This window comes from Pristiophorus japonicus, chromosome 16 (genome assembly GCF_044704955.1).
Source record: "Pristiophorus japonicus isolate sPriJap1 chromosome 16, sPriJap1.hap1, whole genome shotgun sequence".
Lineage (NCBI taxonomy): Eukaryota > Metazoa > Chordata > Chondrichthyes > Pristiophoridae > Pristiophorus > Pristiophorus japonicus.
Window position 1 is genome coordinate 1,834,635 of NC_091992.1, and position 144,179 is coordinate 1,978,813.

Genomic DNA, 144,179 nt, shown 5'->3' on the forward strand with positions numbered 1-144,179 from the left:
TATTGCCCGCCCCACCGTGAAGTTATTATTTGGGGGCCGATAAACTACGCCCACCAGTGACTTTTTCCCCTTACTATCTCTAATCTCCACCTACAATGATTCAACATTTTGTTCATTAGAGCCAATATCATCTCTCACAACTGCCCTGATATCATCCTTTATTAACAGAGCTACCCCACCTCCTTTCCCTTCTTGTCTATCTTTCCGAATTGTCAGATACCCCTGTATGTTTAATTCCCAGTCTTGGCCACCCTGCAACCACGTTTCTGTAATGGCCACCAAATTATACCCATTTGTAATGATTTGTGCCGTCAACTCATTTACTTTATTTCGAATGCTGCGTGCATTTAGGTAGAGTGTTTTAATACTAGTTTTTAAACCATGATTTGTAGTTTTGATCCCTCCTGCAGCCCCTTTATATTCAGTGGCCCTTTTTGTTTTTTGCCTTGGGTTTCTCTGCCCTCCACTTTTACTAATCTCCTTTCTGTCTTTTATTTTTGTCTCCTTTTTGTTTCCCTCTGTCTCCCTGCATTGGTTCCCATCCCCCTGCCATATTAGTTTAACTCCTCCCCAACAGAACTAGCAAACACTCCCCCTAGGATTGATTCCGGTCCTGCCGAGGTGCAAACCGTCCGGTTTGTACTGGTCCCACCTCCCCCAGAACCGGTTCCAATGCCCCAGGAATTTGAATCCCTCCCTGCTGCACCACTGCTCAAGCCACGTATTCATCTGCGCTAACCTGCGATTCCTACTCTGACTAGCACGTGGCACTGGTAGCAATCCCGAGATTACTACTTTTGAGGTCCTACTTTTTAATTTAGCTCCTAGCTCCTTAAATTCGTCTCGTAGGACCTCATCCCTTTTTTAACCTATGTCGTTGGTACCAATGTGCACCACGACAACTGGCTGTTCACCCTCCCATTTCAGAATGTCCTGCACCCGCTCAGAGACATCCTTGACCCTTGCACCAGGGAGGCAACATACCATCCTGGAGTCTCGGTTGCGGCCACAGAAACGCCTATCTATTCCCCTCACAATTGAATCCCCTATCACTATCGCTCTCCCACTCTTTTTCCTGCCCTCCTGTGCAGCAGAGCCAGCCACGGTGCCATGAACTTGGCTGCTGCTGCCCTCCCCTGATGAGTCATCCCCCTCAACAGTACTCAAAACGGTGCATCTGTTTTGCAGGGGGATGACCGCAGGGGACCCCTGCACTACCTTCCTTGCACTGCTCTTCCTGCTGGTCTTCCATTCCCTATCTGGCTGTGGACCCTTCACCTGCAGTAAGACCAACTCGCTACACGTGCTACTCACGTCATTCTCAGCATCGTGGATGCTCCAGAGTGAATCCACCCTCAGCTCCAATTCCGCAACGCGGTCCGTCAGGAACTGGAGGCGGATACACTTCCCGCACACGTAGTCGGCATTCCCTCAGTACCCCTTTCCTGCTTTCTCTCCATACCCCTTGATTCCTTTAGCTGTAAGGTCCATATCTAACTCCCCCTTGAATATATCCAATGAACTGGCATCAACAACTCTCTGCGGTAGGGAATTCCACAGGTTAACAACTCTCTGAGTGAAGAAGTTTCTCCTCACCTCTGTCCTAAATGGCCTACCCCTTATCCTAAGACTATGTCTCCTGGTTCTGGACTTCCCCAACATCGGGAACATTCTTCCTGCATTTAACCTGTCCAGTCCCGTCAGAATTTTATATGTTTCTATGAGATCCCCTCTCATCCTTCTAAACTCCAATGAATAAAGGCCCAGTTGATCCAGTCTCTCCTCATATGGCAGTCCTGCCATCCCGGGAATCAGTCTGGCGAAACTTCGCTGCACTCCCTCAATAGCAAGAACGTCCTTCCTCAGATTAGGAGACCAAAACTGAACACAATATTCCAGGTGAGGCCTCACTAAGGCCCTGTACAACTGCAGTAAGACCTCCCTGCTCCTATACTCAAATCCCCTCGCTATGAAGGCCAACATACCATTTGCCTTCTTCACCGCCTGCTGTATCTGCATGCCAACTTTCAATGACTGATGAACCATGACACCCAGGTCTCGTTGCACCTCCCCTTTTCCTAATCTGCCGCCATTCAGATAATATTCTGCCTTCGTGTTTTTGCCCCCAAAATGGATAACCTCACATTTATCCACATTATACTGCATCTGCCAAGCATTTGCCCACTCACCTAACCTGTCCAAGTCACCCTGCAGCCTCTTAGCATCCTCCTCACAGCTCACACCGCCACCCAGTTTAGTGTCATCTGCAAACTTGGAGATATTACACTCAGTTCCTTCATCTAAATCGTTAATGTATATTGTAAATAACTGGGGTCCCAGCACTGAACCCTGCGGCACCCCACTAGTCACTGCCTGCCATTCTGGAAAGGACCCGTTTATCCCGACTCTCTGCTTCCTGTCTGCCAACGAATTCTCTATCCACGTCAGTACATTACTCCCAATACCATGTGCTTTGATTTTGCACACCAATCTCTTGTGCGGGACCTTGTCAAAAGCCTTTTGAAAGTCCAAATACACCACATCCACTGGTTCTCCCTTGTCCACTCTGCTAGTTATATCCTCAAAAAATTCCAGAAGATTCGTCAAGCATGATTTCCCTTTCATAAATCCATGCTGACTTGGACCGATCCTGTCACTGCTTTCCAAATGCGCTGATATTTAATCCTTGATGATTGATTCCAACATTTACCCCACTACTGATGTCAGGCTAACCGGTCTATAATTACCCACTTTCTCTCTCCCTCCTTTTTTAAAAAGTGGTGTTACATTAGCTACCCTCCAGTCCATAGGAACTGATCCAGAATCGATAGACTGTTGGAAAATGATCACCAATGCATCCACTATTTCTAAGGCCACTTCCTTAAGTACTCTGGGATGCAGGCTATCAGGCCCTGGGGATTTATCAGCCTTCAATCCCATCAATTTCCCGAACACCATTTCCCGCCTAATAAGGATATCCTTCAGTTCCTCCTTCTCACTAGACCCACTGTCCCCTAGTACATCCGGAAGGTTATTTGTGTCTTGCTTCCTGAAGACAGAACCGAAGTATTTGTTCAATTGGTCTGCCATTTCTTTGTTCCTCATTATAAATTCACCTGAATCCGACTGCAAGGGACCTACGTTTGTTTTCACTAATCTTTTTCTCTTCACATATTTATAGAAGCTTTTGCAGTCAGTTTTTATGTTCCCTGCAAGCTTCCTCTCATACTCTATTACCACCTCTTAATTGAACCCTTTGTCCTCCTCTGCTGTATTCTAAATTTCTCCCAGTCCTCAGGTTTGTTGCTTTTTCTGGCCAATTTATATGCCTCTTCCTTGGATTTAACACTATCCTTAATTTCCCTTGTTAGTCACGGTTGAACCACCTTCCCTGTTTTATTTTTACTCCAGACAGGGATGTACAATTGCTGAAGTTCATCCATGTGATCTTTAAATGTTTGCCATTGCCTATCCACCGTCAACCCTTTAAGTATCCTTTGCCAGTCTATTCTAGCCAATTCACGACTCATACCATAGAAGTTACCTTTCTTTAAGTTCAGGACCCTAGTTTCTGAATTAACTTTGTCACTCTCCATCTGAATAAAGAATTCTACCATATTATGGTCACTCTTCCCCAAGGGGCCTCGCACAACAAGATTGCTAATTAGTCCCTTCTCATTACACATCACCCAGTCTAGGATGGCCAGCTCTCTGGTTGGTTCCTCGACATATTGGTCTAGAAAACCATCCCTAATACACTCCAGGAAATCCTCCTCCACCGCATTGCTACCAGTTTGGTTATCCCAATCAATATGTAGATTAAAGTCGCCCATGATAACTGCTGTACCTTTATTGCACACATCACTAATTTCTTGTTTGATGCTGTCCCCAGCCTCACTACTACTGTTTGGTGGTCTGTACACAACTCCCACTAGCATTTTCTGCCCCTTGGTATTCCGTAGCTCCACCCATACTGATTCCACATCATCCAGGCTAATGTCCCTCCTTACTATTGCATTAATTTCCTCTTTAACCAGCAACGCTACCCCGCCTCCTTTCTGTCTATCCTTCCTAAATGTTGAATACCCCTGGATGTTGAGTTCCCAGCCTTGGTCACCCTGGAGCCATGTCTCCGTGATGCCAGTTATATCATACCCGTTAACTGCTATCTGTGCAGTTACTTTGTCCACCTTATCCCGAATACTCCTCGCATTGAGGCACAGAGCCTTCAGGCTTGTCTTTTTAACACACTTTCACCCTTTAGAATTTTGCTGTAATGTGGCCCTTTTTGTTTTTTGCCTTGGATTTCCCTGCCCTCCACTTTTACTATTCTCCTTTCTATCTTTTGCTTCGGACTCCATTTTGTTTCCCTCTGTCTCCCTGCATAGGTTCCCATCTCCCTGCCATATTAGTTTAACTCCTCACCAACAGCACTAGCAAACACTCTCCCTAGGACATTGGTTCTGGTCCTGCCCAGGTGCAGATTGTCCGGTTTGTACTGGTCCCACCTCCCCCAGAACCGGTTCCAATGTCTCAGGAATTTGAATCCCTCCCTTTTGCACCACTGCTCAAGCCACGTATTCATCTGAGCTATCCTGCGATTCCTACTCTGACTAGCACGTGGCACTGGTAGCAATCCCGAGATTACTACTTTTGAGGTCCTACTTTTTAATTTAGCTCCTAGCTCCCTAAATTCATCTCACAGGACCTATATCGTTGGTACCAATATGCACCACGAAAACATGCTCCAGAGGTTAATGATTCTGAGAAAAGAAAAGCTCGCTGACACCTAACTTAGTTTTGTTCTTATGTAACTTTTACTCACGTTCCCCAGTCCTATCTAACTTATCCAGCTTTAATAGCTGATCCACGTGGTCTCACTCTAATTTTTTCATTATATTAAAGACCTCAATCAAATCTTTTACATCCACCTGAGAGGTCATTCGAAAGATGACACCTCCGACAGTGTGACGCTCCCTCAGTACTGCCACTCCGACAGTGTGGCGTTCCCTCAGTACTGCCCCTCCGACAGTGCGGCGTTCCCTCAGTACTGCCCCTCCGACAGTGCGGCGTTCCCTCAGTACTGCCCCTCCGACATTGTGGCGTTCCCTCAGTACTGCCCCTCCGACAGTGCGGCGTTCCCTCAGTACTGCCCCTCCGACAGTGCGGCGTTCCCTCAGTACTGCCCCTCCGACAGTGTGGCGTTCCCTCAGTACTGCCCCTCCGACAGTGTGGCATTCCCTCAGGACTGCCCCTCCGACAGTGTGACGCTCCCTCAGTACTGCCTCTCCGACACTCCCTCAGTACTGCCCCTCCGACAGTGCGGCGCTCCCTCAGTACTGCCCCTCCGACAGTGCGGCACTCCCTCAGTACTGTCCCTCCGACAGTACAGCGCTCCCTCATTACTGCCCCTCCGACAGTGCGGCACTCCCTCAGCACTGCCCCTCCAACAGTGCAGCACTCCCTCAGTACTGCTCCTCCGACAGTGCGGCACTCCCTCAGCACTGCCTCTTTGACAGTGCGGCGCTCCCTCAGTACTGCCCCTCCTACAGTGCAATGCTCCCTCAGTATTGCCCTTTCGACAGTGCGGAGTTCCTTCAGTACTGCCCCTCCAACAGTGCGGCGCTCCCTCAGTACTGCCCCTCCAACAGTGCGGCGCTCCCTCAGTACTGCCCCTCCAACAGTGCAGCACTCCCTCAGTACTGCCCCTCTGACAGTGCGCGCTCCCTCAGTACTGCTCCTCTGACAGTGCGGCGCTCCCTCAGCACTGCTCCTCTGACAGTGCGGCACTCCCTCAGTACTGCTCCTCTGACAGTGCGGCACTCCCTCAGTACTGCCCCTCTGACAGTGCAGCACTCCCTCAGTACTGCCCCTTCGACAGTGCGGCGCTCCCTCAGCACTGCCCCTCCGACAGTGCAGCACTCCCTCAGTACTGCCCCTCCAACAGTGCAGCACTCCCTCAGTACTGTCCCTCCGACAGTGCGGCGCTCCCTCAGTACTGCCCCTCCGACAGTGCGGTGTTCCCTCAGTACTGCCCTTCCAACAGTGCGGCACTCCCTCAGTACTGCCCCTCCGACAGTGCAGCACACCCTCAGTACTGCCCCTCCGACAGTGCAGCGCTCCCTCAGTACTGCCCCTCCGACAGTGCGGCGCTCCCTCAGTACTGCCCCTCCGACAGTGCGGCACTCCCTCAGTACTGCCCCTCCAACAGTGCGGGTCTCCCTCAGTACTGCCCCTTCGACAGTGCGGCACTCCCTCAGTACTACCCCTCCGACAGTGCGGCACTCCCTCAGCACTGCACTGAATGTCAGCCCGGATTATGTGCTCAAGTCTCGGGAGTGTGACTTGAACACACACCCTTCTGACTGAGAGGCGAGAGTGCTATCCACTGAGCCACAGCTGACATCTCCCTTGACAACGCATCATTATCTTCTGTGGTGAAGGCTGTTGCAAAGTAAACATTTAAAACATATAATATAAGAACATAAGAAATAGGAGCAGGAGTCGGCCATTCGGCCCCTCGAGCCTGCTCCGCCATTTAATAAGATCATGGCTGATCTGATCATGGACTCAGCTCCACTTCCCTGCCCGCTCCCCATAACCCTTCACTCCCTTATCGCTCAAAAATCTGTCTATCTCCACCTTAAATATATTCAATGACCCAGCCTCCACAGCCCCCTAGTTCTAGATTGCCCCACGAGGGGAAACATCCTCTCAGCATCCACCTTGTCGAGCCCTCTCATAATCTTACACGTTTCAATAAGGTCACCCTTCATTGATGGGAGTCCATTGAACCTGCCCTGAGGAATCCTTCAATGGCTCTGCTCAGTCCTCAATTGCTCTCTGAATTCCGACGTAGTGTCTCCGGTCATCAGTACAGTTGTGTCAGCTTCAGTTACTGCGCTCAGTATCGTCATAGAAACCGAATCCCGTCGCACATGACCAGCGATAAATGATGGTCTGCTCTGAGTGTGAGCGTTGTCTACGGGTAAAGCAGGCGGTTACTTTGTCACCTTCTGCTAGTTCCACCCCGATAACCAGTCCAATCGGCACTAACTCGGTCACCGAGGTAACCAGTCACCGAGCTGGGAAACGCACGACAATACGGCAGTGACCATTGGTGGCTGGCAGCTGGTGAGTGCCAGATCACACACTAAACACTGCTGTACCGAGGGTGAAACTATCAGAGCCCCAGGTCTATGAATAGAGTTCACACTGTGCGGCACACATCTTCCAGAGTTTACTACAGTGCACAATCTAAATCAAAATAGCAAAAGAGTTTAATTTGCTGATTCAAAGGCAAAATACCGCGGATGCTGGAATCTGGAATAAAAACAGAAAATGCTGGAAATCTCAGCGGGTCAGGCAGCATCTGTGGAGAGAAACAGAGTTAACGTTTCGGCTCAACGACCCAATGTCAGAATTTGCTAATTGTTGGGTTGATGTTACAAGGGGCTTCCTCACTCCATAAAGAGCCAACCTGCTTTATTCCGAAGTAGAAGTGTACAGGGGCAGCTCTACACCACCTGGGAAATCAACCAGTTATAATTTTCAAACATTGGTCGAGATTCTGTTACATCACAGGCCACCCTGACCTGCGAGAGGACACCATTGCAGGTTGGGAGGATAAACGAGCATAGCACTGCAGCTACCAGCGCGAGTTGCTACAAGTGTGCAACAGCTTCAAGGACGTCATCAAAATCCAGGTCGCCATTTGGAGCGTGGGTAGGAACATTGGCAGGACCCAGGTACAGCGGAGGAGCAGGAAGGTCGTGGCGGAGGAGTGGCGAGAGATCGTGGCGGAGGAGCGGCGAGAGATCGTGGCGGAGGAGCGGCGAGAGATCGTGGCGGAGGAGCGGCGAGAGATCGTGGCGGAGGAGCGGCGAGAGATCGTGGCGGAGGAGCGGCGAGAGATCGGGGGGAGGAGGGGCGAGAGATCGTGGCGGAGGAGCGGCGAGAGATCGTGGCGGAGGAGCGGCGAGAGATCGTGACGGAGGAGCGGCGAGAGATCGTGGCGGAGGAGCGGCGAGAGATCGTGGCGGAGGAGCGGCGAGAGATCGGGGCGGAGGAGCGGCGAGAGATCGTGGCGGAGGAGCGGCGAGAGATCGTGGCGGAGGAGCGGCGAGAGATCGTGGCGGAGGAGCGGCGAGAGATCGTGGCGGAGGAGCGGTGAGAGATCGTGGCGGAGGAGCGGCGAGAGATCGTGGCGGAGGAGCGGCGAGAGATCGTGACGGAGGAGTGATGAGAGATCGTGGCGGAGGAGCGGCGAGAGATCGTGGCGGAGGAGCGGCGAGAGATCGTGGCGGAGGAGCGGCGAGAGATCGTGGCGGAGGAGCGGCGAGAGATCGTGGCGGAGGAGCGGCGAGAGATCGTGGCGGAAGAGCGGCGAGAGATCGTGGCGGAGGAGCGGCGAGAGATCGTGGCGGAGATTCAGCCAGTGATTGTGGGGGAGGTTTGGCGAATGTTTGGTGAGGAGGTGCGGTGAGAGATCGTGACGGAGGAGTGATGAGAGATCGTGGCGGAGGAGCGGCGAGAGATCGTGACGGAGGAGCGGCGAGAGATCGTGACGGAGGAGCGGCGAGAGATCGTGACGGAGGAGTGATGAGAGATCGTGACGGAGGAGTGATGAGAGATCGTGACGGAGGAGCGGCGAGAGATCGTGACGGAGGAGTGATGAGAGATCGTGACGGAGGAGCGGCGAGAGATCGTGACGGAGGAGTGATGAGAGATCGTGACGGAGGAGTGATGAGAGATCGTGACGGAGGAGTGATGAGAGATCGTGACGGAGGAGTGATGAGAGATCGTGACGGAGGAGTGATGAGAGATCGTGACGGAGGAGTGATGAGAGATCGTGACGGAGGAGCGGCGAGAGATCGTGACGGAGGAGTGATGAGAGATCGTGACGGAGGAGCGGCGAGAGATCGTGACGGAGGAGTGATGAGAGATCGTGACGGAGGAGCGGCGAGAGATCGTGACGGAGGAGTGATGAGAGATCGTGACGGAGGAGTGATGAGAGATCGTGACGGAGGAGTGATGAGAGAACGTGACGGAGGAGCGGCGAGAGATCGTGACGGAGGAGTGATGAGAGATCGTGACGGAGGAGTGATGAGAGATCGTGACGGAGGAGTGATGAGAGATCGTGACGGAGGAGCGGCGAGAGATCGTGACGGAGGAGTGATGAGAGATCGTGGCGGAGGAGTGATGAGAGATCGTGGCGGAGGAGTGATGAGAGATCGGGGTGGAGGTGCGGCAAATGAGGGCACGGGGCCCAGAAGAACCAAGGGCCCAGGGACAGCACGGCCCAGCCCACACTGCGATATGTGAGCGCACTAGGTCCGTGCAGCAGAGCAGGCCTCCAGTCGTCCTGGTTAACCCTTACCCCTGGACCAAGACCTAGCTCTGTCAAGCCCGTGTGGCTGAAGTGCAACGTTCACCACACGTTCAAAAAATCTACGCACAGGCATCTTCCACCCCCTCAATTGGACTTCAGGACTGGAATATCGGGTCCTTCATTGAAATATCAGTAAACTCATCCCTTTTGGTGTGGAAGTAAGTCATCCTCGTTCAAGGGACCGCCTATGATGATGACATCACAGGCCATTCACACCTGTTGTACTTGAGTCACAGAATCAATTAACCGGAGAAAGGAGAGAGACAAAACAGATAGAGAGACAGTGAACCAGATATAGACAGCCAGAGAGAAAGAGAGAGAAAGAGAACAAGATAGAGACAGCCAGAGAGCGAGAGACCGAGAGAGAGAGAACCAGAGAGAGACCGAGGGAGAGAGAACCAGAGAGAGACCGAGGGAGAGAGAACCAGTTAGAGACAGTCAGAGAGCGAGAGACCGAGAGAGAGAGAACCAGAGAGAGACTGAAGGAGAGAGAACCAGTTAGAGACAGTCAGAGAGATAGAGAAACAGATATAGACAGTCAGAGAGAGAAACAGATAGAGACTGTCATGTATGTAACCACAATGTAACACCACTGTATTACTGTATACACTCAACCTAGATGCACACCTTGACCACAAGGGGTGAACTTGTGGGAGACACTCCTTACCTGATCACACAGGTATAAAAAGGGAGTTCCCACGCAGGGTCAAGGTCTTTGGAGTCCTGTAAATAAAGAAAGCAGGTCACAGAGTGACCTTGTCCCCAGAATGTGCCTCGTGTGGTTTCATACTGTGGAGTAAGGACTTTACATTGGCGACGAGAAACGGGAATTCACGACCCACGGGAATGGCCACCGGTAGCACAGAGGAACGGTACTGTGTTGGGGAAGACTGGGATGATTTTGTCGAGAGGCTTCAGCAGAGCTTCGTTACAAAAGAATGGTTGGGGGATGCAGCGGCCGACAAGAGAAGGGCTCATCTTTTGACCAGCTGCGGACCAAAGACTTACACGCTCATGAAGGACTTACTAGCACCTGAAAAGCCGGCGGACAAAATCTTTGAAGAACTTAGCAAATTGATCGGGGAGCACCTCAAACCGGCGAGTAGCATACACATGGCCCGACACAGATTCTACACCCACTGACGTTGTGAAGGACAGAGCATACCGGATATCATAGCGGACCTCCAGCGTTTGGCCAGCCTCTGTAAGTTCACAGACGCCTGTAGGGGGGAGATGCTAAGGGACTTCTTTATCGAGGGCATCGGTCATGCGGGAATTTTCCGCAAATTAATTGAGACCAAGGATTTGACCTTGGAAGCGACGACGTTGATGGCTCAAACTTTCATGGCGGGGGAGGAAGAGACGAAAATAATATACGCGCGCAATTCTGCCTCTAACGCGGCGATGGGTCAGGGAGTCAACATCATCAATGCGACTCAGAGCCCCACAGGCAGGCAGGGGCAGTCCGACACTCCCCAGGCAGCAATAGACCCCAGAGTAGGACTTCAACAGAGACAATGGCAGGCTGAACGGACATTCACGCCATCACAGTGGACAATGCGGCCCGGGACGGTTCCATTGACACCCACTAATAGGGTACTTAAGAGCAGTCAAAGGGACAGTCAGCACGGAATGCCTGGCCATAGTCCCTTTGTTCCCAACAATGGAAACTTTAATTCATGCTGGAGGTGTGGGGGAAAACACTCGGCCAGATCTTGCAGATTTCAACAGTTTGTCTGCAGGATCTGCAATCTCAGTGGCCACTTAGCTCGAATGTGCAGGAAGTCTGCAACCAGACTAATATATGAGGCAGATGGACCAGAAGAGGGTTCTTTGAGGCAGGATGACTTTTGGGGCAAATCAATGGACGCCGAGGTTCAGCGGGTCCATGTGGCGAATATTCACAGTTCATACACCAGAACGCCACCAATGATGGTGAGGGTTTTATTAAATGGTATCCCAGTACGCATGGAGCTGGACACTGGGGCCAGCCAGTCACTCATGGGCGTTCAGCAATTTGAGAAGCTATGGCCACTTAAAGCCAATAGACCCAAATTAGCACGTATTGAGACACAATTACGGACTTACACTAAAGAAATCATTACGGTGCTAGGCAGTGCAATGTTGGCTGTCACACACAATGGGTTAGTGAATCGGCTGCCGCTCTGGATTGTCCCGGGCAATAGTCCCGCACTGTTGGGGAGGATCTGGTTAGCCAAGATGAACTGGGAATGGGGGGATGTTCACGCAATGTCCTCGGTGGAGCGAAGTTCGTGCTCACAAGTCCTACAACTATTCGATTCACTATTCCAACCTGGCGTCGGGACTTTCAAAGGCACTAAAGTAGTGATACACATCACCCCGGACGCCAGGCCAGTGCACCACAAAGCCAGAGCGGAGCTGTATGTGATGCGGGAAAAGATTGAGAGTGAATTGGACCGGCTGTTGAGAGAGGGCATTATCTCACCTGTTTAATTCAGCGACTGGGCAAGCCCCATCGTTCCCGTCTTTGTCAGGATCTGTGGCGACTACAAGGCCACCATCAATCGGGTGTCCCTACAAGATCAATACCCGCTCCCGAGAGTGGAGGACCTCTTCGCCACGCTGGCAGGCGGCAAGCTGTTCACCAAGTTGAACCCACGCAGGGTCATTGCCTTTGGAGTCCTGTAAATAAAGAAAGCAGGTCACAGAGTGACCTTGTTCCCAGAATGTGCCTCGTGTGGTTTCATGCTGTGGTGTAAGGACTTTACAGAGACAGTCAGAGAGAGAGAGAAACAGAGACAGTGACAGAGAGAAAAAGACAGAGAGAGACAGACAGATAGCAAGAGAGAGAGAGAGAAAGAGGATAAAGGAGAGAGACCGACAGAGAGAGAGGGGGGAGAGAGGGTAAAGGAGAGAGAGACAGAGAGGAGAAGAGAGGGAGACAGAGAGTGGATGTGTTGTGTATCTGTAAAGCATGCACTCCCATGTTCCGCCACCAGGGAGCTCATCCCCTGAAGTCCCAAGGGATCCCAGCATCCCTTGGGAGCACTGTATATAAGCCGGCCCCTAAGGCCTGTTCCTCACTCTGGAGTGTCTTATTAAAGACTGAAGTCACTGTTACTTTAACCTCCCTGTGTGTAGCCTCATCTGTGTTAGGAACACAATAACTGGCGACGAGAATACGAATCCAACGCAAAGACGCAGCAAACTGTGGGCATCCTGGAGAAGTTCTCGGAGGGTGAGGATTGGGAAGCCTATGTCGAACGGCTAGACCAGTACTTTGTAGCCAACGAGCTGGACGGAGAAGGAAGCGCTGCAAAAAGGAGAGCGGTCCTCCTCACAGTCTGTGGGGCACTGACCTGCAGCCTCATGAAGAATCTTCTGGCTCCGGTGAAACCCACAGATAAGTCGTACGAGGAGCTGTGTACACTGGTTCTGGAGCATCTTAACCCGAGGGAGAGGGTGCTGATGGCGAGGTATCGGTTCTACACGTGCCAGCGATCTGAAGGTCAGGAAGTGGCGGGCTACGTCGCCGAGCTAAGGCAACTTGCAGGACAATGAGTTTGATGGCTACCTGGAGCAGATGCTCAGAGACTTTTTTGTACTGGGCATTGGCCACGAGACCATCCTACGAAAACTTTTGACTGTAGAGACACCGACCCTCAGTAAGGTCATTGCGATAGCACAGCCGTTTATGTCCACCAGTGATAACACCAAACAAATCTCTCAGCACACAAGTGCTAGCAATGTTCATAAATTAACTGGGACTGTGTTTGCGAGCAGAAATGTACAGGGCAGAAACCACGAGTCTGCAACTGCCAGCAGGCCTCAGGTGACCCAGATGACTCAGTGACCCCAACAAAGGATGAATGCAAAGCAATTCACACCTTGTTGGCGTTGTGGAGGCTTCCATTCAGCCTATTCATGCCGCTTCAAAGGGTATGTTTCCAAGAGCTGTGGAACAATGGGACACCTCCAACGAGCTTGCAAACGAGCTGCAAGCTCTGCAAAACCTGCTAACCACCACGTGGCAGAGGAAGATCGGTCCGTGGTGGATCAAAGCAATTTCGAGCCTCAGAGAGGAGGCAGATGCTGAAGTACACGGGGTGCACACATTTTCGACAAAATGTCCACCTATAATGCTAAACATAAAATTGAATGGCTTACCCGTAGTCATGGAACTGGACACTGGCACTAGCCAATCCATCATGAGTAAAAAGATGTTTGAGAGACTGGTGCAACAAGGCAGTCAGACCAGCCCTGAGCCCCATCCACACGAAACTGAGAACGTACACCAAAGAGCTTATCACTGTCCTGGGCAGCGCCATGGTCAAGGTCACCTACAAGGGCACGGTGCACGAACTGCCACTCTGGATTGTCCCGGGCGATGGGTAAAGCAGGCGGTTACTTTGTCACCTTCTGCTAGTTCCACCCCGATAACCAGTCTAATCGGCACTAACTCGGTCACCGAGGTAACCAGTCACCGAGCTGGGAAACGCACGACAATATGGCAGTGACCATTGGTGGCTGGCAGCTGGTGAGTGCCAGATCACACACTAAACACTGCTGTACCGAGGGTGAAACTATCAGAGCCCCAGGTCTATAAATAGAGTTCACACTGTGCGGCACACATCTTCCAGAGTTTACTACAGTGCACAATCTAAATCAAAATAGCAAAAGAGTTTAATTTGCTGATTCAAAAGTAAAATACCGCGGATGCTGGAATCTGGAATAAAAGCAGAAAATGCTGGAAATCTCAGCGGGTCAGGCAGCATCTGTGGCCACAGAACGTCATGGAGCTGCGGTCGTTCCTGGGACTCCTCAACTATTTTGGTAACTTCCTACCGGGGTTAAAAACCCTTTTCGAGCCCCTACATGTGTTAGTGCGTAAAGGTGAGAACTGGGTATGGGGAAAAAACCAAGTAATTGCTTTTGAGAAAGCCAGAAACATTTTATGCTCCAACAAGCTGCTTGTTTTGTATAACCCATGTAAAAGACTTGTGCTAGCATGTGATGCGTCGTCATACGGAGCCGGGTGTGTATTACAACAAGCTAACATTGTGGGGTAGTTGCAACCTGTCGCCTATGCCTCCAGGAGCTTGTCGAAGGCCGAGAGGGCCTACAGCATGATTGGGAAAAAGGCATTAGCGTGTGTGTTCGGGGTAAAGAAAATGCATCAGTACGTGCCTGGCCTCAAATTTGAGCTGGAAACCGATCACAAGCCCCTCATATCCCTGTTCGCTGAAAACAAGGAGATAAATACTAATGCCTCAGCCCGCATACAAAGGTGGGCACTCGCACTATCAGCATATAACTATATCATCCGCCACAGGCCAGGCACCGAGAACTGTGCGGATGCTCTCAGTTGGCTACCATTGCCCACCACGGGGGTGGAAATGGCGCAGCCTGCAAACTTGTTGATGGTGGCGCAGCCCGCAGACTTGTTGATGGTCATGGAAGCGTTTGAAAATGATAAATCACCTATCACGGCCCGCCAGATTAGGACTTGGACCAGCCAAGATCCTCTGCTGTCCCTAGTAAAAAACTGTGTATTGCATGTGAGCTGGGCCAGCATCCCCATTGAAATGCAAGAGCTAATCAAGCCGTTCCAGCAGCGAAAGGATGAGCTGTCCATTCAGGCAGACTGCCTGTTGTGGGGCAACCGTGTAGTGCTACCCAAAAAGGGCAGGGAGATGTTCATCTCGGATCTCCACAGCACACACCTGGGTATAGTAATGATGAAAGCGATAGCCAGATCCCACGTGTGTTGGCCCGGTATCGACTCTGACTTAGAGTCCTGTGTACGGCAATGCAGGGTGTGTGCTCAGTTGAGTAATGTGCCCAGAGAGGCACCACTAAGTTTGTGATCCTGGCCCTCCAGACCATGGTCGAGGATCCATGTCGACTATGCGGGCCCGTTTCTCGGTAAAATGTTCCTGGTTGTGGTGGATGGTTTTTCAAAATGGATTGAATGTGAAATAATGTCGGGAAGCATCGCCACCGCCACCATTGAAAGCCTGAGGGCCATGTTTGCCACCCACGGCCTGCCTGACATACTGGTCAGTGACAACGGGCCATGTTTCACCAGTGCCAAATTTAAACAATTCATGACCCGCAATGGGATCAAACATGTCACCTCGGCCCCGTTTAAACCAGCCTCCAATGGGCAGGCAGAGCGGGCAGTACAAACCATCAAACAGAGCCTTAAACGTGTCACAGAAGGCTCACTCCAAACCCGCCTGTCCTGCGTACTGCTCAACTACCGCACGAGACCCCACTCGCTCACAGGGGTGCCCCCGGCTGAGCTACTCATGAAAAGGACACTTAAAACCAGACTCTCGCTGGTTCACCCCAACCTGCATGATCAGGTAGAGAGCAGGCGGCAGCAACAAAATGTAAACGATGGTCGCGCCACTGTGTCACGGGAAATTGATCTGAATGACCCTGTGTATGTGCTGAACTATGGATATGGTCCCAAGTGGATCGCGGGCACGATGATAGCTAAAGAAGGGAGTAGGGTGTTTGTAGTCAAACTGGACAGTGGACAAATTTGCAGAAAGCACCTGGACCAAACGAGGCTGCGGTTCACAGACTGCCCTGAACAACCCACAGCAGACACCACCTTTTTCGAGCCCACAGCACACACCCAAAGGATCAACGACACCACGCCGGACCAGGAAATCGAACCCATCACGCCCAACAGCCCAGCAAGACCAGGCTCGCCCAGCAGCCCTGCAGGGCCAACAACACGCCAGTCCAGCGAGGGCACAGCCAACACACCAGAACAGACATTTGTACCGAGGTGGTCCACCAGGGAAAGAAAGGCTCCCGACCGCCTCACCTTGTAAATAGTTTTCACTTTGACTTTTGGGGGGAGTGATGTTGTGTATCTGTAAAGCATGCACTCCCATGTTCCGCCATCAGGGAGTGCATCCCCTGATGTCCCAAGGGATCCCAGCATCCCTTGGGAGCACTGTATATAAGCCGGCCCCTAAGGCCTGTTCCTCACTCTGGAGTGTCTTATTAAAGACTGAGGTCACTGTTGCTTTAACCTCCCTGTGTGCAGCCTCATCTGTGTTAGGAACACAATAGGGAGAGAGACAGACAGAGAGAAGGCGGGAGAAAGACAGAGAGGGGGAGAGAGACAGAGAGAGAGAGAGGGGAAGTGTTGTGTATGCAATAACTGTTAGACTGAGTACTGTTTAACTCCAAGAGATATGATCTTGGCTCTGCTTTATTAAGGCCCAAAGTGACTAATATACGAAATGGCTGGCCTTTTATACTTGGGCTGCACACACTTATGTGTGGCCCAATGGCCTCCAACAGTGACGCCATCTAGTGGCTAGTGATCCCAAAAGTACATACATGACAATACCCTCCTCTGAGATATTAACACAGTCTTTTACAAATTGAGACGGTCCGGTGTTTTACACTCCCGGATTGACCGTCTCAGTTCAACTCCAGCCTTGGGTGAGTGTTCAGAGTCTGTTGTGACTGGTGGCTGGGTGACTGACCTGGTGGGAGTGGCAGTGGCCATGTCAGGGATTGAAAGTCCCGATTCACTGATGACCACTGAGTCCTCTGATGACTGGGGGTAGGTTGGTTGGTCGTCGATTGTGTCTTCCTCCGACTGTTTCGGTTCGCCTGTGTGCCGCAGCTTTGTCTGATCCATATGATTCCTGCATGTTTGCCCATTTTTGCGCTTGACAATAAATACTCTGTTGCCCTCCTTGGCCATGACAGTACCAGCGATCCACTTGGGACCCTGACCATAATTCAGAATATATACAGGATCATTTACAGAAATATCAAGTGACACAGCTCCGCGATCGTGATGCCCTTGCTGACTTTGTCTTCTATATTCAACATGATTATTCAAGTCAGGGTGTACAAGAGATAGCTTGGTCTTAAGACCTCTCTTCATCATTAGTTCAGCAGGCGAGACCCCGGTACGCGTGTGAGGTCTTGTCCTGTAACTGAGCAGTATGCATGACAGGCGGGTCTGCAGTGACCCTTGGGTTACTCGCTTCATACTCTGCTTTATGATTTGGACAGCATGTTCTGCTTGCCCATTGGATGCAGGTTTGAACGGTGCTGACCTTACATGTTTGATACCATTGAGTTTCATAAACTCTTGAAACTCCTGACTGGTGAAGCACGATCCGTTGTCGCTAACAACAATGTCAGGCAGACCATGTGTCGTGAACATGACACTGAGATTCTCAGTGGTAGCTGTAGATGTGCTGGATGACATGATTATACACTCTATCCACTTCGAGTATACATCCACCACAACTAAAAACATCTTTCCCAGGAAGGGACCTGCAAAGTCGATGTGGATCCAGGCCCAAGGTTTGGACGGCCACAACCTCAGACTCAGCGGCGATTCCGCTGGTGCTTTGCTGAGCTGCATGCAAGTGTTGCACTGATGCACACATGATTCCAGCTTAGAATCAATTTCCATCCACCATACATGAGACCTGGCGATGACTTTCATCATTACAATGCCGGGATGTGTGCTATGTAGCTCACGTACAAATTTCTCTCTCCCTTTCTTGGGCATAACAAACGATTGCCCCACAGTATTCAACCCGACTGAATAGACAGTTCGTCTTTGCGAGGAATGTAAGGTTGGGTCTCCTCGCACATTTGCTTGGGTATGGCAGACCAATCACCTTTGAGGATAAAATCGGGTCTTGGCTGGTTCAGGTCTTAACTTGTTGAGCCGTGACAAGGGTTCCTTCACTCTCAAAAGCATCCATAACTAACAATAGGTCCCCCAGTTGTGGCGTTTCCACCTCCGGTGTGGGCAATAGCAGACGGCTCGAAGCATCGGCACAATTCTCGGTGCCAGGTCTATGGCGAATGACATAATCATAAGCAGATAATGTCAACGCCCACCTCTGAATGCGGGATGAAGCATTGGTATTGATACCTTTGTTTTCGGAGAGTAGTGAAATGAGCGGCTTGTGATTTGTCTCCAGTTCAAACCGAAGATCAAACAGGTACTGATGCATCTTTTTAACCCCATACACACAGGCTAGTGCTTCTTTCTCTACCATGCTGTCGGCTCTTTCCACTTTAAACAAACTTTTTGAAGCATACATGACTGGTTGAAGTTTACCCGACTCATTAGCTTGTTGGAGTACGCAACTAATTCCATATGATGAAACAGCACAGGCCAATACTAAATGGTTACATGGGTCATAATGTACCAGCAACTTGTTAGAGCAAAGCAGATTAGTGGCTTTCTCAAAGCCTCTGTCTTGAGACGCACCCCATACCCAGTTGTTGCCTTTTCTTAGCAGCATGTGCAGTGGTTCTAATAAGGTGCTCAATTTAGGTAGGAAGTTACCGAAGTAGTTGAGTAGACCCAGGAACGAACGCAGCTCCGTCACATTCTGCGGCTTGGGTGCATTCTTGATGGCCTTGGTTTTCGTGTCCGTGGGCCTGATGCCGTCAGCAGCAATTTTCCTCCCCAGGAATTTGACCTCTGGTGCCATGAAGATGCACTTCGAGCATTTCAGTCTGAGTCCTACTTTGTCCAGACGATGTAGAACCTCTTCCAGGTTGTTCAGATGTTCCTCAGAGTCACGACCTGTGATCAGGATGTCATCTTGAAACACGACATTTCTGGGAACAGACTTCAGTAGACTCTCCATGTTCCTCTGAAATATTGCTGCAGCCCAGCGAATTCCAAAAGGGCACCTGTGGTAAATAAACTGTCCTTTATGCGTGTTGATGCACGTAAGTCTCTTTGACGTCTCGACCAGCTCCTGTGTCATGTAGGCCGACGTCAAGTCCAGTTTGGTGAACGACTTCCCCCCCCAGCTAGTGTTGCAAACAAGTCATCAGCCTTCGGTAACGGGTACTGATCCTGTTTCGAAACCCTGTTGATCGTAGCCTTGTTGTCGCCACAGATTCTGACTGTGCCATCACTTTTCAGCACAGGAACAATGGGGCTGGCCCATTCATTAAATTCAACCGGTGATATGATCCCTTCACGCTGGAGTCTGCCCAGTTCGATTTCGACCTTCTCCCTCATCATATACGGAACTGCCCGAGCTTTATGATGGACGGGTCTTGCATCCAAGTCCACGTAGATCTGCACCTTGGCTCCCGTGAAGTTGCCGATGTCTGGTTCGAACAGTGAGGGGAACTTGCTCAGCACTTGAGCACATGTATCTTTTGCCAATGACAACGCTTTGATGTCGTTCCAATCGCATTTGATTTTTTCAAGCCAGTTCCTGCCGAACAGCATTGGGCCATAGCCTAGGACAATCCATAGCAGTAACTCGTGAACCACACCGTCATATGACAGTTTAATTGTGGCACTGCCAATCACCATTATGAGTTCTTTGGTGTACGTGCGCAACTTGGCATTGACTGGACTCAGCCTGGGCCTCACAGCCTTGGTTTCCCACAGCTTGTCGAATGCCCTCTGGCTCATTATCGATTGACTTGCCCCCGTGTCCAGTTCCATCGATACCGACATTAAATTTCACGTTGACCATTATCGGTTTGCTCTTAGTTAGGAACGAGTACAGTCCATACACTTCCTCCTCTGGTATCTCAGATTGCGTATCCGGATCAGTGCTAGTCTGACCATCATCCTCCATGTGGTGTGTCGCAGCACGCTTGCTCATCTGCGGACACTTGCGCTGGAGATGCCCCACTCTCAGACAGCCTTTGCAACTATATTGCTTAAATCGGCACTGCTGGTGCCGGTGATTTCGTTAACACCAACACGGAGAAATCGGATGCATTCCCGCTGGCGGACTTTGGGCAGCCACAGGTTTTGCATACGCAGTCGGGTAGGCCCTGCCACGTGCTGCTCTGCCGAACGCCGAATCAATCATATTTACAGTGCTTGCCGAGTTTCGATTTTTCACTGATACCTGCTTTAGACTTCTATCCAGCGTCATGCATGACTGAGCGATCGTGATGGCCCTGTTCAAGTCCAATGTCTCCACCACCAGTACTTTACGCAGGATCACCTCGTGGTTGATGCCGATTACAAAGAAGTCCCATAGCATGTCTGCCAACACAGCCCGAACTTACACGGTCCCGCTAGACGTCTCAGGTTGGCAACGAATTCTGCCGCATTCTAGCCCTCTGAGCAAATGTGCGTGTAAAATCTGTATCTCGGGATGATGATGCCTTCACCTGGCTTAAGGAGGTCCTGTACCAGTTACACAATTCTTCATACGTCTTCTCTGTTGGACTCCCAGGCAGGAGTAGATTTTTTATCAGACCATAATTTTTTGGACCGCAAACCGTGAGGAACATCGCCCGGCGCCAACCTCCTCCATTTTGTTGGCCACGAAGAACTGGCTCAAACGGTTCACAAAATCTGCCCAATCTTCTCCTTCCACAAATTGCTCCAACAATCCAATTGTGCTCATTTTTGCATTCAAAGGTTCTTGTTGTCTCGTCACCAAATGTTGTGTATGCAATAACCGTTAGACTGAGTACTGTTCAACTCCAAGAGGTATGACCTTGGCTCTGATTTATTATGGCCCAAAGTGACTAATATACATTGGCTGGCCTTTTATATGTGTGCAGCCCAATGGCCTCCATTTAGTGGCTAGTGATCCCAAAAGTACATACATGACAGGGAGAGAGATAGACAGAGAGAGGGGGAGAGAGACAGACAGAGAGAGAGGGAGAGGGAGAGAGAAAGAGGGGGGGGGGAGAAAGGAGGGGGGGAGAGGGGGAGAGAGACAAACAGAGAGAGGGAGAGAGAGACATACAGAAAGAGGGGGGGAGAGAGACAGACAGAGAAAGAGGGAGAGAGAGAGAGGGAGAGAGAGAGAGGGGGGAGAGAGAGGGGGGGGAGAGAGAGGGGAGGAGAGAGGGGGAGAGAGACAAACAGAGAGAGGGAGAGAGAGACATACAGAAAAAGGGGGGAGAGAGACAGACAGAGAAAGAGGGAGAGAGACAGAGAGAGACAGACAGAGAGAGAGAGAGAGGGGGGGAGAGAGACAGACAGAGAGAGAGGGGCAGTGAGACAGACAGAGAGAGGGGGGGAGAGACAGGCAGAGAGAGGAGGAGACAGACAGACAGAGAGCGGGGAAGAGAGACAGATGAGGTGGTGGGGGGGGGGGAGAGACAGACAGAGAGGGGGAGAGAGAAAGACAGAGAGAGGGGGGGAGAGACAGACAGAGAGGGGAAGAGAGACAGACAGAGAAAGAGGGGGAGAGAGACAGAGAGGGGGGGGGAAAGACAGACACAGAGAGAGGAGGAGAGAGACAGACAGAGAGAGGGGGAGAGAGACAGAGCGAGGGGGAGAGAGACAGAGAGAAGGGGGGAGAGAGAAACAGACAGAGAGAGGGGGAGAGAGACAGACAGAGAGAGGGGGGAGAGACAGACAGAGAGAGAGTGGGAGAGAGAAGACAGAGAGGGGGAGAGACAGAGAGTGGGAGAGAGACAGACAGAGAGAGAGGGGGAGAGAGACAGACAGAGAGAGAGTGGGAGAGAGACAGACAGAGAGAGAGAGTGGGAGAGAGACAGACAGAGAGAGAGGGGGAGAGGGACAAACAGAGAGAGAGAGAGACGGACAGACAGAGAGAGAGAGGGAGAGAGATAGATAGAGAGAGAGGGGGAGAGAAGACAGAGAGGGGGAGAGACAGAGAGAGAGGGGGAGAGAGACAGATAGAGAGAGAGGGGGAGAGAGAAGACAGAGAGGGGGAGAGACAGAGAGAGAGGGGGAGAATGACAGACAGAGAGAAGAGAAGAGAGACAGACAGAGAGAGAGGAGGAGAGAGACAGACAGAGAGAGAGGGGGAGAGAGAAGACAGAGAGAGAGGGGGAAAGAGAAGACAGAGGGGGGGAGAGACAGAGAGAGAGAGGGAGACTGACAGACAGAGATCATTTCAACATCACATGGATGAACTTCAACAATTGTACATCCTTGTCTGGAGTAAAAATAAAACTGGGAAGGTGGCTCAACCGTGGCTAACAAGGGAAATTAAGGATAGTGCTAAATCCAAGGAAGAGGCATATAAATTGGCCAGAAAAAGCAGAAAACCTGAGGACTGGGAGAAATTTAGAATTGAGCAGAGGAGGACAAAAGGTTTAATTATGAGGGGGAAAATAGAGTATGAGAGGAAGCTTGCCGTGAACATAAAAACTGACTGCAAGAGCTTCTATAGATATGTGAAGAGAAAAAGATTAGTGAAGACAAACGTAGGTCCCTTGCAATCAGGTTCAGGTGAATGTATAACGGGGAACAAAGAAATGGCAGACCAGTTGAACAAATACTTCGGTTCTGTATTCACGAAGGAAGACACAAATAACCTTCCGAATGTACTAGGGGACCGAGGGTCTAGTGAGAAGGAGGAACTGAAGGATATCCTTATTAGGCGGGAAATTGTGTTAGGGAAATTGATGGGATTGAAGGCCGATAAATTCCCGGGGCCTGATAGTCTGCATCCCAGAGTACTTAAGGAAGTGGCCCTAGAAATAGTGGATGCATTGGTGATCATTTTCCAACAGTCTATCAACTCTGGATCGGTTCCTATGGACTGGAGGGTAGCTAATGTAACACCACTTTTTAAAAAAGGAGGGAGAGAGAAAGCGGGTAATTATAGACCGGTTAGCCTGACATCAGTAGTGGGAAAATGTTGGAATCAATCATTAAGGATGAAATAACTGTGTATTTGGAAAGCAGTGACAGGATCGGTCCAATGGATTTATGAAAGGGAAATCATGCTTGATAAATCTTCTTGAATTTTTTGAGGATGTAACTAGTAGAGTGGACAAGGGAGAACCAGTGGGTGTGGTGTAGTTGGACTTTCAAAAGGCTTTTGATAAGGTCCCGCACAAGAGATTGGTGTGCAAAACTAAAGCACATGGTATTGGGGGTAATGTACTGACGTGGATAGAGAACTGGTTGGCAGACAGGAAGCAGAGAGTCGGGATAAACGGGTCCTTTTCAGAATGGCACGCAGTGACTAGTGGAGTGACGCAGGGCTCAGTGCTGGGACCCCAGCTATTTACAATATACATTAATGATTTAGATGAAGGAATTGAGTGTAATATCTCCAAGTTTGCAGATGACACTAAACTGGGTGGCAGTGTGAGCTGTGAGGAAGATGCTAAGAGGCTGCAGGGTGACTTGGACAGGTTAGGTGAGTGGGCAACTGTATGGCAGATGCAGTATAATGTGGATAAATGTGAGGTTATCCACTTTGGGGTAAAAACAGGAAGGCAGAATATTATCTGAATGGCGGCAGATTAGGAAAAGGGGAGGTGCAACGAGACCTGGGTGTCATGGTTCATCAGTCATTGAAAGTGGGCATACAGGTACAGCAGGCAGTGAAGAAGGTAAATGGTATGTTGGCCTTCATAGCTAGGGGTTTTGAATATAGGAACAGGGAGGTCTTACTTAGAAACATAGAAATATAGAAAATAGGTGCAGGAGTAGGCCATTCGGCCCTTCGAGCCTGCACCACCATTCAATAAGATCATGGCTGATCATTCCCTCAGTACCCCTTTCCTGCTTTCTCTCCATACCCTTGATCCCCTGAGCTGTAAGGGCCATATCTAACTCCCTCTTGAATATATCCAATGAACTGGCATCAACAACTCTCTACGGCAGGGAATTCCACAGGTTAACAACTCTCTGAGTGAAGAAGTTTCTCCTCATCTCAGTCCTAAATGGCCTACCCCTTATCTTAAGACAATGTCCCCTGGTTCTGGACTTCCCCAACATCGGGAACATTCTTCCTGCATCTAACCTGTCCAATCCTGTCAGAATCTTATACGTTTCTGTGAGATCCCCTCTCATCCTTCTAACCTCCAGTGAATAAAGGCCCAGTTAATCCAGTCTCTTCTCACATGACAGTCCAGCCATCCCTGGAATTAGTCTGGTGAACTTTCGTTGCACTCCCTCAATAGCAAGAACGTCCTTCCTCAGATTAGGAGACCAAAACTGAACACAATATTGCATGTGAGGCCTCACCAAGGCCCTGTACAACTGCAGTAAGACCTCCCTGCTCCTATACTCAAATCTCCTAGCTATGAAGGCCAACATACCATTTGCCTTCTTCACCGCCTGTTGTACCTGCATGCCAACCTTCAAGGACTGATGAACCATGACACCCAGGTCTCGTTGCATCTCCCCTTTTCCTAATCTGCCACCATTCAGATAATATTCTGCCTTCGTGTTTTTGCCCCCAAAATGGATAACCTCACATTTATCCACATTATACTGCATCTGCCATTCATTTGCCCACTCACCAAACCTGTCCAAGTTACCCTGCAGCCTCTTAGCGTCCTCCTCACAGCTCACACCGCCACCCAGTTTAGTGTCATCTGCAAACTTGGAGATATTACACTCAATTCCTTCATCCAAATCGTTAATGTATATTGTAAAGAGCTGGGGTCCCAGCACTGAGCCCTGCGTCACTCCACTAGTCACTGCCTGCCATTCTGAAAAGGACCAGTTTATCCCGACTCTCTGCTTCCTGTCTGCCAACGAGTTCTCAATCCACGTCAGTACATTACCCCCAATACCATGCGTTTGACTTTGCACACCAATCTCTTGTGCGGGACCTTGTCAAAAGCCTTTTGAAAGTCCAAATACACCACATCCATTGGTTCTCCCTTGTCCACTCTGCTAGTTACATCCTCAAAAAATTCCAGAAAATTCGTCAAGCATGATTTCCCTTTCATAAATCCATGCTGACTTGGACCGATCCTGTCACTGCTTTCCAAATGTGCTGCTATTTCATCCTTAATGATTGATTCCAACATTTTCCCCACTACTGATGTCAGGCTAACCGGTCTATAATTACACGTTTTCTCTCTCCCTCCTTTTTTAAAAAGTGGTGTTACATTAGCTACTCTCCAGTCCATAGGAACTGCTCCAGAGTCGATAGACTGTTGGAAAATGATCACCAATGCATCCACTATTTCTAAGGCCACTTCCTTAAGTACTCTGGGATGCAGACTATCAGGCCCCGGGGATTTATCAGCCTTCAATCTCATCAATTTCCCTAACACAATTTCCCGCCTAATAAGGATATCCTTCAGTTCCTCCTTCTCACTAGACCCACTGTCCCCTAGTACATTCGGAAGGTTATTTGTGTCTTCCTTCGTGAATACAGAACCGAAGTATTTGTTTAATTGGTCTGCCATTTCTTTGTTCCCCATTATAAATTCACCTGAATCCGACTGCAAGGGACCTACGTTTGTCTTCACTAATCTTTTTCTCTTCACATATTTATAGAAGCTTTTGCAGTCAGTTTTTATGTTCCCTGCAAGCTTCCTCTCATACTCTATTTTCCCCTTCTTAATTAAACCCTTTGTCCTCCTCTGTTGAATTCTAAATTTCTCCCAGTTCTCAGATTTGTTACTTTTTCTGGCCAATGTATATGCCTCTTCCTTGGTTTTAACACTATCCTTAATTTCCCTTGTTAGCCACGGTTGAGCCACCTTCCCCGTTTTATTTTTACTCCAGACAGGGATGTACAATTGTTGATGTTCATCCATGTGATCTTTAAATGTTTGCCATTGTTTATCCACCGTCAACCCTTTAAGTATCCTTTGCCAGTCTATTCTAGCCAATTCACGCCTCATACCGTCGAAGTTACCTTTCCTTAAGTTCAGGACCCTAGTTTCCAAATTAACTGTGTCACTCTCCATCTTAATAAAGAATTCTACCATATTATGGTCACTCTTCCCCAAGGGGCCTCGCACAACAAGATTGCTAATTAATCCTTTCTCATTACACAATACCCAGTCTAGGATGGCCAGCTCTCTAGTTAGTTCCTCGACATATTGGTCTAGAAAACCATCCCTAATACACTCCAGGAAATCCTCCTCCACCGCATTACTACCAGTTTGGTTAGCCCAATCAATATGTAGATTAAAGTCGCCCATAACTGCTGTACCTTTATTGCACACATCCCTTATTTCTTGTTTGATGCTGTCCCCAACCACACTACTACTGTTTGGTGGTCTGTACACAACTCCCACTAGCGTTTTCTGCCCTTTGGTATTCCGCAGCTCCACCCATACCGATTCCACATCATCCAAGCTAATGTCCCTCCTTACTATTGCATTCATTTCCTCTTTAACCAGCAACGCCACCCCACCTCCTTTTCCTTTCTGTCTATCTTTCCTAAATGTTGAATACCCCTGGATGTTGAGTTCCCAGCCTTGGTCACCCTGGAGCCATGTCTCCGTGATGCCAATTACATCATATTCATTAACTGCTGTCTGCGCAGTTAATTCGCCCACCTTATTCGAATACTCCTCGCATTGAGGCACAGAGCCTTCAGGCTTGTCTTTTTAACACACTTTGCCCCTTTAGAATTTTGCTGTAATGTGGTCCTTTTTGTTTTTTGCCTTAGGTTTCTCTGCCCTCTACTTTTACTATTCTCCTTTCTATCTTTTGCTTCTGCCTCCATTTTGTTTCCCTCTGTCTCCCTGCATAGGTTCCCATCCCCCTGCCACATTAGTTTAACTCTTCCCCAACAGCACTAGCAAACACTCCCCCTAGGACATTGGTTCCGGTCCTGCCCAGATGCAGACCGTCCGGTTTGTACTGGTCCCACCTCCCCCAGAACCGGTTCCAATGTCCCAGGAATTTGAATCCCACCCTTTTGCACCACTCCTCAAGCCACGTATTCATCTGAGCTATCCTGCGATTCCTACTCTGACTAGCACGTGGCACTGATAGCAATCCTGAGATTACTACTTTTGAGGTCCTACTTTTTAATTTAGCTCCTAGCTCCCGAAATTCGTCTCGTAGGACCTCATCTCGTACTGCAGTTGTACAGGGCCTTGGTGAGGCCTCACTTGGAATATTGTGTTCAGTTTTGGTCTCCAAATCTGAGGAAGGACGTTCTTGCTATTGAGGGAGTGCAGCGAAGGTTCACCAGACTGATTCCCGGGATGGCTGGACTGACATATAAGGAGAGATTGGATTGACTGGGCCTTTATTCACTGGAGTTTAGAAGGATGAGAGGGGATCTCATAGAAACGTATAAAATTCTGCTGGGACTGGACAGGTTAGATGCAGGAAGAATGTTCCCGATGTTGGGGAAGTCCAGAACCAGGGGACACAGTCTAAGGATAAGGGGTAAGTCATTTAGGACTGAGATGAGGAGAAACTTCTTCACTCAGAGAGTTGTTAACCTGTGGAATTCCCTACCGCAGAGAGTTGTTGATGCCAGTTCATTGGATATATTCAAGAGGGAGTTAGATGTGGCCCTTACAGCTAAAGGGATCAAGGGGTATGGAGAGAAAGCAGGAAAGGGGTACTGAACTGAATGATCAGCCATGATCTTATTGAATGGTGGTGCAGGCTCGAAGGGCAAAATGGTCTACTCCGGCACCTATTTTCTATGTTTCCATGTTTCTATGTTTCTATGTTTCAGAGAGAGCGGGGGGAGAGAGATAGTGAGAGGGGGGAGAAAGATAGACAGAGAGAGAGGGGGAGAGAGATAGACAGATAGGGGGAGAGAGACAAGGAGAAAGAGGAGGAGAGAGACAGCCAGAGAGAGATGGGGAGAGAGACAGACAGAGACAGAGAGAGAGACAGACAGAGAGAGAGAGGGGGAGAGAGACAGACAGAGAGAGAGGGGGAGAGAGACAGAGAGAGAGAGAGAGGGAGAGAGACAGATAGAGAGAGTGTGAGAGAGACAGACAGAGAGAGGGAGAGAGACAGACCGAGAGAGTGTGAGAGAGACAAACAGAGAGAGGGAGGGAGACAGACTGAGAGAGTGTGAGAGAGACAGACAGAGAAAGGGAGAGAGACAGACCGAGAGAGTGTGAGAGAGATAGACAGAGAGAGGGGGAGGGAGAGACAGACAGAGAGAGGGCGTGGGGGGAGTCTCCCTGAATGAAGTTGATGTAATGTATCAACAAACTCCCGCAATTCTTCCGGTTTATTGGAAATCGTTTTCCTGTGTCACAGAGTGGGGGTAATGGCTGCTTGGGGCCTTTCTGGGGGAATCGGCAGATTCTGAACAACTCACAATAAATAAGAGCCCAACTCTGACCTCATACATAGAATCTTAGCATGATGTAGCACAGGAGGCCATTGGGCCCATTGTGCCTGTGCTGGCTCTGTGACCGAGTGATCCAATAAATCCCGCCCCCGCTCTTTCCCCACAGTCCTGTTAATTTTTTCCGCTTCAAGTATTGATCCAATTCCCTTTAGAAAGTTACTATTGAATCAGCTCCCACCGCCCTTTCAGGCAGCACGTTCCAGCTGTGTAAAAAATGCTTCCTCATGTCGCCTCTGGGTTTTTTGCCGATCACATTAAATCTGTGTCCTCTGGTTACAGATCCTTATTTATTCTATCAAATCCGCTCATGATTATGAACACCTCGATCAAATCTCCTCTTAACCTTCTCTGCTGCAAGGAGAAGAACCTTAGCTTCACCAATCTCTCCTCCCGAGCAGCATTCCAATAAATCTCCCCTGTACCCTCCCGAGGGCCTTGACATCCTTCCTAAGATGCGATGCCCAGAATTGGACACAGCGCTCCAGCTGGGGGCCAACCAGAGATTTATAAAGGTTCAGCATTCGTTCAAATAAATTCAAACACTTCTGTCCACTGCACTACAGTTACTGTCGAATTACGGTACAAGACAGTGACTGCTCTCTGTACTCTGTTCCTCCAATAATGAAGCCAAACATCCCAAAGGCTTTGTTAACAGCCTTCTCAACGTCCTGCTTGGTTTCCCTGTTCATGCACCCCTTTTAATGTACCATTTAGTTTATATTGCCTCTCCTCAGGACAGGTACAGAGTAAAGCTCCTTCTACACTGTCCCATCAAACACTCCCAGGGCAGGTACAGGGGGTTAGATACAGAGTAAAGCTCCCTCTACACTGTCCCATCAAACACTCCCAGGGCAGGTACAGCATGGGGTTAGATACAGAGTAAAGCTCCCTCTACACTGTCCCATCAAACACTCCCAGGGCAGGTACAGGGGGTTAGATACAGAGTAAAGCTCACTCTACACTGTCCCATCAAACACTCCCAGGGCAGGCACAAGGGGTTAGATACAGAGTAAAGCTCCCTCAACACTGTCCCATCAAAACCTCCCAGGGCAGGTACAGGGGGTTAGATACAGAGTAAAGCTCCCTCTACACTGTCCTATCAAACACTCCCAGGGCAGGTACAGGGGGTTAGATACAGAGTAAAGCTCCCTCTACACTGTCCCATCAAACACTCCCAGGGCAGGTACAGGGGGTTAGATACAGAGTAAAGCTCCCTCTACACTGTCCCATCAAACACTCCCAGGGCAGGTACAGCACGGGGTTAGATACAGAGTAAAGCTCCCTCTACACTGTCCCATCAAACACTCCCAGGGCAGGTACAGCACGGGGTTAGATACAGAGTAAAGCTCCCTCTACACTGTCCCATCAAACACTCCCAGGGCAGGTACAGGGGGTTAGATACAGAGTAAAGCTCCCTCTACACTGTCCCATCAAACAGTCCCAGGGCAGGTACAGGGGGTCAGAAACAGAGTAAAGCTCCCTCTATACTGTCCCATCAAACACTCCCAGGGCAGGTACAGGGGGTTAGATACAGAGTAAAGCTCCCTCTACACTGTCCCATCAAACACTCCCAGGGCAGGTACAGCACGGGGTTAGATACAGAGTAAAGCTCCCTCTACACTGTCCCATCAAACACTCCCAGGGCAGGTACAGCACGGGGTTAGATACAGAGTAAAGCTCCCTCTACACTGTCCCATCAAACACTCCCAGGGCAGGTACAGCACGGGGTTAGATACAGAGTAAAGCTCCCTCTACACTGTCCCATCAAACACTCCCAGGGCAGGTACAGCACGGGGTTAGATACAGAGTAAAGCTCCCTCTACACTGTCCCATCAAACACTCCCAGGACAGGTACAGGGGGTTAGATACAGAGTAAAGCTCCCTCTACACTGTCCCATCAAACACTCCCAGGGCAGGTACAGCGGGTTAGATACAGAGTAAAGCTCCCTCTACACTGTCCCATCAAACACTCCTAGGGCAGGTACAGGGGGTTAGATACAGAGTAAAGCTCCCTCTACACTGTCCCATCAAACGCTCCCAGGGCAGGTTCAGGGGGTTAGATACAGAGTAAAGCTCCCTCTACACTGTCCCATCAAACACTCCCAGGGCAGGTTCAGGGGGTTAGATACAGAGTAAAACTCCCTCTACACTGTCCCATCAAACACTCCCAGGGCAGGTACAGGGGGTTAGATACAGAGTAAAGCTCCCTCTACACTGTCCCATCAAACACTCCCAGGGCAGGTACAGGGGGTTAGATACAGAGTAAAGCTCCCTCTACACTGTCCCATCAAACACTCCCAGGGCAGGTTCAGGGGGTTAGATACAGAGTAAAGCTCCCTCTACACTGTCCCATCAAACACTCCCAGGGCAGGTACAGGGGGTTAGATACAGAGTAAAGCTCCCTCGACACTGTCCCATCAAACACTTCCAGGGCAAGTACAGGGGGTTAGATACCGACTAAAGCTCCCTCGACACTGTCCCATCACACACTCCCAGGGCAGGTACAGGGGGTTAGATACAGAGTAAAGCTCCCTCTACACTGTCCCATCAAACACTCCCAGGGCAGGTACAGCACGGGGTTAGATACAGAGTAAAGCTCCCTCTACACTGTCCCATCAAACACTCCCAGGGCAGGTACAGCACGGGGTTAGATACAGAGTAAAGCTCCCTCTACACTGTCCCATCAAACACTCCCAGGGCAGGTACAGCACGGGGTTAGATACAGAGTAAAGCTCCCTCTACACTGTCCCATCAAACACTCCCAGGACAGGTACAGGGGGTTAGATACAGAGTAAAGCTCCCTCTACACTGTCCCATCAAACACTCCCAGGGCAGGTACAGCGGGTTAGATACAGAGTAAAGCTCCCTCTACACTGTCCCATCAAACAGTCCCAGGGCAGGTACAGGGGGTTAGATACAGAGTAAAGCTCCCTCTACACTGTCCCATCAAACACTCCCAGGGCAGGTTCAGGGGGTTAGATACAGAGTAAAGCTCCCTCTACACTGTCCCATCAAACACTCCCAGGGCAGGTACAGGGGGTTAGATACAGAGTAAAGCTCCCTCTACACTGTCCCATCAAACACTCCCAGGGCAGGTACAGCACGGGGTTAGATACAGAGTAAAGCTCCCTCTACACTGTCCCATCAAACACTCCCAGGGCAGGTACAGCACGGGGTTAGATACAGAGTAAAGCTCCCTCTACACTGTCCCATCAAACACTCCCAGGGCAGGTACAGGGGGTTAGATACAGAGTAAAGCTCCCTCGACACTGTCCCATCAAACACTCCCAGGGCAAGTACAGGGGGTTAGATACCAAGTAAAGCTCCCTCGACACTGTCCCATCACACACTCCCAGGGCAGGTACAGGGGGTTAGATACAGAGTAAAGCTCCCTCTACACTGTCCCATCAAACACTCCCAGGGCAGGTACAGGGGGTTAGATACAGAGTAAAGCTCCCTCTACACTGTCCCATCAAACACTCCCAGGGCAGGTACAGGGGGTTAGATACCGAGTAAAGCTCCCTCTACACTGTCCCATCAAACACTCCCAGGGCAGGTACAGCACGGGGTTAGATACAGAGTAAAGCTCCCTCTACACTGTCCCATCAAACACTCCCAGGGCAGGTACAGGGGGTTAGATACAGAGTAAAGCTCCCTCTACACTGTCCCATCACACACTCCCAGGGCAGGTACAGGGGGTTAGATACAGAGTAAAGCTCCCTCTACACTGTCCCATCAAACACTCCCAGGGCAGGTACAGCACGGGGTTAAATACAGAATAAAGCTCCCTCTACACTGTCCCGTGTGGAGTGATGAAGGTCGATGGATGGCGCTGATCATCCCATGATCGAGCGACCGGTGTAAAAAGCACAATGACCTGACTGGGATAGGCATGGTAATCATTCTGAGGGCTAGAAATCAGAACTCAGAATAATACAAACAATAATATGAAAAGCTGTTGTTGCTGTGGGTTTTATAGAAAGTCTTGAGCTGGGAGCTGATTTCCTCCCCTGACAGAAGGTCAGGTGCTTTTGATAAGATCTGTTTGTTTGCTAAAAGCAGAACCCAAGGGCAAGTAAATCGTAAAAATCTGTTGCCGTGGGCAACGGCCGTTTCAGAGTGGCCGGTTGATGAATTTGACAGCTTCGGTCTTTGCTGAAGAAAATATTCCACTGCCTCACTGAGACCCGCACCGTGCCCACAGCCTTTGCCCTGGTTTCTCTCCCGCTCGGCAAGTCATAGATTCATAGAAATGTACAGCACAGGAGGCCATTCGGCCCATCGTGTCCACGTTGGGAGGGGGTGGGTACCATTGGGAGGGAGTAGGGGAGTGGGTGGTGGGGGAGGGGATGGGGAAGATGTCGTGGGAGGAGGCGGAGGTGGGGGCGGGGAGAGGGGGGAACGGGAGGGGTGGGGGCGGGAGAGGGGGTAGGTGTGGCCTGTCCCCAATGATGGAGGGTGCAGGTACCAGGGTACGGGATGGCGAGCGTGTGCGGCAAGGGGGTGTAAATGCAAGGAGGAATTAAGGGGGGGGGGCAGATGGGGGAGTTCCCTGGGGCCCAAGCCGAGAGTGGGGCCCATACAGGTGGGATTCAGGGTCAGGGTAAACGGTATTGATGTAAGCGATGGAGTGAGAGCGGAGCAGAGCTGTGAGGACTCAGGCACATGTCATTCTCAACTTGATGTAAATGGACTCTCGATGCCTTTTTCAAGAGATTCATTCTACACACAAATCGAGGGCAGGGAAAGGGAAGAGCACCAGCTACCCAAGGGGCAAAAGAGACGAGAAGTAGCTAACCTGCTTAAACTAGATCAATTTTTCCAACTAAAAACTCAAGGTCATGAAGATGAAGGCCAAGACAATGTTGTGCAGTGAACGTCAACAATGTAACCATGAGTGGCCCTGCACCCGGAGCTGGCCAAGTTGGAGTTCTAAGTCCAGAAGGTGAAGAAGATGAAACCCAACCGGTGCACACTGAGTTGAAAGAAGCGCAGTTTACGCGTGACATTGGGCTGTGGGGAGACAATATCTCAGGAGACATGCAAAGCCATTGGATTGCAGAAGGCAGTGAGGACTGCCGAAACTGTGCTAAAGACTTCCAATACTCCGGCGCGTTTCATGCCAAGGAAGGATGTTGCCGATACTGCTCGAAGTCCTTCACACGTGTGCACCCACTGACAGGGAACGTGTGGAGAGAACATGGCACTGTTATTCACCATCAAACAGTACAGTAAACTGCTCTGCTTACAAGGTCACAGCACGAACAAGTGGCCACTTTACTCATGGGTTTAATGACTGGAAGCATGGAGATGAGAGGATTTCACCTCACGAAAACAACCACCAACATAGAGAAGCCATGGTGGTAATGTGCACTAACCAGCAGGCATTGGTTGTGTGGATGGTCATATTGTTTTCCTGTTTGAAAATGAGTGGCAGTACTGTGGCGATGTGCTCGAGCGGGATGTCTGTGTGATAACGTTTCTCTGTGAACGAGATCTTCCATTGCGAGGCAAAGACAAAATCGTTGGGTCCTGAAGTAATGATAATTATCTGGGTGTGTGGGAGGTTCTCGTAAACGACAATGCATTTCTTGCTGAATTTCAAGCGGTTCGCCAAGAAAGGCAAGGGGCATACATCATACTTGTCTTCCACCATTGTGAAAAACTGATTCGTCTGATGTGTACTTGAGACGATTATCCAGGAATTGAAATACTGTTGATTCAACGCCAGATGTCACACACTCAGATCAGCTGACATTTGTCGTCCGCTACCTTCTACCGATTGGTCCTGAGGAAAGGCTCCTAAAGTTCTTGCCGATAATGGTCATACTGGTGAAGAAATAGCAGAAATAATACTGGCCTTTCTGGATGAGAACGTGATTGACATCCACAATTGTTGCGGTCAATCTTATGATAATGCTTCAAATATGAGTGGGAAATATATTGACTCTCTGTGGTCAAGCAGCTTTCTGCTACTCAATGGTCAGCAAGGTGTAAAGCAGTGTCAGCCCTGCTCAAAGGTTACACTCCCATATGCAAAGTGTTGGAATCCCTGGCAACTGACGGGAACAGAAAGTTGAATGTCGAAATGAAGCTCAGTTGATCCTTGACAAACTGGGCGAATTGGATTCAGCCATTCTCATTGTTATTTGGAACAATCTTGAAGCACTTTCACCTGACCAATCCCTCGGTTCGAGACCGGCTTGAATCTGAATGTCATGGTGTCCTTACTCGAGTCCCTTGTCGATTTTGTCAAGACCCAGCGGACAGAGTTTGTGGACTTCGAAGACCTAGGGATTAAACTGTGTGGCCACGAATACAATTCAGCTCAGAGGCGTGTCTGGGTATGTAACTTCGCTATGGCGATGGAGCCTGCTGAAAACACTGCGCTGTCTCCCAAGGAGAAATTCACAACTGGAGTGTTCCTTCTCATCATTGATCAACTAATCAGTACCTTGAAACATCGCCTTGAAGCATACAAGGAAATCAAGTATAAGTTTGGATTCCTGTCCAAGCTAGCCACTCTCTCGACTCAGGAGATCAAGCAAGCCACAAAAAATCTTGCCCGCTTCTATCCCAAAGATCGGATTGAAAGTGAATTCATCCAGTTTTCCAGCTTGGTGGCAACTTCAACAGAGCTTCAAACCTCAATTTGTGTCAAACAAACTCAGTCAGCAGAGCTGAGAATGTACCAATTCTTCCATACACACGCCCTCGCCCAAACCTTTTCTAACATTGAAATAGCTCTTTGGATATATCTGTCAATAGTGCTATCAAATTACAGTGGTGAGCAGTCCTTCTCGAAACTAAAACGCATCAATGATGAGGTCAAGATCGACTTAATAGTCTTTCAATCATGAACATCAAGAGCGAAGTACTGAGAGGACTTGACTTCTCCAAAATCATTGATCAGTTAAGCGGACAAAAGTCTAGGAAAAGACCAATGTATACTTGTGGGGGAGGGAGGGGGCAGTGTGTGGGGGGGGTGTGTAGGGGGGTGTGGGGGTGTGTGTGGGTGTGTGGGGTAGTGTGGGGGGTGTGTGGGGGTGTGTGGCGGTGTGTGGGGGGGATGTGGGGTGTGTGGGGGTGTGTGTGGGGGGGATGTGGGGTGTGTGTGGGGGGGATATGGGGTGTGTGTAGGGTGTGTGTGGGGGGGATATGGGGTGTGTGTGGGGTGTGTGTGGGGGTGTGTGGGGGGTGTGGCGGTGTGTGGGGGGGATGTGGGGTGTGTGTGGGGTGTGTGTGGGGTGTGTGTGGGGGGTGTGTGGGGGGGTGTGTGTGGGGGTGTGTGGGGGTGTGTGTGGGGGTGTGTGGGTGTGTGTGTGGGGGGTGTGGGGGTGTGTGGGGGTGTGTGTGGGGGGTGTGTGGGGGGGACGTGTGTGGGGGTGTGGGGGTATGTGTGGGGGTATGTGTGGGGGTGTGTGTGGGGGGGGGTGTGGGGGGGTGTGTGTGGGGGTGTGGGGGAGGGGTATGTGTGTGTGGGGTGTGTGTGTGGGGGGGGTGGTGGGGGAGGGTGTGTGGGGTGTGGGGGGGGAGGGGTGTGTGGGGGGTGTGTGTGGCGGGGAGGGGTGTGTGTGGGGGAGGGGGGTGTGTGGGGGGGGGTGTGGGGGTGTGTGTGGGGTGTGGGGGGGTGTGTGTGGGGGTGTGGGGGGGGTGTGGGGGAGGGGTGTGTGTGGGGGGTGTGTGTGTGGGGGGGGTGGTGGGGGAGGGTGTGTGGGTGTGGGGGGTGTGTGTGGCGGGGAGGGGTGTGTGTGGGGGGGGTGTGGGGGAGGAGGGTGTGTGTGGGGGGTGTGTGGGGGTGTGCGGGGGGGTGTGGGGGAGGGGTGTGTGTAGGGGCGGGGTGTTTGTGTGGGGGGGGGTGTGGGGGAGGGGTGTGTGTGTGTGGGGGGGTGTGGGGGTGTGTGGGGGGGTGTGGGGGAGGGGGTGTGGGGTGTGGGGGTGTGTGGGAGGGGGTGTGGGGGGTGTGGGTGTGGGGGGATGTGTGGGTGAGGGGTGTGTGTGGGGGGGTGTGGGGGGGTGTGGGTGTGGGGGGTGTGTTTGGGGGAGGGGATGTGGGGGTGTGTGGGGGGGGTGTGGGGGGTGTGGGAGGGGGTGTGGGGGGGGTGTGGGTGTGGGGGGGGGTGTGTGGGGAGGGGTGTGTGTGTGGGGGGGATGTGGGGGAGGGGTGTGTGTGTGGGGGGGGTGTGGGGGTGTGTGGGGATGTGCGGGGTTGTGTGGGGGGGTGTGGGTGTGGGGGGTGTGTGTGGGGGAGGGGTGTGTGTGTGTGGGGGTGTGTGTGCGGGGGGTGTGGGCGTGGGGGGTGTGTGTGGGGGAGGGGTGTGTGTGTGGGGGGTTGGGGGGTTGGGGAAGGGTGTGTGTGTGGGGGGTGTGTGTGTGGGGGAGGGGTGTGTGTGTGGGGGGGGGTGGGGGAGGTGTGTGTGTGTGGGGGTGTGTGTGGGGAGGGGTGTGTGTGTGTGTGTGGGGGAGGGGGTGTGGGGTGTGGGGGGGTGTGGGTGTGAGAGGGGTGTGTGGGGGAGGGGTGTGTGTGTGGGGGTGTGTGGGTGTGGGCAGGGTGTTTGGGGGAGGGGTGTGTGTGTGGAGGTGTGTGTGTGGGGGAGGGGGTGTGGGGGGTGTGTGTGTGTGTGGGGATGTGTGGGGGAGGTGTGTTTGTGTGTGGGGGGTGTGTGGGGGAGGGGTGTGGGGGTGTGGGGGTGTGTGGGAGGGGGTGTGGGGGGGTGTGTGGGGGAGGGGTGTGGGGGTGTGGGGGTGTGTGGGAGGGGGTGTGGGGGGGTGGTGTGTGGGGGGGTGTGTGCGGGGGGGGTTGGGGGAGGGGGTGTGGGGGGACTGTGGGGGGGTTATATTTGTAGTTGCCTCTGTGGAGAAAATGGAATACAAATGACAAATGAGGGGGTTGCCTTTGAGTTACTGTGATTGTTTCCTTGGGATCAGCATCTATTGGACAAGGTTCGATCGGGTAGACAAGAAACAAAGACCCTATCCAGTCAGGTCATAAGAAATAGGAGAAGAAATCGGCCATACGGCCCCTCGAGCCTGCTCTGCCATTTAATACGATCATGGCTGATCCGATCATGGACTCAGGTCCACCCCTGCCCGCTCCCCATAACCCCTTATTCCCCCATCGGTTAAGAAACTGTCTATCTCTGACTTAAATTTATTCAATGTCCCAGCTTCCACAGCTCTCTGAGGCAGAGAATTCCACAGATTTACAACCCTCAGAGAGAAGAAATTTCTCCTCATCTCAATTTTAAATGAGCAGCCCCTTATTCAAAGATTATGCCCCCTAGTTCTAGTCTCCCCCATCAGTGGAAACATCCTCTCTGCATCCACCTTGTCAAGCCCCCTCATAATCTTATACGTTTCGATAAGATCACCTCTCATTCTTCTGAATTCCAATGAGTAGAGGCCCAACCTACTCAACCTTTCCTCATAAGTCAACCCCCTCATCTCCAGAATCAACCTAGTTTCTCTGAACTGCCTCCAAAGCAAGTATATCCTTTCTTAAATATGGAGACCAGAACTGCACACAGTACTCCAGGTGTGGCCTCACCAATACCCTGTATAACTGCAGCAAGACTTCTCTGCTTTTATACTGCATCCCCTTTGCAATAAAGGCCAAGATTCCATTGGCCGTCCTGATCACTTGCTGTACCTGCATACTATCCTTTTGTGTTTCATGCACAAGTACCCCCAGGTCCTGCTGTACTGCGGCACTTTCAATCTTTCTCCATTTAAATAATAACTTGCTCTTTAATTTTTTTTTCTGCCAAAGTGCATAACCTCACACTTTCCAACATTATACTCCATCTGCAAAGTTTTTGCCCACTCACTTAGCCTGTCTATGTCCTTTTGCAGATTTTTTGTGTCCTCCTCACACATTGCTTTTCCTCCCATCTTTGTATCGTCAGCAAACTTGGCTACGTTACACTCGGTCCCTTCTTCCAAGTTGTTAATATAGATTGTAAATAGTTGGGGTCCCAGCACTGATCCCTGCGGCACCCCACTGGTTACTGATTGCCAACCCGAGAATGAACCATTTATCCCGACTCTCTGTTTTCTGTTAGTTAGCCAATCCTCTATCCATGCTAATATATCACGCCCAACCCCGTGAACTTTTATCTTGTACAGTAACCTTTTATGTGACACCTTGTCAAATGCCTTTTGGAAATCTAAATACACCACATCCACTGGCTCCCCTTTATCTACCCTGCTCGTTACATCCTCAAAGAATTTCAGCAAATTTGTCAAACATGACTTCCCCTTCGTAAATCCATGCTGACTCTGCCTGACCGAATTATGCTTTTTCAAATGTCCTGCTACTGTTTCTTTAACAATGGATTCCAACATTTTCCCAACCACAGATGTTAGGCTAACTGGTCTATAGTTTCCTGCTTTTTGTCTGCCTCCTTTTTTAATTAGGGGCGTTACATTTGCAGTTTTCCAATCTGCTGGGACCACCCCAGAATCCAGGGAATTTTGGCAAATTAAAACCAATTCATCCACTATCCCTGCTGCTACATCTCTTAAGACCCTAGGATGCAAACCATCAGGTCCAGGGGATTTATCTGCCTTTAGCCCATTATCCTACTGAGTACTACCTCCTTAGTGATTGTGATTGTGTTAAGTTCCTCCCCCCTATAGCCCCTAGACTCTCCACTGTTGGGATATTTTTAGATCCAGAACATGAAACTATCCATGGGGAATTTATTCAGTATTTAATCACTTTGCTTGAACTATGAACTCAGCATTGATGCTGTGACCTACATAGCATGGTGGGCAGGCAGACCCTCGCACACTAACAAGTTCCTTCACAACATCCCAGTGCGGTGCGACTCATTGTATTGATCAGAATCTGAGTCACGTGACAAGACCGTCACAGGGCTTCGAAGCATGTTACTCACTCAATGGGCGCCAGTTCGCAGTTGTGAAGCCCATGCTCACTCTCCGTCACCACCACCCTGTACAAGGACCGGCCCCTCCTGAAGGTATGACTCCCTGCTGGGGAACCGCTCTATGCAATCTCGTGCAGTGTGCTCACCCAAATGGCTACGCTTCATGTGTGAGCCTTGACTTACTGTTGTAATGTAGGAAACACGACAGCAAGCTTCCATAAACAGCAGTGAGATAATCACCTGATTAGTGATACTGGTTGCAACATAAATATTGGCCAGGACACCGGGGATAACTCCCTTGTTCTTCGAATAGTGTCATGGGATCTTTTACAGAGGGCAGATGGGGCCTCGATTTAATGTCTCATCCGAAAAACGGACAGAAATGGGAGGAGGCCTTTCAGCCTGTTCTGTCATTTAATTCGACCATAGCTGGTCTGTAACTCAACCCCCTTTACCAGTCTTTGCTCCATATCCCTTGAAACAGTCATAGAACAAAACATCTCAGTCTTGATCATTTCAACTGACCCCAGCACCCACAGCCTTTGGGGGAGAGAGTTCCCGATTCCCACGGCCCTGTGTGTGAAGAAGTGCTCCCTGACATCACCCTGAACGGCCGGGCTCTAATTTTAAGGTCCTGCCCCTTGTTCTGGACTCCCCCCACCAGAGGGAATAGTCTCTCTCGCTCGACCCCATCAACTCCTTTCATCATCTTAAACCCCTCGATCAGATCATCCCCAACCTTCTAAACTCGAGGGACACAGGCCAAAGCACTTCCTCCTCTTTGTATTCCAGCTCCTTGAGATGAAGGTGAACATTGCATTAGCCTTTGATTACTTTGTGTACTGGTGCACTGGCTGTTAGTGATGTGTACCACAGCTCACAATCTCTCACCATTAAGATAATTGTTGCATTCAAAGTGGATGACCCCACAAATCCCCAAATCCCCACAGCCAAATCTCTCTGCCACAGTTTTAATCTGTCCCTCTGTAAATTCCTGCTCCCATGTGCACAACTTATGGTGCCTCCTAACTTAGTGTCATCTGCAAACTTGGGTACACAACTCTCAATTCGTCCATCCAAGTCACTGATATAGGTGGGAATGGGTGATCCTTGGAACCTTACAGGAGCATCTCATTCCTCGCTCTCGAGGACGAGCATTTCTATCGTGCCTTTCATGGCCTCAGGATTTCCCAAAGCGCTTTACTGACAATGAAGTATTTTTGAAGCATAGTTGTTGTTGTAATGTAGGAAACGCGGCAGCCAATTTCCACACAGCAAGATCCCATGAACAATTTACTGAACAGATCATCTGTTTTAGTGATATTGGTTGAGAGAAAATATTGGCAGGAACACCGGGGAAAGCTCCCCTGCTTGTCTTCGGAATCACACCATGAGATCTTTAAGTTGATGGTTATGGTCGATGGGTGTTTCTGTGACTGGAGGGTCCCACAGGGCTCAGTGCTGGGTCCCGTGCTTTTTGTGGTATATATCAATGATTTGGACTTGAATGTAGGGGATATGATTAAGAAGTTTGCAGATGATGCAAAAATATGCTGTCTGGTTGATGATGAAGAAGAAAGCTGCGGACTGCAGGAAGATATCGATGAACTGGTCAGGTGGGCAGAACAGTGGCAAATGGAATTCAATCCGGAGAAGTGTGAGGTCATGCATTTGGGGAGGGAATACACAATAAATGGTAGGACACTGAGAAGTGTAGAGGAACAAAGGGGCCTCGGAGTGAATGTCCACAGATCCCTGAAGGTAGATAATGTGGTTAAGAAGGCATACGGAATACTTACCTTTATTAGCCGAGGCATAGAATACAAGAGCAGGGAGGTTATGCTTGCACTGTGTAAAACACTGGTTAGGCCACAGCTAGAGTACTGTGTACATTTCTGGTCACCACATTACAGGAAAGATGTGATTGCACTAGAGAGGGTGCAGAAGAGATTTACGAGGACTGGAGAATTTTAGCTATGAGGAAAGATTGGAGACGCTGGGTTTGTTTTCTTTGCAACAAGGAGGCTGAGGGGAGACCCAATTGAGGTGTATAAAATTATGAGAGGCGTGGATAGAGTGGATAGGAAGGACCTATTTCCCTCAGCAGAGGGGTCAATAACCAGGAGGCATAAATGTAAAGTAATTGGCAGGAGGTTTAGAGGGGATTTGAGGGGAAATTTCTTCACCCAGAGGGTGGTGGGGGTCTGGAACTCACGGCCTGAAAGGGTGGTAGAGGCAGAAACCCTCACCACATTTAAAAAAGTACCTGGATATGCACCTGAAGTGCTGTAACCCACAGGGCTACGGACCGAGAGTGGGAAAGTGGGATTAGGCTGGGTAGGTCTTGATCAGCCGGCGCGGACACGATGGGCCGAATGGCCTCCTTCCGTGCTGTAAATTTCTATGCTTCTATGATTGAGAGAGCAGATGAGGCCTTGGTTTAACATCGAATCCAAGGCAGAAAAGCTTCCAAGGAACTAATGGGAACATCCTGGGGCAAGGAATGGAAAGGAAGCAGGGAATTGTGGAGTGGGAGGGAGGGAGGTCACACATGCCCAGCTCAAGGTGTGTAACGGGTGATGGCCAGTGACGTGTGTGAATCGCATCATTTCCTCTCTCTCCCTCTCCACTCCTCGGCTGGATAATCACCGTGGAATTGGGATGTGCTCATTAAGACTGATCCCACACCAAGCACTGGAATCACTTTGAAAGATTTGCAGTTTCCCTCTAAGCCTGGAAGCATATTAAAAAATTCATGGCCAGCTGATAGTGGGACTGGTTCTACCCTCATTGGTATTCTGTCAGTGAAGCCCTCCTTCTGAAGCCAGGCGAGCGAGCGCTCTCCCCCTCACCCACCGGGGTGCCTGCAGGGACTGGGCGGCTGGCGCTGAATTTTGAGGGGGCTGCACTCCGCCACCAGGAGCTCCGGCTGATGTAAGTGTGCGTGAGACCACGTCAGCGAGCCCGCCTGCAGGCAAAAGGCGCTGTGATTTACACAGCCCGAGAGCGGTGCAGGCAACAGGCGGAGCGGAGCGTCAGACCCAATGTCCCACTAGCGCAGCGCAGCGCCCGCCCTGTGTGAGAGGGGGAGTTACACTGCTCACCACTCACCACAACCTCGGGATCTCGTACCATTCACACCCCACACCAACACTCAAACAAGTGTAACATTGGGGGGGAAATTCCTCTTCAATGAAAGCTGGGCAAATGTTTTTTTTCTCTGTAATTAATGGGCCAGGAGCAAACTTCCCCGGGCTCCCAACACAACAGGCCATTCGGCCCCTCGAGCCTGTTACACAGGAACAGGAGGAGGCCATTCGGCCCCTCGAGCCTGTTACACAGGAACAGGAGGAGGCCATTCAGCCCCTCGAACCTGTTACACAGGAACAGGAGGAGGCCATTCGGCCCCTCGAGCCTGTTACACAGGAACAGGAGGAGGCCATTCAGCCCCTCGAGCCGGTTACACAGGAACAGGAGAAGGCCATTCAGCCCCTCGTACCTGTTACACAGGAACAGGAGGAGGCCATTCAGCCCCTCAAGCCTGTTACACAGGAACAGGAGGAGAAAATTCAGCCCCTCGAACCTGTTACACAGGAACAGGAGGAGGCCATTCAGCCCCTCGAGCCTGTTACACAGGAACAGGAGGAGGCCATTCAGCCCCTCGAGCCTGTTACACAGGAACAGGAGGAGGCCATTCAGCCCCTCGAGCCTGTTACACTGGAACAGGAGGAGGCCATTCAGCCCCTCGAGCCTGTTACACATGAACAGGAGGAGGCCATTCAGCCCCTCGAGCCTGTTACACAGGGACAGGTGGAGGCCCATTCAGCCGCTCGAGCCTGTTGCACAGGAACAGGAGGAGGCCATTCAGCCCCTCGAGCCTGTTACACAGGATCAGGAAGAGGTCCATTCAGCCCCTCGAGCCTGTTACACAGGAACAGGAGGAGGTCCATTCAGCCCCTCGAGCCTGTTACACATGAGCAGGAGGAGGCCATTCAGCCCCTCGAGCCTGTTACACAGGAACAGGAGGAGGCCATTCAGCCCCTCGAGCCTGTTACACAGGAACAGGAGGAGGCCATTCAGCCCCTCGAGCCTGTTACACAGGAACAGGAGGAGGCCATTCAGCCCCTCGAGCCTGTTACACAGGAAGAGGAGGAGGCCATTCAGCCCCTCGAGCCTGTTGCACATGAACAGGAGGAGGCCATTCAGCCCCTCGAGCCTGTTACACAGGAACAGGAGAAGGTCCATTCAGCCCCGAGAGCCTGTTACACAGGAACAGGAGAAGGTCCATTCAGCCCCTCGAGCCTGTTACACAGGAGCAGGAGGAGGCCATTCAGCCCCTCGAGCCTGTTACACAGGAACAGGAGGAGGCCATTCAGCCCCTCGAGCCTGTTACACAGGATCAGGAAGAGATCCATTCAGCCCCTCGAGCCTGTTACACAGGAACAGGAGGAGGCCATTCAGCCCCTCGAGCCTGTTACACAGGAACAGGAGGAGGCCATTCAGCCCCTCGAGCCTGTTAGACAGGAACAGGAGGAGGCCATTCAGCCCCTCGTGCCTGTTACACAGGAACAGGAGGAGGCCCATTCAGCCCCTCGAGCCTGTTACACAGGAACAGGAGGAGAAAATTCAGCCCCTCGAACCTGTTACACAGGGACAGGAGGAGAACCATTCAGCCCCTCGAGCCTGTTACACAGGGACAGGAGGAGAACCATTCAGCCCCTCGAGCCTGTTACACAGGAACAGGAGGAGGTCCATTCAGCCCCTCGAGCCTGTTACACATGAGCAGGAGGAGGCCATTCAGCCCCTCGAGCCTGTTACACAGGAACAGGAGGAGGCCATTCAGCCCCTCGAGCCTGTTACACAGGAACAGGAGGAGGCCATTCAGCCCCTCGAGCCTGTTACACAGGAACAGGAGGAGGCCATTCAGCCCCTCGAGCATGTTGCACAGGAACAGGAGAAGGTCCATTCAGCCCCGAGAGCCTGTTACACAGGAACAGGAGAAGGTCCATTCAGCCCCTCGAGCCTGTTACACAGGAGCAGGAGGAGGCCATTCAGCCCCTCGAGCCTGTTACACAGGAACAGGAGGAGGCCATTCAGCCCCTCGAGCCTGTTACACAGGAACAGGAGGAGGCCATTCAGCCCCTCGAGCCTGTTACACAGGAACAGGAGTAGGCCATTCAGCCCCTCGAGAATGTTGCACAGGAACAGGAGGAGGCCATTCAGCCCATCGAGCCTGTTACACAGGAACAGGAGGAGGCCATTCAGCCCCTCGAGCCTGTTACACAGGAACAGGAGGAGGATATTCAGCCCCTCGAGCCTGTTACACAGGAACAGGAGGAGGCTATTCAGCCCCTCGAGCCTGTTACACAGGAACAGCAGGAGGCCATTCGGCCCCTAGAGCCTTTTACACAGGAACAGGAGGAGGCCATTCAGCCCCTCGAGCCTGTTACACAAGAACAGGAGCCGGAGGAGGCCATTCGGCCCCTCGAGTCTGTTACACAGGAACAGGAGGAGGCCATTCAGCCCCTCGAGAATGTTACACAGGAACTGGAGGAGGCATATTCAGCCCCTCGAGCCTGTTACACATGAACAGGAGGAGGCCATTCAGCCCCTCGTGCCTGTTACACAGGAACAGGAGGAGGCCCATTCAGCCCCTCGAGCCTGTTACACAGGAAGAGGAGGAGGCCATTCAGCCCATCGAGCCTGTTACACAGGATCAGGAGGAGGCCATTCAGCCCCTCGAGCCTGTTACACAGGAACAGGAGGAGGCCATTCAGCCCCTCGAGCCTGTTACACAGGAACTGGAGGAGGCATATTCAGCCCCTCGAGCCTCTTAAACAGGAACAGGAGGAGGGCATTCAGCCCTTCGAGTCTGTTACACAGGAACAGGAGGAGGCCATTCAGCCCCTCGAACCTGTTACACAGGAACAGGAGGAGGCCATTCAGCCCCTCGAGCCTGTTACACAGGAACAGGAGGAGGCCATTCAGCCCCTCGAGCCTGTTACACAGGAACAGGAGGAGGCCATTCAGCCCCTCAAGCCTGTTACACAGGATCAGGAGGAGGCCATTCAGCCCCTCGAGCCTGTTACACAGGAACAGGAGGAGGCCATTCAGCCCCTCGAGCCTGTTACACAGGAACAGGAGGAGGCCATTCAGCCCCTCGAACCTGTTACACAGGAACAGGAGGAGGCCATTCAGCCCCTTGAGCCTGTTACACAGGAACAGGAGGAGGCCATTCAGCCCCTCGAGCCTGTTACACAGGAACAGGAGGAGGCCATTCAGCCCCTCGTGCCTGTTACACAGGAACAGGAGGAGGCCCATTCAGCCCCTCGAGCCTGTTACACAGGAACAGGAGGAGGCCATTCAGCCCATCGAGCCTGTTACACAGGATCAGGAGGAGGCCATTCAGCCCCTCGAGCCTCTTACACAGGAACAGGAGGAGGCCATTCAGCCCCTCGAGAATGTTACACAGGAACTGGAGGAGGCATATTCAGCCCCTCAAGCCACTTACACAGGAACAGGAGGAGGCCATTCAGCCCTTCAAGCCTGTTACACAGGAACAGGAGGAGGCCATTCAGCCCCTCGAGCCTGTTACACAGGAACAGGAGGAGGACATTCAGCCCCTCGAGCCTGTTACACAGGAACAGGAGGAGGGCATTCAGCCCCTCGAGTCTGTTACACAGGAACAGGAGGAGGCCATTCAGCCCCTCGAGCCTGTTACACAGGAACAGGAGGAGCCCATTCAGCCCCTCGAGCCTGTTACACAGGAACAGGAGGAGGCCATTCAGCCCCTCGAGCCTGTTACACAGGAACAGGAGGAGGCCATTCAGCCCCTCGAGCCTGTTACACAGGAACAGGAGGAGGCCATTCAGCCCCTCAAGCCTGTTACACAGGATCAGGAGGAGGCCATTCAGCCCCTCGAGCCTGTTACACAGGAACAGGAGGAGGCCATTCAGCCCCTCGAGCCTGTTACACAGGAACAGGAGGAGGCCATTCAGCCCCTCGAACCTGTTACACAGGAACAGGAGGAGGCCATTCAGCCCCTTGAGCCTGTTACACAGGAACAGGAGGAGGCCATTCAGCCCCTCGAGCCTGTTACACAGGAACAGGAGGAGGCCATTCAGCCCCTCGTGCCTGTTACACAGGAACAGGAGGAGGCCCATTCAGCCCCTCGAGCCTGTTACACAGGAACAGGAGGAGGCCATTCAGCCCATCGAGCCTGTTACACAGGATCAGGAGGAGGCCATTCAGCCCCTCGAGCCTCTTACACAGGAACAGGAGGAGGCCATTCAGCCCCTCGAGAATGTTACACAGGAACTGGAGGAGGCATATTCAGCCCCTCAAGCCACTTACACAGGAACAGGAGGAGGCCATTCAGCCCTTCAAGCCTGTTACACAGGAACAGGAGGAGGCCATTCAGCCCCTCGAGCCTGTTACACAGGAACAGGAGGAGGACATTCAGCCCCTCGAGCCTGTTACACAGGAACAGGAGGAGGGCATTCAGCCCCTCGAGTCTGTTACACAGGAACAGGAGGAGGCCATTCAGCCCCTCGAGCCTGTTACACAGGAACAGGAGGAGCCCATTCAGCCCCTCGAGCCTGTTACACAGGAACAGGAGGAGGCCATTCAGCCCCTCGAGCCTGTTACACAGGAACAGGAGGAGGCCATTCAGCCCCTCGAGCCTGTTACACAGGAACAGGAGGAGGCCATTCAGCCCCTCGAGCCTGTGACACAGGAACAGGAGGAGGCCCATTCAGCCCCTCGAGCCTGTTACACAGGAACAGGAGGAGGCCATTCAGCCCCTCGAACCTGTTACACAGGAACAGGAGGAGGCCATTCAGCCCCTCGAGCCTGTTACACAGGAACAGGAGGAGGCCATTCAGCCCCTCGAGCCTGTTACACAGGATCAGGAAGAGGTCCATTCAGCCCCTCGAGCCTGTTACACAGGAACAAGAGGAGGCCATTCAGCCCCTCGAGCCTGCTGCACAGGAACAGGAGGAGGTCCATTCAGCCCCTCGAGCCTATTACACAGGAACAGGAGGATGCCATTCGGCCCCTCCAGCCTGTTAGACAGGAACAGGAGGAGGCCATTCAGCCCCTCGAGCCTGTTACACAGGAACAGGAGGAGTCCATTCAGCCCCTCAAGCCTGTTACACAGGAACAGGAGGAGGCCATTCAGCCCCTCGAGCCTGTTACACAGGAACAGGAGGAGGCCATTCAGCCCCTCGAGCATGTTGCACAGGAACAGGAGAAGGTCCATTCAGCCCCGAGAGCCTGTTACACAGGAACAGGAGAAGGTCCATTCAGCCCCTCGAGCCTGTTACACAGGAGCAGGAGGAGGCCATTCAGCCCCTCCAGCCTGTTACACAGGAACAGGAGGAGGCCATTCAGCCCCTCGAGCCTGTTACACAGGAACAGGAGGAGGCCATTCAGCCCCTCGAGCCTGTTACACAGGAACAGGAGCAGGCCATTCAGCCCCTCGAGAATGTTGCACAGGAACAGGAGGAGGCCATTCAGCCCCTCGAGCCTGTTACACAGGAACAGGAGGAGGCCATTCAGCCCCTCGAGCCTGTTACACAGGAACAGGAGGAGGATATTCAGCCCCTCGAGCCTGTTACACAGGAACAGGAGGAGGCTATTCAGCCCCTCGAGCCTGTTACACAGGAACAGGAGGAGGCCATTCGGCCCCTAGAGCCTTTTACACAGGAACAGGAGGAGGCCATTCAGCCCCTCGAGCCTGTTACACAAGAACAGGAGCCGGAGGAGGCCATTCGGCCCCTCGAGTCTGTTACACAGGAACAGGAGGAGGCCATTCAGCCCCTCGAGAATGTTACACAGGAACTGGAGGAGGCATATTCAGCCCCTCGAGCCTGTTACACAGGAACAGGAGGAGGCCATTCAGCCCCTCGTGCCTGTTACACAGGAACAGGAGGAGGCCCATTCAGCCCCTCGAGCCTGTTACACAGGAAGAGGAGGAGGCCATTCAGCCCATCGAGCCTGTTACACAGGATCAGGAGGAGGCCATTCAGCCCCTCGAGCCTGTTACACAGGAACAGGAGGAGGCCATTCAGCCCCTCGAGCCTGTTACACAGGAACTGGAGGAGGCATATACAGCCCCTCGAGCCTCTTATACAGGAACAGGAGGAGGGCATTCAGCCCTTCGAGTCTGTTACACAGGAACAGGAGGATGCCATTCAGCCTCTCGAACCTGTTACACAGGAACAGGAGGAGGCCATTCAGCCCCTCGAGCCTGTTACACAGGAACAGGAGGAGGCCATTCAGCCCCTCGAGCCTGTTACACAGGAACAGGAGGAGGCCATTCAGCCCCTCAAGCCTGTTACACAGGAACAGGAGGAGGCCATTCAGCCCCTCGAGCCTGTTACACAGGAACAGGAGGAGGCCCATTCAGCCCCTCGAGCCTGTTACACAGGAACAGGAGGAGGCCATTCAGCCCCTCGAACCTGTTACACAGGAACAGGAGGAGGCCATTCAGCCCCTCGAGCCTGTTACACAGGAACAGGAGGAGGCCATTCAGCCCCTCGAGCCTGTTACACAGGAACAGGAGGAGGCCATTCAGCCCCTCGTGCCTGTTACACAGGAACAGGAGGAGGCCCATTCAGCCCCTCGAGCCTGTTACACAAGTACAGGAGGAGGCCATTCAGCCCATCGAGCCTGTTACACAGAATCAGGAGGAGGCCATTCAGCCCCTCGAGCCTCTTACACAGGAACAGGAGGAGGCCATTCAGCCCCTCGAGAATGTTACACAGGAACTGGAGGAGGCATATTCAGCCCCTCAAGCCACTTACACAGGAACAGGAGGAGGGCATTCAGCCCCTCGAGTCTATTACACAGGAACAGGAGGAGGCCATTCAGCCCCTCGAGCCTGTTACACAGGAACCGGAGGAGGCATATTCAGCCCCTCGAGTCTCGTATACAGGAACAGGAGGAGGGCATTCAGCCCTTCGAGTCTGTTACACAGGAACAGGAGGATGCCATTCAGCCACTCGAACCTGTTACACAGGAACAGGAGGAGGCCATTCAGCCCCTCGAGCCTGTTACACAGGAACAGGAGGAGGCTATTCAGCCCCTCTTGCCTGTTACACAGGAACAGGAGGAGGCCATTCAGCCCCTCGAGCCTGTTGCACAGGAACAGGAGAAGGTCCATTCAGCCCCTAGAGCCTGTTACAGAGGAACAGGAGAAGGTCCATTCAGCCCCTCGAGCCTGTTACACAGGAACAGGAGGAGGCCATTCAGCCCCGCGGGCCTGTTGCACATGAACAGGAGGAGGCCATTCAGCCCCTCGAGCCTGTTACACAGGAACAGGAGGAGGCTATTCAGCCCCTCGAGCCAGTTACACAGGAACAGGAGGAGGCCATTCAGCCCCTCGAGCCTGTTACACAGGAAGAGGAGGAGGCCATTCAGCCCCTCGAGCCTGTTACACAGGAACAGGAGGAGGCCATTCAGCCCTTCAAGCCTGTTACACAGGAACAGGAGGAGGCCATTCAGCCCCTCGAGCCTGTTACACAGGAACAAGAGGAGGGCATTCAGCCCCTCGAGTCTGTTACACAGGAACAGGAGGAGGCCATTCAGCCCCTCGAGCCTGTTACACAGGAACAGGAGGAGCCCATTCAGCCCCTCGAGCCTGTTACACAGGAACAGGAGGAGGCCATTCAGCCCCTCGAGCCTGTTACACAGGAACAGGAGGAGGCCATTCAGCCCTTCAAGCCTGTTACACAGGAACAGGAGGAGGACATTCAGCCCCTCGAGCCTGTTACACAGGAACAAGAGGAGGGCATTCAGCCCCTCGAGTCTGTTACACAGGAACAGGAGGAGGCCATTCAGCCCCTCGAGCCTGTTACACAGGAACAGGAGGAGCCCATTCAGCCCCTCGAGCCTGTTACACAGGAACAGGAGGAGGCCATTCAGCCCCTCGAGCCTGTTACACAGGAACAGGAGGAGGCCATTCAGCCCCTCGAGCCTGTTACACAGGAACAGGAGGAGGCCATTCAGCCCCTCGAGCCTGTGACACAGGAACAGGAGGAGGCCCATTCAGCCCCTCGAGCCTGTTACACAGGAACAGGAGGAGGCCATTCAGCCCCTCGAACCTGTTACACAGGAACAGGAGGAGGCCATTCAACCCCTCGAGCCTGTTACACAGGAACAGGAGGAGGCCATTCAGCCCCTCGAGCCTGTTACACAGGATCAGGAAGAGGTCCATTCAGCCCCTCGAGCCTGTTACACAGGAACAAGAGGAGGCCATTCAGCCCCTCGAGCCTGCTGCACAGGAACAGGAGGAGGTCCATTCAGCCCCTCGAGCCTATTACACAGGAACAGGAGGATGCCATTCGGCCCCTCTAGCCTGTTAGACAGGAACAGGAGGAGGCCATTCAGCCCCTCGAGCCTGTTACACAGGAACAGGAGGAGGGCATTCAGCCCCTCGAGCCTGTTACACAGGAACAGGAGGAGGCCATTCATCCCCTCGAGCCTGTTACACAGGAACTGGAGGCAGCCCATTCAGCCCCTCGAGCCTGTTACTCAGGAACAGGAGGAGCCCATTCGGCCCCTCGAGCCTGTTACACAGGAACAGGAGGAGGCCATTCGGCCCCTCGAGCCTGTTCAACTGGAACAGGAGGAGGCCATTCAGCCCCTCGAGCTTGTTACACAGGAACTGGAGGGGGCCCAATCAGCCCCTCGAGCCTGTTACACAGGAACAGGAGGAGGCCATTCAGCCCCTCGAGCCTGTTACACAGGAACAGGAGGAGGCCATTCGGCCCCTCGAGCCTGTTACACAGGAACAGGAGGCCATTCAGCCCCTCGAGCCTGTTACACAAGAACAGGAGTAGGCTATTCAGCCCCTCGAGCCTGTTACACAGGTAGAGGAGGAGGCTATTCAGCCCCTCGAGCCTGTTACACAGGAACAGGACGAGGCCCATTCAGCCCCTCGAGCCTGTTACACAGGAACAGGTGGAGGTCCATTCAGCCCCTCGAGCCTGTTGCACATGAGCAAGAGGAGGCCATTCAGCCCCTCGAGCCTGTTACACAGGAACAGGAGGAGGCCATTCAGCCCCTCGAGCCTGTTACACAGGAACAGGAGGAGGCCATTCAGCCCCTCGAGCCTGTTACACAGGAACAGGAGGAGGCCATTCAGCCCCTCGAGCCTGTTACACAGGAAGAGGAGGAGGCCAATCAGCCCCTCGAGCCTGTTGCACATGAACAGGAGGAGGCCATTCAGCCCCTCGAGCCTTTTACACAGGAACAGGAGGAGGCCATTCAGCCGCTCGAGCCTGTTACACAGGAACAGGAGGAGGCCATTCAGCCCTTCGAGCCTGTTACACAGGAACAGGAGGAGGCCATTCAGCCCCTCGAGCCTGTTACACAGGAACAGGAGGAGGCCATTCAGCCCCTCGAGCCTGTTACACAGGAACAGGAGGAGGGCATTCAGCCCCTCGAGTCTGTTACACAGGAACAGGAGGAGGCCATTCAGCCCCTCGAGCCTGTTACACAGGAACAGGAGGAGGCCCATTCAGCCCCTCGAGCCTGTTACACAGGAACAGGAGGAGGCCAATCAGCCCCTCGAGCCTGTTACACAGGAACAGGAGGAGGCCATTCAGCCCCTCGAGCCTGTTACACAGGGACAGGAGGAGGCCATTCAGCCCCTCGAGCCTGTTACACAGGAACAGGAGGAGACCATTCAGCCCTCGAGCCTGTTACACAGGAACAGGAACAGGAGGAGGCCATTCAGCCCCTCGTACCTGTTACACAGGAACAGGAGGAGGCCATTCAGCCCCTCGAGCCCGTGACACAGGAACAGGAGGAGGCCATTCAGCACCTCGAGCCTGTTGCACTGGAACAGGAGGAGGCCATTCAGCCCCTCGTGCTTGTTACACAGGAACTGGAGGGGGCCCATTCAGCTCCTCGAGCCTGTTACACAGGAACAGGAGGCCATTCAGCCCCTCGAGCCTGTTACACAGGAACAGGAGGAGGCCATTCGGCCCCTCGAGCCTGTTACACAGTAAGAGGAGGAGGCCATTCGGCCCCTCGAGCCTGTTATGCAGGAACAGGAGGCCATTCAGCCCCTCGAGCCTGTTACACAGGAACAGGAGGAGGCCATTCAGCCCCTCGAGCCTGTTACACAAGAACAGGAGGAGGCCATTCAGCCCCTCGAGCATGTTGCACAGGAACAGGAGAAGGTCCATTCAGCCCCTAGAGCCTGTTACACAGGAACAGGAGAAGGTCCATTCAGCCCCTCGAGCCTGTTACACAGGAGCAGGAGGAGGCCATTCAGCCCCTCGAGCCTGTTACACAGGAACAGGAGGAGGCCATTCAGCCCCTCGAGCCTGTTACACAGGAACAGGAGGAGGCCATTCAGCCCCTCGAGCCTGTTACACAGGAACAGGAGTAGGCCATTCAGCCCCTCGAGAATGTTGCACAGGAACAGGAGGAGGCCATTCAGCCCCTCGAGCCTGTTACACAGGAACAGGAGGAGGCCATTCAGCCCCTCGAGCCTGTTACACAGAAACAGGAGGAGGATATTCAGCCCCTCGAGCCTGTTACACAGGAACAGGAGGCCATTCAGCCCCTCGAGCCTGTTACACAGGAACAGGAGGAGGCCATTCAGCCCCTCGAGCCTGTTACACAGGAACAGGAGGAGGCTATTCAGCCCCTCGAGCCTGTTACACAGGAACAGGAGGAGGCCATTCGGCCCCTCGAGTCTGTTACACAGGAACAGGAGGAGGCCATTCAGCCCCTCGAGCCTGTTACACAAGAACAGGAGCCGGAGGAGGCCATTCGGCCCCTCGAGTCTGTTACACAGGAACAGGAGGAGGCCATTCGGCCCCTCGAACCTGTTACACAAGAGCAGGAACCGGAGGAGGCAATTCGGACCCTTGAGCCTGTTACACAGGAACAGGAGGAGGCCATTCAGACCCTCGAGCCTGTTACACAGGAACAGGAGGACGCCATTCAGCCCCTCGAGCCTGTTACACAGGGACAGGAGGAGGCCATTCAGCCCCTCGTGCCTGTTACACAGGAACAGGAGGAGGCCATTCGGCCCCTCGTGCCTTTTACACAGGAACAAGAGGAGGCCATTCAGCCCCTCGAGCCTGTTACACAGGAACAGGAGGAGGCCATTCAGCCCCTCGAGCCTGTTACACATGAACAGGAGGAGATATTTCAGCCGCTCGAGCCTGTTACACAGGAACAGGAGGAGGTCCATTCAGCCCCTCGAACCTAGTACACAGGAACAGGAGGATGCCATTCGGCCCCTCGAGCCTGTTAGACAGGAACAGGAGGAGGCCATTCAGCCCCTCGAGCCTGTTACACAGGAACAGGAGGAGGCCATTCATCCCCTCGAGCCTGTTACACAGGAACTGGAGGCAGCCCATTCAGCCCCTCGAGCCTGTTACTCAGGAACAGGAGGAGGCCATTCGGCCCCTCGAGCCTGTTACACAGGAACAGGAGGAGGCCATTCGGCCTCTCGAGCATGTTACACTGGAACAGGAGGAGGCCATTCAGCCCCTCGAGCTTGTTACACAGGAACTGGAGGGTGCCCAATCAGCCCCTCGAGCCTGTTACACAGGAACAGCAGGAGGCCATTCAGCCCCTCGAGCCTGTTACACAGGAACAGGAGGAGGCCATTCAGTCCCTCGAGCCTGTTACACAGGAACAGGAGGAGGCCATTCGGCCCCTCGAGCCTGTTACACAGGAACAGGAGGCCATTCAGCCCCTCGAGCCTGTAACACAGTAACAGGAGGAGGCCATTCAGCCCCTCGAGCCTGTTACACAGGAACAGGAGGAGGCCATTCAGCCCCTCGAGCCTGTTACACAGGAACAGGAGGAGGCCATTCAGCCCCTCGAGCCTGTTACACAGGAACAGGAGTAGGCCATTCAGCCCCTCGAGAATGTTGCACAGGAACAGGAGGAGGCCATTCAGCCCCTCGAGCCTGTTACACAGGAACAGGAGGAGCCCATTCAGCCCCTCGAGCCTGTTACACAGGAACAGGAGGAGGATATTCAGCCCCTCGAGCCTGTTACACAGGAACAGGAGGCCATTCAGCCCCTCGAGCCTGTTACACAGGAACAGGAGGAGCCCATTCAGCCCCTCGAGCCTGTTACACAGGAACAGGAGGAGGCTATTCAGCCCCTCGAGCCTGTTACACAGGAACAGGAGGAGGCCATTCAGCCCCTCGAACCTGTTACACAGGAACAGGAGGAGGCCATTCAGCCCCTCGAGCCTGTTACACAGGAACAGGAGGAGGCCATTCAGCCCCTCGAGCCTGTTACACAGGATCAGGAAGAGGTCCATTCAGCCCCTCGAGCCTGTTACACAGGAACAAGAGGAGGCCATTCAGCCCCTCGAGCCTGCTGCACAGGAACAGGAGGAGGTCCATTCAGCCCCTCGAGCCTATTACACAGGAACAGGAGGATGCCATTCGGCCCCTCTAGCCTGTTAGACAGGAACAGGAGGAGGCCATTCAGCCCCTCGAGCCTGTTACACAGGAACAGGAGGAGGGCATTCAGCCCCTCGAGCCTGTTACACAGGAACAGGAGGAGGCCATTCATCCCCTCGAGCCTGTTACACAGGAACTGGAGGCAGCCCATTCAGCCCCTCGAGCCTGTTACTCAGGAACAGGAGGAGGCCATTCGGCCCCTCGAGCCTGTTACACAGGAACAGGAGGAGGCCATTCGGCTCCTCGAGCCTGTTCCACTGGAACAGGAGGAGGCCATTCAGCCCCTCGAGCTTGTTACACAGGAACTGGAGGGGGCCCAATCAGCCCCTCGAGCCTGTTACACAGGAACAGGAGGAGGCCATTCAGCCCCTCGAGCCTGTTACACAGGAACAGGAGGAGGCCATTCGGCCCCTCGAGCCTGTTACACAGGAACAGGAGGCCATTCAGCCCCTCGAGCCTGTTACACAGGAACAGGAGTAGGCTATTCAGCCCCTCGAGCCTGTTACACAGGTAGAGGAGGAGGCTATTCAGCCCCTCGAGCCTGTTACACAGGAACAGGACGAGGCCCATTCAGCCCCTCGAGCCTGTTACACAGGAACTGGAGGAGGCCATTCAGCCCCTCGAGCCTGTTACACAGGAACAGGAGGAGAAAGTTCAGCCCCTCGAGCCTGTTACACAGGAACAGGTGGAGGTCCATTCAGCCCCTCGAGCCTGTTGCACATGAGCAAGAGGAGGCCATTCAGCCCCTCGAGCCTGTTACACAGGAACAGGAGGAGGCCATTCAGCCCCTCGAGCCTGTTACACAGGAACAGGAGGAGGCCATTCAGCCCCTCGAGCCTGTTACACAGGAACAGGAGGAGGCCATTCAGCCCCTCGAGCCTGTTACACAGGAAGAGGAGGAGGCCATTCAGCCCCTCGAGCCTGTTGCACATGAACAGGAGGAGGCCATTCAGCCCCTCGAGCCTTTTACACAGGAACAGGAGGAGGCCATTCAGCCCCTCGAGCCTTTTACACAGGAACAGGAGGAGGCCCATTCAGCCCCTCGAGCCTGTTACACAGGAACAGGAGGAGGCCATTCAGCCCTTCGAGCCTGTTACACAGGAACAGGAGGAGGCCATTCAGCCCCTCGAGCCTGTTACACAGGAACAGGAGGAGGCCATTCAGCCCCTCGAGCCTGTTACACAGGAACAGGAGGAGGCCATTCAGCCCCTCGTACCTGTTACACAGGAACAGGAGGAGGCCATTCAGCCCCTCGAGCCCGTGACACAGGAACAGGAGGAGGCCATTCAGCACCTCGAGCCTGTTGCACTGGAACAGGAGGAGGCCATTCAGCCCCTCGAGCTTGTTACACAGGAACTGGAGGGGGCCCATTCAGCTCCTCGAGCCTGTTACACAGGAACAGGAGGAGGCCATTCAGCCCCTCGAGCCTGTTACACAGGAACAGGAGGAGGGCATTCAGCCCCTCGAGTCTGTTACACAGGAACAGGAGGAGGCCATTCAGCCCCTCGAGCCTGTTACACAGGAACAGGAGGAGGCCCATTCAGCCCCTCGAGCCTGTTACACAGGAACAGGAGGAGGCCAATCAGCCCCTCGAGCCTGTTACACAGGAACAGGAGGAGGCCATTCAGCCCCTCGAGCCTGTTACACAGGGACAGGAGGAGGCCATTCAGCCCCTCGAGCCTGTTACACAGGAACAGGAGGAGACCATTCAGCCCTCGAGCCTGTTACACAGGAACAGGAACAGGAGGAGGCCATTCAGCCCCTCGTACCTGTTACACAGGAACAGGAGGAGGCCATTCAGCCCCTCGAGCCCGTGACACAGGAACAGGAGGAGGCCATTCAGCACCTCGAGCCTGTTGCACTGGAACAGGAGGAGGCCATTCAGCCCCTCGTGCTTGTTACACAGGAACTGGAGGGGGCCCATTCAGCTCCTCGAGCCTGTTACACAGGAACAGGAGGCCATTCAGCCCCTCGAGCCTGTTACACAGGAACAGGAGGAGGCCATTCGGCCCCTCGAGCCTGTTACACAGTAAGAGGAGGAGGCCATTCGGCCCCTCGAGCCTGTTATGCAGGAACAGGAGGCCATTCAGCCCCTCGAGCCTGTTACACAGGAACAGGAGGAGGCCATTCAGCCCCTCGAGCCTGTTACACAAGAACAGGAGGAGGCCATTCAGCCCCTCGAGCATGTTGCACAGGAACAGGAGAAGGTCCATTCAGCCCCTAGAGCCTGTTACACAGGAACAGGAGAAGGTCCATTCAGCCCCTCGAGCCTGTTACACAGGAGCAGGAGGAGGCCATTCAGCCCCTCGAGCCTGTTACACAGGAACAGGAGGAGGCCATTCAGCCCCTCGAGCCTGTTACACAGGAACAGGAGGAGGCCATTCAGCCCCTCGAGCCTGTTACACAGGAACAGGAGTAGGCCATTCAGCCCCTCGAGAATGTTGCACAGGAACAGGAGGAGGCCATTCAGCCCCTCGAGCCTGTTACACAGGAACAGGAGGAGGCCATTCAGCCCCTCGAGCCTGTTACACAGAAACAGGAGGAGGATATTCAGCCCCTCGAGCCTGTTACACAGGAACAGGAGGCCATTCAGCCCCTCGAGCCTGTTACACAGGAACAGGAGGAGGCCATTCAGCCCCTCGAGCCTGTTACACAGGAACAGGAGGAGGCCATTCGGCCCCTCGAGTCTGTTACACAGGAACAGGAGGAGGCCATTCAGCCCCTCGAGCCTGTTACACAAGAACAGGAGCCGGAGGAGGCCATTCGGCCCCTCGAGTCTGTTACACAGGAACAGGAGGAGGCCATTCGGCCCCTCGAACCTGTTACACAAGAACAGGAACCGGAGGAGGCAATTCGGACCCTTGAGCCTGTTACACAGGAACAGGAGGAGGCCATTCAGACCCTCGAGCCTGTTACACAGGAACAGGAGGACGCCATTCAGCCCCTCGAGCCTGTTACACAGGGACAGGAGGAGGCCATTCGGCCCCTCGTGCCTTTTACACAGGAACAAGAGGAGGCCATTCAGCCCCTCGAGCCTGTTACACATGAACAGGAGGAGATATTTCAGCCGCTCGAGCCTGTTACACAGGAACAGGAGGAGGTCCATTCAGCCCCTCGAACCTAGTACACAGGAACAGGAGGATGCCATTCGGCCCCTCGAGCCTGTTAGACAGGAACAGGAGGAGGCCATTCAGCCCCTCGAGCCTGTTACACAGGAACAGGAGGAGGCCATTCATCCCCTCGAGCCTGTTACACAGGAACTGGAGGCAGCCCATTCAGCCCCTCGAGCCTGTTACTCAGGAACAGGAGGAGGCCATTCGGCCCCTCGAGCCTGTTACACAGGAACAGGAGGAGGCCATTCGGCCTCTCGAGCATGTTACACTGGAACAGGAGGAGGCCATTCAGCCCCTCGAGCTTGTTACACAGGAACTGGAGGGGGCCCAATCAGCCCCTCGAGCCTGTTACACAGGAACAGCAGGAGGCCATTCAGCCCCTCGAGCCTGTTACACAGGAACAGGAGGAGGCCATTCAGTCCCTCGAGCCTGTTACACAGGAACAGGAGGAGGCCATTCGGCCCCTCGAGCCTGTTACACAGGAACAGGAGGCCATTCAGCCCCTCGAGCCTGTAACACAGTAACAGGAGGAGGCCATTCAGCCCCTCGAGCCTGTTACACAGGAACAGGAGGAGGCCATTCAGCCCCTCGAGCCTGTTACACAGGAACAGGAGGAGGCCATTCAGCCCCTCGAGCCTGTTACACAGGAACAGGAGTAGGCCATTCAGCCCCTCGAGAATGTTGCACAGGAACAGGAGGAGGCCATTCAGCCCCTCGAGCCTGTTACACAGGAACAGGAGGAGCCCATTCAGCCCCTCGAGCCTGTTACACAGGAACAGGAGGAGGATATTCAGCCCCTCGAGCCTGTTACACAGGAACAGGAGGCCATTCAGCCCCTCGAGCCTGTTACACAGGAACAGGAGGAGCCCATTCAGCCCCTCGAGCCTGTTACACAGGAACAGGAGGAGGCTATTCAGCCCCTCGAGCCTGTTACACAGGAACAGGAGGAGGCCATTCAGCCCCTCGAACCTGTTACACAGGAACAGGAGGAGGCCATTCAGCCCCTCGAGCCTGTTACACAGGAACAGGAGGAGGCCATTCAGCCCCTCGAGCCTGTTACACAGGATCAGGAAGAGGTCCATTCAGCCCCTCGAGCCTGTTACACAGGAACAAGAGGAGGCCATTCAGCCCCTCGAGCCTGCTGCACAGGAACAGGAGGAGGTCCATTCAGCCCCTCGAGCCTATTACACAGGAACAGGAGGATGCCATTCGGCCCCTCTAGCCTGTTAGACAGGAACAGGAGGAGGCCATTCAGCCCCTCGAGCCTGTTACACAGGAACAGGAGGAGGGCATTCAGCCCCTCGAGCCTGTTACACAGGAACAGGAGGAGGCCATTCATCCCCTCGAGCCTGTTACACAGGAACTGGAGGCAGCCCATTCAGCCCCTCGAGCCTGTTACTCAGGAACAGGAGGAGGCCATTCGGCCCCTCGAGCCTGTTACACAGGAACAGGAGGAGGCCATTCGGCCCCTCGAGCCTGTTCCACTGGAACAGGAGGAGGCCATTCAGCCCCTCGAGCTTGTTACACAGGAACTGGAGGGGGCCCAATCAGCCCCTCGAGCCTGTTACACAGGAACAGGAGGAGGCCATTCAGCCCCTCGAGCCTGTTACACAGGAACAGGAGGAGGCCATTCGGCCCCTCGAGCCTGTTACACAGGAACAGGAGGCCATTCAGCCCCTCGAGCCTGTTACACAGGAACAGGAGTAGGCTATTCAGCCCCTCGAGCCTGTTACACAGGTAGAGGAGGAGGCTATTCAGCCCCTCGAGCCTGTTACACAGGAACAGGACGAGGCCCATTCAGCCCCTCGAGCCTGTTACACAGGAACTGGAGGAGGCCATTCAGCCCCTCGAGCCTATTACACAGGAACAGGAGGAGAAAGTTCAGCCCCTCGAGCCTGTTACACAGGAACAGGTGGAGGTCCATTCAGCCCCTCGAGCCTGTTGCACATGAGCAAGAGGAGGCCATTCAGCCCCTCGAGCCTGTTACACAGGAACAGGAGGAGGCCATTCAGCCCCTCGAGCCTGTTACACAGGAACAGGAGGAGGCCATTCAGCCCCTCGAGCCTGTTACACAGGAACAGGAGGAGGCCATTCAGCCCCTCGAGCCTGTTACACAGGAAGAGGAGGAGGCCATTCAGCCCCTCGAGCCTGTTGCACATGAACAGGAGGAGGCCATTCAGCCCCTCGAGCCTTTTACACAGGAACAGGAGGAGGCCATTCAGCCCCTCGAGCCTTTTACACAGGAACAGGAGGAGGCCCATTCAGCCCCTCGAGCCTGTTACACAGGAACAGGAGGAGGCCATTCAGCCCTTCGAGCCTGTTACACAGGAACAGGAGGAGGCCATTCAGCCCCTCGAGCCTGTTACACAGGAACAGGAGGAGGCCATTCAGCCCCTCGAGCCTGTTACACAGGAACAGGAGGAGGCCATTCAGCCCCTCGAGCCTGTTACACAGGAACAGGAGGAGGCCATTCAGCCCCTCGTACCTGTTACACAGGAACAGGAGGAGGCCATTCAGCCCCTCGAGCCCGTGACACAGGAACAGGAGGAGGCCATTCAGCACCTCGAGCCTGTTGCACTGGAACAGGAGGAGGCCATTCAGCCCCTCGAGCTTGTTACACAGGAACTGGAGGGGGCCCATTCAGCTCCTCGAGCCTGTTACACAGGAACAGGAGGAGGCCATTCAGCCCCTCGAGCCTGTTACACAGGAACAGGAGGAGGCTATTCGGCCCCTCGAGCCTGTTACACAGTAAGAGGAGGAGGCCATTCGGCCCCTCGAGCCTGTTATGCAGGAACAGGAGGCCATTCAGCCACTCGAGCCTGTTACACAGGAACAGGAGGAGGCCATTCAGCCCCTCGAGCCTGTTACACAAGAACAGGAGGAGGCCATTCAGCCCCTCGAGCCTGTTACACAGGAACAGGAGGAGAAAATTCAGCCCCTCGTACCTGTTACACAGGAGCAGGAGGAGGCCATTCAGCGCCTCGAGCCTGTTACACAGGAACAGGAGTAGGCCATTCAGCCCCTCGAGAATGTTGCACAGGAACAGGAGGAGGCCATTCAGCCCCTCGAGCCTGTTACACAGGAACAGGAGGAGGCCATTCAGCCCCTCGAGCCTGTTACACAGGAACAGGAGGAGGATATTCAGCCCCTCGAGCCTGTTACACAGGAACAGGAGGCCATTCAGCCCCTCGAGCCTGTTACACAGGAACAGGAGGAGGCCATTCAGCCCCTCGAGCCTGTTACACAAGAACAGGAGCCGGAGGAGGCCATTCGGCCCCTCGAGTCTGTTACACAGGAACAGGAGGAGGCCATTCGGCCCCTCGAACCTGTTACACAAGAACAGGAACCGGAGGAGGCAATTCGGACCCTTGAGCCTGTTACACAGGAACAGGAGGAGGCCATTCAGACCCTCGAGCCTGTTACACAGGAACAGGAGGACGCCATTCAGCCCCTCGAGCCTGTTACACAGGGACAGGAGGAGGCCATTCAGCCCCTCGTGCCTGTTACACAGGAACAGGAGGAGGCCATTCAGCCCCTCGAGCCTGTTACACATGAACAGGAGGAGATATTTCAGCCGCTCGAGCCCGTTACACAGGAACAGGAGGAGGTTCATTCAGCCCCTCGAACCTAGTACACAGGAACAGGAGGCCATTCAGCCCCTCGAGCCTGTTACACAGGAACAGGTGGAGGTCCATTCAGCCCCTCGAGCCTGTTACACATGAGCAAGAGGAGACCATTCAGCCCCTCGAGCCTGTTACACAGGAACAGGAGGAGGCCATTCAGCCCCTCGAGCTTGTTACACAGGAACAGGAGGAGGCCATTCAGCCCCTCGAGCCTGTTACACAGGAAGAGGAGGAGGCCATTCAGCCCCTCGAGCCTGTTACACAGGAAGAGGAGGAGGCCATTCAGCCCCTCGAGCCTGTAACACAGTAACAGGAGGAGGCCATTCAGCCCCTCGAGCCTGTTACACAGGAACAGGAGGAGGCCATTCAGCCCCTCGAGCCTGTTACACAGGAACAGGAGGAGGCCATTCAGCCCCTCGAGCCTGTTACACAGGAACAGGAGTAGGCCATTCAGCCCCTCGAGAATGTTGCACAGGAACAGGAGGAGGCCATTCAGCCCCTCGAGCCTGTTACACAGGAACAGGAGGAGGCCATTCAGCCCCTCGAGCCTGTTACACAGGAACAGGAGGAGGATATTCAGCCCCTCGAGCCTGTTACACAGGAACAGGAGGCCATTCAGCCCCTCGAGCCTGTTACACAGGAACAGGAGGAGGCCATTCAGCCACTCGAGCCTGTTACACAGGAACAGGAGGAGGCTATTCAGCCACTCGAGCCTGTTACACAGGAACAGGAGGAGGCCATTCGGCCCCTCGAGTCTGTTACACAGGAACAGGAGGAGGCCATTCAGCCCCTCGAGCCTGTTATACAAGAACAGGAGCCGGAGGAGGCCATTCGGCCCCTCGAGTCTGTTACACAGGAACAGGAGGAGGCCATTCGGCCCCTCGAACCTGTTACACAAGAACAGGAACCGGAGGAGGCAATTCGGACCCTTGAGCCTGTTACACAGGAACAGGAGGAGGCCATTCAGCCCCTCGAGCCTGTTACACAGGAACAGGAGGAGGCCATTCAGCCCCTCGACTCTGTTACACAGGAACAGGAGGAGGCCATTCAGCCCCTCGAGCCTGTTACACAGGAACAGGAGGAGGCTATTCAGCCACTCGAGCCTGTTACACAGGAACAGGAGGAGGCCATTCGGCCCCTCGAGTCTGTTACACAGGAACAGGAGGAGGCCATTCAGCCCCTCGAGCCTGTTATACAAGAACAGGAGCCGGAGGAGGCCATTCGGCCCCTCGAGTCTGTTACACAGGAACAGGAGGAGGCCATTCGGCCCCTCGAACCTGTTACACAAGAACAGGAACCGGAGGAGGCAATTCGGACCCTTGAGCCTGTTACACAGGAACAGGAGGAGGCCATTCAGCCCCTCGAGCCTGTTACACAGGAACAGGAGGAGGCCATTCAGCCCCTCGAGCCTGTTACACAGGAACAGGAGGAGGTCCATTCAGCCCCTCGAGCCTATTACACAGGAACAGGAGGATGCCATTCGGCCCCTCTAGCCTGTTAGACAGGAACAGGAGGAGGCCATTCAGCCCCTCGAGCCTGTTACACAGGAACAGGAGGAGGGCATTCAGCCCCTCGAGCCTGTTACACAGGAACAGGAGGAGGCCATTCATCCCCTCGAGCCTGTTACACAGGAACTGGAGGCAGCCCATTCAGCCCCTCGAGCCTGTTACTCAGGAACAGGAGGAGGCCATTCGGCCCCTCGAGCCTGTTACACAGGAACAGGAGGAGGCCATTCGGCCCCTCGAGCCTGTTCCACTGGAACAGGAGGAGGCCATTCAGCCCCTCGAGCTTGTTACACAGGAACTGGAGGGGGCCCAATCAGCCCCTCGAGCCTGTTACACAGGAACAGGAGGAGGCCATTCAGCCCCTCGAGCCTGTTACACAGGAACAGGAGGAGGCCATTCGGCCCCTCGAGCCTGTTACACAGGAACAGGAGGCCATTCAGCCCCTCGAGCCTGTTACACAGGAACAGGAGTAGGCTATTCAGCCCCTCGAGCCTGTTACACAGGTAGAGGAGGAGGCTATTCAGCCCCTCGAGCCTGTTACACAGGAACAGGACGAGGCCCATTCAGCCCCTCGAGCCTGTTACACAGGAACTGGAGGAGGCCATTCAGCCCCTCGAGCCTATTACACAGGAACAGGAGGAGAAAGTTCAGCCCCTCGAGCCTGTTACACAGGAACAGGTGGAGGTCCATTCAGCCCCTCGAGCCTGTTGCACATGAGCAAGAGGAGGCCATTCAGCCCCTCGAGCCTGTTACACAGGAACAGGAGGAGGCCATTCAGCCCCTCGAGCCTGTTACACAGGAACAGGAGGAGGCCATTCAGCCCCTCGAGCCTGTTACACAGGAACAGGAGGAGGCCATTCAGCCCCTCGAGCCTGTTACACAGGAAGAGGAGGAGGCCATTCAGCCCCTCGAGCCTGTTGCACATGAACAGGAGGAGGCCATTCAGCCCCTCGAGCCTTTTACACAGGAACAGGAGGAGGCCATTCAGCCCCTCGAGCCTTTTACACAGGAACAGGAGGAGGCCCATTCAGCCCCTCGAGCCTGTTACACAGGAACAGGAGGAGGCCATTCAGCCCTTCGAGCCTGTTACACAGGAACAGGAGGAGGCCATTCAGCCCCTCGAGCCTGTTACACAGGAACAGGAGGAGGCCATTCAGCCCCTCGAGCCTGTTACACAGGAACAGGAGGAGGCCATTCAGCCCCTCGAGCCTGTTACACAGGAACAGGAGGAGGCCATTCAGCCCCTCGTACCTGTTACACAGGAACAGGAGGAGGCCATTCAGCCCCTCGAGCCCGTGACACAGGAACAGGAGGAGGCCATTCAGCACCTCGAGCCTGTTGCACTGGAACAGGAGGAGGCCATTCAGCCCCTCGAGCTTGTTACACAGGAACTGGAGGGGGCCCATTCAGCTCCTCGAGCCTGTTACACAGGAACAGGAGGAGGCCATTCAGCCCCTCGAGCCTGTTACACAGGAACAGGAGGAGGCTATTCGGCCCCTCGAGCCTGTTACACAGTAAGAGGAGGAGGCCATTCGGCCCCTCGAGCCTGTTATGCAGGAACAGGAGGCCATTCAGCCACTCGAGCCTGTTACACAGGAACAGGAGGAGGCCATTCAGCCCCTCGAGCCTGTTACACAAGAACAGGAGGAGGCCATTCAGCCCCTCGAGCCTGTTACACAGGAACAGGAGGAGAAAATTCAGCCCCTCGTACCTGTTACACAGGAGCAGGAGGAGGCCATTCAGCGCCTCGAGCCTGTTACACAGGAACAGGAGTAGGCCATTCAGCCCCTCGAGAATGTTGCACAGGAACAGGAGGAGGCCATTCAGCCCCTCGAGCCTGTTACACAGGAACAGGAGGAGGCCATTCAGCCCCTCGAGCCTGTTACACAGGAACAGGAGGAGGATATTCAGCCCCTCGAGCCTGTTACACAGGAACAGGAGGCCATTCAGCCCCTCGAGCCTGTTACACAGGAACAGGAGGAGGCCATTCAGCCCCTCGAGCCTGTTACACAAGAACAGGAGCCGGAGGAGGCCATTCGGCCCCTCGAGTCTGTTACACAGGAACAGGAGGAGGCCATTCGGCCCCTCGAACCTGTTACACAAGAACAGGAACCGGAGGAGGCAATTCGGACCCTTGAGCCTGTTACACAGGAACAGGAGGAGGCCATTCAGACCCTCGAGCCTGTTACACAGGAACAGGAGGACGCCATTCAGCCCCTCGAGCCTGTTACACAGGGACAGGAGGAGGCCATTCAGCCCCTCGTGCCTGTTACACAGGAACAGGAGGAGGCCATTCAGCCCCTCGAGCCTGTTACACATGAACAGGAGGAGATATTTCAGCCGCTCGAGCCCGTTACACAGGAACAGGAGGAGGTTCATTCAGCCCCTCGAACCTAGTACACAGGAACAGGAGGCCATTCAGCCCCTCGAGCCTGTTACACAGGAACAGGTGGAGGTCCATTCAGCCCCTCGAGCCTGTTACACATGAGCAAGAGGAGACCATTCAGCCCCTCGAGCCTGTTACACAGGAACAGGAGGAGGCCATTCAGCCCCTCGAGCTTGTTACACAGGAACAGGAGGAGGCCATTCAGCCCCTCGAGCCTGTTACACAGGAAGAGGAGGAGGCCATTCAGCCCCTCGAGCCTGTTACACAGGAAGAGGAGGAGGCCATTCAGCCCCTCGAGCCTGTAACACAGTAACAGGAGGAGGCCATTCAGCCCCTCGAGCCTGTTACACAGGAACAGGAGGAGGCCATTCAGCCCCTCGAGCCTGTTACACAGGAACAGGAGGAGGCCATTCAGCCCCTCGAGCCTGTTACACAGGAACAGGAGTAGGCCATTCAGCCCCTCGAGAATGTTGCACAGGAACAGGAGGAGGCCATTCAGCCCCTCGAGCCTGTTACACAGGAACAGGAGGAGGCCATTCAGCCCCTCGAGCCTGTTACACAGGAACAGGAGGAGGATATTCAGCCCCTCGAGCCTGTTACACAGGAACAGGAGGCCATTCAGCCCCTCGAGCCTGTTACACAGGAACAGGAGGAGGCCATTCAGCCACTCGAGCCTGTTACACAGGAACAGGAGGAGGCTATTCAGCCACTCGAGCCTGTTACACAGGAACAGGAGGAGGCCATTCGGCCCCTCGAGTCTGTTACACAGGAACAGGAGGAGGCCATTCAGCCCCTCGAGCCTGTTATACAAGAACAGGAGCCGGAGGAGGCCATTCGGCCCCTCGAGTCTGTTACACAGGAACAGGAGGAGGCCATTCGGCCCCTCGAACCTGTTACACAAGAACAGGAACCGGAGGAGGCAATTCGGACCCTTGAGCCTGTTACACAGGAACAGGAGGAGGCCATTCAGCCCCTCGAGCCTGTTACACAGGAACAGGAGGAGGCCATTCAGCCCCTCGACTCTGTTACACAGGAACAGGAGGAGGCCATTCAGCCCCTCGAGCCTGTTACACAGGAACAGGAGGAGGCTATTCAGCCACTCGAGCCTGTTACACAGGAACAGGAGGAGGCCATTCGGCCCCTCGAGTCTGTTACACAGGAACAGGAGGAGGCCATTCAGCCCCTCGAGCCTGTTATACAAGAACAGGAGCCGGAGGAGGCCATTCGGCCCCTCGAGTCTGTTACACAGGAACAGGAGGAGGCCATTCGGCCCCTCGAACCTGTTACACAAGAACAGGAACCGGAGGAGGCAATTCGGACCCTTGAGCCTGTTACACAGGAACAGGAGGAGGCCATTCAGCCCCTCGAGCCTGTTACACAGGAACAGGAGGAGGCCATTCAGCCCCTCGACTCTGTTACACAGGAACAGGAGGAGGCCATTCAGCCCCTCGAGCCTGTTACACAAGAACAGGAGCCGGAGGAGGCCATTCGGCCCCTCGAGTCTGTTACACAGGAACAGGAGGAGGCCATTCGGCCCCTCGAACCTGTTACACAAGAACAGGAACCGGAGGAGGCAATTCGGACCCTTGAGCCTGTTACACAGGAACAGGAGGAGGCCATTCAGACCCTCGAGCCTGTTACACAGGAACAGGAGGACGCCATTCAGCCCCTCGAGCCTGTTACACAGGGACAGGAGGAGGCCATTCAGCCCCTCGTGCCTGTTACACAGGAATAGGAGGAGGCCATTCAGCCCCTCGAGCCTGTTACACATGAACAGGAGGAGATATTTCAGCCGCTCGAGCCCGTTACACAGGAACAGGAGGAGGTTCATTCAGCCCCTCGAACCTAGTACACAGGAACAGGAGGCCATTCAGCCCCTCGAGCCTGTTACACAGGAACAGGTGGAGGTCCATTCAGCCCCTCGAGCCTGTTACACATGAGCAAGAGGAGACCATTCAGCCCCTCGAGCCTGTTACACAGGAACAGGAGGAGGCCATTCAGCCCCTCGAGCTTGTTACACAGGAACAGGAGGAGGCCATTCAGCCCCTCGAGCCTGTTACACAGGAAGAGGAGGAGGCCATTCAGCCCCTCGAGCCTGTTACACAGGAAGAGGAGGAGGCCATTCAGCCCCTCGAGCCTGTAACACAGTAACTGGAGGAGGCCATTCAGCCCCTCGAGCCTGTTACACAGGAACAGGAGGAGGCCATTCAGCCCCTCGAGCCTGTTACACAGGAACAGGAGGAGGCCATTCAGCCCCTCGAGCCTGTTACACAGGAACAGGAGTAGGCCATTCAGCCCCTCGAGAATGTTGCACAGGAACAGGAGGAGGCCATTCAGCCCCTCGAGCCTGTTACACAGGAACAGGAGGAGGCCATTCAGCCCCTCGAGCCTGTTACACAGGAACAGGAGGAGGATATTCAGCCCCTCGAGCCTGTTACACAGGAACAGGAGGCCATTCAGCCCCTCGAGCCTGTTACACAGGAACAGGAGGAGGCCATTCAGCCCCTCGAGCCTGTTACACAGGAACAGGAGGAGGCTATTCAGCCACTCGAGCCTGTTACACAGGAACAGGAGGAGGCCATTCGGCCCCTCGACTCTGTTACACAGGAACAGGAGGAGGCCATTCAGCCCCTCGAGCCTGTTATACAAGAACAGGAGCCGGAGGAGGCCATTCGGCCCCTCGAGTCTGTTACACAGGAACAGGAGGAGGCCATTCGGCCCCTCGAACCTGTTACACAAGAACAGGAACCGGAGGAGGCAATTCGGACCCTTGAGCCTGTTACACAGGAACAGGAGGAGGCCATTCAGCCCCTCGAGCCTGTTACACAGGAACAGGAGGAGGCCATTCAGCCCCTCGACTCTGTTACACAGGAACAGGAGGAGGCCATTCAGACCCTCGAGCCTGTTACACAGGAACAGGAGGACGCCATTCAGCCCCTCGAGCCTGTTACACAGGGACAGGAGGAGGCCATTCAGCCCCTCGTGCCTGTTACACAGGAACAAGAGGAGGTCATTCAGCCCCTCGAGCCTGTTACACAGGAACAGGAGGAGGCCATTCAGCCCCTCGAGCCTGTTACACAGGAACAGGAGGAGGCCATTCAGCCCCTCGAGCCTGTTACACAGGAAGAGGAGGAGGCCAATCAGCCCCTCGAGCCTGTTGCACATGAACAGGAGGAGGCCATTCAGCCCCTCGAGCCTTTTACACAGGAACAGGAGGAGGCCATTCAGCCGCTCGAGCCTGTTACACAGGAACAGGAGGAGGCCATTCAGCCCTTCGAGCCTGTTACACAGGAACAGGAGGAGGCCATTCAGCCCCTCGAGCCTGTTACACAGGAACAGGAGGAGGCCATTCAGCCCCTCGAGCCTGTTACACAGGAACAGGAGGAGGGCATTCAGCCCCTCGAGTCTGTTACACAGGAACAGGAGGAGGCCATTCAGCCCCTCGAGCCTGTTACACAGGAACAGGAGGAGGCCCATTCAGCCCCTCGAGCCTGTTACACAGGAACAGGAGGAGGCCAATCAGCCCCTCGAGCCTGTTACACAGGAACAGGAGGAGGCCATTCAGCCCCTCGAGCCTGTTACACAGGGACAGGAGGAGGCCATTCAGCCCCTCGAGCCTGTTACACAGGAACAGGAGGAGACCATTCAGCCCTCGAGACTGTTACACAGGAACAGGAACAGGAGGAGGCCATTCAGCCCCTCGTACCTGTTACACAGGAACAGGAGGAGGCCATTCAGCCCCTCGAGCCCGTGACACAGGAACAGGAGGAGGCCATTCAGCACCTCGAGCCTGTTGCACTGGAACAGGAGGAGGCCATTCAGCCCCTCGTGCTTGTTACACAGGAACTGGAGGGGGCCCATTCAGCTCCTCGAGCCTGTTACACAGGAACAGGAGGCCATTCAGCCCCTCGAGCCTGTTACACAGGAACAGGAGGAGGCCATTCGGCCCCTCGAGCCTGTTACACAGTAAGAGGAGGAGGCCATTCGGCCCCTCGAGCCTGTTATGCAGGAACAGGAGGCCATTCAGCCCCTCGAGCCTGTTACACAGGAACAGGAGGAGGCCATTCAGCCCCTCGAGCCTGTTACACAAGAACAGGAGGAGGCCATTCAGCCCCTCGAGCATGTTGCACAGGAACAGGAGAAGGTCCATTCAGCCCCTAGAGCCTGTTACACAGGAACAGGAGAAGGTCCATTCAGCCCCTCGAGCCTGTTACACAGGAGCAGGAGGAGGCCATTCAGCCCCTCGAGCCTGTTACACAGGAACAGGAGGAGGCCATTCAGCCCCTCGAGCCTGTTACACAGGAACAGGAGGAGGCCATTCAGCCCCTCGAGCCTGTTACACAGGAACAGGAGGAGGCCATTCAGCACCTCGAGCCTGTAACACAGTAACAGGAGGAGGCCATTCAGCCCTTCGAGCCTGTTACACAGGAACAGGAGGAGGCCATTCAGCCCCTCGAGCCTGTTACACAGGAACAGGAGGAGGCCATTCAGCCCCTCGAGCCTGTTACACAGGAACAGGAGTAGGCCATTCAGCCCCTCGAGAATGTTGCACAGGAACAGGAGGAGGCCATTCAGCCCCTCGAGCCTGTTACACAGGAACAGGAGGAGGCCATTCAGCCCCTCGAGCCTGTTACACAGGAACAGGAGGAGGATATTCAGCCCCTCGAGCCTGTTACACAGGAACAGGAGGCCATTCAGCCCCTCGAGCCTGTTACACAGGAACAGGAGGAGGCCATTCAGCCCCTCGAGCCTGTTACACAGGAACAGGAGGAGGCTATTCAGCCACTCGAGCCTGTTACACAGGAACAGGAGGAGGCCATTCGGCCCCTCGAGTCTGTTACACAGGAACAGGAGGAGGCCATTCAGCCCCTCGAGCCTGTTATACAAGAACAGGAGCCGGAGGAGGCCATTCGGCCCCTCGAGTCTGTTACACAGGAACAGGAGGAGGCCATTCGGCCCCTCGAACCTGTTACACAAGAACAGGAACCGGAGGAGGCAATTCGGACCCTTGAGCCTGTTACACAGGAACAGGAGGAGGCCATTCAGCCCCTCGAGCCTGTTACACAGGAACAGGAGGAGGCCATTCAGCCCCTCGACTCTGTTACACAGGAACAGGAGGAGGCCATTCAGACCCTCGAGCCTGTTACACAGGAACAGGAGGACGCCATTCAGCCCCTCGAGCCTGTTACACAGGGACAGGAGGAGGCCATTCAGCCCCTCGTGCCTGTTACACAGGAACAAGAGGAGGTCATTCAGCCCCTCGAGCCTGTTACACAGGAACAGGAGGAGGCCATTCAGCCCCTCGAGCCTGTTACACAGGAACAGGAGGAGGCCATTCAGCCCCTCGAGCCTGTTACACAGGAAGAGGAGGAGGCCAATCAGCCCCTCGAGCCTGTTGCACATGAACAGGAGGAGGCCATTCAGCCCCTCGAGCCTTTTACACAGGAACAGGAGGAGGCCATTCAGCCGCTCGAGCTTGTTACACAGGAACAGGAGGAGGCCATTCAGCCCTTCGAGCCTGTTACACAGGAACAGGAGGAGGCCATTCAGCCCCTCGAGCCTGTTACACAGGAACAGGAGGAGGCCATTCAGCCCCTCGAGCCTGTTACACAGGAACAGGAGGAGGGCATTCAGCCCCTCGAGTCTGTTACACAGGAACAGGAGGAGGCCATTCAGCCCCTCGAGCCTGTTACACAGGAACAGGAGGAGGCCCATTCAGCCCCTCGAGCCTGTTACACAGGAACAGGAGGAGGCCAATCAGCCCCTCGAGCCTGTTACACAGGAACAGGAGGAGGCCATTCAGCCCCTCGAGCCTGTTACACAGGGACAGGAGGAGGCCATTCAGCCCCTCGAGCCTGTTACACAGGAACAGGAGGAGACCATTCAGCCCTCGAGCCTGTTACACAGGAACAGGAACAGGAGGAGGCCATTCAGCCCCTCGTACCTGTTACACAGGAACAGGAGGAGGCCATTCAGCCCCTCGAGCCCGTGACACAGGAACAGGAGGAGGCCATTCAGCACCTCGAGCCTGTTGCACTGGAACAGGAGGAGGCCATTCAGCCCCTCGTGCTTGTTACACAGGAACTGGAGGGGGCCCATTCAGCTCCTCGAGCCTGTTACACAGGAACAGGAGGCCATTCAGCCCCTCGAGCCTGTTACACAGGAACAGGAGGAGGCCATTCGGCCCCTCGAGCCTGTTACACAGTAAGAGGAGGAGGCCATTCGGCCCCTCGAGCCTGTTATGCAGGAACAGGAGGCCATTCAGCCCCTCGAGCCTGTTACACAGGAACAGGAGGAGGCCATTCAGCCCCTCGAGCCTGTTACACAAGAACAGGAGGAGGCCATTCAGCCCCTCGAGCATGTTGCACAGGAACAGGAGAAGGTCCATTCAGCCCCTAGAGCCTGTTACACAGGAACAGGAGAAGGTCCATTCAGCCCCTCGAGCCTGTTACACAGGAGCAGGAGGAGGCCATTCAGCCCCTCGAGCCTGTTACACAGGAACAGGAGGAGGCCATTCAGCCCCTCGAGCCTGTTACACAGGAACAGGAGGAGGCCATTCAGCCCCTCGAGCCTGTTACACAGGAACAGGAGTAGGCCATTCAGCCCCTCGAGAATGTTGCACAGGAACAGGAGGAGGCCATTCAGCCCCTCGAGCCTGTTACACAGGAACAGGAGGAGGCCATTCAGCCCCTCGAGCCTGTTACACAGGAACAGGAGGAGGATATTCAGCCCCTCGAGCCTGTTACACAGGAACAGGAGGCCATTCAGCCCCTCGAGCCTGTTACACAGGAACAGGAGGAGGCCATTCAGCCCCTCGAGCCTGTTACACAGGAACAGGAGGAGGCTATTCAGCCCCTCGAGCCTGTTACACAGGAACAGGAGGAGGCCATTCGGCCCCTCGAGTCTGTTACACAGGAACAGGAGGAGGCCATTCAGCCCCTCGAGCCTGTTACACAAGAACAGGAGCCGGAGGAGGCCATTCGGCCCCTCGAGTCTGTTACACAGGAACAGGAGGAGGCCATTCGGCCCCTCGAACCTGTTACACAAGAACAGGAACCGGAGGAGGCAATTCGGACCCTTGAGCCTGTTACTCAGGAACAGGAGGAGGCCATTCAGACCCTCGAGCCTGTTACACAGGAACAGGAGGACGCCATTCAGCCCCTCGAGCCTGTTACACAGGGACAGGAGGAGGCCATTCAGCCCCTCGTGCCTGTTACACAGGAACAGGAAGAGGCCATTCGGCCCCTCGTGCCTGTTACACAGGAACAAGAGGAGGCCATTCAGCCCCTCGAGCCTGTTACACAGGAACAGGAGGAGGCCATTCAGCCCCTCGAGCCTGTTACACATGAACAGGAGGAGATATTTCAGCCGCTCGAGCCTGTTACACAGGAACAGGAGGAGGTCCATTCAGCCCCTCGAACCTAGTACACAGGAACAGGAGGATGCCATTCGGCCCCTCGAGCCTGTTAGACAGGAACAGGAGGAGGCCATTCAGCCCCTCGAGCCTGTTACACAGGAACAGGAGGAGGCCATTCATCCCCTCGAGCCTGTTACACAGGAACTGGAGGCAGCCCATTCAGCCCCTCGAGCCTGTTACTCAGGAACAGGAGGAGGCCATTCGGCCCCTCGAGCCTGTTACACAGGAACAGGAGGAGGCCATTCGGCCTCTCGAGCATGTTACACTGGAACAGGAGGAGGCCATTCAGCCCCTCGAGCTTGTTACACAGGAACTGGAGGGGGCCCAATCAGCCCCTCGAGCCTGTTACACAGGAACAGCAGGAGGCCATTCAGCCCCTCGAGCCTGTTACACAGGAACAGGAGGAGGCCATTCGGCCCCTCGAGCCTGTTACACAGGAACAGGAGGCCATTCAGCCCCTCGAGCCTGTAACACAGTAACAGGAGGAGGCCATTCAGCCCCTCGAGCCTGTTACACAGGAACAGGAGGAGGCCATTCAGCCCCTCGAGCCTGTTACACAGGAACAGGAGGAGGCCATTCAGCCCCTCGAGCCTGTTACACAGGAACAGGAGTAGGCCATTCAGCCCCTCGAGAATGTTGCACAGGAACAGGAGGAGGCCATTCAGCCCCTCGAGCCTGTTACACAGGAACAGGAGGAGCCCATTCAGCCCCTCGAGCCTGTTACACAGGAACAGGAGGAGGATATTCAGCCCCTCGAGCCTGTTACACAGGAACAGGAGGCCATTCAGCCCCTCGAGCCTGTTACACAGGAACAGGAGGAGGCCCATTCAGCCCCTCGAGCCTGTTACACAGGAACAGGAGGAGGCTATTCAGCCCCTCGAGCCTGTTACACAGGAACAAGAGGAGGCCATTCAGCCCCTCGAGCCTGCTGCACAGGAACAGGAGGAGGTCCATTCAGCCCCTCGAGCCTATTACACAGGAACAGGAGGATGCCATTCGGCCCCTCTAGCCTGTTAGACAGGAACAGGAGGAGGCCATTCAGCCCCTCGAGCCTGTTACACAGGAACAGGAGGAGGGCATTCAGCCCCTCGAGCCTGTTACACAGGAACAGGAGGAGGCCATTCATCCCCTCGAGCCTGTTACACAGGAACTGGAGGCAGCCCATTCAGCCCCTCGAGCCTGTTACTCAGGAACAGGAGGAGGCCATTCGGCCCCTCGAGCCTGTTACACAGGAACAGGAGGAGGCCATTCGGCCCCTCGAGCATGTTCCACTGGAACAGGAGGAGGCCATTCAGCCCCTCGAGCTTGTTACACAGGAACTGGAGGGGGCCCAATCAGCCCCTCGAGCCTGTTACACAGGAACAGGAGGAGGCCATTCAGCCCCTCGAGCCTGTTACACAGGAACAGGAGGAGGCCATTCGGCCCCTCGAGCCTGTTACACAGGAACAGGAGGCCATTCAGCCCCTCAAGCCTGTTACACAGGAACAGGAGTAGGCTATTCAGCCCCTCGAGCCTGTTACACAGGTAGAGGAGGAGGCTATTCAGCCCCTCGAGCCTGTTACACAGGAACAGGACGAGGCCCATTCAGCCCCTCGAGCCTGTTACACAGGAACTGGAGGAGGCCATTCAGCCCCTCGAGCCTGTTACACAGGAACAGGAGGAGAAAGTTCAGCCCCTCGAGCCTGTTACACAGGAACAGGTGGAGGTCCATTCAGCCCCTCGAGCCTGTTGCACATGAGCAAGAGGAGGCCATTCAGCCCCTCGAGCCTGTTACACAGGAACAGGAGGAGGCCATTCAGCCCCTCGAGCCTGTTACACAGGAACAGGAGGAGGCCATTCAGCCCCTCGAGCCTGTTACACAGGAAGAGGAGGCCATTCAGCCCCTCGAGCCTGTTGCACATGAACAGGAGGAGGCCATTCAGCCCCTCGAGCCTTTTACACAGGAACAGGAGGAGGCCATTCAGCCGCTCGAGCCTGTTACACAGGAACAGGAGGAGGCCATTCAGCCCTTCGAGCCTGTTACACAGGAACAGGAGGAGGCCATTCAGCCCCTCGAGCCTGTTACACAGGAACAGGAGGAGGCCATTCAGCCCCTCGAGCCTGTTACACAGGAACAGGAGGAGGCCATTCAGCCCCTCGAGCCTGTTACACAGGAACAGGAGGAGGCCCATTCAGCCCCTCGAGCCTGTTACACAGGAACAGGAGGAGGCCAATCAGCCCCTCGAGCCTGTTACACAGGAACAGGAGGAGGCCATTCAGCCCCTCGAGCCTGTTACACAGGGATAGGAGGAGACCATTCAGCCCCTCGAGCCTGTTACACAGGAACAGGAGGAGACCATTCAGCCCTCGAGCCTGTTACACAGGAACAGGAACAGGAGGAGGCCATTCAGCCCCTCGTACCTGTTACACAGGAACAGGAGGAGGCCATTCAGCCCCTCGAGCCCGTGACACAGGAACAGGAGGAGGCCATTCAGCACCTCGAGCCTGTTGCACTGGAACAGGAGGAGGCCATTCAGCCCCTCGAGCTTGTTACACAGGAACTGGAGGGGGCCCATTCAGCTCCTCGAGCCTGTTACACAGGAACAGGAGGAGGCCATTCAGCCCCTCGAGCCTGTTACACAGGAACAGGAGGAGGCTATTCGGCCCCTCGAGCCTGTTACACAGTAAGAGGAGGAGGCCATTCGGCCCCTCGAGCCTGTTATGCAGGAACAGGAGGCCATTCAGCCACTCGAGCCTGTTACACAGGAACAGGAGGAGGCCATTCAGCCCCTCGAGCCTGTTACACAAGAACAGGAGGAGGCCATTCAGCCCCTCGAGCCTGTTACACAGGAACAGGAGGAGAAAATTCAGCCCCTCGTACCTGTTACACAGGAGCAGGAGGAGGCCATTCAGCGCCTCGAGCCTGTTACACAGGAACAGGAGTAGGCCATTCAGCCCCTCGAGAATGTTGCACAGGAACAGGAGGAGGCCATTCAGCCCCTCGAGCCTGTTACACAGGAACAGGAGGAGGCCATTCAGCCCCTCGAGCCTGTTACACAGGAACAGGAGGAGGATATTCAGCCCCTCGAGCCTGTTACACAGGAACAGGAGGCCATTCAGCCCCTCGAGCCTGTTACACAGGAACAGGAGGAGGCCATTCAGCCCCTCGAGCCTGTTACACAAGAACAGGAGCCGGAGGAGGCCATTCGGCCCCTCGAGTCTGTTACACAGGAACAGGAGGAGGCCATTCGGCCCCTCGAACCTGTTACACAAGAACAGGAACCGGAGGAGGCAATTCGGACCCTTGAGCCTGTTACACAGGAACAGGAGGAGGCCATTCAGACCCTCGAGCCTGTTACACAGGAACAGGAGGACGCCATTCAGCCCCTCGAGCCTGTTACACAGGGACAGGAGGAGGCCATTCAGCCCCTCGTGCCTGTTACACAGGAACAGGAGGAGGCCATTCAGCCCCTCGAGCCTGTTACACATGAACAGGAGGAGATATTTCAGCCGCTCGAGCCCGTTACACAGGAACAGGAGGAGGTTCATTCAGCCCCTCGAACCTAGTACACAGGAACAGGAGGCCATTCAGCCCCTCGAGCCTGTTACACAGGAACAGGTGGAGGTCCATTCAGCCCCTCGAGCCTGTTACACATGAGCAAGAGGAGACCATTCAGCCCCTCGAGCCTGTTACACAGGAACAGGAGGAGGCCATTCAGCCCCTCGAGCTTGTTACACAGGAACAGGAGGAGGCCATTCAGCCCCTCGAGCCTGTTACACAGGAAGAGGAGGAGGCCATTCAGCCCCTCGAGCCTGTTACACAGGAAGAGGAGGAGGCCATTCAGCCCCTCGAGCCTGTAACACAGTAACAGGAGGAGGCCATTCAGCCCCTCGAGCCTGTTACACAGGAACAGGAGGAGGCCATTCAGCCCCTCGAGCCTGTTACACAGGAACAGGAGGAGGCCATTCAGCCCCTCGAGCCTGTTACACAGGAACAGGAGTAGGCCATTCAGCCCCTCGAGAATGTTGCACAGGAACAGGAGGAGGCCATTCAGCCCCTCGAGCCTGTTACACAGGAACAGGAGGAGGCCATTCAGCCCCTCGAGCCTGTTACACAGGAACAGGAGGAGGATATTCAGCCCCTCGAGCCTGTTACACAGGAACAGGAGGCCATTCAGCCCCTCGAGCCTGTTACACAGGAACAGGAGGAGGCCATTCAGCCCCTCGAGCCTGTTACACAGGAACAGGAGGAGGCTATTCAGCCACTCGAGCCTGTTACACAGGAACAGGAGGAGGCCATTCGGCCCCTCGAGTCTGTTACACAGGAACAGGAGGAGGCCATTCAGCCCCTCGAGCCTGTTATACAAGAACAGGAGCCGGAGGAGGCCATTCGGCCCCTCGAGTCTGTTACACAGGAACAGGAGGAGGCCATTCGGCCCCTCGAACCTGTTACACAAGAACAGGAACCGGAGGAGGCAATTCGGACCCTTGAGCCTGTTACACAGGAACAGGAGGAGGCCATTCAGCCCCTCGAGCCTGTTACACAGGAACAGGAGGAGGCCATTCAGCCCCTCGACTCTGTTACACAGGAACAGGAGGAGGCCATTCAGACCCTCGAGCCTGTTACACAGGAACAGGAGGACGCCATTCAGCCCCTCGAGCCTGTTACACAGGGACAGGAGGAGGCCATTCAGCCCCTCGTGCCTGTTACACAGGAACAAGAGGAGGTCATTCAGCCCCTCGAGCCTGTTACACAGGAACAGGAGGAGGCCATTCAGCCCCTCGAGCCTGTTACACAGGAACAGGAGGAGGCCATTCGGCCCCTCGAACCTGTTACACAGGAACAGGAGCAGGCCATTCAGCCACTCGAGCCTCTTGCACAGGAACAGGAGGAGGCTATTCAGCCCCTCGAGCCTGTTACACAGGAACAGGAGGAGGCCATTTACCCCCTCGAGCCTGTTACACAGGAACAGGAGGCGGCCATTCAGCCCCTCGAGCCTGTTACACAGGAACAGGAGGAGGCCATTCAGCCCCTCGAGCCTGTTACACAGAAACAGGAGGAGGCCATTCAGCCCTTCTAGCCTGTTACACAGGTACAGGAGGACGCCATTCAGCCCCTCGAGCCTGTTGCACAGGAACAGGAGGAGGCCATTCAGCCTCTCGAGCCTGTTACACAGGAAGAGGAGGAGGCCATTCAGCCCCTCGAGCCTGTTACACAGGTACAGGAGGAGGCCATTCAGCCCCTCGAGCCTGTAACACAGTAACAGGAGGAGGCCATTCAGCCCCTCGAGACTGTTACACAGGAACAGGAGGAGGCCATTCGGCCTTCGAGCCTGTTACACAGGAACAGGAGGAGGCCATTCAGCCCTCGAGCCTGTTACACAGGAACAGGAGGATGCCATTCAGCCCCTCGAACCTGTTACACAGGAACAGGAGGAGGCCATTCAGCCCCTCGAGCCTGTTACACAGGAACAGGAGGAGGCCATTCAGCCCCTAGTGCCTGTTAGACATGAACAGGAGGAGGCCCATTCAGCCCCTTGAGCCTGTTACACAGGAACAGGAGGAGGAAATTAAGCCCCTCGAGCCTGTTACACAGGATCAGGAGGAGGCCATTCAGCCCCTCGAGCCTGTTACACAAGAACAGGAGGAGAAAATTCAGCCCCTCGAGCCTGTTACACAGGAACAGGAGGAGGCCATTCAGCCCCTCGAACCTGTTACACAGGAAGAGTAGGAGGCCATTCAGCCCCTCGAGCCTGTTGCACAGGAACAGGATGAGGCCCATTCGGCCCCTCGAGCCTGTTGCACAGGAACAGGAGGAGGCCATTCAGCCCCTCGAACCTGTTACACAGGAAGAGGAGGAGGCCATTCAGCCCCTCGAGCCTGTTCGACAGGAACAGGAGGAGGCCATTCAGCCCCTCGAACCTGTTACACAGGAAGAGTAGGAGGCCATTCAGCCCTTCGAGCCTGTTACACAGGATCAGGAGGAGGACATTCAGCCCCTCGAGCTTGTTACACAGGAACAGGAGGAGGCCCATTCAGCCCCTCGAGCCTGTTGCACAGGAACAGGATGAGGCCCATTCAGCCCCTCGAGCATGTTACACAGGAACAGGAGGAGGCCATTCAGCCCCTCGAACCTGTTACACAGGAAGAGGAGGAGGCCATTCAGCCCCTCGAGCCTGTTACACAGGAACAGGAGGAGGCCATTCAGCCCCTCGAGCCTGTTACACAGGAACAGGAGGAGGCCATTCAGCCCCTCGTGCCTGTTACACAGGAACAGGAGGAGGCCATTCAGCCCCTCGAAAATGTTACACAGGAACTGGAGGAGGCATATTCAGCCCCTCGAGCCTCTTTCACAGGAACAGGAGGAGGGCATTCAGCCCCTCGAGTCTGTTACACAGGAACAGGAGGAGGCCATTCAGCCCCTCGAGCCTGTTACACAGGAACTGGAGGAGGCATATTCAGCCCCTCGAGCCTCTTACACAGGAACAGACGGAGGCATATTCAGCCCCTCGAGCCTCTTACACAGGAACAGGAGGAGGGCATTCAGCCCCTCGAGTCTGTTACACATGAACAGAACGAGGAAATTCAGCCCCTCGAGCCTATTACACAGGAAGAGGAGGAGGCCATTCGGCCCCTCGAGCCTGTTACACAGGAACAGGAGGAGGCCATTCAGCCCCTCGAGCCTGTTACACAGGAACAGGATGAGGCCCATTCAGCCCCTCGAGCCTGTTACACAGGAATAGGAGGCCATTCAACCACTCGAGCCTGTTACACAGGAACAGGAGGAGGCCATTCAGCCCCTCGAGCCTGTTACACAGGAACAGGAGGAGGCCATTCAGCCCCTCGAGCCTGTTACACAGGAACAGGATGAGGCCCATTCGGCCCCTCGAGCCTGTTGCACAGGAACAGGAGGAGGCCATTCCGCCCCTCGAACCTGTTACACAGGAACAGGAGGAGGCCATTCAGCCCCTCGTGCCTGTTACACAGGAACAGGAGGAGGCCATTCAGCCCCTCGAGCCTGTTACACAGGAACAGGAGGATGCCATTCAGTCCCTCGAGCCTGTTACACAGGAACAGGAGGAGGCCATTCAGCCCCTCGTGCCTGTTACAGAGGAACAGGAGGAGGCCATTCAGCACCTCGAGCCCGTTACACAGGAGGAGGCCATTCAGCCCCTCGAGCCTGTTACACAGGAACAGGAGGAGGCCATTCAGCCCCTCGAGCCTGTTACACAGGAACAGGAGGAGGCCATTCAGCCCCTCGAGGATGTTAGACAAGAACAGGAGGAGGCCATTCAGCCCCTCGAGCCTCTTGCACAGGAACAGGAGGAGGGCATTCAGCCCCTCGAGTCTGTTACACATGAACAGAAGGAGGAAATTCAGCCCCTCGAGCCTATTACACAGGAAGAGGAGGAGGCCATTCGGCCCCTCGAGCCTGTTACACAGGAACAGGAGGCCATTCAGCCACTCGAGCTAGTTACACAGGAACAGGAGGAGGCCATTCAGCCCCTCGAGCCTGTTACACAGGAACAGGAGGAGGCCAGTCAGCCCCTCGACCCTGTTACACAGGAACAGGAGGAGGCCATTCGGCCCCTCGAACCTGTTACACCGGAACAGGAGGAGGCCATTCAGCCACTCGAGCCTCTTACACAGGAACAGGAGGAGGCTATTCAGCCCCTCGAGCCTGTTACACAGGAACAGGAGGAGGCCATTCACCCCCTCGAGCCTGTTACACAGGAACAGGAGGAGGCCATTCAGCCCCTCGAGCCTGTTACACAGGAACAGGAGGAGGCCATTCAGCCCCTTGAGCCTGTTACACAGGAACAGGAGGAGGCCATTCAGCCCCTCTAGCCTGTTACACAGGTACAGGAGGAGGCCATTCAGCCCCTCGAGCCTGTTACACAGGAACAGGAGGAGGCCATTCAGCCCCTCGAGTCTGTTACACAGGAAGAGGAGGAGGCCATTCAGCCCCTCGAGCCTGTTACACAGGTACAGGAGGAGGCCATTCAGCCCCTCGAGCCTGTTACACAGATACAGGAGGATGCCATTCAACCACTCGAGCCTGTTACACAGGATCAGGAGGAGGTCCATTCAGCCCCTCGAGCCTGTTACACAGGAGCAGGAGGAGGCCATTCGGCCTTCGAGCCTGTTACACAGGAACAGGAGGAGACCCATTCAGCCCCTCGAGCCTGTTACACAGGAACAGGAGGAGGCCATTCAGCCCCTCGAGCTGTTACACAGGATCAGGAGGACGTCCATTCAGCCCCTCGTGTCCGTTACACAGGAACAGGAGGAGGCGATTCAGCCCCTCGAGCCTGTTACACAGGAACAGGAGGAGGCCATTCAGCCCCTCAAGCCTGTTACACAGGAACAGGAGGAGGCCATTCAGCCCCTCGAGCCTGTTACACAGATACAGGAGGATGCCATTCAACCACTCGAGCCTGTTACACAGGATCAGGAGGAGGTCCATTCAGCCCCTCGAGCCTGTTACACAGGAGCAGGAGGAGGCCATTCGGCCTTCGAGCCTGTTACACAGGAACAGGAGGAGACCCATTCAGCCCCTCGAGCCTGTTACACAGGAACAGGAGGAGGCCATTCAGCCCCTCGAGCTGTTACACAGGATCAGGAGGACGTCCATTCAGCCCCTCGTGTCTGTTACACAGGAACAGGAGGAGGCGATTCAGCCCCTCGAGCCTGTTACACAGGAACAGGAGGAGGCCATTCAGCCCCTCGAGCCTGTTACACAGGAACAGGAGGAGGCCATTCAGCCCCTCAAGCCTGTTACACAGGAACAGGAGGAGGCCATTCAGCCCCTCGAGCCTGTTACACAGGAAGAGGAGGAGGCCCATTCAGCCCCTCGAGCCTGTTACACAGGAACAGGAGGAGGCCATTCAGCCCCTCGAACCTGTTACACAGGAACAGGAGGAGGCCATTCAGCCCCTCGAGCCTGTTACACAGGAACAGGAGGAGGCCATTCAGCCCCTCGAGCCTGTTACACAGGAACAGGAGGAGGCCATTCAGCCCCTCGTGCCTGTTACACAGGAACAGGAGGAGGCCCATTCAGCCCCTCGAACCTGTTTCACAGGAACAGGAGGAGGCCATTCAGCCCCTCGAGCCTGTTACACAGGAACAGGAGGAGGCCATTCAGCCCCTCGAGAATGTTACACAGGAACTGGAGGAGGCCATTCAGCCCCTCTAGCCTCTTACACAGAAACAGGAGGAGGGCATTCAGCCCTTCGAGTCTGTTACACAGGAACGGGAGGATGCCATTCAGCCCCTCGAACCTGTTACACAGGAACAGGAGGAGGCCATTCAGCCCCTCGAGCCTGTTACACAGGAACAGGAGGAGGCCATTCAGCCCCTTGTGCCTGTTAGACATGAACAGTAGGAGGCCCATTCAGCCCCTTGAGCCTGTTACACAGGAACAGGAGGAGGCCCATTAAGCCCCTCGAGTCTGTCAGACAGGAACAGGAGGAGGCCATTCAGCCCCTCGAGCCTGTTACACTGGGTCAGGAGGAGGCCATTCAGCCCCTCGAGCCTGTTACACAGGAACAGGAGGAGGCCCATTCAGCCCCTCGAGCCTGTTACACAGGAACAGGAGGAGAAAATTCAGCCCCTCGAGTCTGTTACACAGGAACAGGAGGAGGCCATTCAGCCCCTCGAGCCTGTTACACAGGAACAGGAGGAGGTCCATTCAGCCCCTCGAGCCTGTTACACATGAGCAGGAGGAGGCCATTCAGCCCCTCGAGCCTGTTACACAGGAACACAAGGAGGCCATTCAGCCCCTCGAACCTGTTACACAGGAACAGGAGGAGGCCATTCAGCCCCTCGAGCCTGTTACACAGGAACAGGAGGAGGCCATTCAGCCCCTCGAGCCTGTTACACAGGAACAGGAGGAGGCCATTCAGCCCCTCGTGCCTGTTACACAGGAACAGGAGGAGGCCCATTCAGCCCCTCGAACCTGTTTCACAGGAACAGGAGGAGGCCATTCAGCCCCTCGAGCCTGTTACACAGGAACAGGAGGAGGCCATTCAGCCCCTCGAGAATGTTACACAGGAACTGGAGGAGGCCATTCAGCCCCTCTAGCCTCTTACACAGAAACAGGAGGAGGGCATTCAGCCCTTCGAGTCTGTTACACAGGAACGGGAGGATGCCATTCAGCCCCTCGAACCTGTTACACAGGAACAGGAGGAGGCCATTCAGCCCCTCGAGCCTGTTACACAGGAACAGGAGGAGGCCATTCAGCCCCTTGTGCCTGTTAGACATGAACAGTAGGAGGCCCATTCAGCCCCTTGAGCCTGTTACACAGGAACAGGAGGAGGCCCATTAAGCCCCTCGAGTCTGTCAGACAGGAACAGGAGGAGGCCATTCAGCCCCTCGAGCCTGTTACACTGGGTCAGGAGGAGGCCATTCAGCCCCTCGAGCCTGTTACACAGGAACAGGAGGAGGCCCATTCAGCCCCTCGAGCCTGTTACACAGGAACAGGAGGAGAAAATTCAGCCCCTCGAGTCTGTTACACAGGAACAGGAGGAGGCCATTCAGCCCCTCGAGCCTGTTACACAGGAACAGGAGGAGGTCCATTCAGCCCCTCGAGCCTGTTACACATGAGCAGGAGGAGGCCATTCAGCCCCTCGAGCCTGTTACACAGGAACACAAGGAGGCCATTCAGCCCCTCGAACCTGTTACACAGGAACAGGAGCAGGCCATTCAGCCCCTCAAGCCTGTTACACCGGAACAGGAGGAGGCCATTCAGCCCCTCGAGCCTGATGCACAGGAACAGGAGGAGGCCATTCAGCCTCTCGAGCCTGTTACACAGGGACAGGAGGAGGCCATTCAGCCCCTCGAGCCTGTTACACAGGAACAGGAGGAGGCCATTCAGCCCCTCGAGCCTGTTACACAGGAACAGGAGGAGGCCATTCGGCCCCTCGAACCTGTTACACCGGAACAGGAGGAGGCCATTCAGCCACTCGAGCCTGTTACACAGGAACAGGAGAAGGTCCATTCAGCCCCTCGAGCCTGTTACACAGGAGCAGGAGGAGGCCATTCAGCCCCTCGAACCTTTTAGACAGGAACAGGAGGAGGCCATTCAGCCCCTCGAACCTGTTACACAGGAACAGGAGCAGGCCGTTCAGCCCCTCGAGCCTGTTACACAGGAACAGGAGAAGGTCCATTCAGCCCCTCGAGCCTGTTACACAGGAGCAGGAGGAGGCCATTCAGCCCCTCGAGCCTGTTAGACAGGAACAGGAGGAGGCCATTCAGCCCCTCGAGCCTGTTACACTGGAACAGGAGGAGGCCATTCAGCCCCTCAAGCCTGTTACACAGGTACAGGAGGAAAGCCATTTTGCACCTCGAGCCTGTTACACAGGAACAGGAGGAGGCTATTCAGCCCCTCGAGCCTGTTACACAGGAACAGGAGGAGGCCATTCAGCCCCTCGAGCCTGTTACACAGGAACAGGAGGAGGTCATTTAGCCCCTCGAGCCTGTGTCACAGGAACGGGAGGAGGCCATTCAGTCCCTCTAGCCTGTTACACAGGTACAGGAGGAGGCCATTCAGCCCCTCGAGCCTGTTACACAGGAACAGGAGGAGGCCATTCAGCCCCTCGAGCCTGTAACACAGTAACAGGAGGAGGCCATTCAGCCCCTCGAGCCTGTTACACAGGAACAGGAGGAGGCCATTCAGCTCCTCGAGCCTGTTACACAGGAACAGGAGGAGGCCATTCGGCCCCTCGAGCCTGTTACACAGGAACAGGAGGAGGCCATTCGGCCTTCGAGCATGTTACACAGGAACAGGAGGATACCATTCAGCCCCTCGAGCCTGTTACACAGGAACAGGAGGATGCCATTCAGCCCCTCGAGCCTGTTACACAGGATCAGGAGGAGGTCCATTCAGCCCCTCGAGCCTGTTACACAGGAACAGGAGGAGGCCATTCAGCCCCTCGAGCCTGTTACACAGGAACAGGAGGAGGCCATTCAGCCCCTCGAGCCTGTTACACAGGAAGAGGAGGAGGCCATTCAGCCCTCGAGCCTGTTGCACATGAACAGGAGGAGGCCATTCAGCCCCTCGAGCCTTTTACACAGGAACAGGAGGAGGCCATTCAGCCGCTCGAGCCTGTTACACAGGAACAGGAGGAGGCCATTCAGCCCTTCGAGCCTGTTACACAGGAACAGGAGGAGGCCATTCAGCCCCTCGAGCCTGTTACACAGGAACAGGAGGAGGCCATTCAGCCCCTCGAGCCTGTTACACAGGAACAGGAGGAGGCCATTCAGCCCCTCGAGCCTGTTACACAGGAACAGGAGGAGGCCATTCAGCCCCTCGAGCCTGTTACACAGGGATAGGAGGAGACCATTCAGCCCCTCGAGCCTGTTACACAGGAACAGGAGGAGACCATTCAGCCCTCGAGCCTGTTACACAGGAACAGGAACAGGAGGAGGCCATTCAGCCCCTCGTACCTGTTACACAGGAACAGGAGGAGGCCATTCAGCCCCTCGAGCCCGTGACACAGGAACAGGAGGAGGCCATTCAGCACCTCGAGCCTGTTGCACTGGAACAGGAGGAGGCCATTCAGCCCCTCGAGCTTGTTACACAGGAACTGGAGGGGGCCCATTCAGCTCCTCGAGCCTGTTACACAGGAACAGGAGGAGGCCATTCAGCCCCTCGAGCCTGTTACACAGGAACAGGAGGAGGCCATTCGGCCCCTCGAGCCTGTTATGCAGGAACAGGAGGCCATTCAGCCACTCGAGCCTGTTACACAGGAACAGGAGGAGGCCATTCAGCCCCTCGAGCCTGTTACACAAGAACAGGAGGAGGCCATTCAGCCCCTCGAGCCTGTTACACAGGAACAGGAGGAGAAAATTCAGCCCCTCGTACCTGTTACACAGGAGCAGGAGGAGGCCATTCAGCGCCTCGAGCCTGTTACACAGGAACAGGAGTAGGCCATTCAGCCCCTCGAGAATGTTGCACAGGAACAGGAGGAGGCCATTCAGCCCCTCGAGCCTGTTACACAGGAACAGGAGGAGGCCATTCAGCCCCTCGAGCCTGTTACACAGGAACAGGAGGAGGATATTCAGCCCCTCGAGCCTGTTACACAGGAACAGGAGGCCATTCAGCCCCTCGAGCCTGTTACACAGGAACAGGAGGAGGCCATTCAGCCCCTCGAGCCTGTTACACAAGAACAGGAGCCGGAGGAGGCCATTCGGCCCCTCGAGTCTGTTACACAGGAACAGGAGGAGGCCATTCGGCCCCTCGAACCTGTTACACAAGAACAGGAACCGGAGGAGGCAATTCGGACCCTTGAGCCTGTTACACAGGAACAGGAGGACGCCATTCAGCCCCTCGAGCCTGTTACACAGGGACAGGAGGTGGCCATTCAGCCCCTCGTGCCTGTTACACAGGAACAGGAGGAGGCCATTCAGCCCCTCGAGCCTGTTACACATGAACAGGAGGAGATATTTCAGCCGCTCGAGCCCGTTACACAGGAACAGGAGGAGGTTCATTCAGCCCCTCGAACCTAGTACACAGGAACAGGAGGCCATTCAGCCCCTCGAGCCTGTTACACAGGAACAGGTGGAGGTCCATTCAGCCCCTCGAGCCTGTTACACATGAGCAAGAGGAGACCATTCAGCCCCTCGAGCCTGTTACACAGGAACAGGAGGAGGCCATTCAGCCCCTCGAGCTTGTTACACAGGAACAGGAGGAGGCCATTCAGCCCCTCGAGCCTGTTACACAGGAAGAGGAGGAGGCCATTCAGCCCCTCGAGCCTGTTACACAGGAAGAGGAGGAGGCCATTCAGCCCCTCGAGCCTGTAACACAGTAACAGGAGGAGGCCATTCAGCCCCTCGAGCCTGTTACACAGGAACAGGAGGAGGCCATTCAGCCCCTCGAGCCTGTTACACAGGAACAGGAGGAGGCCATTCAGCCCCTCGAGCCTGTTACACAGGAACAGGAGTAGGCCATTCAGCCCCTCGAGAATGTTGCACAGGAACAGGAGGAGGCCATTCAGCCCCTCGAGCCTGTTACACAGGAACAGGAGGAGGCCATTCAGCCCCTCGAGCCTGTTACACAGGAACAGGAGGAGGATATTCAGCCCCTCGAGCCTGTTACACAGGAACAGGAGGCCATTCAGCCCCTCGAGCCTGTTACACAGGAACAGGTGGAGGTCCATTCAGCCCCTCGAGCCTGTTACACATGAGCAAGAGGAGACCATTCAGCCCCTCGAGCCTGTTACACAGGAACAGGAGGAGGCCATTCAGCCCCTCGAGCTTGTTACACAGGAACAGGAGGAGGCCATTCAGCCCCTCGAGCCTGTTACACAGGAAGAGGAGGAGGCCATTCAGCCCCTCGAGCCTGTTACACAGGAAGAGGAGGAGGCCATTCAGCCCCTCGAGCCTGTAACACAGTAACAGGAGGAGGCCATTCAGCCCCTCGAGCCTGTTACACAGGAACAGGAGGAGGCCATTCAGCCCCTCGAGCCTGTTACACAGGAACAGGAGGAGGCCATTCAGCCCCTCGAGCCTGTTACACAGGAACAGGAGGAGGCTATTCAGCCACTCGAGCCTGTTACACAGGAACAGGAGGAGGCCATTCGGCCGCTCGAGTCTGTTACACAGGAACAGGAGGAGGCCATTCAGCCCCTCGAGCCTGTTATACAAGAACAGGAGCCGGAGGAGGCCATTCGGCCCCTCGAGTCTGTTACACAGGAACAGGAGGAGGCCATTCGGCCCCTCGAACCTGTTACACAAGAACAGGAACCGGAGGAGGCAATTCGGACCCTTGAGCCTGTTACACAGGAACAGGAGGAGGCCATTCAGCCCCTCGAGCCTGTTACACAGGAACAGGAGGAGGCCATTCAGCCCCTCGACTCTGTTACACAGGAACAGGAGGAGGCCATTCAGACCCTCGAGCCTGTTACACAGGAACAGGAGGACGCCATTCAGCCCCTCGAGCCTGTTACACAGGGACAGGAGGAGGCCATTCAGCCCCTCGTGCCTGTTACACAGGAACAAGAGGAGGTCATTCAGCCCCTCGAGCCTGTTACACAGGAACAGGAGGAGGCCATTCAGCCCCTCGAGCCTGTTACACAGGAACAGGAGGAGGCCATTCGGCCCCTCGAACCTGTTACACAGGAACAGGAGCAGGCCATTCAGCCACTCGAGCCTCTTGCACAGGAACAGGAGGAGGCTATTCAGCCCCTCGAGCCTGTTACACAGGAACAGGAGGAGGCCATTTACCCCCTCGAGCCTGTTACACAGGAACAGGAGGCGGCCATTCAGCCCCTCGAGCCTGTTACACAGGAACAGGAGGAGGCCATTCAGCCCCTCGAGCCTGTTACACAGGAACAGGAGGAGGCCATTCAGCCCTTCTAGCCTGTTACACAGGTACAGGAGGACGCCATTCAGCCCCTCGAGCCTGTTGCACAGGAACAGGAGGAGGCCATTCAGCCTCTCGAGCCTGTAACACAGTAACAGGAGGAGGCCATTCAGCCCCTCGAGACTGTTACACAGGAACAGGAGGAGGCCATTCGGCCTTCGAGCCTGTTACACAGGAACAGGAGGAGGCCATTCAGCCCTCGAGCCTGTTACACAGGAACAGGAGGATGCCATTCAGCCCCTCGAACCTGTTACACAGGAACAGGAGGAGGCCATTCAGCCCCTCGAGCCTGTTACACAGGAACAGGAGGAGGCCATTCAGCCCCTAGTGCCTGTTAGACATGAACAGGAGGAGGCCCATTCAGCCCCTTGAGCCTGTTACACAGGAACAGGAGGAGGAAATTAAGCCCCTCGAGCCTGTTACACAGGATCAGGAGGAGGCCATTCAGCCCCTCGAGCCTGTTACACAAGAACAGGAGGAGAAAATTCAGCCCCTCGAGCCTGTTACACAGGAACAGGAGGAGGCCATTCAGCCCCTCGAACCTGTTACACAGGAAGAGTAGGAGGCCATTCAGCCCCTCGAGCCTGTTACACAGGAACAGGATGAGGCCCATTCGGCCCCTCGAGCCTGTTGCACAGGAACAGGAGGAGGCCATTCAGCCCCTCGAACCTGTTACACAGGAAGAGGAGGAGGCCATTCAGCCCCTCGAGCCTGTTCGACAGGAACAGGAGGAGGCCATTCAGCCCCTCGAACCTGTTACACAGGAAGAGTAGGAGGCCATTCAGCCCTTCGAGCCTGTTACACAGGATCAGGAGGAGGACATTCAGCCCCTCGAGCTTGTTACACAGGAACAGGAGGAGGCACATTCAGCCCCTCGAGCCTGTTGCACAGGAACAGGATGAGGCCCATTCAGCCCCTCGAGCATGTTACACAGGAACAGGAGGAGGCCATTCAGCCCCTCGAACCTGTTACACAGGAAGAGGAGGAGGCCATTCAGCCCCTCGAGCCTGTTACACAGGAACAGGAGGAGGCCATTCAGCCCCTCGAGCCTGTTACACAGGAACAGGAGGAGGCCATTCAGCCCCTCGTGCCTGTTACACAGGAACAGGAGGAGGCCATTCAGCCCCTCGAAAATGTTACACAGGAACTGGAGGAGGCATATTCAGCCCCTCGAGCCTCTTTCACAGGAACAGGAGGAGGGCATTCAGCCCCTCGAGTCTGTTACACAGGAACAGGAGGAGGCCATTCAGCCCCTCGAGCCTGTTACACAGGAACTGGAGGAGGCATATTCAGCCCCTCGAGCCTCTTACACAGGAACAGACGGAGGCATATTCAGCCCCTCGAGCCTCTTACGCAGGAACAGGAGGAGGGCATTCAGCCCCTCGAGTCTGTTACACATGAACAGAACGAGGAAATTCAGCCCCTCGAGCCTATTACACAGGAAGAGGAGGAGGCCATTCGGCCCCTCGAGCCTGTTACACAGGAACAGGAGGAGGCCATTCAGCCCCTCGAGCCTGTTACACAGGAACAGGATGAGGCCCATTCAGCCCCTCGAGCCTGTTACACAGGAATAGGAGGCCATTCAACCACTCGAGCCTGTTACACAGGAACAGGAGGAGGCCATTCAGCCCCTCGAGCCTGTTACACAGGAACAGGAGGAGGCCATTCAGCCCCTCGAGCCTGTTACACAGGAACAGGATGAGGCCCATTCGGCCCCTCGAGCCTGTTGCACAGGAACAGGAGGAGGCCATTCCGCCCCTCGAACCTGTTACACAGGAAGAGGAGGAGGCCATTCAGCCCCTCGAGCCTGTTAGACAGGAACAGGAGGAGGCCATTCAGCCCCTCGAACCTGTTACACAGGAAGAGGAGGAGGCCATTCAGCCCTTCGAGCCTGTTACACAGGAACAGGAGGAGGCCATTCAGCCCCTCGTGCCTGTTACACAGGAACAGGAGGAGGCCATTCAGCCCCTCGAGCCACTTACACAGGAACAGGAGGATGCCATTCAGTCCCTCGAGCCTGTTACACAGGAACAGGAGGAGGCCATTCAGCCCCTCGTGCCTGTTACAGAGGAACAGGAGGAGGCCATTCAGCACCTCGAGCCCGTTACACAGGAGGAGGCCATTCAGCCCCTCGAGCCTGTTACACAGGAACAGGAGGAGGCCATTCAGCCCCTCGAGCCTGTTACACAGGAACGGGAGGAGGCCATTCAGCCCCTCGAGGATGTTAGACAAGAACAGGAGGAGGCCATTCAGCCCCTCGAGCCTCTTGCACAGGAACAGGAGGAGGGCATTCAGCCCCTCGAGTCTGTTACACATGAACAGAAGGAGGAAATTCAGCCCCTCGAGCCTATTACACAGGAAGAGGAGGAGGCCATTCGGCCCCTCGAGCCTGTTACACAGGAACAGGAGGCCATTCAGCCACTCGAGCTAGTTACACAGGAACAGGAGGAGGCCATTCAGCCCCTCGAGCCTGTTACACAGGAACAGGAGGAGGCCAGTCAGCCCCTCGACCCTGTTACACAGGAACAGGAGGAGGCCATTCGGCCCCTCGAACCTGTTACACTGGAACAGGAGGAGGCCATTCAGCCACTCGAGCCTCTTACACAGGAACAGGAGGAGGCTATTCAGCCCCTCGAGCCTGTTACACAGGAACAGGAGGAGGCCATTCACCCCCTCGAGCCTGTTACACAGGAACAGGAGGAGGCCATTCAGCCCCTCGAGCCTGTTACACAGGAACAGGAGGAGGCCATTCAGCCCCTTGAGCCTGTTACACAGGAACAGAAGGAGGCCATTCAGCCCCTCTAGCCTGTTACACAGGTACAGGAGGAGGCCATTCAGCCCCTCGAGCCTGTTACACAGGAACAGGAGGAGGCCATTCAGCCCCTCGAGTCTGTTACACAGGAAGAGGAGGAGGCCATTCAGCCCCTCGAGCCTGTTACACAGGTACAGGAGGAGGCCATTCAGCCCCTCGAGCCTGTTACACAGATACAGGAGGATGCCATTCAACCACTCGAGCCTGTTACACAGGATCAGGAGGAGGTCCATTCAGCCCCTCGAGCCTGTTACACAGGAGCAGGAGGAGGCCATTCGGCCTTCGAGCCTGTTACACAGGAACAGGAGGAGACCCATTCAGCCCCTCGAGCCTGTTACACAGGAACAGGAGGAGGCCATTCAGCCCCTCGAGCTGTTACACAGGATCAGGAGGACGTCCATTCAGCCCCTCGTGTCCGTTACACAGGAACAGGAGGAGGCGATTCAGCCCCTCGAGCCTGTTACACAGGAACAGGAGGAGGCCATTCAGCCCCTCGAGCCTGTTACACAGGAACAGGAGGAGGCCATTCAGCCCCTCAAGCCTGTTACACAGGAACAGGAGGAGGCCATTCAGCCCCTCGAGCCTGTTACACAGATACAGGAGGATGCCATTCAACCACTCGAGCCTGTTACACAGGATCAGGAGGAGGTCCATTCAGCCCCTCGAGCCTGTTACACAGGAGCAGGAGGAGGCCATTCGGCCTTCGAGCCTGTTACACAGGAACAGGAGGAGACCCATTCAGCCCCTCGAGCCTGTTACACAGGAACAGGAGGAGGCCATTCAGCCCCTCGAGCTGTTACACAGGATCAGGAGGACGTCCATTCAGCCCCTCGTGTCTGTTACACAGGAACAGGAGGAGGCGATTCAGCCCCTCGAGCCTGTTACACAGGAACAGGAGGAGGCCATTCAGCCCCTCGAGCCTGTTACACAGGAACAGGAGGAGGCCATTCAGCCCCTCAAGCATGTTACACAGGAACAGGAGGAGGCCATTCAGCCCCTCGAGCCTGTTACACAGGAAGAGGAGGAGGCCCATTCAGCCCCTCGAGCCTGTTACACAGGAACAGGAGGAGGCCATTCAGCCCCTCGAACCTGTTACACAGGAACAGGAGGAGGCCATTCAGCCCCTCGAGCCTGTTACACAGGAACAGGAGGAGGCCATTCAGCCCCTCGAGCCTGTTACACAGGAACAGGAGGAGGCCATTCAGCCCCTCGTGCCTGTTACACAGGAACAGGAGGAGGCCCATTCAGCCCCTCGAACCTGTTTCACAGGAACAGGAGGAGGCCATTCAGCCCCTCGAGCCTGTTACACAGGAACAGGAGGAGGCCATTCAGCCCCTCGAGAATGTTACACAGGAACTGGAGGAGGCCATTCAGCCCCTCTAGCCTCTTACACAGAAACAGGAGGAGGGCATTCAGCCCTTCGAGTCTGTTACACAGGAACGGGAGGATGCCATTCAGCCCCTCGAACCTGTTACACAGGAACAGGAGGAGGCCATTCAGCCCCTCGAGCCTGTTACACAGGAACAGGAGGAGGCCATTCAGTCCCTTGTGCCTGTTAGACATGAACAGTAGGAGGCCCATTCAGCCCCTTGAGCCTGTTACACAGGAACAGGAGGAGGCCCATTAAGCCCCTCGAGTCTGTCAGACAGGAACAGGAGGAGGCCATTCAGCCCCTCGAGCCTGTTACACTGGGTCAGGAGGAGGCCATTCAGCCCCTCGAGCCTGTTACACAGGAACAGGAGGAGGCCCATTCAGCCCCTCGAGCCTGTTACACAGGAACAGGAGGAGAAAATTCAGCCCCTCGAGTCTGTTACACAGGAACAGGAGGAGGCCATTCAGCCCCTCGAGCCTGTTACACAGGAACAGGAGGAGGTCCATTCAGCCCCTCGAGCCTGTTACACATGAGCAGGAGGAGGCCATTCAGCCCCTCGAGCCTGTTACACAGGAACACGAGGAGGCCATTCAGCCCCTCGAACCTGTTACACAGGAACAGGAGCAGGCCATTCAGCCCCTCAAGCCTGTTACACCGGAACAGGAGGAGGCCATTCAGCCCCTCGAGCCTGATGCACAGGAACAGGAGGAGGCCATTCAGCCTCTCGAGCCTGTTACACAGGGACAGGAGGAGGCCATTCAGCCCCTCGAGCCTGTTACACAGGAACAGGAGGAGGCCATTCAGCCCCTCGAGCCTGTTACACAGGAACAGGAGGAGGCCATTCGGCCCCTCGAACCTGTTACACCGGAACAGGAGGAGGCCATTCAGCCACTCGAGCCTGTTACACAGGAACAGGAGAAGGTCCATTCAGCCCCTCGAGCCTGTTACACAGGAGCAGGAGGAGGCCATTCAGCCCCTCGAACCTTTTAGACAGGAACAGGAGGAGGCCATTCAGCCCCTCGAACCTGTTACACAGGAACAGGAGCAGGCCGTTCAGCCCCTCGAGCCTGTTACACAGGAACAGGAGAAGGTCCATTCAGCCCCTCGTGCCTGTTACACAGGAGCAGGAGGAGGCCATTCAGCCCCTCGAGCCTGTTAGACAGGAACAGGAGGAGGCCATTCAGCCCCTCGAGCCTGTTACACTGGAACAGGAGGAGGCCATTCAGCCCCTCAAGCCTGTTACACAGGTACAGGAGGAAAGCCATTTTGCACCTCGAGCCTGTTACACAGGAACAGGAGGAGGCTATTCAGCCCCTCGAGCCTGTTACACAGGAACAGGAGGAGGCCATTCAGCCCCTCGAGCCTGTTACACAGGAACAGGAGGAGGTCATTTAGCCCCTCGAGCCTGTGTCACAGGAACGGGAGGAGGCCATTCAGTCCCTCTAGCCTGTTACACAGGTACAGGAGGAGGCCATTCAGCCCCTCGAGCCTGTTACACAGGAACAGGAGGAGGCCATTCAGCCCCTTGAGCCTGTAACACAGTAACAGGAGGAGGCCATTCAGCCCCTCGAGCCTGTTACACAGGAACAGGAGGAGGCCATTCAGCTCCTCGAGCCTGTTACACAGGAACAGGAGGAGGCCATTCGGCCCCTCGAGCCTGTTACACAGGAACAGGAGGAGGCCATTCGGCCTTCGAGCCTGTTACACAGGAACAGGAGGATACCATTCAGCCCCTCGAGCCTGTTACACAGGAACAGGAGGATGCCATTCAGCCCCTCGAGCCTGTTACACAGGATCAGGAGGAGGTCCATTCAGCCCCTCGAGCCTGTTACACAGGAACAGGAGGAGGCCATTCGGCCTTCGAGCCTGTTACACAGGAACAGGAGGAGACCCATTCAGCCCCTCGAGCCTGTTACACAGGAACAGGAGGAGGCCATTTAGCCCCTCGAGCCTGTTACACAGGATCAGGAGGAGGTCTATTCAGCCCCTCGTGTCTGTTACACAGGAACAGGAGGAGGCGATTCAGCCCCTCGAGCCTGTTACACAGGAACAGGAGGAGGCCATTCAGCCCCTCGAGCCTGTTATACAGGAACAGGAGGAGGCTATTCAGCCCCTCGAGCCTGTTACACAGGAACAGGTGGAGGCCATTCAGCCCCTCGAGCCTGTTACACAGGAACAGGAGGAGGCCCATTCAGCCCCTCGAGCCTGTTACACAGGAACAGGAGGAGGCCATTCAGCCCCTCGAACCTGTTACACAGGAACAGGAGGAGGCCATTCAGCCCCTCGAGCCTGTTACACAGGAACAGGAGGAGGCCATTCAGCCCCTCTAGCCTGTTACACAGGAACAGGAGGAGGCCATTCAGCCCCTCGAGCCTGTTACACAGGAACAGGAGGAGGCCATTTAGCCCCTCGAGAATGTTACACAGGAACTGGAGGAGGCATATTCAGCCCCTCGAGCCACTTACACAGGAACAGGAGGAGGGCATTCAGCCCCTCGAGTCTATTACACAGGAATAGGAGGAGGCCATTCAGCCCCTCGAGCCTGTTACACAGGAACTGGAGGAGGCATATTCAGCCCCTCGAGCCTGTTACACAGGAACAGGAGGAGGGCATTCAGCCCTTCGAGCCTGTTACACAGGAACAGGAGGATGCCATTCAGCCCCTCGAACCTATTACACAGGAACAGGAGGAGGCCATTCAGCCCCTCGCGCCTGTTACACAGGAACTGGAGGAGGCATATTCAGCCCCTCGAGCCTGTTACACAGGAACAGGAGGAGGGCATTCAGCCCTTCGAGTCTGTTACACAGGAACAGGAGGATGCCATTCAGCCCCTCGAACCTATTACACAGGAACAGGAGGAGGCATATTCAGCCCCTCGAGCCTGTTACACAGGAACAGGAGGAGGGCATTCAGCCCTTCGAGCCTGTTACACAGGAACAGGAGGATGCCATTCAGCCCCTCGAACCTATTACACAGGAACAGGAGGAGGCCATTCAGCCCCTCGAGCCTGTTACACAGGAACAGGAGGAGGCCATTTAGCCCCTCGAGAATGTTACACAGGAACTGGAGGAGGCATATTCAGCCCCTCGAGCCACTTACACAGGAACAGGAGGAGGGCATTCAGCCCCTCGAGTCTATTACACAGGAATAGGAGGAGGCCATTCAGCCCCTCGAGCCTGTTACACAGGAACTGGAGGAGGCATATTCAGCCCCTCGAGCCTGTTACACAGGAACAGGAGGAGGGCATTCAGCCCTTCGAGCCTGTTACACAGGAACAGGAGGATGCCATTCAGCCCCTCGAACCTATTACACAGGAACAGGAGGAGGCCATTCAGCCCCTCGCGCCTGTTACACAGGAACTGGAGGAGGCATATTCAGCCCCTCGAGCCTGTTACACAGGAACAGGAGGAGGGCATTCAGCCCTTCGAGTCTGTTACACAGGAACAGGAGGATGCCATTCAGCCCCTCGAACCTATTACACAGGAACAGGAGGAGGCCATTCAGCCCCTCGAGCCTGTTACACAGGAACAGGAGGAGGCCATTCAGCCCCTCGAGCCTGTTACACAGGAACACGAGGAGGCCATTCAGCCCCTTGAGCCTGTTACACAGGAACAGGAGGAGGCCATTCAGCCCCTCGAGCCTGTTACACAGGAACAGGAGAAGGTCCATTCAGCCCCTCGAGCCTGTTACACAGGAGCAGGAGGAGGCCATTCAGCCCCTCGAGCCTGTCAGACAGGAACAGGAGGAGGCCATTCAGCCCCTCGAGCCTGTTACACAGGAACAGGAGGAGGCCATTCAGCCCCTCGAGCCTGTTACACAGGAACAGGAACAGGAGGAGGCCTATCAGCCCCTCGAGCCTGTTACACAGGAACATTAGGAGGGCATTCGGCCCCTCGAGCCTGTTACATAGTAAGAGGAGGAGGACATTCGGCCCCTCGAGCCTGTTACACAGGAACAGGAGGAGGCCATTCAGCCCCTCGAGCCTGTTACACAGGATCAGGAGGAGGTCCATTCAGCCCCTCGAGCCTGTTACACAGGAACAGGAGGAGGCCATTCGGCCTTCGAGCCTGTTACACAGAAACAGGAGGAGACCCATTCAGCCCCTCGAGCCTGTTACACAGGAACAGGAGGAGGCCATTCAGCCCCTCGAGCCTGTTGCACAGGATCAGGATGAAGTCCATTCAGCCCCTCGTGTCTGTTACACAGGAACAGGAGGAGACCATTGAGCCCCTCGAGTCTGTTGCACAGGAACAGGAGGAGGCCATTCAGCCCCTCGAGCCTGTTACACAGGAACAGGAGGAGGCCATTCAGCCCCTCGAGCCTGTTACACATGAGCAGGAGGAGGCCATTCAGCCCCTCGAGCCTGTTACACAGGAACAGGAGGAGGCCATTCAGCCCCTCGTACCTGTTACACAGGAACAGGAGGAGGCCATTCAGCCCCTCGAGCCTGTTACACTGGAACAGGAGGAGGCCATTCAGCCCCTCGAGCCTGTTACACAGGAACAGGAGGGCGCCCATTCAGCTCCTCGAGCCTGTTACACAGGAACAGGAGGAGGCCTATCAGCCCCTCGAGCCTGTTACACAGGAACAGGAGGAGGCCATTCGGCCCCTCGAGCCTGTTACACAGTAAGAGGAGGAGGCCATTCGGCCCCTCGAGCCTGTTACGCAGGAACAGGAGGCCATTCAGCCCCTCGAGCCTGTTACACAGGAACAGGGGGAGGCCATTCAGCCCCTCGAGCCTGTTACACAAGAACAGGAAGAGGCCATTCAGCCCCTCGAGCCTGATACACAGGAACAGGAGGAGGCCATTCAGCCCCTCGAGCCTGTTACACAGGAACAGGAGGAGGCCATTCAGCCCCACGAGAATGTTACACAGGAACTGGAGGAGGCATATTCAGCCCCTCGAGCCACTTACACAGGAACAGGAGGAGGGCATTCAGCCCCTCGAGTCTATTACACAGGAACAGGAGGAGGCCATTCAGCCCCTCGAGCCTGTTACACAGGAACAGGAGGAGGCCATTCAGCCCCTTGAGCCTGTTACACAGGAACAGGAGGAGGCCATTCAGCCCCTCGAGAATGTTACGCAGGAACTGGAGGAGGCATATTCAGCCCCTCGAGCCACTTACACAGGAACAGGAGGAGGGCATTCAGCCCCTCGAGTCTATTACACAGGAACAGGAGGAGGCCATTCAGCCCCTCGAGCCTGTTACACAGGAATTGGAGGAGGCATATTCAGCCCCTCGAGCCTCTTACACAGGAACTGGAGGAGGGCATTCAGCCCTTCGAGTCTGTTACACAGGAACAGGAGGATGCCATTCAGCCCCTTGAGCCTATTACACAGGAGCAGGAGGTGGCCATTCAGCCCCTCGAGCCTGTTACACAGGAACTGGAGGAGGCATATTCAGCCACTCGAGCCTCTTACACAGGAACAGGAGGAGGGCATTCAGCCCTTCGAGTCTGTTACACAGGAACAGGAGGATGCCATTCAGCCCCTCGAGCCTGTTACACAGGAACAGGAGGAGGCCATTCAGCCCCTCGAACCTGTTACACAGGAACTGGAGGAGGCCATTCAGCCCCTCGAGCCTGTTACACTGGAACAGGATGAGGCCATTCAGCCCCTCGAGCCTGTTACACAGGAACAGGAGGAGGCCATTCATCCCCTCGAGCCTGTTACACAGGAACACGAGGAGGCCATTCAGCCCCTAGTGCCTGTTAGACATGAACAGGAGGAGGCCCATTCAGCCCCTTGAGCCTGTTGCACAGGAACAGGAGGAGGAAATTCAGCCCCTCCAGCCTGTTACACAGGAAGAGGAGGAGGTCCATTAAGCCCCTCGAGCCTGTTACACAGGAACAGGAGGAGGCCATTCAGCCCCTCGAGCCTGTTACACAGGAACAGGAGGAGGCCATTCAGCCCCTCGAGCCTGTTACACAGGAACAGGAGGAGGCCATTCAGCCCCTAGTGCCTGTTAGACATGAACAGGAGGAGGCCCATTCAGCCCCTTGAGCCTGTTACACAGGAACAGGAGGAGGAAATTCAGCCCCTCGGGCCTGTTACACAGGTAGAGGAGGAGGTCTATTAAGCCCCTCGAGCCTGTTACACAGGAACAGGAGGAGCCCATTCTGCCCCTCGAGCCTGTTACACTGGGTCAGGAGGAGGCCATTCAGCCCCTCGAGCCTGTTACACAGGAACAGGAGGAGGCCCATTCAGCCCCTCGAGCCTGTTACACAGGAACAGGAGGAGGCCATTCAGCCCCTCGAGCCTGTTACACAGGAACACGAGGAGGCCATTCAGCCCCTCGAACCTGTTACACAGGAACAGGAGCAGGCCATTCAGCCCCTCGAGCCTGTTACACAGGAACAGGAGAAGGTCCATTCAGCCCCTCGAGCCTGTTACACAGGAGCAGGAGGAGGCCATTCAGCCCCTCGAGCCTGTTAGACAGGAACAGGAGGAGGCCATTCAGCCCCTCGAGCCTGTTACACCGGAACAGGAGGAGGCCATTCAGCCCCTCGAGCCTGTTACACAGGAACAGGAGGAGGCCATTCAGCCCCTCGAGCCTGTTACACAGGGCCAGGAGGAGGCCATTCAGCCCCTCGAGCCTGTTACACAGGAACAGGAACAGGAGGAGGCCTATCAGCCCCTCGAGCCTGTTACACAGGAACAGGAGGAGGCCATTCGGCCCCTCGAGCCTGTTACACAGTAAGAGGAGGAGGCCATTCGTCCCCTCGAGCCTGTTACGCAGGAACAGGAGGCCATTCAGCCCCTCGAGCCTGTTACACAGGAACAGGAGGAGGCCATTCAGCCCCTCGAGCCTGTTACACAGGAACAGGAGGAGGCCCATTCAGCCCCTCGAGCCTGTTACACAGGAACAGGAGGAGGCCATTCAGCCCCTCGAACCTGTTACACAGGAACAGGAGGAGGCCATTCAGCCCCTGGAGCCTGTTACACAGGAACAGGAGGAGGCCATTCAGCCCCTCTAGCCTGTTACACAGGAACAGGAGGAGGCCATTCAGCCCCTCGAGCCTGTTACACAGGAACAGGAGGAGGCCATTTAGCCCCTCGAGAATGTTACACAGGAACTGGAGGAGGCATATTCAGCCCCTCGAGCCACTTACACAGGAACAGGAGGAGGGCATTCAGCCCCTCGAGTCTATTACACAGGAATAGGAGGAGGCCATTCAGCCCCTCGAGCCTGTTACACAGGAACTGGAGGAGGCATATTCAGCCCCTCGAGCCTGTTACACAGGAACAGGAGGAGGGCATTCAGCCCTTCGAGCCTGTTACACAGGAACAGGAGGATGCCATTCAGCCCCTCGAACCTATTACACAGGAACAGGAGGAGGCCATTCAGCCCCTCGCGCCTGTTACACAGGAACTGGAGGAGGCATATTCAGCCCCTCGAGCCTGTTACACAGGAACAGGAGGAGGGCATTCAGCCCTTCGAGTCTGTTACACAGGAACAGGAGGATGCCATTCAGCCCCTCGAACCTATTACACAGGAACAGGAGGAGGCCATTCAGCCCCTCGAGCCTGTTACACAGGAACAGGAGGAGGCCATTCAGCCCCTCGAGCCTGTTACACAGGAACATGAGGAGGCCATTCAGCCCCTTGAGCCTGTTACACAGGAACAGGAGGAGGCCATTCAGCCCCTCGAGCCTGTTACACAGGAACAGGAGAAGGTCCATTCAGCCCCTCGAGCCTGTTACACAGGAACAGGAGGAGGCCATTGAGCCCCTCGAGCCTGTTACACAGGAACAGGAGGAGGCCATTGAGCCCCTCGAGCCTGTTACACAGGAACAGGAGGAGGCCATTGAGCCCCTCGAGCCTGTTACACAGGAACAGGAGGAGGCCATTGAGCCCCTCGAGCCTGTTAGGCAGGAACAGGAGGCCATTCAGCCCCTCGAGCCTGTCAGACAGGAACAGGAGGAGGCCATTCAGCCCCTCGAGCCTGTTACACCGGAACAGGAGGAGGCCATTGAGCCCCTCGAGCCTGTTACACAGGAACAGGAGGAGGCCATTCAGCCCCTCGAGCCTGTTACACAGGAACAGGAGGAGGCCATTCAGCCCCTCGAGTCTGTTACACAAGAACAAGAACCGGAGGAGGACATTCAGCCCCTCGAGCCTGTTACACAGGAACAGGAGGAGGCCATTCGGCCCCTCGAACCTGTTACACAAGAACAGGAACCGGAAGAGGCCATTCGGACCCTTGAGCCTGTTACACAGGAACAGGAGGAGGCCATTCAGCCCCTCCAGCCTGTTACACAGGAACAGGAGGAGGCCATTCAGCCCCTCGAGCCTGTTACACAGGAACAGGAGGAGGCCATTCAGCCCCTCGAGCCTGTTACACAGGAACAGGAGGAGGCCATTCAGCCCCTCGAGCCTGTTACACAGGAACAGGAGGAGGCCATTCAGCTCCTCGAGCCTGTTACACAGGAACAGGAGGAGGCCTATTCGGCCCCTCGAGCCTGTTACACAGGAACAGGAGGAGGCCATTCGGCCTTCGAGCCTGTTACACAGGAACAGGAGGAGGCCATTCAGCCCCTCGAGCCTGTTACACAGGAACAGGAGGATGCCATTTAGCCTCTCGAGCCTGTTACACAGGATCAGGAGGAGGTCCATTCAGCCCCTCGAGCCTGTTACACAGGAACAGGAGGAGGCCATTCGGCCTTCGAGCCTGTTACACAGGAACAGGATGAGACCCATTCAGCCCCTCGAGCCTGTTACACAGGAACAGGAGGAGGCCATTCAGCCCCTCGAGCCTGTTACACAGGGTCAGGAGGAGGTCCATTCAACCCCTCGTGTCTGTTACACAGGAACAGGAGGAGGCCATTGAGCCCCTCGAGCCTGTTACACAGGAACAGGAGGAGGCCATTCAGCCCCTCGAGCCTGTGACACAGGAACAGCAGGAGGCCCATTCAGCCCCTCGAGCCTGTTACACTGGAACAGGAGGAGGCCATTCAGCCCCTCGAACATGTTACACAGGAACAGGAGGAGGCCATTCAGCCCCTCGAGCCTGTTACACAGGAACAGGAGGAGGCCATTCAGCCCCTCGAGCCTGTTACACAGGAACAGGAGGAGGCCATTCAGCCCCTCGTGCCTGTTACACAGGAACAGGAGGAGGCCCATTCAGCCCCTCGAGCCTGTTACACAGGATCAGGAGGAGGTCCATTCAGCCCCTCGAGCCTGTTACACAGGAACAGGAGGAGGCCATTCGGCCTTCGAGCCTGTTACACAGAAACAGGAGGAGACCCATTCAGCCCCTCGAGCCTGTTACACAGGAACAGGAGGAGGCCATTCAGCCCCTCGAGCCTGTTGCACAGGATCAGGATGAGGTCCATTCAGCCCCTCGTGTCTGTTACACAGGAACAGGAGGAGACCATTGAGCCCCTCGAGCCTGTTGCACAGGAACAGGAGGAGGCCATTCAGCCCCTCGAGCCTGTTACACAGGAACAGGAGGAGGCCATTCAGCCCCTCGAGCCTGTTACACAGGAACAGGAGGAGGCCATTCAGCCCTTCGAGCCTGTTACACAGGAACAGGAGGAGGCCCATTCAGCCCCTCGAGCCTGTTACACAGGAACAGGAGGAGGCCATTCAGCCCCTCGAACCTGTTACACAGGAACAGGAGGAGGCCCATTCAGCCCCTCGAGCCTGTTACACAGGAACAGGAGGAGGCCATTCAGCCCCTCGAACCTGTTACACAGGAACAGGAGGAGGTCCATTCAGCCCCTCGAGCCTGTTACACATGAGCAGGAGGAGGCCATTCAGCCCCTCGAGCCTGTTACACAGGAACAGGAGGAGGCCATTCAGCCCCTCGTACCTGTTACACAGGAACAGGAGGAGGCCATTCAGCCCCTCGAGCCTGTTACACTGGAACAGGAGGAGGCCATTCAGCCCCTCGAGCCTGTTACACAGGAACAGGAGGGCGCCCATTCAGCTCCTCGAGCCTGTTACACAGGAACAGGAGGAGGCCTATCAGCCCCTCGAGCCTGTTGCACAGGAACAGGAGGAGGCCATTCGGCCCCTCGAGCCTGTTACACAGTAAGAGGAGGAGGCCATTCGGCCCCTCGAGCCTGTTACGCAGGAACAGGAGGCCATTCAGCCCCTCGAGCCTGTTACACAGGAACAGGGGGAGGCCATTCAGCCCCTCGAGCCTGTTACACAAGAACAGGAAGAGGCCATTCAGCCCCTCGAGCCTGATACACAGGAACAGGAGGAGGCCATTCAGCCCCTCGAGCCTGTTACACAGGAACAGGAGGAGGCCATTCAGCCCCACGAGAATGTTACACAGGAACTGGAGGAGGCATATTCAGCCCCTCGAGCCACTTACACAGGAACAGGAGGAGGGCATTCAGCCCCTCGAGTCTATTACACAGGAACAGGAGGAGGCCATTCAGCCCCTCGAGCCTGTTACACAGGAACAGGAGGAGGCCATTCAGCCCCTTGAGCCTGTTACACAGGAACAGGAGGAGGCCATTCAGCCCCTCGAGAATGTTACGCAGGAACTGGAGGAGGCATATTCAGCCCCTCGAGCCACTTACACAGGAACAGGAGGAGGGCATTCAGCCCCTCGAGTCTATTACACAGGAACAGGAGGAGGCCATTCAGCCCCTCGAGCCTGTTACACAGGAATTGGAGGAGGCATATTCAGCCCCTCGAGCCTCTTACACAGGAACTGGAGGAGGGCATTCAGCCCTTCGAGTCTGTTACACAGGAACAGGAGGATGCCATTCAGCCCCTTGAGCCTATTACACAGGAGCAGGAGGTGGCCATTCAGCCCCTCGAGCCTGTTACACAGGAACTGGAGGAGGCATATTCAGCCACTCGAGCCTCTTACACAGGAACAGGAGGAGGGCATTCAGCCCTTCGAGTCTGTTACACAGGAACAGGAGGATGCCATTCAGCCCCTCGAGCCTGTTACACAGGAACAGGAGGAGGCCATTCAGCCCCTCGAACCTGTTACACAGGAACTGGAGGAGGCCATTCAGCCCCTCGAGCCTGTTACACTGGAACAGGATGAGGCCATTCAGCCCCTCGAGCCTGTTACACAGGAACAGGAGGAGGCCATTCATCCCCTCGAGCCTGTTACACAGGAACACGAGGAGGCCATTCAGCCCCTAGTGCCTGTTAGACATGAACAGGAGGAGGCCCATTCAGCCCCTTGAGCCTGTTGCACAGGAACAGGAGGAGGAAATTCAGCCCCTCCAGCCTGTTACACAGGAAGAGGAGGAGGTCCATTAAGCCCCTCGAGCCTGTTACACAGGAACAGGAGGAGGCCATTCAGCCCCTCGAGCCTGTTACACAGGAACAGGAGGAGGCCATTCAGCCCCTCGAGCCTGTTACACAGGAACAGGAGGAGGCCATTCAGCCCCTAGTGCCTGTTAGACATGAACAGGAGGAGGCCCATTCAGCCCCTTGAGCCTGTTACACAGGAACAGGAGGAGGAAATTCAGCCCCTCGGGCCTGTTACACAGGTAGAGGAGGAGGTCTATTAAGCCCCTCGAGCCTGTTACACAGGAACAGGAGGAGCCCATTCTGCCCCTCGAGCCTGTTACACTGGGTCAGGAGGAGGCCATTCAGCCCCTCGAGCCTGTTACACAGGAACAGGAGGAGGCCCATTCAGCCCCTCGAGCCTGTTACACAGGAACAGGAGGAGGCCATTCAGCCCCTCGAGCCTGTTACACAGGAACACGAGGAGGCCATTCAGCCCCTCGAACCTGTTACACAGGAACAGGAGCAGGCCATTCAGCCCCTCGAGCCTGTTACACAGGAACAGGAGAAGGTCCATTCAGCCCCTCGAGCCTGTTACACAGGAGCAGGAGGAGGCCATTCAGCCCCTCGAGCCTGTTAGACAGGAACAGGAGGAGGCCATTCAGCCCCTCGAGCCTGTTACACCGGAACAGGAGGAGGCCATTCAGCCCCTCGAGCCTGTTACACAGGAACAGGAGGAGGCCATTCAGCCCCTCGAGCCTGTTACACAGGGCCAGGAGGAGGCCATTCAGCCCCTCGAGCCTGTTACACAGGAACAGGAACAGGAGGAGGCCTATCAGCCCCTCGAGCCTGTTACACAGGAACAGGAGGAGGCCATTCGGCCCCTCGAGCCTGTTACACAGTAAGAGGAGGAGGCCATTCGTCCCCTCGAGCCTGTTACGCAGGAACAGGAGGCCATTCAGCCCCTCGAGCCTGTTACACAGGAACAGGAGGAGGCCATTCAGCCCCTCGAGCCTGTTACACAGGAACAGGAGGAGGCCCATTCAGCCCCTCGAGCCTGTTACACAGGAACAGGAGGAGGCCATTCAGCCCCTCGAACCTGTTACACAGGAACAGGAGGAGGCCATTCAGCCCCTGGAGCCTGTTACACAGGAACAGGAGGAGGCCATTCAGCCCCTCTAGCCTGTTACACAGGAACAGGAGGAGGCCATTCAGCCCCTCGAGCCTGTTACACAGGAACAGGAGGAGGCCATTTAGCCCCTCGAGAATGTTACACAGGAACTGGAGGAGGCATATTCAGCCCCTCGAGCCACTTACACAGGAACAGGAGGAGGGCATTCAGCCCCTCGAGTCTATTACACAGGAATAGGAGGAGGCCATTCAGCCCCTCGAGCCTGTTACACAGGAACTGGAGGAGGCATATTCAGCCCCTCGAGCCTGTTACACAGGAACAGGAGGAGGGCATTCAGCCCTTCGAGCCTGTTACACAGGAACAGGAGGATGCCATTCAGCCCCTCGAACCTATTACACAGGAACAGGAGGAGGCCATTCAGCCCCTCGCGCCTGTTACACAGGAACTGGAGGAGGCATATTCAGCCCCTCGAGCCTGTTACACAGGAACAGGAGGAGGGCATTCAGCCCTTCGAGTCTGTTACACAGGAACAGGAGGATGCCATTCAGCCCCTCGAACCTATTACACAGGAACAGGAGGAGGCCATTCAGCCCCTCGAGCCTGTTACACAGGAACAGGAGGAGGCCATTCAGCCCCTCGAGCCTGTTACACAGGAACATGAGGAGGCCATTCAGCCCCTTGAGCCTGTTACACAGGAACAGGAGGAGGCCATTCAGCCCCTCGAGCCTGTTACACAGGAACAGGAGAAGGTCCATTCAGCCCCTCGAGCCTGTTACACAGGAACAGGAGGAGGCCATTGAGCCCCTCGAGCCTGTTACACAGGAACAGGAGGAGGCCATTGAGCCCCTCGAGCCTGTTACACAGGAACAGGAGGAGGCCATTGAGCCCCTCGAGCCTGTTACACAGGAACAGGAGGAGGCCATTGAGCCCCTCGAGCCTGTTAGGCAGGAACAGGAGGCCATTCAGCCCCTCGAGCCTGTCAGACAGGAACAGGAGGAGGCCATTCAGCCCCTCGAGCCTGTTACACCGGAACAGGAGGAGGCCATTGAGCCCCTCGAGCCTGTTACACAGGAACAGGAGGAGGCCATTCAGCCCCTCGAGCCTGTTACACAGGAACAGGAGGAGGCCATTCAGCCCCTCGAGTCTGTTACACAAGAACAAGAACCGGAGGAGGACATTCAGCCCCTCGAGCCTGTTACACAGGAACAGGAGGAGGCCATTCGGCCCCTCGAACCTGTTACACAAGAACAGGAACCGGAAGAGGCCATTCGGACCCTTGAGCCTGTTACACAGGAACAGGAGGAGGCCATTCAGCCCCTCCAGCCTGTTACACAGGAACAGGAGGAGGCCATTCAGCCCCTCGAGCCTGTTACACAGGAACAGGAGGAGGCCATTCAGCCCCTCGAGCCTGTTACACAGGAACAGGAGGAGGCCATTCAGCCCCTCGAGCCTGTTACACAGGAACAGGAGGAGGCCATTCAGCTCCTCGAGCCTGTTACACAGGAACAGGAGGAGGCCTATTCGGCCCCTCGAGCCTGTTACACAGGAACAGGAGGAGGCCATTCGGCCTTCGAGCCTGTTACACAGGAACAGGAGGAGGCCATTCAGCCCCTCGAGCCTGTTACACAGGAACAGGAGGATGCCATTTAGCCTCTCGAGCCTGTTACACAGGATCAGGAGGAGGTCCATTCAGCCCCTCGAGCCTGTTACACAGGAACAGGAGGAGGCCATTCGGCCTTCGAGCCTGTTACACAGGAACAGGATGAGACCCATTCAGCCCCTCGAGCCTGTTACACAGGAACAGGAGGAGGCCATTCAGCCCCTCGAGCCTGTTACACAGGGTCAGGAGGAGGTCCATTCAACCCCTCGTGTCTGTTACACAGGAACAGGAGGAGGCCATTGAGCCCCTCGAGCCTGTTACACAGGAACAGGAGGAGGCCATTCAGCCCCTCGAGCCTGTGACACAGGAACAGCAGGAGGCCCATTCAGCCCCTCGAGCCTGTTACACTGGAACAGGAGGAGGCCATTCAGCCCCTCGAACATGTTACACAGGAACAGGAGGAGGCCATTCAGCCCCTCGAGCCTGTTACACAGGAACAGGAGGAGGCCATTCAGCCCCTCGAGCCTGTTACACAGGAACAGGAGGAGGCCATTCAGCCCCTCGTGCCTGTTACACAGGAACAGGAGGAGGCCCATTCAGCCCCTCGAGCCTGTTACACAGGATCAGGAGGAGGTCCATTCAGCCCCTCGAGCCTGTTACACAGGAACAGGAGGAGGCCATTCGGCCTTCGAGCCTGTTACACAGAAACAGGAGGAGACCCATTCAGCCCCTCGAGCCTGTTACACAGGAACAGGAGGAGGCCATTCAGCCCCTCGAGCCTGTTGCACAGGATCAGGATGAGGTCCATTCAGCCCCTCGTGTCTGTTACACAGGAACAGGAGGAGACCATTGAGCCCCTCGAGCCTGTTGCACAGGAACAGGAGGAGGCCATTCAGCCCCTCGAGCCTGTTACACAGGAACAGGAGGAGGCCATTCAGCCCCTCGAGCCTGTTACACAGGAACAGGAGGAGGCCATTCAGCCCTTCGAGCCTGTTACACAGGAACAGGAGGAGGCCCATTCAGCCCCTCGAGCCTGTTACACAGGAACAGGAGGAGGCCATTCAGCCCCTCGAACCTGTTACACAGGAACAGGAGGAGGCCCATTCAGCCCCTCGAGCCTGTTACACAGGAACAGGAGGAGGCCATTCAGCCCCTCGAACCTGTTACACAGGAACAGGAGGAGGTCCATTCAGCCCCTCGAGCCTGTTACACATGAGCAGGAGGAGGCCATTCAGCCCCTCGAGCCTGTTACACAGGAACAGGAGGAGGCCATTCAGCCCCTCGTACCTGTTACACAGGAACAGGAGGAGGCCATTCAGCCCCTCGAGCCTGTTACACTGGAACAGGAGGAGGCCATTCAGCCCCTCGAGCCTGTTACACAGGAACAGGAGGGCGCCCATTCAGCTCCTCGAGCCTGTTACACAGGAACAGGAGGAGGCCTATCAGCCCCTCGAGCCTGTTACACAGGAACAGGAGGAGGCCATTCGGCCCCTCGAGCCTGTTACACAGTAAGAGGAGGAGGCCATTCGGCCCCTCGAGCCTGTTACGCAGGAACAGGAGGCCATTCAGCCCCTCGAGCCTGTTACACAGGAACAGGGGGAGGCCATTCAGCCCCTCGAGCCTGTTACACAAGAACAGGAAGAGGCCATTCAGCCCCTCGAGCCTGATACACAGGAACAGGAGGAGGCCATTCAGCCCCTCGAGCCTGTTACACAGGAACAGGAGGAGGCCATTCAGCCCCACGAGAATGTTACACAGGAACTGGAGGAGGCATATTCAGCCCCTCGAGCCACTTACACAGGAACAGGAGGAGGGCATTCAGCCCCTCGAGTCTATTACACAGGAACAGGAGGAGGCCATTCAGCCCCTCGAGCCTGTTACACAGGAACAGGAGGAGGCCATTCAGCCCCTTGAGCCTGTTACACAGGAACAGGAGGAGGCCATTCAGCCCCTCGAGAATGTTACGCAGGAACTGGAGGAGGCATATTCAGCCCCTCGAGCCACTTACACAGGAACAGGAGGAGGGCATTCAGCCCCTCGAGTCTATTACACAGGAACAGGAGGAGGCCATTCAGCCCCTCGAGCCTGTTACACAGGAATTGGAGGAGGCATATTCAGCCCCTCGAGCCTCTTACACAGGAACTGGAGGAGGGCATTCAGCCCTTCGAGTCTGTTACACAGGAACAGGAGGATGCCATTCAGCCCCTTGAGCCTATTACACAGGAGCAGGAGGTGGCCATTCAGCCCCTCGAGCCTGTTACACAGGAACTGGAGGAGGCATATTCAGCCACTCGAGCCTCTTACACAGGAACAGGAGGAGGGCATTCAGCCCTTCGAGTCTGTTACACAGGAACAGGAGGATGCCATTCAGCCCCTCGAGCCTGTTACACAGGAACAGGAGGAGGCCATTCAGCCCCTCGAACCTGTTACACAGGAACTGGAGGAGGCCATTCAGCCCCTCGAGCCTGTTACACTGGAACAGGATGAGGCCATTCAGCCCCTCGAGCCTGTTACACAGGAACAGGAGGAGGCCATTCATCCCCTCGAGCCTGTTACACAGGAACACGAGGAGGCCATTCAGCCCCTAGTGCCTGTTAGACATGAACAGGAGGAGGCCCATTCAGCCCCTTGAGCCTGTTGCACAGGAACAGGAGGAGGAAATTCAGCCCCTCCAGCCTGTTACACAGGAAGAGGAGGAGGTCCATTAAGCCCCTCGAGCCTGTTACACAGGAACAGGAGGAGGCCATTCAGCCCCTCGAGCCTGTTACACAGGAACAGGAGGAGGCCATTCAGCCCCTCGAGCCTGTTACACAGGAACAGGAGGAGGCCATTCAGCCCCTAGTGCCTGTTAGACATGAACAGGAGGAGGCCCATTCAGCCCCTTGAGCCTGTTACACAGGAACAGGAGGAGGAAATTCAGCCCCTCGGGCCTGTTACACAGGTAGAGGAGGAGGTCCATTAAGCCCCTCGAGCCTGTTACACAGGAACAGGAGGAGCCCATTCAGCCCCTCGAGCCTGTTACACTGGGTCAGGAGGAGGCCATTCAGCCCCTCGAGCCTGTTACACAGGAACAGGAGGAGGCCCATTCAGCCCCTCGAGCCTGTTACACAGGAACAGGAGGAGGCCATTCAGCCCCTCGAGCCTGTTACACAGGAACACGAGGAGGCCATTCAGCCCCTCGAACCTGTTACACAGGAACAGGAGCAGGCCATTCAGCCCCTCGAGCCTGTTACACAGGAACAGGAGAAGGTCCATTCAGCCCCTCGAGCCTGTTACACAGGAGCAGGAGGAGGCCATTCAGCCCCTCGAGCCTGTTAGACAGGAACAGGAGTAGGCCATTCAGCCCCTCGAGCCTGTTACACCGGAACAGGAGGAGGCCATTCAGCCCCTCGAGCCTGTTACACAGGAACAGGAGGAGGCCATTCAGCCCCTCGAGCCTGTTACACAGGGCCAGGAGGAGGCCATTCAGCCCCTCGAGCCTGTTACACAGGAACAGGAACAGGAGGAGGCCTATCAGCCCCTCGAGCCTGTTACACAGGAACAGGAGGAGGCCATTCGGCCCCTCGAGCCTGTTACACAGTAAGAGGAGGAGGCCATTCGTCCCCTCGAGCCTGTTACGCAGGAACAGGAGGCCATTCAGCCCCTCGAGCCTGTTACACAGGAACAGGAGGAGGACATTCGGCCCCTCGAACCTGTTACACAAGAACAGGAAACGGAGGAGGCCATTCGGACCCTTGAGCCTGTTACACAGGAACAGGAGGAGGCCATTCAGCCCCTCGAGCCTGTTACACAGGAACAGGAGGAGGCCATTCAGCGCCTCGAGCCTGTTACACAGGAACAGGAGGAGGCCATTCAGCTACTCGAGCCTGTTACACAGGAACAGGAGGAGGCCCATTCGGCCCCTCGAGCCTGTTACACAGGAACAGGAGGAGGCCATTCGGCCTTCGAGCCTGTTACACAGGAACAGGAGGAGGCCATTCAGCCCCTCGAGCCTGTTACACAGGAACAGGAGGATGCCATTCAGCCCCTCGAGCCTGTTACACAGGATCAGGAGGAGGTCCATTCAGCCCCTCGAGCCTGTTACACAGGAACAGGAGGAGGCCATTTGGCCTTCGAGCCTGTTACACAGGAACAGGAGGAGACCCATTCAGCCCCTCGAGCCTGTTACACAGGAACAAGAGGAGGCCATTCAGCCCCTCGAGCCTGTTACACAGGATCAGGAGGAGGTCCATTCAGCCCCTCGTGTCTGTTACACAGGAACAGGAGGAGGCCATTGAGCCCCTCGAGCCTGTTACACAGGAACAGGAGGAGGCCATTCAGCCCCTCGAGCCTGTTACACAGGAACAGGAGGAGGCCATTCAGCCCCTCGAGCCTGTTACACAGGAACAGGAGGAGGCCATTCAGCCCCTCGAGCCTGTGACACAGGAACAGCAGGAGGCCCATTCAGCCCCTCGAGCCTGTTACACAGGAACAGGAGGAGGCCATTCAGCCCCTCGAACATGTTACACAGGAACAGGAGGAGGCCCATTCAGCCCCTCGAGCCTGTTACACAGGAACAGGAGGAGGCCATTCAGCCCCTCGAGCCTGTTACACAGGAACAGGAGAAGGCCATTCAGCCCCTCGTGCCTGTTACACAGGAACAGGAGGAGGCCCATTCAGCCCCTCGAGCTTGTTACACAGGAACAGGAGCATGCCATTCAGCCCCTCGAGCCTGTTACACAGGAACAGGAGGAGGCCATTCAGCCCCTCGAGCCTGTTACACTGGAACAGGAGGAGGCCATTCAGCCCCTCGAGCCTGTTACACAGGAACAGGAGGAGGCCATTCATCCCCTCGAGCCTGTTACACAGGAACACGAGGAGGCCATTCAGCCCCTAGTGCCTGTTAGACATGAACAGGAGGAGGCCCATTCAGCCCCTTGAGCCTGTTACACAGGAACAGGAGGAGGAAATTCAGCCCCTCGAGCCTGTTACACAGGAAGAGGAGGAGGTCCATTAAGCCCCTCGAGCCTGTTACACAGGAACAGGAGGAGGCCATTCAGCCCTCGAGCCTGTTACACAGGAACAGGAGGAGGCCATTCAGCCCCACGAGCCTGTTACACAGGAACAGGAGGAGGCCATTCAGCCCCTAGTGCCTGTTAGACATGAACAGGAGGAGGCCCATTCAGCCCCTTGAGCCTGTTACACAGGAACAGGAGGAGGAAATTCAGCCCCTCGAGACTGTTACACAGGTAGAGGAGGAGGTCCATTAAGCCCCTCGAGCCTGTTACACAGGAACAGGAGGAGCCCATTCAGCCCCTCGAGCCTGTTACACTGGGTCAGGAGGAGGCCATTCAGCCCCTCGAGCCTGTTACACAGGAACAGGAGGAGGCCATTCAGCCCCTCGAGCCTGTTGCACAGGAACACGAGGAGGCCATTCAGCCCCTCGAACCTGTTACACAGGAACAGGAGCAGGCCATTCAGCCCCTCGAGCCTGTTACACAGGAACAGCAGAAGGTCCATTCAGCCCCTCGAGCCTGTTACACAGGAGCAGGAGGAGGCCATTCAGCCCCTCGAGCCTGTTAGACAGGAACAGGAGGAGGCCATTTAGCCCCTCGAGCCTGTTACACCGGAACAGGAGGAGGCCATTCAGCCCCTCGAGCCTGTTACACAGGAACAGGAGGAGGCCATTCAGCCCCTCGAGCCTGTTACACAGGGCCAGGAGGAGGCCATTCAGCCCCTCGAGCCTGTTACACAGGAACAGCAACAGGAGGAGGCCTATCAGCCCCTCGAGCCTGTTACACAGGAACAGGAGGAGGCCATTCGGCCCCTCGAGCCTGTTACACAGTAAGAGGAGGAGGCCATTCGGCCCCTCAAGCCTGTTACGCAGGAACAGGAGGCCATTCAGCCCCTCGAGCCTGTTACACAGGAACAGGAGGAGGCCATTCAGCCCCTCGAGCCTGTTACACAGGAACAGGAGGAGGCCATTCGGCCCCTCGAACCTGTTACACAAGAACAGGAACCGGAGGAGGCCATTCGGACACTTGAGCCTGTTACACAGGAACAGGAGGAGGCCATTCAGCCCCTCGAGCCTGTTACACAGGAACAGGAGGAGGCCATTCAGCGCCTCGAGCCTGTTACACAGGAACAGGAGGAGGCCATTCAGCTCCTCGAGCCTGTTACACAGGAACAGGAGGAGGCCCATTCGGCCCCTCGAGCCTGTTACACAGGTACAGGAGGAGGCCATTCGGCCTTCGAGCCTGTTACACAGGAACAGGAGGAGGCCATTCAGCCCCTCGAGCCTGTTACACAGCAACAGGAGGATGCCATTCAGCCCCTCGAGCCTGTTACACAGGATCAGGAGGAGGTCCATTCAGCCCCTCGAGCCTGTTACACAGGAACAGGAGGAGGCCATTCGGCCTTCGAGCCTGTTACACAGGAACAGGAGGAGGCCATTCAGCCCCTCGAGCCTGTTACACAGGAACAGGAGGATGCCATTCAGCCCCTCGAGCCTGTTACACAGGATCAGGAGGAGGTCCATTCAGCCCCTCGAGCCTGTTACACAGGAACAGGAGGAGGCCATTTGGCCTTCGAGCCTGTTACACAGGAACAGGAGGAGGCCATTCAGCCCCTCGAGCCTGTTACACAAGAACAGGAGGAGGCCATTCAGCCCCTCGAGCCTGTTACACAGGATCAGGAGGAGGTCCATTCAACCCCTCGTGTCTGTTACACAGGAACAGGAGGAGGCCATTGAGCCCCTCGAGCCTGTTACACAGGAACAGGAGGAGGCCATTCAGCCCCTCGAGCCTGTTACACAGGAACAGGAGGAGGCCATTCAGCCCCTCGAGCCTGTTACACAGGAACAGGAGGAGGCCATTCAGCCCCTCGAGCCTGTGACACAGGAACAGCAGGAGGCCCATTCAGCCCCTCGAGCCTGTTACACAGGAACAGGAGGAGGCCATTCAGCCCCTCGAACATGTTACACAGGAACAGGAGGAGGCCCATTCAGCCCCTCGAGCCTGTTACACAGGAACAGGAGGAGGCCATTCAGCCCCTTGAGCCTGTTACACAGGAACAGGAGAAGGCCATTCAGCCCCTCGTGCCTGTTACACAGGAACAGGAGGAGGCCCATTCAGCCCCTCGAGCTTGTTACACAGGAACAGGAGCATGCCATTCAGCCCCTCGAGCCTGTTACACAGGAACAGGAGGAGGCCATTCAGCCCCTCGAGCCTGTTACACTGGAACAGGAGGAGGCCATTCAGCCCCTCGAGCCTGTTACACAGGAACAGGAGGAGGCCATTCATCCCCTCGAGCCTGTTACACAGGAACACGAGGAGGCCATTCAGCCCCGAGTGCCTGTTAGACATGAACAGGAGGAGGCCCATTCAGCCCCTTGAGCCTGTTACACAGGAACAGGAGGAGGCCATTCAGCCCCTCGAGCCTGTTACACAGGAACAGGAGGAGGCCATTCAGCCCCTCGAGCCTGTTACACAGGAACAGGAGGAGGCCATTCAGCCCCTAGTGCCTGTTAGACATGAACAGGAGGAGGCCCATTCAGCCCCTTGAGCCTGTTACACAGGAACAGGAGGAGGAAATTCAGCCCCTCGAGCCTGTTACACAGGTAGAGGAGGAGGTCCATTAAGCCCCTCGAGCCTGTTACACAGGAACAGGAGGAGCCCATTCAGCCCCTCGAGCCTGTTACACTGGGTCAGGAGGAGGCCATTCAGCCCCTCGAGCCTGTTACACAGGAACAGGGGGAGGCCATTCAGCCCCTCGAGCCTGTTGCACAGGAACACGAGGAGGCCATTCAGCCCCTCGAACCTGTTACACAGGAACAGGAGCAGGCCATTCAGCCCCTCGAGCCTGTTACACAGGAACAGGAGAAGGTCCATTCAGCCCCTCGAGCCTGTTACACAGGAGCAGGAGGAGGCCATTCAGCCCCTCGAGCCTGTTAGACAGGAACAGGAGGAGGCCATTTAGCCCCTCGAGCCTGTTACACCGGAACAGGAGGAGGCCATTCAGCCCCTCGAGCCTGTTACACAGGAACAGGAGGAGGCCATTCAGCCCCTCGAGCCTGTTGCACAGGGCCAGGAGGAGGCCATTCTGCCCCTCGAGCCTGTTACACAGGAACAGGAACAGGAGGAGGCCTATCAGCCCCTCGAGCCTGTTACACAGGAACAGGAGGAGGCCATTCGGCCCCTCGAGCCTGTTACACAGTAAGTGGAGGAGGCCATTTGGCCCCTCAAGCCTGTTACGCAGGAACAGGAGGCCATTCAGCCCCTCGAGCCTGTTACACAGGAACAGGAGGAGGCCATTCAGCCCCTCGAGCCTGTTACACAAGAACAGGAACCGGAGGAGGACATTCGGCCCCTCGAGCCTGTTACACAGGAACAGGAGGAGGCCATTCGGCCCCTCGAACCTGTTACACAAGAACAGGAACCGGAGGAGGCCATTCGGACCCTTGAGCCTGTTACACAGGAACAGGAGGAGGCCATTCAGCCCCTCGAGCCTGTTACACAGGAACAGGAGGAGGCCATTCAGCGCCTCGAGCCTGTTACACAGGAACAGGAGGAGGCCATTCAGCTCCTCGAGCCTGTTACACAGGAACAGGAGGAGGCCCATTCGGCCCCTCGAGCCTGTTACACAGGAACAGGAGGAGGCCATTCGGCCTTCGAGCCTGTTACACAGGAACAGGAGGAGGCCATTCAGCCCCTCGAGCCTGTTACACAGGAACAGGAGGATGCCATTTAGCCCCTCGAGCCTGTTACACAGGATCAGGAGGAGGTCCATTCAGCCCCTCGAGCCTGTTACACAGGAACAGGAGGAGACCCATTCAGCCCCTCGAGCCTGTTTCACAGGAACAGGAGGAGGCCATTCAGCCCCTCGAACATGTTACACAGGAACAGGAGGAGGCCATTCAGCCCCTCGAGCCTGTGACACAGGAACAGCAGGAGGCCCATTCAGCCCCTCGAGCCTGTTTCACAGGAACAGGAGGAGGCCATTCAGCCCCTCGAACATGTTACACAGGAACAGGAGGAGGCCCATTCAGCCCTTCGAGCCTGTTACACAGGAACAGGAGGAGGCCATTCAGCCCCTCGAGCCTGTTACACAGGAACAGGAGAAGGCCATTCAGCCCCTCGTGCCTGTTACACAGGAACAGGAGGAGGCCCATTCAGCCCCTCGAGCTTGTTACACAGGAACAGGAGCATGCCATTCAGCCCCTCGAGCCTGTTACACAGGAACAGGAGGAGGCCATTCAGCCCCTCGAGCCTGTTACACTGGAACAGGAGGAGGCCATTCAGCCCCTCGAGCCTGTTACACAGGAACAGGAGGAGGCCATTCATCCCCTCGAGCCTGTTACACAGGAACACGAGGAGGCCATTCAGCCCCTCGTGCCTGTTAGACATGAACAGGAGGAGGCCCATTCAGCCCCTTGAGCCTGTTACACAGGAACAGGAGGAGGAAATTCAGCCCCTCGAGCCTGTTACACAGGAAGAGGAGGAGGTCCATTAAGCCCCTCGAGCCTGTTACACAGGAACAGGAGGAGGCCATTCAGCCCCTTGAGCCTGTTACACAGGAACAGGAGGAGGCCATTCAGCCCCTCGAGCCTGTTACACAGGAACAGGAGGAGACCATTCGGCCTTCGAGCCTGTTACACAGGAACAGGAGGAGGCCATTCAGCCCCTCGAGCCTGTTACACAGGAACAGAAGGATGCCATTCAGCCCCTCGAGCCTGTTACACAGGATCAGGAGGAGGTCCATTTAGCCCCTCGAGCCTGTTACACAGGAACAGGAGGAGGCCATTCGGCCTTCGAGCCTGTTACACAGGAACAGGAGGAGACCCATTCAGCCCCTCGAGCCTGTTACACAGGAACAGGAGGAGGCCATTCAGCCCCTCGAGCCTGTTATACAGGATCAGGAGGAGGTCCATTCAGCCCCTCGTATCTGTTACACAGGAACAGGAGGAGGCCATTGAGCCCCTCGAGCCTGTTACACAGGAACAGGAGGAGGCCATTCAGCCCCTCGAGCCTGTTACACAGGAACAGGAGGAGGCCATTCAGCCCCTCGAGCCTGTTACACAGGAACAGGAGGAGGCCATTCAGCCTCTCGAGCCTGTGACACAGGAACAGCAGGAGGCCCATTCAGCCCCTCGAGCCTGTTACACCGGAACAGGAGGAGGCCATTCTGCCCCTCGAGCCTGTTACACAGGAACAGGAGGAGGCCATTCGGCCCCTCGAGCCTGTTACACAGTAAGTGGAGGAGGCCATTTGGCCCCTCAAGCCTGTTACGCAGGAACAGGAGGCCATTCAGCCCCTCGAGCCTGTTACACAGGAACAGGAGGAGGCCATTCAGCCCCTCGAGCCTGTTACACAAGAACAGGAACCGGAGGAGGACATTCGGCCCCTCGAGCCTGTTACACAGGAACAGGAGGAGGCCATTCGGCCCCTCGAACCTGTTACACAAGAACAGGAACCGGAGGAGGCCATTCGGACCCTTGAGCCTGTTACACAGGAACAGGAGGAGGCCATTCAGCCCCTCGAGCCTGTTACACAGGAACAGGAGGAGGCCATTCAGCGCCTCGAGCCTGTTACACAGGAACAGGAGGAGGCCATTCAGCTCCTCGAGCCTGTTACACAGGAACAGGAGGAGGCCCATTCGGCCCCTCGAGCCTGTTACACAGGAACAGGAGGAGGCCATTCGGCCTTCGAGCCTGTTACACAGGAACAGGAGGAGGCCATTCAGCCCCTCGAGCCTGTTACACAGGAACAGGAGGATGCCATTTAGCCCCTCGAGCCTGTTACACAGGATCAGGAGGAGGTCCATTCAGCCCCTCGAGCCTGTTACACAGGAACAGGAGGAGACCCATTCAGCCCCTCGAGCCTGTTTCACAGGAACAGGAGGAGGCCATTCAGCCCCTCGAACATGTTACACAGGAACAGGAGGAGGCCATTCAGCCCCTCGAGCCTGTGACACAGGAACAGCAGGAGGCCCATTCAGCCCCTCGAGCCTGTTTCACAGGAACAGGAGGAGGCCATTCAGCCCCTCGAACATGTTACACAGGAACAGGAGGAGGCCCATTCAGCCCTTCGAGCCTGTTACACAGGAACAGGAGGAGGCCATTCAGCCCCTCGAGCCTGTTACACAGGAACAGGAGAAGGCCATTCAGCCCCTCGTGCCTGTTACACAGGAACAGGAGGAGGCCCATTCAGCCCCTCGAGCTTGTTACACAGGAACAGGAGCATGCCATTCAGCCCCTCGAGCCTGTTACACAGGAACAGGAGGAGGCCATTCAGCCCCTCGAGCCTGTTACACTGGAACAGGAGGAGGCCATTCAGCCCCTCGAGCCTGTTACACAGGAACAGGAGGAGGCCATTCATCCCCTCGAGCCTGTTACACAGGAACACGAGGAGGCCATTCAGCCCCTCGTGCCTGTTAGACATGAACAGGAGGAGGCCCATTCAGCCCCTTGAGCCTGTTACACAGGAACAGGAGGAGGAAATTCAGCCCCTCGAGCCTGTTACACAGGAAGAGGAGGAGGTCCATTAAGCCCCTCGAGCCTGTTACACAGGAACAGGAGGAGGCCATTCAGCCCCTTGAGCCTGTTACACAGGAACAGGAGGAGGCCATTCAGCCCCTCGAGCCTGTTACACAGGAACAGGAGGAGACCATTCGGCCTTCGAGCCTGTTACACAGGAACAGGAGGAGGCCATTCAGCCCCTCGAGCCTGTTACACAGGAACAGAAGGATGCCATTCAGCCCCTCGAGCCTGTTACACAGGATCAGGAGGAGGTCCATTTAGCCCCTCGAGCCTGTTACACAGGAACAGGAGGAGGCCATTCGGCCTTCGAGCCTGTTACACAGGAACAGGAGGAGACCCATTCAGCCCCTCGAGCCTGTTACACAGGAACAGGAGGAGGCCATTCAGCCCCTCGAGCCTGTTATACAGGATCAGGAGGAGGTCCATTCAGCCCCTCGTATCTGTTACACAGGAACAGGAGGAGGCCATTGAGCCCCTCGAGCCTGTTACACAGGAACAGGAGGAGGCCATTCAGCCCCTCGAGCCTGTTACACAGGAACAGGAGGAGGCCATTCAGCCCCTCGAGCCTGTTACACAGGAACAGGAGGAGGCCATTCAGCCTCTCGAGCCTGTGACACAGGAACAGCAGGAGGCCCATTCAGCCCCTCGAGCCTGTTACACAGGAACAGGAGGAGGCCATTCAGCCCCTCGAACATGTTACACAGGAACAGGAGGAGGCCCATTCAGCCCCTCGAGCCTGTTACACAGGAACAGGAGGAGGCCATTCAGCCCCTCGAGCCTGTTACACAGGAACAGGAGAAGGCCATTCAGCCCCTCGTGCCTGTTACACAGGAACAGGAGGAGGCCCATTCAGCCCCTCGAGCTTGTTACACAGGAACAGGAGAATGCCATTCAGCCCCTCGAGTCTGTTACACAGGAACAGGAGGAGGCCATTCAGCCCCTCGAGCCTGTTACACAGGAACAGGAGGAGGCCATTCAACCCCTCGAGAATGTTACACAGGAACTGGAGGAGGCATATTCAGCCCCTCGAGCCACTTACACAGGAACAGGAGGAGGGCATTCAGCCCCTCGAGTCTATTACACAGGAACAGGAGGAGGCCATTCAGCCCCTCGAGCCTGTTACACAGGAACTGGAGGAGGCATATTCAGCCCCTCGAGCCTCTTACACAGGAAGAGGAGGAGGGCATTCAGCCCTTCGAGTCTGTTACACACAAACAGGAGGATGCCATTCAGCCCCTCGAACCTGTTACACAGGAACTGGAGGAGGCCACTCAGCCCCTCGAGCCTGTTACACTGGAACAGGAGGAGGCCATTCAGCCCCTCGAGCCTGTTACACAGGAACAGGAGGAGGCCATTCAGCCCCTCGAGCCTGTTAGACAGGAACAGGAGGAGGCCATTCAGCCCCTCGAGCCTGTTACACCGGAACAGGAGGAGGCCATTCAGCCCCTCGAGCCTGTTACACAGGAACAGGAGGAGGCCATTCAGCCCCTCGAGCCTGTTACACAGGGACAGGAGGAGGCCATTCAGCCCCTCGAGCCTGTTACACAGGAACAGGAACAGGAGGAGGCCTATTAGCCCCTCGAGCCTGTTACACAGGAACAGGAGGAGGCCATTCGGCCCCTCGAGCCTGTTACACAGTAAGAGGAGGAGGCCATTCGGACCCTCGAGCCTGTTACGCAGGAACAGGAGGCCATTCAGCCCCTCGAGCCTGTTACACAGGAACAGGAGGAGGCCATTCAGCCCCTCGAGCCTGTTACACAAGAACAGGAACCGGAGGAGGCCATTCGGACCCTTGAGCCTGTTACACAGGAACAGGAGGAGGCCATTCGTCCCCTCGAACCTGTTACACAAGAACAGGAACCGGAGGAGGCCATTCGGACCCTTGAGCCTGTTACACAGGAACAGGAGGAGGCCATTCAGCCCCTCCAGCCTGTTACACAGGAACAGGAGGAGGCCATTCATCCCCTCGAGCCTGTTACACAGGAACAGGAGGAGGCCATTCAGCGCCTCGAGCCTGTTACACAGGAACAGGAGGAGGCCATTCAGCTCCTCGAGCCTGTTACACAGGAACAGGAGGAGGCCCATTCGGCCCCTCGAGCCTGTTACACAGGAACAGGAGGAGGCCATTCGGCCTTCGAGCCTGTTACACAGGAAAAGGAGGAGGCCATTCAGCCCCTCGAGCCTGTTACACAGGAACAGGAGGATGCCATTCAGCCCCTCGAGCCTGTTACACAGGATCAGGAGGAGGTCCATTCAGCCCCTCGAGCCTGTTACACAGGAACAGGAGGAGGCCATTCGGCCTTCGAGCCTGTTACACAGGAACAGGAGGAGACCCATTCAGCCCCTCGAGCCTGTTACACAGGAACAGGAGGAGGCCATTCAGCCCCTCGAGCCTGTTACACAGGATCAGGAGGAGATCCATTCAGCCCCTCGTGTCTGTTACACAGGAACAGGAGGAGGTCATTGAGCCCCTCGAGCCTGTTGCGCAGGAACAGGAGGAGGCCATTCAGCCTCTCGAGCCTGTTACACAGGAACAGGAGGAGGCCATTCAGCCCCTCGAGCCTGTTACACAGGAACAGGAGGAGGCCATTCAGCCCCTCGAGCCTGTGACACAGGAACAGCAGGAGGCCCATTCAGCCCCTCGAGCCTGTTACACTGGAACAGGAGGAGGCCATTCAGCCCCTCGAACATGTTACACAGGAATAGGAGGAGGCCCATTCAGCCCCTCGAGCCTGTTACACAGGAACAGGAGGAGGCCATTCAGCCCCTCGAGCCTGTTACACAGGAACAGGAGAAGGCCATTCAGCCCCTCGTGCCTGTTACACAGGAACAGGAGGAGGCCCATTCAGCCCCTCGAGCTTGTTACACAGGAACAGGAGAATGCCATTCAGCCCCTCGAGCCTGTTACACAGGAACAGGAGGAGGCCATTCAGCCCCTCGAGAATGTTACACAGGAACTGGAGGAGGCATATTCAGCCCCTCGAGCCACTTACACAGGTACAGGAGGAGGGCATTCAGCCCCTCGAGTCTATTACACAGGAACAGGAGGAGGCCATTCAGCCCCTCGAGCCTGTTACACAGGAACTGGAGGAGGTATATTCAGCCCCTCGAGCCTCTTACACAGGAAGAGGAGGAGGCCATTCAGCCCCTCGAGCCTGTTACACAGGAACAGGAGAAGGCCCATTCAGCCCCTCGAGCCTGTTACACAGGAACAGGAGAAGGTCCATTCAGCCCCTCGAGCCTGTTACACAGGAGCAGGAGGAGGCCATTCAGCCCCTCGAGCCTGTTAGACAGGAACAGGAGGAGGCCATTCAGCCCCTCAAGTCTGTTACACCGGAACAGGAGGAGGCCAGTCGGCCCCTCGAGCCTGTTACACAGGGACAGGAGGAGGCCATTCAGCCCCTCGAGCCTGTTACACAGGAACAGGAACAGGAGGAGGCCATTCAGCCCCTCGTACCTGTTACACAGGAACAGGAGGAGGCCATTCAGCCCCTCGAGCCTGTTACACAGGAACAGGAGGAGGCCATTCGGCCCCTCGAGCCTGTTACACAGTAAGAGGAGGAGGCCATTCGGCCCCTCGAGCCTGTTACGCAGGAACAGGAGGCCATTCAGCCCCTCGAGCCTGTTACACAGGAACAGGAGAAGGTCCATTCAGCCCCTCGAGCCTGTTACACAGGAGCAGGAGGAGGCCATTCAGCCCCTCGAGCCTGTTACACAGGAACAGGAGGAGGCCATTCAGCCCCTCGAGCCTGTTACACAGGAACAGGAGGAGGCCATTCAGCCCCTCGAGCCTGTTACACAGGAACAGGAGGAGGCCATTCAGCCCCTCGAGCCTGTGACACAGGAACAGCAGGAGGCCCATTCAGCCCCTCGAGCCTGTTACACTGGAACAGGAGGTGGCCATTCAGCCCCTCGAACATGTTGCACAGGAATAGGAGGAGGCCCATTCAGCCCCTCGAGCCTGTTACACAGGAACAGGAGGAGGCCATTCAGCCCCTCGAGCCTGTTACACAGGAACAGGAGAAGGCCATTCAGCCCCTCGTGCCTGTTACACAGGAACAGGAGGAGGCCCATTCAGCCCCTCGAGCTTGTTACACAGGAACAGGAGAATGCCATTCAGCCCCTCGAGCCTGTTACACAGGAACAGGAGGGGGCCATTCAGCCCCTCGAGCCTGTTACACAGGAAGAGGAGGAGGCCATTCAGCCCCTCGAGAATGTTACACAGGAACTGGAGGAGGCATATTCAGCCCCTCGAGCCACTTACACAGGTACAGGAGGAGGGCATTCAGCCCCTCGAGTCTATTACACAGGAACAGGAGGAGGCCATTCAGCCCCTCGAGCCTGTTACACAGGAACTGGAGGAGGCATATTCAGCCCCTCGAGCCTCTTACACAGGAAGAGGAGGAGGCCATTCAGCCCCTCGAGCCTGTTACACAGGAACAGGAGAAGGCCCATTCAGCCCCTCGAGCCTGTTACACAGGAACAGGAGGAGAAAATTCAGCCCCTCGAGCCTGTTACACAGGAACACGAGGAGGCCATTCAGCCCCTCGAACCTGTTACACAGGAACAGGAGCAGACCATTCAGCCCCTCGAGCCTGTTACACAGGAACAGGAGAAGGTCCATTCAGCCCCTCGAGCCTGTTACACAGGAGCAGGAGGAGGCCATTCAGCCCCTCGAGCCTGTTAGACAGGAACAGGAGGAGGCCATTCAGCCCCTCAAGTCTGTTACACCGGAACAGGAGGAGGCCATTCGGCCCCTCGAGCCTGTTACACAGGAACAGGAGGAGGCCATTCGGCCCCTCGAGCCTGTTACACAGGGACAGGAGGAGGCCATTCAGCCCCTCGAGCCTGTTACACAGGAACAGGAACAGGAGGAGGCCATTCAGCCCCTCGTACCTGTTACACAGGAACAGGAGGAGGCCATTCAGCCCCTCGAGCCTGTTACACAGGAACAGGAGGAGGCCATTCGGCCCCTCGAGCCTGTTACACAGTAAGAGGAGGAGGCCATTCGGCCCCTCGAGCCTGTTACGCAGGAACAGGAGGCCATTCAGCCCCTCGAGCCTGTTACACAGGAACAGGAGAAGGTCCATTCAGCCCCTCGAGCCTGTTACACAGCAGCAGGAGGAGGCCATTCAGCCCCTCGAGCCTGTTACACAGGAACAGGAGGAGGCCATTCAGCCCCTCGAGCCTGTTACACAGGAACAGGAGGAGGCCATTCAGCCCCTCGAGCCTGTTACACAGGAACAGGAGGAGGCCATTCAGCCCCTCGTGAATGTTGCACAGGAACAGGAGGAGGCCATTCAGCCCCTCGAGCCTGTTACACAGGAACAGGAGGAGGATATTCAGGCCCTCGAGCCTGTTACACAGGAACAGGAGGAGGCCATTCAGCCGCTCGAGCCTGTTACACAGGAGCAGGAGGAGGGCATTCAGCCCCTCGAGCCTGTTACACAGGAACAGGAGGAGGCCATTCATCCCCTCGAGCTGTTACACAGGAACTGGAGGCAGCCCATTCAGCCCCTCGAGCCTGTTACATAGGAACAGGAGGAGGCCATTCAGCCCCTCGAGCCTGTTACACAGGAACAGGAGGAGGCCATTCGGCCCCTCGAGCCTGTTCCACTGGAACAGGAGGAGGCCATTCAGCCCCTCGAGCTTGTTACACAGGAACTGGAGGGGGCCCAATCAGCCCCTCGAGCCTGTTATACAGGAACAGGAGGAGGCCATTCAGCCCCTCGAGCCTGTTACACAGGAACAGGAGGAGGCCATTCAGCCCCTCGAGCCTGTTATACAGGAACAGGAGGAGGCCATTCAGCCCCTCGAGCCTGTTACACAGGAACAGGAGGAGGCTATTCAGCCACTCGAGCCTGTGACACATGAGCAGGAGGAGGCCATTCAGCCCCTCGAACCTGTTACACAGGAACAGGAGCAGGCCATTCAGCCCCTCGAGCCTGTTACACAGGAACAGGAGAAGGTCCATTCAGCCCCTCGAGCTGTTACACAGGAACTGGAGGCAGCCCATTCAGCCCCTCGAGCCTGTTACATAGGAACAGGAGGAGGCCATTCGGCCTTCGAGCCTGTTACACAGGAACAGGAGGAGACCCATTCAGCCCCTCGAGCCTGTTACACAGGAACAGGAGGAGGCCATTCAGCCCCTCGAGCCTGTTATACAGGATCAGGAGGAGGTCCATTCAGCCCCTCGTGTCTGTTACACAGGAACAGGAGGAGGCCATTGAGCCCCTCGAGCCTGTTACACAGGAACAGGAGGAGGCCATTCAGCCCCTCGAGCCTGTTACACAGGAACAGGAGGAGGCCATTCAGCCCCTCGAGCCTGTTACACAGGAACAGGAGGAGGCCATTCAGCCCCTCGAGCCTGTGACACAGGAACAGCAGGAGGCCCATTCAGCCCCTCGAGCCTGTTACACAGGAACAGGAGGAGGCCATTCAGCCCCTCGAACATGTTACACAGGAACAGGAGGAGGCCCATTCAGCCCCTCGAGCCTGTTACACAGGAACAGGAGGAGGCCATTCAGCCCCTCGAGCCTGTTACACAGGAACAGGAGAAGGCCATTCAGCCCCTCGTGCCTGTTACACAGGAACAGGAGGAGGCCCATTCAGCCCCTCGAGCTTGTTACACAGGAACAGGAGAATGCCATTCAGCCCCTCGAGCCTGTTACACAGGAACAGGAGGAGGCCATTCAGCCCCTCGAGCCTGTTACACAGGAACAGGAGGAGGCCATTCAACCCCTCGAGAATGTTACACAGGAACTGGAGGAGGCATATTCAGCCCCTCGAGCCACTTACACAGGAACAGGAGGAGGGCATTCAGCCCCTCGAGTCTATTACACAGGAACAGGAGGAGGCCATTCAGCCCCTCGAGCCTGTTACACAGGAACTGGAGGAGGCATATTCAGCCCCTCGAGCCTCTTACACAGGAAGAGGAGGAGGGCATTCAGCCCTTCGAGTCTGTTACACAGGAACAGGAGGATGCCATTCAGCCCCTCGAACCTGTTACACAGGAACTGGAGGAGGCCACTCAGCCCCTCGAGCCTGTTACACTGGAACAGGAGGAGGCCATTCAGCCCCTCGAGCCTGTTACACAGGAACAGGAGGAGGCCATTCAGCCCCTCGAGCCTGTTAGACAGGAACAGGAGGAGGCCATTCAGCCCCTCGAGCCTGTTACACCGGAACAGGAGGAGGCCATTCAGCCCCTCGAGCCTGTTACACAGGAACAGGAGGAGGCCATTCAGCCCCTCGAGCCTGTTACACAGGGACAGGAGGAGGCCATTCAGCCCCTCGAGCCTGTTACACAGGAACAGGAACAGGAGGAGGCCTATTAGCCCCTCGAGCCTGTTACACAGGAACAGGAGGAGGCCATTCGGCCCCTCGGGCCTGTTACACAGTAAGAGGAGGAGGCCATTCGGACCCTCGAGCCTGTTACGCAGGAACAGGAGGCCATTCAGCCCCTCGAGCCTGTTACACAGGAACAGGAGGAGGCCATTCAGCCCCTCGAGCCTGTTACACAAGAACAGGAACCGGAGGAGGCCATTCGTCCCCTCGAACCTGTTACACAAGAACAGGAACCGGAGGAGGCCATTCGGACCCTTGAGCCTGTTACACAGGAACAGGAGGAGGCCATTCAGCCCCTCCAGCCTGTTACACAGGAACAGGAGGAGGCCATTCAGCCCCTCGAGCCTGTTACACAGGAACAGGAGGAGGCCATTCAGCGCCTCGAGCCTGTTACACAGGAACAGGAGGAGGCCATTCAGCTCCTCGAGCCTGTTACACAGGAACAGGAGGAGGCCCATTCGGCCCCTCGAGCCTGTTACACAGGAACAGGAGGAGGCCATTCGGCCTTCGAGCCTGTTACACAGGAAAAGGAGGAGGCCATTCAGCCCCTCGAGCCTGTTACACAGGAACAGGAGGAGGCCATTCAGCCCCTCGTGAATGTTGCACAGGAACAGGAGGAGGCCATTCAGCCCCTCGAGCCTGTTACACAGGAACAGGAGGAGGATATTCAGGCCCTCGAGCCTGTTACACAGGAACAGGAGGAGGCCATTCAGCCGCTCGAGCCTGTTACACAGGAGCAGGAGGAGGGCATTCAGCCCCTCGAGCCTGTTACACAGGAACAGGAGGAGGCCATTCATCCCCTCGAGCTGTTACACAGGAACTGGAGGCAGCCCATTCAGCCCCTCGAGCCTGTTACATAGGAACAGGAGGAGGCCATTCAGCCCCTCGAGCCTGTTACACAGGAACAGGAGGAGGCCATTCGGCCCCTCGAGCCTGTTCCACTGGAACAGGAGGAGGCCATTCAGCCCCTCGAGCTTGTTACACAGGAACTGGAGGGGGCCCAATCAGCCCCTCGAGCCTGTTATACAGGAACAGGAGGAGGCCATTCAGCCCCTCGAGCCTGTTACACAGGAACAGGAGGAGGCCATTCAGCCCCTCGAGCCTGTTATACAGGAACAGGAGGAGGCCATTCAGCCCCTCGAGCCTGTTACACAGGAACAGGAGGAGGCTATTCAGCCACTCGAGCCTGTGACACATGAGCAGGAGGAGGCCATTCAGCCCCTCGAACCTGTTACACAGGAACAGGAGCAGGCCATTCAGCCCCTCGAGCCTGTTACACAGGAACAGGAGAAGGTCCATTCAGCCCCTCGAGCTGTTACACAGGAACTGGAGGCAGCCCATTCAGCCCCTCGAGCCTGTTACATAGGAACAGGAGGAGGCCATTCGGCCTTCGAGCCTGTTACACAGGAACAGGAGGAGACCCATTCAGCCCCTCGAGCCTGTTACACAGGAACAGGAGGAGGCCATTCAGCCCCTCGAGCCTGTTATACAGGATCAGGAGGAGGTCCATTCAGCCCCTCGTGTCTGTTACACAGGAACAGGAGGAGGCCATTGAGCCCCTCGAGCCTGTTACACAGGAACAGGAGGAGGCCATTCAGCCCCTCGAGCCTGTTACACAGGAACAGGAGGAGGCCATTCAGCCCCTCGAGCCTGTTACACAGGAACAGGAGGAGGCCATTCAGCCCCTCGAGCCTGTGACACAGGAACAGCAGGAGGCCCATTCAGCCCCTCGAGCCTGTTACACAGGAACAGGAGGAGGCCATTCAGCCCCTCGAACATGTTACACAGGAACAGGAGGAGGCCCATTCAGCCCCTCGAGCCTGTTACACAGGAACAGGAGGAGGCCATTCAGCCCCTCGAGCCTGTTACACAGGAACAGGAGAAGGCCATTCAGCCCCTCGTGCCTGTTACACAGGAACAGGAGGAGGCCCATTCAGCCCCTCGAGCTTGTTACACAGGAACAGGAGAATGCCATTCAGCCCCTCGAGCCTGTTACACAGGAACAGGAGGAGGCCATTCAGCCCCTCGAGCCTGTTACACAGGAACAGGAGGAGGCCATTCAACCCCTCGAGAATGTTACACAGGAACTGGAGGAGGCATATTCAGCCCCTCGAGCCACTTACACAGGAACAGGAGGAGGGCATTCAGCCCCTCGAGTCTATTACACAGGAACAGGAGGAGGCCATTCAGCCCCTCGAGCCTGTTACACAGGAACTGGAGGAGGCATATTCAGCCCCTCGAGCCTCTTACACAGGAAGAGGAGGAGGGCATTCAGCCCTTCGAGTCTGTTACACAGGAACAGGAGGATGCCATTCAGCCCCTCGAACCTGTTACACAGGAACTGGAGGAGGCCACTCAGCCCCTCGAGCCTGTTACACTGGAACAGGAGGAGGCCATTCAGCCCCTCGAGCCTGTTACACAGGAACAGGAGGAGGCCATTCAGCCCCTCGAGCCTGTTAGACAGGAACAGGAGGAGGCCATTCAGCCCCTCGAGCCTGTTACACCGGAACAGGAGGAGGCCATTCAGCCCCTCGAGCCTGTTACACAGGAACAGGAGGAGGCCATTCAGCCCCTCGAGCCTGTTACACAGGGACAGGAGGAGGCCATTCAGCCCCTCGAGCCTGTTACACAGGAACAGGAACAGGAGGAGGCCTATTAGCCCCTCGAGCCTGTTACACAGGAACAGGAGGAGGCCATTCGGCCCCTCGGGCCTGTTACACAGTAAGAGGAGGAGGCCATTCGGACCCTCGAGCCTGTTACGCAGGAACAGGAGGCCATTCAGCCCCTCGAGCCTGTTACACAGGAACAGGAGGAGGCCATTCAGCCCCTCGAGCCTGTTACACAAGAACAGGAACCGGAGGAGGCCATTCGTCCCCTCGAACCTGTTACACAAGAACAGGAACCGGAGGAGGCCATTCGGACCCTTGAGCCTGTTACACAGGAACAGGAGGAGGCCATTCAGCCCCTCCAGCCTGTTACACAGGAACAGGAGGAGGCCATTCAGCCCCTCGAGCCTGTTACACAGGAACAGGAGGAGGCCATTCAGCGCCTCGAGCCTGTTACACAGGAACAGGAGGAGGCCATTCAGCTCCTCGAGCCTGTTACACAGGAACAGGAGGAGGCCCATTCGGCCCCTCGAGCCTGTTACACAGGAACAGGAGGAGGCCATTCGGCCTTCGAGCTTGTTACACAGGAAAAGGAGGAGGCCATTCAGCCCCTCGAGCCTGTTACACAGGAACAGGAGGATGCCATTCAGCCCCTCGAGCCTGTTACACAGGATCAGGAGGAGGTCCATTCAGCCCCTCGAGCCTGTTACACAGGAACAGGAGGAGGCCATTCGGCCTTCGAGCCTGTTACACAGGAACAGGAGGAGACCCATTCAGCCCCTCGAGCCTGTTACACAGGAACAGGAGGAGGCCATTCAGCCCCTCGAGCCTGTTACACAGGATCAGGAGGAGGTCCATTCAGCCCCTCGTGTCTGTTACACAGGAACAGGAGGAGGCCATTGAGCCCCTCGAGCCTGTTACACAGGAACAGGAGGAGGCCATTCAGCCCCTCGAGCCTGTTACACAGGAACAGGAGGAGGCCATTCAGCCCCTCGAGCCTGTTACACAGGAACAGGAGGAGGCCATTCAGCCCCTCGAGCCTGTGACACAGGAACAGCAGGAGGCCCATTCAGCCCCTCGAGCCTGTTACACTGGAACAGGAGGAGGCCATTTAGCCCCTCGAACATGTTACACAGGAATAGGAGGAGGCCCATTCAGCCCCTCGAGCCTGTTACACAGGAACAGGAGGAGGCCATTCAGCCCCTCGAGCCTGTTACACAGGAACAGGAGAAGGCCATTCAGCCCCTCGTGCCTGTTACACAGGAACAGGAGGAGGCCCATTCAGCCCCTCGAGCTTGTTACACAGGAACAGGAGAATGCCATTCAGCCCCTCGAGCCTGTTACACAGGAACAGGAGGAGGCCATTCAGCCCCTCGAGCCTGTTACACAGGAAGAGGAGGAGGCCATTCAGCCCCTCGAGAATGTTACACAGGAACTGGAGGAGGCATATTCAGCCCCTCGAGCCACTTACACAGGTACAGGAGGAGGGCATTCAGCCCCTCGAGTCTATTACACAGGAACAGGAGGAGGCCATTCAGCCCCTCGAGCCTGTTACACAGGAACTGGAGGAGGCATATTCAGCCCCTCGAGCCTCTTACACAGGAAGAGGAGGAGGCCATTCAGCCCCTCGAGCCTGTTACACAGGAACAGGAGAAGGCCCATTCAGCCCCTCGAGCCTGTTACACAGGAACAGGAGGAGAAAATTCAGCCCCTCGAGCCTGTTACACAGGAACATGAGGAGGCCATTCAGCCCCTCGAACCTGTTACACAGGAACAGGAGCAGGCCATTCAGCCCCTCGAGCCTGTTACACAGGAACAGGAGAAGGTCCATTCAGCCCCTCGAGCCTGTTACACAGGAGCAGGAGGAGGCCATTCAGCCCCTCGAGCCTGTTAGACAGGAACAGGAGGAGGCCATTCAGCCCCTCAAGTCTGTTACACCGGAACAGGAGGAGGCCATTCGGCCCCTCGAGCCTGTTACACAGGAACAGGAGGAGGTCATTCGGCCCCTCGAGCCTGTTACACAGGGACAGGAGGAGGCCATTCGGCCTTCGAGCCTGTTACACAGGAAAAGGAGGAGGCCATTCAGCCCCTCGAGCCTGTTACACAGGAACAGGAGGATGCCATTCAGCCCCTCGAGCCTGTTACACAGGATCAGGAGGAGGTCCATTCAGCCCCTCGAGCCTGTTACACAGGAACAGGAGGAGGCCATTCGGCCTTCGAGCCTGTTACACAGGAACAGGAGGAGACCCATTCAGCCCCTCGAGCCTGTTACACAGGAACAGGAGGAGGCCATTCAGCCCCTCGAGCCTGTTACACAGGATCAGGAGGAGGTCCATTCAGCCCCTCGTGTCTGTTACACAGGAACAGGAGGAGGCCATTGAGCCCCTCGAGCCTGTTACACAGGAACAGGAGGAGGCCATTCAGCCCCTCGAGCCTGTTACACAGGAACAGGAGGAGGCCATTCAGCCCCTCGAGCCTGTTACACAGGAACAGGAGGAGGCCATTCAGCCCCTCGAGCCTGTGACACAGGAACAGCAGGAGGCCCATTCAGCCCCTCGAGCCTGTTACACTGGAACAGGAGGAGGCCATTCAGCCCCTCGAACATGTTACACAGGAATAGGAGGAGGCCCATTCAGCCCCTCGAGCCTGTTACACAGGAACAGGAGGAGGCCATTCAGCCCCTCGAGCCTGTTACACAGGAACAGGAGAAGGCCATTCAGCCCCTCGTGCCTGTTACACAGGAACAGGAGGAGGCCCATTCAGCCCCTCGAGCTTGTTACACAGGAACAGGAGAATGCCATTCAGCCCCTCGAGCCTGTTACACAGGAACAGGAGGAGGCCATTCAGCCCCTCGAGCCTGTTACACAGGAAGAGGAGGAGGCCATTCAGCCCCTCGAGAATGTTACACAGGAACTGGAGGAGGCATATTCAGCCCCTCGAGCCACTTACACAGGTACAGGAGGAGGGCATTCAGCCCCTCGAGTCTATTACACAGGAACAGGAGGAGGCCATTCAGCCCCTCGAGCCTGTTACACAGGAACTGGAGGAGGCATATTCAGCCCCTCGAGCCTCTTACACAGGAAGAGGAGGAGGCCATTCAGCCCCTCGAGCCTGTTACACAGGAACAGGAGAAGGCCCATTCAGCCCCTCGAGCCTGTTACACAGGAACAGGAGGAGAAAATTCAGCCCCTCGAGCCTGTTACACAGGAACATGAGGAGGCCATTCAGCCCCTCGAACCTGTTACACAGGAACAGGAGCAGGCCATTCAGCCCCTCGAGCCTGTTACACAGGAACAGGAGAAGGTCCATTCAGCCCCTCGAGCCTGTTACACAGGAGCAGGAGGAGGCCATTCAGCCCCTCGAGCCTGTTAGACAGGAACAGGAGGAGGCCATTCAGCCCCTCAAGTCTGTTACACCGGAACAGGAGGAGGCCATTCGGCCCCTCGAGCCTGTTACACAGGAACAGGAGGAGGTCATTCGGCCCCTCGAGCCTGTTACACAGGGACAGGAGGAGGCCATTCAGCCCCTCGAGCCTGTTACACAGGAACAGGAACAGGAGGAGGCCATTCAGCCCCTCGTACCTGTTACACAGGAACAGGAGGAGGCCATTCAGCCCCTCGAGCCTGTTACACAGGAACAGGAGGAGGCCATTCGGCCCCTCGAGCCTGTTACACAGTAAGAGGAGGAGGCCATTCGGCCCCTCGAGCCTGTTACGCAGGAACAGGAGGCCATTCAGCCCCTCGAGCCTGTTACACAGGAACAGGAGAAGGTCCATTCAGCCCCTCGAGCCTGTTACACAGGAGCAGGAGGAGGCCATTCAGCCCCTCGAGCCTGTTACACAGGAACAGGAGGAGGCCATTCAGCCCCTCGAGCCTGTTACACAGGAACAGGAGGAGGCCATTCAGCCCCTCGAGCCTGTTACACAGGAACAGGAGGAGGCCATTCAGCCCCTCGAGCCTGTGACACAGGAACAGCAGGAGGCCCATTCAGCCCCTCGAGCCTGTTACACTGGAACAGGAGGAGGCCATTCAGCCCCTCGAACATGTTACACAGGAATAGGAGGAGGCCCATTCAGCCCCTCGAGCCTGTTACACAGGAACAGGAGGAGGCCATTCAGCCCCTCGAGCCTGTTACACAGGAATAGGAGGAGGACCATTCAGCCCCTCGAGCCTGTTACACAGGAACAGGAGGAGGCCATTCAGCCCCTCGAGCCTGTTACACAGGAACAGGAGAAGGCCATTCAGCCCCTCGAGCTTGTTACACAGGAACAGGAGAATGCCATTCAGCCCCTCGAGCCTGTTACACAGGAACAGGAGGAGGCCATTCAGCCCCTCGAGCCTGTTACACAGGAAGAGGAGGAGGCCATTCAGCCCCTCGAGAATGTTACACAGGAACTGGAGGAGGCATATTCAGCCCCTCGAGCCACTTACACAGGTACAGGAGGAGGGCATTCAGCCCCTCGAGTCTATTACACAGGAACAGGAGGAGGCCATTCAGCCCCTCGAGCCTGTTACACAGGAACTGGAGGAGGCATATTCAGCCCCTCGAGCCTCTTACACAGGAAGAGGAGGAGGCCATTCAGCCCCTCGAGCCTGTTACACAGGAACAGGAGAAGGCCCATTCAGCCCCTCGAGCCTGTTACACAGGAACAGGAGGAGAAAATTCAGCCCCTCGAGCCTGTTACACAGGAACACGAGGAGGCCATTCAGCCCCTCGAACCTGTTACACAGGAACAGGAGCAGGCCATTCAGCCCCTCGAGCCTGTTACACAGGAACAGGAGAAGGTCCATTCAGCCCCTCGAGCCTGTTACACAGGAGCAGGAGGAGGCCATTCAGCCCCTCGAGCCTGTTAGACAGGAACAGGAGGAGGCCATTCAGCCCCTCAAGTCTGTTACACCGGAACAGGAGGAGGCCATTTGGCCCCTCGAGCCTGTTACACAGGAACAGGAGGAGGCCATTCGGCCCCTCGAGCCTGTTACACAGGGACAGGAGGAGGCCATTCAGCCGCTCGAGCCTGTTACACAGGAACAGGAACAGGAGGAGGCCATTCAGCCCCTCGTACCTGTTACACAGGAACAGGAGGAGGCCATTCAGCCCCTCGAGCCTGTTACACAGGAACAGGAGGAGGCCATTCGGCCCCTCGAGCCTGTTACACAGTAAGAGGAGGAGGCCATTCGGCCCCTCGAGCCTGTTACGCAGGAACAGGAGGCCATTCAGCCCCTCGAGCCTGTTACACAGGAACAGGAGAAGGTCCATTCAGCCCCTCGAGCCTGTTACACAGGAGCAGGAGGAGGCCATTCAGCCCCTCGAGCCTGTTACACAGGAACAGGAGGCGGCCATTCAGCCCCTCGAGCCTGTTACACAGGAACAGGAGGAGGCCATTCAGCCCCTCGAGCCTGTTACACAGGAACAGGAGGAGGCCATTCAGCCCCTCGTGAATGTTGCACAGGAACAGGAGGAGGCCATTCAGCCCCTCGAGCCTGTTACACAGGAACAGGAGGAGGATATTCAGGCCCTCGAGCCTGTTACACAGGAACAGGAGGAGGCCATTCAGCCGCTCGAGCCTGTTACACAGGAGCAGGAGGAGGGCATTCAGCCCCTCGAGCCTGTTACACAGGAACAGGAGGAGGCCATTCATCCCCTCGAGCTGTTACACAGGAACTGGAGGCAGCCCATTCAGCCCCTCGAGCCTGTTACATAGGAACAGGAGGAGGCCATTCAGCCCCTCGAGCCTGTTACACAGGAACAGGAGGAGGCCATTCGGCCCCTCGAGCCTGTTCCACTGGAACAGGAGGAGGCCATTCAGCCCCTCGAGCTTGTTACACAGGAACTGGAGGGGGCCCAATCAGCCCCTCGAGCCTGTTATACAGGAACAGGAGGAGGCCATTCAGCCCCTCGAGCCTGTTACACAGGAACAGGAGGAGGCTATTCAGCCACTCGAGCCTGTGACACATGAGCAGGAGGAGGCCATTCAGCCCCTCGAACCTGTTACACAGGAACAGGAGCAGGCCATTCAGCCCCTCGCGCCTGTTACACAGGAACAGGAGAAGGTCCATTCAGCCCCTCGAGCCTGTTACACAGGAACTGGAGGCAGCCGATTCAGCCCCTCGAGCCTGTTACATAGGAACAGGAGGAGGCCATTCAGCCCCTCGAGCCTGTTACATAGGAACAGGAGGAGGCCATTCGGCCCCTCGAGCCTGTTCCACTGGAACAGGAGGAGGCCATTCAGCCCCTCGAGCTTGTTACACAGGAACAAGAGGGGGCCCAATCAGCCCCTCGAGCCTGTTATACAGGAACAGGAGGAGGCCATTCAGCCCCTCGAGCCTGTTACACAGGAACAGGAGGAGGCCATTCGGTCCCTCAAGCCTGTTACACAGGAATAGGAGAAGGCCATTCGGCCCCTCGAGCCTGTTACACAGGAACAGGAGGCCATTCAGCCCCTCGAGCCTGTTACACAGGAACAGGAGGAGGCCATTCAGCCCCTCCAACCTGTTACACAGGAACAGGAGGAGGCCATTCAGCCCCTCGAGCCTGTTACACAGGAACAGGAGGAGGCCATTCGGCCCCTCGAGCCTGTTACACATGAACAGGAGGAGAAATTTCAGCCCCTCGAGCCTGTTAGACAGGAACAGGAGGAGGCCATTCAGCCGCTCGAGCCTGTTACACATGAACAGGAGGAGAAATTTCAGCCCCTCGAGCCTGTTAGACAGGAACAGGAGGAGGCCATTCAGCCGCTCGAGCCTGTTACACAGGAACAGGAGGAGGCCGTTCAGCCCCTCGAGCCTGTTACACAGGGACAGGAGGAGGCCATTCAGCCCCTCGTGCCTGTTACACAGGAACAAGAGGAGGCCATTCAGCCCCTCGTGCCTGTTACACAGGAACAGGAGGAGGCCATTCAGCCCCTCGAGCCTGTTACACATGAACAGGAGCAGAAATTTCAGCCCCTCGAGCCTGTTACACAGGAGCAGGAGGAGGCCATTCAGCCCCTCGAGCCTGTTACACAGGAACTGGAGGAGGCCATTCAGCCCCTCGAGCCTGTTACACAGGAACAGGAGGAGGCCATTCAGCCCCTCGAGCCTGTTACACAGGAACAGGAGGAGGCCATTCAGCCCCTCGAGCCTGTTACACAGGAACAGGAGGTGGCCATTCAGCCCCTCGTGCCTGTTACACAGGAACAAGAGGAGGCCATTCAGCCCCTCGAGCCTGTTGCACAGGAACAGGAGGAGGCCATTCAGCCCCTCGAGCCTGTTACACATGAACAGGAGGAGAAATTTCAGCCCCTCGAGCCTGTTACACAGGAACAGGAGGAGGTCCATTCAGCCCCTCGAGCCTATTACACAGGAACAGGAGGAGGCCATTCGGCCCCTCGAGCCTGTTACACATGAACAGGAGGAGAAATTTCAGCCCCTCGAGCCTGTTAGACAGGAACAGGAGGAGGCCATTCAGCCGCTCGAGCCTGTTACACAGGAACAGGAGGAGGCCCATTCATCCCCTCGAGCCTGCTACACAGGAACAGGAGGAGGCCATTCATCCCCTCGAGCCTGTTACACAGGAACTGGAGGCAGCCCATTCAGCCCCTCGAGCCTGTTACACAGGAACAGGAGGAGGCCATTCGGCCCCTCGAGCCTGTTCCACTGAACAGGAGGAGGCCATTCAGCCCCTCGAGCTTGTTACACAGGAACTGCAGGGGGCCCAATCAGCCCCTCGAGCCTGTTACACAGGAACAGGAGGAGGCCATTCAGCCCCTCGAGCCTGTTACACAGGAACAGGAGGAGGCCATTCGGTCCCTCGAGCCTGTTACACAGGAACAGGAGGAGGCCATTCAGCCCCTCGAGCCTGTTACACATGTAGAGGAGGAGGCTATTCAGCCCCTCGAGCCTGTTACACAGGAACAGGAGGAGGCCATTCAGCCCCTCGAGCCTGTTACACAGGAACAGGAGGCCATTCAGCCTCTCGAGCCTGTTACACAGGAACAGGAGGAGGCCATTCAGCCCCTCCAACCTGTTACACAGGAACAGGAGGAGGCCATTCAGCCCCTCGAGCCTGTTGCACAGGAACAGGAGGAGGCCATTCAGCCCCATCGAGCCTGTTACACAGGAACAGGAGGAGGCCATTCAGCCCCTCGAGCCTGTTACACAGGAACAGGAGGAGGCCATTCAGCCCCTCGAGCCTGTTAGACAGGAACAGGAGGAGGCCATTCAGCCCATCGAGCCTGTTACACAGGAACAGGAGGAGGCCATTCAGCCCCTCGAGCCTGTTACACAGGAACAGGATGAGGCCATTCAGCCCCTCGAGCCTGTTACACAAGAACAGGAACCGAAGGAGGCCATTCGGCCCCTCGAGTCTGTTACACAGGAACAGGAGGAGGCCATTCGGCCCCTCGAACCTGTTACACAAGAACAGGAACCGGAGGAGGCCATTCAGCCACTCGAGCCTGTTACACAGGAACAGGAGGAGGCCATTCAGCCCCTCGAGCCTGTTACACAGGAACAGGAGGAGGCCATTCAGCCCCTCGAGCCTGTTACACAGGAACAGGAGGAGGCCATTCAGCCCCTCGAGCCTGTTACACAGGAACAGGAGGAGGCCATTCAGTCCCTCGAGCCTGTTACACAGGAACAGGAGGAGGCCATTCAGCCCCTCGAGCCTGTTACACAGGAACAGGAGGAGGCCATTCATCCCCTCGTGCCTGTTACACAGGAACAAGAGGAAGCCATTCAGCCCCTCGAGCCTGTTACACAGGTACAGGAGGAGGCCATTCAGCCCCTCGTGCCTGTTACACAGGAACAGGAGGATGCTATTCAGCCCCTCGAGCCTGTTACACAGGAACAGGAGGAGGCCATTCAGCCCCTCGAGCATGTTACACAGGAACAGGAGGAGGCCATTCAGCCCCTCGAGCCTGTTACACAGGGACAGGAGGAGGCCATTCAGCCCCTCGTGCCTGTTACACAGGAACAAGAGGAGGCCATTCAGCCCCTCGAGCCTGTTACACAGGAACAGTAGGAGGGCATTCAGCCCCTCGAGCCTGTTACACATGAACAGGAGGAGAAATTTCAGCCCCTCGAGCCTGTTACACAGGAGCAGGAGGAGGACATTCAGCCCGTCGAGCCTGTTACACAGGAACAAGAGGAGGCCATTCAGCCCCTCGAGCCTGTTGCACAGGAACAGGAGGAGGCCATTCAGCCCCTCGAGCCTGTTACACATGAACAGGAGGAGAAATTTCAGCCCCTCGAGCCTGTTACACATGAACAGGAGGAGAAATTTCAGCCCCTCGAGCCTGTTAGACAGGAGCAGGAGGAGGCCATTCGGCCCCTCGAGCCTGTTCCACCGGAACAGGAGGAGGCCATTCAGCCGCTCGAGCCTGTTACACAGGAACAGGAGGAGGCCCATTCATCCCCTCGAGCCTGCTACACAGGAACAGGAGGAGGCCATTCATCCCCTCGAGCCTGTTACACAGGAACTGGAGGCAGCCCATTCAGCCCCTCGAGCCTGTTACACAGGAACAGGAGGAGGCCATTCAGCCCCTCGAGCCTGTTACACAGGAACAGGAGGAGGCCATTCGGCCCCTCGAGCCTGTTCCACTGGAACAGGAGGAGGCCATTCAGCCCCTCGAGCTTGTTACACAGGAACTGGAGGGGGCCCAATCAGCCCCTCGAGCCTGTTACACAGGAACAGGAGGAGGCCATTCAGCCCCTCGACCTGTTACACAGGAACAGGAGGAGGCCATTCGGTCCCTCGAGCCTGTTACACAGGAACAGGAGGAGGCCATTCGGCCCCTCGAGCCTGTTACACAGGAACAGGAGGCCATTCAGCCCCTCGAGCCTGTTACACAGGAACAGGAGGAGGCCATTCAGCCCCTCCAACCTGTTACACAGGAACAGGAGGAGGCCATTCAGCCCCTCGAGCCTGTTACACAGGAACAGGAGGAGGCCATTCAGCCCCTCGAGCCTGTTACACAGGAACAGGAGGAGGCCATTCAGCCCCTCGAGCCTGTTACACAGGAACAGGAGGAGGCCATTCAGCCCCTCGAGCCTGTTACACAGGAACAGGAGGAGGCCATTCAGCCACTCGAGCCTGTTACACAGGAACAGGAGGAGGCCATTCAGCCCCTCGAGCCTGTTACACAGGAACAGGAGGAGGCCATTCAGCCCCTCGAGCCTGTTACACAAGAACAGGAACCGAAGGAGGCCATTCGGCCCCTCGAGTCTGGTACACAGGAACAGGAGGAGGCCATTCGGCCCCTCGAACCTGTTACACAAGAACAGGAACCGGAGGAGGCCATTCAGCCCCTCGAGCCTGTTACACATGTAGAGGAGGAGGCTATTCAGCTCCTCGAGCCTGTTACACAGGAACAGGAGGAGGCCATTCAGCCCCTCGAGCCTGTTACACAGGAACAGGAGGAGGCCATTCAGCCCCTCGAGCCTGTTACACATGAACAGGAGGAGGCCATTCAGCCCCTAGTGCCTGTTAGACATGAACAGGAGGAGGCCCATTCAGCCCCTTGAGCCTGTTACACAGGAACAGGAGGAGGAAATTCAGCCCCTCGAGCCTGTTACACAGGTAGAGGAGGAGGTCCATTAAGCCCCTCGAGCCTGTTACACAGGAACAGGAGGAGCCCATTCAGCCCCTCGAGCCTGTTACACTGGGTCAGGAGGAGGCCATTCAGCCCCTCGAGCCTGTTACACAGGAACAGGAGGAGGCCATTCAGCCCCTCGAGCCTGTTGCACAGGAACACGAGGAGGCCATTCAGCCCCTCGAACCTGTTACACAGGAACAGGAGCAGGCCATTCAGCCCCTCGAGCCTGTTACACTGGAACAGGAGAAGGTCCATTCAGCCCCTCGAGCCTGTTACACAGGAGCAGGAGGAGGCCATTCAGCCCCTCGAGCCTATTAGACAGGAACAGGAGGAGGCCATTTAGCCCCTCGAGCCTGTTACACCGGAACAGGAGGAGGCCATTCAGCCCCTCGAGCCTGTTACACAGGAACAGGAGGAGGCCATTCAGCCCCTCGAGCCTGTTACACAGGGCCAGGAGGAGGCCATTCAGCCCCTCGAGCCTGTTACACAGGAACAGGAGGAGGCCTATCAGCCCCTCGAGCCTGTTACACAGGAACAGGAGGAGGCCATTCGGCCCCTCGAGCCTGTTACACAGTAAGAGGAGGAGGCCATTCGGCCCCTCAAGCCTGTTACGCAGGAACAGGAGGCCATTCAGCCCCTCGAGCCTGTTACACAGGAACAGGAGGAGGCCATTCAGCCCCTCGAACCTGTTACACAAGAACAGGAACCGGAGGAGGCCATTCGGACCCTTGAGCCTGTTACACAGGAACAGGAGGAGGCCATTCAGCGCCTCGAGCCTGTTACACAGGAACAGGAGGAGGCCATTCAGCTCCTCGAGCCTGTTACACAGGAACAGGAGGAGGCCCATTCGGCCCCTCGAGCCTGTTACACAGGAACAGGAGGAGGCCATTCGGCCTTCGAGCCTGTTACACAGGAACAGGAGGAGGCCATTCAGCCCCTCGAGCCTGTTACACAGGAACAGGAGGATGCCATTCAGCCCCTCGAGCCTGTTACACAGGATCAGGAGGAGGTCCATTCAGCCCCTCGAGCCTGTTACACAGGAACAGGAGGAGGCCATTTGGCCTTCGAGCCTGTTACACAGGAACAGGAGGAGACCCATTCAGCCCCTCGAGCCTGTTACACAGGAACAAGAGGAGGCCATTCAGCCCCTCGAGCCTGTTACACAGGATCAGGAGGGGGTCCATTCAGCCCCTCGTGTCTGTTACACAGGAACAGGTGGAGGCCATTGAGCCCCTCGAGCCTGTTACACAGGAACAGGAGGAGGCCATTCAGCCCCTCGAGCCTGTTACACAGGAACAGGAGGAGGCCATTCAGCCCCTCGAGCCTGTTACACAGGAACAGGAGGAGGCCATTCAGCCCCTCGAGCCTGTGACACAGGAACAGCAGGAGGCCCATTCAGCCCCTCGAGCCTGTTACACAGGAACAGGAGGAGGCCATTCAGCCCCTCGAACATGTTACACAGGAACAGGAGGAGGCCCATTCAGCCCCTCGAGCCTGTTACACAGGAACAGGAGGAGGCCATTCAGCCCCTCGAGCCTGTTACACAGGAACAGGAGAAGGCCATTCAGCCCCTCGTGCCTGTTACACAGGAACAGGAGGAGGCCCATTCAGCCCCTCGAGCTTGTTACACAGGAACAGGAGCATGCCATTCAGCCCCTCGAGCCTGTTACACAGGAACAGGAGGAGGCCATTCAGCCCCTCGAGCCTGTTACACTGGAACAGGAGGAGGCCATTCAGCCCCTCGAGCCTGTTACACAGGAACAGGAGGAGGCCATTCATCCCCTCGAGCCTGTTACACAGGAACACGAGGAGACCATTCAGCCCCTAGTGCCTGTTAGACATGAACAGGAGGAGGCCCATTCAGCCCCTTGAGCCTGTTACACAGGAACAGGAGGAGGAAATTCAGCCCCTCGAGCCTGTTACACAGGAAGAGGAGGAGGTCCATTAAGCCCCTCGAGCCTGTTACACAGGAACAGGAGGAGGCCATTCAGCCCCTTGAGCCTGTTACACAGGAACAGGAGGAGGCCATTCAGCCCCTCGAGCCTGTTACACAGGAACAGGAGGAGGCCATTCGGCCTTCGAGCCTGTTACACAGGAACAGGAGGAGGCCATTCAGCCCCTCGAGCCTGTTACACAGGAACAGAAGGATGCCATTCAGCCCCTCGAGCCTGTTACACAGGATCAGGAGGAGGTCCATTTAGCCCCTCGAGCCTGTTACACAGGAACAGGAGGAGGCCATTCGGCCTTCGAGTCTGTTACACAGGAACAGGAGGAGACCCATTCAGCCCCTCGAGCCTGTTACACAGGAACAGGAGGAGGCCATTCAGCCCCTCGAACCTGTTATACAGGATCAGGAGGAGGTCCATTCAGCCCCTCGTGTCTGTTACACAGGAACAGGAGGAGGCCATTGAGCCCCTCGAGCCTGTTACACAGGAACAGGAGGAGGCCATTCAGCCCCTCGAGCCTGTTACACAGGAACAGGAGGAGGCCATTCAGCCCCTCGAGCCTGTTACACAGGAACAGGAGGAGGCCATTCAGCCCCTCGAGCCTGTGACACAGGAACAGCAGGAGGCCCATTCAGCCCCTCGAGCCTGTTACACAGGAACAGGAGGAGGCCATTCAGCCCCTCGAACATGTTACACAGGAACAGGAGGAGGCCCATTCAGCCCCTCGAGCCTGTTACACAGGAACAGGAGGAGGCCATTCAGCCCCTCGAGCCTGTTACACAGGAACAGGAGAAGGCCATTCAGCCCCTCGTGCCTGTTACACAGGAACAGGAGGAGGCCCATTCAGCCCCTTGAGCTTGTTACACAGGAACAGGAGAATGCCATTCAGCCCCTCGAGCCTGTTACACAGGAACAGGAGGAGGCCATTCAGCCCCTCGAGCCTGTTACACAGGAACAGGAGGAGGCCATTCAACCCCTCGAGAATGTTACACAGGAACTGGAGGAGGCATATTCAGCCCCTCGAGCCACTTACACAGGAACAGGAGGAGGGCATTCAGCCCCTCGAGTCTATTACACAGGAACAGGAGGAGGCCATTCAGCCCCTCGAGCCTGTTACACAGGAACTGGAGGAGGCATATTCAGCCCCTCGAGCCTCTTACACAGGAAGAGGAGGAGGGCATTCAGCCCTTCGAGTCTGTTACACAGGAACAGGAGGATGCCATTCAGCCCCTCGAACCTGTTACACAGGAACTGGAGGAGGCCACTCAGCCCCTCGAGCCTGTTACACTGGAACAGGAGGAGGCCATTCAGCCCCTCGAGCCTGTTACACAGGAACAGGAGGAGGCCATTCAGCCCCTCGAGCCTGTTAGACAGGAACAGGAGGAGGCCATTCAGCCCCTCGAGCCTGTTACACCGGAACAGGAGGAGGCCATTCAGCCCCTCGAGCCTGTTACACAGGAACAGGAGGAGGCCATTCAGCCCCTCGAGCCTGTTACACAGGGACAGGAGGAGGCCATTCAGCCCCTCGAGCCTGTTACACAGGAACAGGAACAGGAGGAGGCCTATTAGCCCCTCGAGCCTGTTACACAGGAACAGGAGGAGGCCATTCGGCCCCTCGAGCCTGTTACACAGTAAGAGGAGGAGGCCATTCGGACCCTCGAGCCTGTTACGCAGGAACAGGAGGCCATTCAGCCCCTCGAGCCTGTTACACAGGAACAGGAGGAGGCCATTCGTCCCCTCGAACCTGTTACACAAGAACAGGAACAGGAGGAGGCCATTCAGCCCCTCGAGCCTGTTAGACAGGAACAGGAGGAGGCCATTCAGCCCCTCGAGCCTGTTACACCGGAACAGGAGGAGGCCATTCAGCCCCTCGAGCCTGTTACACAGGAACAGGAGGAGGCCATTCAGCCCCTCGAGCCTGTTACACAGGGACAGGAGGAGGCCATTCAGCCCCTCGAGCCTGTTACACAGGAACAGGAACAGGAGGAGGCCTATTAGCCCCTCGAGCCTGTTACACAGGAACAGGAGGAGGCCATTCAGCCCCTCGAACCTGTTACACAGGAACAGGAGCAGGCCATTCAGCCCCTCGAGCCTGTTACACAGGAACAGGAGAAGGTCCATTCAGCCCCTCGAGCCTGTTACACAGGAGCAGGAGGAGGCCATTCAGCCCCTCGAGCCTGTTAGACAGGAACAGGAGGAGGCCATTCAGCCCCTCAAGTCTGTTACACCGGAACAGGAGGAGGCCATTTGGCCCCTCGAGCCTGTTACACAGGAACAGGAGGAGGCCATTCGGCCCCTCGAGCCTGTTACACAGGGACAGGAGGAGGCCATTCAGCCGCTCGAGCCTGTTACACAGGAACAGGAACAGGAGGAGGCCATTCAGCCCCTCGTACCTGTTACACAGGAACAGGAGGAGGCCATTCAGCCCCTCGAGCCTGTTACACAGGAACAGGAGGAGGCCATTCGGCCCCTCGAGCCTGTTACACAGTAAGAGGAGGAGGCCATTCGGCCCCTCGAGCCTGTTACGCAGGAACAGGAGGCCATTCAGCCCCTCGAGCCTGTTACACAGGAACAGGAGAAGGTCCATTCAGCCCCTCGAGCCTGTTACACAGGAGCAGGAGGAGGCCATTCAGCCCCTCGAGCCTGTTACACAGGAACAGGAGGAGGCCATTCAGCCCCTCGAGCCTGTTACACAGGAACAGGAGGAGGCCATTCAGCCCCTCGAGCCTGTTACACAGGAACAGGAGGAGGCCATTCAGCCCCTCGTGAATGTTGCACAGGAACAGGAGGAGGCCATTCAGCCCCTCGAGCCTGTTACACAGGAACAGGAGGAGGATATTCAGGCCCTCGAGCCTGTTACACAGGAACAGGAGGAGGCCATTCAGCCGCTCGAGCCTGTTACACAGGAGCAGGAGGAGGGCATTCAGCCCCTCGAGCCTGTTACACAGGAACAGGAGGAGGCCATTCATCCCCTCGAGCTGTTACACAGGAACTGGAGGCAGCCCATTCAGCCCCTCGAGCCTGTTACATAGGAACAGGAGGAGGCCATTCAGCCCCTCGAGCCTGTTACACAGGAACAGGAGGAGGCCATTCGGCCCCTCGAGCCTGTTCCACTGGAACAGGAGGAGGCCATTCAGCCCCTCGAGCTTGTTACACAGGAACTGGAGGGGGCCCAATCAGCCCCTCGAGCCTGTTATACAGGAACAGGAGGAGGCCATTCAGACCCTCGAGCCTGTTACACAGGAACAGGAGGAGGCTATTCAGCCACTCGAGCCTGTGACACATGAGCAGGAGGAGGCCATTCAGCCCCTCGAACCTGTTACACAGGAACAGGAGCAGGCCATTCAGCCCCTCGAGCCTGTTACACAGGAACAGGAGAAGGTCCATTCAGCCCCTCGAGCCTGTTACACAGGAACTGGAGGCAGCCGATTCAGCCCCTCGAGCCTGTTACATAGGAACAGGAGGAGGCCATTCAGCCCCTCGAGCCTGTTACATAGGAACAGGAGGAGGCCATTCGGCCCCTCGAGCCTGTTCCACTGGAACAGGAGGAGGCCATTCAGCCCCTCGAGCTTGTTACACAGGAACAAGAGGGGGCCCAATCAGCCCCTCGAGCCTGTTATACAGGAACAGGAGGAGGCCATTCAGCCCCTCGAGCCTGTTACACAGGAACAGGAGGAGGCCATTCGGTCCCTCAAGCCTGTTACACAGGAATAGGAGAAGGCCATTCGGCCCCTCGAGCCTGTTACACAGGAACAGGAGGCCATTCAGCCCCTCGAGCCTGTTACACAGGAACAGGAGGAGGCCATTCAGCCCCTCGAGCCTGTTACACATTTAGAGGAGGAGGCTATTCAGCCCCTCGAGCCTGTTAGACAGGAACAGGAGGAGGCCATTCAGCCCCTCGAGCCTGTTACACAGGAACAGGAGGCCATTCAGCCCCTCGAGCCTGTTACACA